Raw genomic sequence first — 144,179 nt, forward strand, 5'->3', positions numbered from 1 at the left:
TTATTACTTAAAAACATATACTTTAGGGAAATGCAAATTAATGCAGTGAGATACTGTTACCAAGTCCAGGCTCACTCTGCTCGCTGCACGACAGGCCAGTGAATCGGAGATGAGGTGTTGAGGTAAGCAACACGACTTTAATTCGGAAAGCCAGCATACCAAGAAGATGGCAGACTAGTGTCTCCGCAAACCATCTTATTGGGGTCTGGATGCCAGTTTCCTTTATAGAACAAACAAGGGGAGGAGATGAGGAAGTAAAGTAAAAAGGTCATAAGTTTTGCAAATATCCCCTGGAATGGACAGCCTCGGGGAGGGGATGTGTTAATGTTAATTTCTTCTTTCTTACAGCCATCCACAGGTGGACAGGGTCCGGATGTTTCCCTGAACAAAGGCATTTTGGTTTAACATTCAGGCAGAGGGGCAGGGTTCCCTGAGGCAAGCCATTCTGTATAGACAGTATCCTTTTAGTGAACAAAAGCAATGGGACGCAAGGGTTAAAGTAAAAAAAAAACAGATCCAACATGTAGTCAGATTTGGCTCTTCCCTGTTAAAATAGCACAAATTGCCTACCAAAAAGAATGATTATCCCCAATGCCGGGAATATTATCAGACACCACTGGTAGGAATGTACAACCATTATGGAGGACAATTTCACAATATGTATCACTAGGCTTAAAAATGCATATAAACTCTGAACCAAACATTATTCTTCTAGAAGTTTCTCCTAAAGAAATGATCGAGGATAGATGCAAAGCTTTATTTTTTTTTTCACATCTTTATTGGAGTATAAATGCTTTACAATGTTGTATTGGTTTCTGCTGTACAACAAAGTGAATCAGCTATATGTATACATATATCCCCATATCCCCTCCCTCTTGCGTCTCCCTCCCACTCTCCCTATCCCACCCCTCTAGGTCGTCACAAAGCTTCGAGCTGATCTTGTGCTATGCAGCAGCTTCCCACTAGCCATCCATTTTATATTTGGTAGTGTATATATGTCCATGCCACTCTCTCACTTCATCCCAGCTTCCCCATTCCCCTGTGCCCTCAAGTCCGTTCTCTACATCTGCATCTTTATTCCTGCCCTGCCACTAGGTTCATCAGTACCGCTTTTTAAAATTCCATATATATGCATTAGCATACGGTATTTGTTTTTCTCTCTCTGACTTATTTCATTCTGTATGACAGATTCTAGGTCCATCTACTTCACTACAAATAACAATCTCATTCCTCTTTATGGCTGAGTAATATTCCACTGTATATATGTGCCACATCTTCTTTATCTATTCATCTGCTGATGGACGTTTAGGTTGCTTCCATGTCCTGGCTATTGTAAATAGTGCTGCAATGAACATTGTAGTACGTGTATCTTTTTGAATTATGGTTTTTTTCAGGGTATATGCCCAGTAGTGGGATTGCTGGGTAATTCTATTTTTAGTTTTTTAAGGAACCTCCATCCTGTTCTCCATAGTGGCTGTATCAATTTACATTCCCACCAACAGTGCAGGAGGATTCCCTTTTCTCCACACGCTCTCCAGCATTTATTGTTTGTAGATTTTTTGATGATGGCTATTCTGACCAGTGTGAGGTGATACCTCATTGTAGTTTTGATTTGCAGTTCTGTAATGATTAGTGATGTCCAATATCCTTTCATGTGTTTGTTGGCAATCTGTATGTCTTCTTTGGAGAAATGTCTATTTAGGTCTTCTTCTCATTTTTGGATGGGGTTTTTTTTGTGATATTGAGCTGCATGAGCTACTTGTATGTTTTGGAGATTAATTCTTTGTCAGTTGCTTCATTTGCAAATATTTTCTCCCATTCTGAGGGTTGTCTTTTCGTCTTGTTTATGGTTTCCTTTGCTGTGCAAAAGCTTTTAAGTTTCATTAGGTCCCATTTGTTTATTTTTGTTTTTATTTCCCTTACTGTAGGAGGTGGGTCAAAAAGGATCTTGCTGTGATTTATGTCACGGAGTGTTTTGCCTATGTTTTCCTCTAAGAGGTTTATAGTGTCTGGCCTTACATTTAGGTCTTTAATCCATTTTGAGTTTATTTTTGTGTATAGTGTCAGGGAGTGTTCTAACTTCATTCTTTTACATGTATCTGTCCATTTTTCCCAGCACCACTTATTGAAGAGGCTGCCTTTTCTCCATTGTATATTCTTGCCTCCTTTGTCAAAAATAAGGTGACCATATGTGCATCAGTTTCCCTCTGGACTCAAAGCTTTAGCTGAATGGTAGTTCTCGACCTTGAGATTGGAAAAGAAATGAAACAAATGTTTGTGGATTGGCTGAAATGCCATTTCCCCAACAAGTTGGACAGATCTTTGGGGTGATTGTTCTGTAAGCACTGTAGGCTGGGCACACAGTAGTTCAGAAACTCACACAGACTCTTTCTGGAGCTCAAGTCTCGGGGCTGAATCCCACAGAGGTTAGGCTGGGCAGGGCCATTTTCCTTCATCCCCTCCCTGTCTTCGTTATGTGACAAACCAGAGGGAACTGAGCATCTCAAAATCTGAACCAGAGGTTTGAGGAAGAAGAGCCTGGATGAGGTAAGGGAGCCGAGGAGAGGAACAGAGGTAAAAAGCTAGAAGGGAGGACAAAAGAGGAGGCTAGGGCAGAGCCACTCCCGCACCCCCTATGAGGGGACGAGCTCCGAGAACAGGAGATGACTGGGTGGAAAAGGAAAGCGCTCTCTTGCGCCACCTTCTGGTAACTATGTGTATATGCACCATACAGACATTTTCTGCTCATAGATTCTGCTTGCTCTTCTAGATGGTTAGGACGTAGTTACCGGATTACAGTAGAAAGTAACCAAAAGGTCCAACAGTGGAAGATGGACCGATAAAATGTTTATAGACAACTACTGTAGAGGAGGAAAAATAATTTTCCTTTTACTCTTCTAAGTTCTTAGCTGAGACTCCTGTAATAGAGATATTAACAAGAGAAAAACAGGAATTTTATTAATGTATATGTCATATATACATGGTAGAGACCCAGGGAAAAATGAGTGACACCTTGAGGTGGCTCCTAGAATTCAGACTTAAATACCATTTTAATAGAGAAAGAGGAAGGGAATGTAGCCCTCTCAGCAGGGAGTGAATGATTTTTAGGAGAGATGGCTGGGCACTTAGAAGAGCAGGTGGGAGGTGTGATGATTTGTGGCAAAGCTTGTCTGGTCTCCTCTCCTGTGGTAAAAGTCAGTCTTCCCTGGTTGATGAAACTCCTGGGGAGGGGACTTATCACCGTTGAGTTCCTTTTGGAGAATCTGTCTTTAGGCAGATAAAGGGAGTTCAGAGAAAGCCTCTCCCTGCATTTGCTGCTTTTCCAGTAACTACAGCTGAAAAATTAAAAAAATATACAAAGCAGCATATTCTGGGGTTGCATACTCTGCTGCCCTTCACTATTTTCTAACATGAAATGCTATTTACAATACGCAGTTGAGTGAAAAAAGCAGGTTACCAAAAAAGTGTGCAGCCATTTCATTGCTGTAAAAACAACACACAAGTCATATATTGTATATATACAGTCAGAAACATGGAAAAAATATGAAATGGTACTCTTTAAGGTGTTAATAGAGTTCTAGGCCCTGGGGTTAGATGCAGAAGCAAACAGGACAGACAAAGCTCCTACTTGTGGACCTTTCATTCTCGTGAAAACATACATAACTTAAAAAATAAGCTAATAAATAAATAAATAATATGTGCCACATACTGTTATCAGTGCTGGGGTTAGAATTTTGTGTACATGACGGGTTGATATGGTCCCTATCCTGATAGAAGGCTCAGTCCTTCTGAGGAGGCAGGCAGGAAAACAGGTTAAGTGGATGCCATGATCAGTGCTATGGAAGGGGAAGTGAGGTCGCTGTAGGGCTGAAGGGAAGGGGTGCCCGACCTTATCCTGGGGGTCGAGGAAAGCTTCCTGAGGAGGGAAGTCCAAGCTGACAGCTGGAAGATGAGGTAGGAGTTAGCTGAAATACGGGGGAGCTTTAAAGAAAGAGACCATTGCAGGTTGGAAGGCCTCAAGGAGGCAGGGAGGTGGGAGAACAGACAGACACTCTGGCTGAATGACAGAATGAGTCATTCCGAGAACCGAGTCTGGGTTCTCTGGTGCTTAGAGTTTGAGTGTGGACAGAGCAATGAGAAGAGAAGAAACTGGAGAAGCAAACAAGGGAAGACCATGAAACCATGTTAAGCAGTGTTTGGACTTGACCTTGAGTTACCTCTCAAAGATCATCATGAGTAATTCAAGGGATCAGTAAATGGGGTTAGCCCTAGTATGCTCCTCTTCAGGAGGAAAACATTTTAAAATAATGATGTTGTTAAATCAATTTCTGAAAAATATTTAATCGCATGGGAATATGTTTATTCTACGCAGTTTTTTTTAAAAAGTAGGCTACAAAACAATGTGTAGCATATAATACCATTATGGAAAAAGGTATAAGTTTGGCATCTATTATTTAAAATGCAAAGAAAAATGTCTAGGGAAATACGTTATGGTTAAAATGTAATCTGTGTTTATTTATCTCTAGTGATAGAATTTCAGGTAGTTTTTGTTTTCCTATCTTTACTATTTTCTCTATTGCCCAGAGCTTCTACAAGGAATATATATCATTTTTATGATCAGAAGAGAAAATTTAAATGCATTAGAAGTATGATTTGGAGATAGAGAGCAGTGTCTTAAGGGTCAGAAATCTCCACGCATCCTAATGAAAGAGATATAAACAGTGGCAAAAACTCAGACTCAACACTGAGGGTCCATGAGATTTTACTCTCATTTTTCTGTAACAATTTGAATTGTAATCTGAGCAGCACTAAAGTAAGCTCTGTTTATCTTTTGACAATAAGACATAAATTTCCCTATTGGCAGATAAATTTCACCTGTACAACTACTCTATATGCACATATTTTTGCATGTCTAATAGTGTCATTTGCATATAATTTAAAATCAGAAGTCATGTTGGAAGAATTCTGAGCCATACTTGTTGTACTCAACAAACAAGGGAAACAACCTAAATTATATCCTGTCTCTATTTAAACTATTATCAGACCAGCAGTGGGTGTCCTGAGGAGGCTTTAATTCCATCTCTCCATTGAGGGGCCTTGGATCTACCACAGAACTCCTTAGGGCTTCAGTTTTCTGATCCACACTTGAGGGAGGTAAGCAACTATTGCTAAGGTCCACCGAAGTCTATGATTTGGGGACTTCTTTTTCCCCATGGTAAAACTTGACAACATCTTAAAAACATTCTACAACTGAGCACTCTTTGGATACTAATAATCTTTATTCTACAAGTTTTACAGAAAAGGAACAACTGTTTTTTTAAAAAGAAATGTTTGAAGCTGCTTTCTCATTCTGGAAGGTGGAAAAGACAAGGCTGATTTTTTTGTTTGAGAAATACCTGGAAAGAGCTTTTGGGTTATAAAAGGTGGGCTCTGCCTGGCATATTCTGGAAAGAGGTATTTTGACAGAGAACCTAACTGTTCTGTAGGTAAACTAGAGAGATTGTGGATTTGCAGTGGTAAAGTGAGTGGTGACTATCAACAGAAGTGGCTTCAGCTGTTATCCTATAACCTCCAGTAGACCCCCCAACCCACTCCAAGTAACATATAATCTAAGTTTTTAAAAACAAGGTGCTTCTAAACAAAGGACACTTGGACAGAGGGACTTTACCCCTCACTTCCAATCAAATTTTCCTCCCCAAGCCCCTTCCATATAGTCTGATAGTCACCACTGGCAGAAAGAAAAGGTTTAGGAACCCTGGGGACTCCAAGAAGAAGACAAATGGGAAAAAGATCAGGGTGGAGAGGAAGATAGGTCCTAGCAGCACACAGCAGGCCAGCGCCTGAAAGTTAAGACAACAATGTAAATTCCCCACAGTGGAGAGTTGGCTGAAGGACTCTGAGAACAACAAGGCCTAACATTCAACTTGAAGTTGTTTTCTGATCCATGCTATGCTGTAGCCCCTCCTTTGTTATTCCAGATCTTTGGCAAACCGTTAAAACATACAGTTATCTAACAGGGATCAAATGGATGCAAAAAGGTATTAACAGATATAATCAAAGAAAAAAAATCCTCAAAATGAAGATTTGAATCTCCAGAACTAAAGTACACATTCTATTTGAAGAAAATTAATATCAGTGTGTTTAACTCTAAGGTAAGTCATTGGACTTTAAAGATAAAATTCTTTAAGCATCCAGGCAGAAAAAAAAGTTCCCTACAAAAGAAGAAAGTTAAACTGCCCTCAGACTTCTCTACAGCATTATTAACTGTCCAGACATAATGGAAGAGTCTCCAAAATTTGGAAATAAAATTTGATGCAGGATGTTAGACCTAAGTAACCTGTCTTGAATTCAAAGTTTAAGAGACAAACATCTTCAGACATGAAGGAACTCAGGGTATATGACATACACAACTCCTACTTGAAAAAATAAAAAAACAAACCCAAAAATTATTCAATGATGAAATTCAACCAAGACAATGCAAATGTTAAAAATATGGTAAACACGATTAATGTAACAATTACAAACAATTAAGTAATGTCTCTGGGTCCTGAACAAAACTAAATGTAAGCCAAGAATTTTGAACGTAGTCAGACTTTTCTTGAGTATAAAGAGAACAAATATTATCAAACATGGAAGAAATCAAGAAATGGATCATCCATGAGACTTTTCTAGAAAGTACAACCTGCCAATGGAATTAATTCAATTGAGAGACAAATAGCATGTAGACATCAAGAGTTAGATTTTGAATATTAGAAATACTGCAGAATTGAGGCTTCCCTAGTGGCACAGTGGTTAAGAATCCGCCTGCCAACGCAGGGGACACGGGTTCAAGCCCTGGTCTGTGAATATTCCACATGCTGTGGAGCAACTAAGCCCATGTGCCACAACTACTGAGCCTGTGCTCTAGAGCCCTCGAGCCACAACTACTGAGCCCATATGCCACAACTACTGAAGCCCGTGCACCTAGAGCCCATGCTCCACAACAAGAGAAGCCATCACAATGAGAAGCCTGCACACTGCAACAAAGAGTAGCCCCCACTCACCACAACTAGAGAAAGCCCACACGCAGCAAGGAAGACCCAACGCAGCCAAAAATAAAAATAAATAAAATAAATAAATTTTAAAAAAAAGAAAGAAGTACTGCAGAATGATAGGGAGTTTCATACTCTTTGAGTGGAATTTAAATTAGTAACATTGTTCCAATAATAATGGTAATGATTTTAAAAATAGATCTGAATATTTATACCCTCTGTTCCAATAATTCACTTCTAGTCATTTATTCTGATGAAATTATTAAGGATTTGAAAAAAGATATCTGATGAAAGACAGTGATGTCAACACCACTTGTGAAAGGATAAAATTCTTTTTTGATTTTCTAAGACAAGAATAGTTATGGAACATCTACAATATTATGCATAAAATTTCTGAAAAGGTATATCTTGCAATTTTTTATTAGTGTAAATTATGTTCTTTCTGGATACAGAAATAGTCTCATACTGGATGGATAGATAGACAGATAGAGAGATAGATCGATCAATAGGTAAATTAACTGATTTGGGAAACCCAGACATGTAGATGAGACCCCGCAAACTCACTATTACACACTCAACAATTAGTATATAAAGTAATAAAGTAAGGTAGCCTTTGACATTTGAAATAAGGAAATTAAAACAATTTTTCTATCCTGATGAACTTTTACAGATGATTTATATAAGTAATATAAGTCTGCCTGTGGTGTAGTTGTTAGTCCAACTCTGTTGGCAGTTTGGGTTTCTAGAGTGAAATATAAGCTTAAGAAAATTTATGAGTAAATTTATTTTTAGCATTTAATTTTTCAAAATATAGTTTCAATGTATTTTGTATTTTTAAAATATTTCACAGGGCAAAAAAGGAACTTGTTAGTAAATTTAGTTGTTATGTAAACTGATTGACTTAAAAAAAGGCTGACATAAACTCAAAATGGATTAAAGACCTAAATGTAAGGCCAGACACTATCAAACTCTTAGAGGAAAACACAGGCAGAACACTCTATGACATAAATCACAACAAGATCCTTTTTGACCCACCTCCTAAAGAAATGGAAATAAAACCAAAAATAAACAAATGGGACCTAATGAAACTTAAAAGCTTTTGCACAGCAAAGGAAACCATAAACAAGACGAAAAGACAACCCTCAGAATGGGAGAAAATATTTGCAAATGAAGCAACTGACGAAGGATTAATCTCCAAAATTTACAAGCAGCTCATGCAGCTCAATATCAAAAAAACAAACAACCCAATCCAAAAATGGGCAGAAGACCTAAATAGACATTTCTCCAAAAAAGATATACAGATTGCCAACAAACACATGAAAGAATGCTCAACATCATTAATCATTAGAGAAATGCAAATCAAAACTACAATGAGATATCATCTCACACCGGTCAGAATGGCCATCATCAAAAAATCTAGAAACAGTAAATGCTGGAGAGGGTGTGGAGAAAAGGGAACTCTCTTGCACTGCTTGTGGGAATGTAAATTGATACAGCCACTATGGAGAACAGTATGGAGGTTCTTTAAAAAACTAAAAATATATCTACCATATGACCCAGCAATCCCACTACTGGGCATATACCCTGAGAAAACCATAATTCAAAAAGAGTCATGCACCAAAATGTTCGTTGCAGCTCTATTTACAATAGCCAGGACATGGAAGTAACCAAAGTGTCCATCAACAGATGAATGGATAAAGAAGATGTGGCGCATATATACAATGGAATATTACTCAGCCATAAAAAGAAACGAAACTGAGTTATTCGTAGTGAGGTGGATGGACCTAGAGTCTGTCATACAGAGTGAAGTAAGTCAGAAAGAGAAAAACAAATACAGTATGCTAACACATATATATGGAATCTAAAAAAAAAAAAAAAAAAATGGTCATGAAGAACCCAGGGGCAAGACGGGAATAAAGACACAGACCTACTAGAGAATGGACTTGAGGATACGGGGAGGGGGAAGGGTAAGCTGGGACAAAGTGAGAGAGTGTCATGGGCATATATACACTACCGAACGTAAAATAGATAGCTAGTGGGAAGCAGCCGCATAGCACAGGGAGATCAGCTCCGTGCTTTGTGACCACCTAGAGGGGTGAGATAAGGAGGGTGGGAGGGAGACGCAAGAGGGAGGAGATATGGGGATAAATGTATATATATAGCTGATTCACTTTGTTATAAAGCAGAAAATAACACACCATTATAAAGCAACTATACTCCAATAAAGATGTTAAAAAAATTAAACAAAAATTTTTTTAAAAGGCTGACAAATAAAAAATTCGGAAATCAAAAAAAAATACAGATGTCTAGTGTTAATAGTACTTCAGGGAAAGATGGAAGAGGGGTGGGGTCCCCATAGGGGTGAAGTGACAGGAGCAAGACCTGTAGCTGCAGGAGGTGAGATGAGGAACAGGACTTCATCAAAACCATTCAGAGTGAGAGTGACTTGAAGAACGTAAGCCAACACGGCTCCCACTCGCGTTGCTCCTCTGCTGTGACCCATGCCACACCCCTGAGCACCTGCACTTGTGCACACACACAAGCGCACAGAAGAAATGCCTGATCCACCCCACAGGCCATCTCCCCTTACCTGTCATTAAGGTATCTTCATTTAAATGATTGAGTTTTAGTATCTATGCTGTGTATACTCCCCGATTCAGTGTGTGTAAAACTAGGAACACTTAGCACGTGACTGTAACAGAAGTAAATATACAAGATGTGACTTGGGTCTCGAGGGTCTTTTTTATCCTGATTCATTCTGTGTCAACTGAATAAAAACGCACAACCTAAAATTTGCGAGTTAAGTTGTTTTTTGTTTTTTGTTTTTTTTAATTTTATTTTTTTATTTTTGGCTGTGTTGGATCTTCGTTTCTGTGCGAGGGCTTTCTCTAGTTGCGGCAAGCGGGGGCCACTCTTCATCACGGTGCGCGGGCCTCTCACTCTCGTGGCCTCTCTTGTTGCGGAGCACAGGCTCCAGACGTGCAGGCTCAGTAGTTGTGGCTTACGGGCCCAGTTGCTCCGCAGCATGTGGGATCTTCCCAGACCAGGGCTCGAACCCGTGTCCCCTGAATTGGCAGGCAGATTCTCAACCACTGCGCCACCGGGGAAGCCCCCCACACCAAGTTAAGTTTTATTTGGGGACTTTACTGAGGACTGTAGCCCGGGAGACAGCCTCTCAGACAGCTCTGAGGAACTCTTCTGCGAGGAGCCAGTATACATAGGAGTTTTTACTGGAAAAAAAAAAGTGTAGTCGAACATCAAAATATTACTGCTATTCACAAAAAACCAGACATCTCAAGTTAATGATTTTAGTGCTTTTCTATGTACGGGAAGATGCAGGAGTCTGGGCTCATTGAAATTATTTCCTAGATGGGCTTCTTAACTATTTAGGGCCAGTATTCAGAGCACAGAATGTTTTCTGATTTTCTTCCCCCTGAATTCCCCTCAGGGCGCACCATCAGGAGGGCAGCTGCAGTGGCTGATGACTTGCTGGAGGGCAACATTCATTGTTTATTGGGATGGCAGGGGACATTCCTTTTCCACATTTGTTAGCTTCCATGACCACCGCAAGCTAAAGAATGGTCCAAACCCTCTGTCTGTACTCTTGCTGCCCTTGTAAAAGCGAAGTTTAAAGTACAAGATCATGAAACCATTCTGTGAGCCAGAACTTTCTTTGGTTATTCATGAACATATGTGAGTAAATGCCTTTTGGGTATGATGATTATAAGTGTAACAAGATGGGAGGAAAATTCTATTAGCCACTGATGCAAGCATCCCTCTCAGGGAGAGCTTGCCTCCCTTAGGAAAATGCCATTCTTGCCCGAGCTAAGAGCTGAGTCTACGGTGGTGGGGTATGTCTTGTTACTCCGCAAGGAGCTCCTGGGTGAATTTGGGAGGGGTGTGGGGAGAGGAAGAGAGGGAAGGACAGAGACAAAGGGAGAGAGGAGATGTCCAGTGCTGTGCCACGACTGGGATCTCCTGAATCCGCAGAAAGTTAAAAGAAACCCAACACAGAATACTTGGTGTGATTGCATTTCTCATGGAAACCCTCAGTGGGACTGAGAAGCCAAGCAGCTAGCGCCCATGCAGTCACAGGGAGAAGAGCCCCTGTGCGGGTGACAGACAGGATCAGCCTGCTGGGGGGAGATGGAGGAAGAAGCTTAGAGAACAGAAGCCGAGGTCTGCGGCAGGCGTGCACACTCGGGAAGTGGACTGAGATGGTTAGTGAAAAGATACATATAGGACAGATGAAGGAAACGTCACGAGTTTGAGGGAAGGCTCGAGTGGAAGAGCTTGTCCTGTCCAGCAGGGACATAGGAGCCCAATCCTTATAGGAAGAAGAAAAATATACCTATCTTATTGTCTGTTCTTAAGAGGAATGCAAGCATTCTTGGAAACTGTGTCATAAAGCGGAATGCTACAAAATAGAATCTATTTTCTCCCGAGGAAAATTATTATAGCAGAGTAGCATCCTGACCGAGAACTCAGCATTGCATAAACCATAAATACAACCAACACATATCGTGAAAGCAAAGATACATATAAATTTACATAACCACTTAAAACTGTAACATTATTCTTGAGTTCTTTAAAACAGGCATAAGTGTAATATACACAGAATTTTATAAAAGACTCCAATATGCTATAAAGTGAATAGCTGTAAAAACAACTAGTGTAACCACTTTAACATGAAATATGTTAGTTATAATAAAAATTAAACAATTAATAATATTGTGTTTGCCTTCTTAGCGCTTAAATGTAGTTTTCTGGAACAGTAAGTATAAGCCTTAAAGGGGTTATTCAAGAAAGTTTGAACTAATGCCTTCTTTTTTTTTCTTTTTTTTTTTTAATTTTTATTTATTACGTTTTATTTTTGGCTGTGTTGGGTTTTCGTTTCTGTGTGAGGGCTTTCTCCAGTTGCGGCGAGTGGGGGCCACTCTTCATCGCGGTGCGCGGGCCTGTCACTATCGTGGCCTCTCTTGTTGCGGAGCAGAGGCTCCAGACGCTCAGGCTCAGTAGTTGTGGCTCACGGGCCTAGTTGCTCCGCGGCATGTGAGATCTTCCCAGACCAGGGCTCGAACCCGTGTCCCCTGCATTGGCAGGCAGATTCTCAACCACTGCGCCACCAGGGAAGCCCCCTAATGCCTTCTTTTTTCTATTAAATGTCCCTGAATTAAGCAATGCTGCTGGCAGTCAGTCAATTAATCAAAAGTTTCTTAAGGAACATAGTTGATACTCACTACTTGCTTGCTATTCTTGTTGAGGGTGAAGATGAGGTCTTGTCAGAAAACCATGAATAGCATATTTAGAAGAAAGAAGCAGAGAGGAAAGTATGAGAGGAAGATTCTCCACTGTGTCATTGAGTTGAGTGGGCTGCAAGTGGTTATCTGCACTCTTAGGAGGTAGGACATTGTATCAAGTGAAATTCCTACTATGGTTTAATTAGTGTGGGCTGACTGGGAAGTGGTTGTTTAGGGGTGTTTTAAAAGTCAGGATTGCACTATATTGCATGTAACAGACACCTGTCTACAAATAGGGGTTTATAGTTCCCAGTAACAAGAAGTTCCAGCAGCCCTGGGCTGACCTAACTGCTCAAGACAGTCATCAAAGACCCAGTCTTCTGTACTATCCTGCTCTGCAGCCTCATGCTTGAGCTCAAGATGTCTTTGGCACCTCCAGGCATAATGACCACACTCCAGGCAGGAAGAGGGAAAGGGCAAAAGTATGTTAGTTCAGTTTATCCCTTTTTATCAGAAAATCAATAGCTTCTCAGAAGTACTAATGAACTTCTGCTAGTCTCTCATAGGCCACCATGAAATATGGCCACCTACACCGTGGAAGTTGAGCATATTCCATCCCAAATGAAACCAGTGTTCCATAGTGAAGAAGGAGGGGAGAATGGATATTCCATAGACGGCTAGCAATTTTCTTCCACAGGTTGATTTATTTGGGATAGGAATTCAGGGCTTTGTGGTGGCATACTCCATATTACAGGCTGTGTTCAAATGTCAGGGCCGTTAACGTCTTTCACATACACTGTCTGAGTTTAAACTGATGTGCTGCTTATAAACCTGCCCACCTGCCCTCTCAAGATTATTATTTACCATTTTAAAATATATAAAACTAAATTTTAGGTTAAATGACTTGTCCAAGGACAAGTGGATTCAGTACGAGCATTAATTATCTTCATCTGGCACTTTACATGGAGAAAGTTGTCAGTTGTGGATCTTGTACTTAGAGATAGAAGAGGCCCTAGAAATTACTGGGACTACAAATGATGGAACAGAAGCCCAGACAGCAAAACTGGTTTAGCCAAGGTCTAGTTACCAACAGACAGAACTAAACCCAAACATTTTGACTTCAGTCTCGCATACTTTCCAAGATCTGCCTGATAAATATTCATCTAACCTTTGAACTCCTTTCTTTTGTGAGGAAGAAGAAATGAGTTTCAGAGCTTTCATTTGATCTCTATCCATTTCAGAGTCTCCTAAACCACTTCTTATTTATAGAACCCCTCAAGACAACCCTAATAACAAGGCTTGTTACTTTGCGGACTTAGACACATACATCATGGGATAAATTCTATTTCCCAAAATGGTAGGACTATATAAATAACAGCCTGGCATGGTCCGGTTAGTCTCTGACCCTTGAGCTTATTCTGTGTGCAAGAATAAGTGTTCTTTAGTATTTTAGTTCTCAAGGCTCACCATCCAAGGGGCCAAATAGACACCCTCCTTTGATGTGGTGATTTTGTCTGGGAAGGTTTAGAATTAATTTTCATTTCAGTATAGTTGATTTGCAATGTTGTGTTAGTCTCTGCTGTACAGAACAGTGAATCAGATATACATATACATATATCCACTCTTTTTTAGATTCTATTCCCATATAGGTTGTTACAGAGTATTGAGCAGAGTTCCCTGTGCTATATAGTAGGTTCTTATTAGTTATCTGTTTTATATATAGTAGTGTGTATATGTCAGTCCCAATCCCCCAATTTATCCCACCCCCTCCTGGGAAGGCTTTGTGTGCACACCCAAGTGGCAGACTGGGAAAGGACCATGGAATCCACATGGTCCATACTTTCCCCAAGGAAGGTAACCCCTCTCTGCATCCCTACATGTGCCTTTCTAAGGCATGTGTAGGAAGACCTGAATGATGAGGAACCACTATTATTTAGGTGGCTTTAAATTATCTGAAAGTTCTTCCCTCTCTTGAGCTGAAATCCACTGTTTCATAGCTTCCATTCATTGATTCTAAGTCAGTGGTTGGGAGCTATATGGACATTAACTCCATCTTCCACAGGACAAATATTTGAAGAAAGCCACCGTGGTCCTGGTTAATCTTTTTCCAGTTCCTTCTGTTATTCTTCCTGGGGCATCTCTAGATCCTTCATCATCCTAATCACCACCCTCCAAATAAAATCCAATTTGTCAAGGCCCCTAAGAACCAGGTACATTCGGAGCCAGACACCATGGGTGAGTGGCACATAGTAGGGCCATTCCCTCCTTTCTTTTGGATACTCAATTAAAGTGGCCTTAACTTGCATTAAGGAAGTTAACACTCCTCTCAGTGTTGTTCCATCTTGAGCTTGTTGGTCAATCAAAGGTATTTCTCTTTTTCTGGAGCACCGTTGTTTGGCCACGTCTTGTCTTCTGGACTGTCATATCTATACTCACCGCAGGTATACACAGAGGCATTCAAATAAGTGAATGTGTCACATCAATTTGTTTTGAGGTTGTCAAAACAGTAATTCAGTCACAGTGATGTACATTCATTGTGCACTTACCAGTTCCAGGCTCTGTGCTAACAACTTTATGTGTATTATCTCCTTTGATCCTTACAATGACCCTCTTGAGACAGTGATCTTCTAGTTTGACAGATGAAGAACAGACTCAAAGAGGTTGAAGAGTCTGCTTATGATCACATACAAAGAAAACAGAGAAGTGGGGAGTTCAGATCCAGGTCTCTCAGAATTCAAAGCTTTTGCTCTTCGCTACAATTCTATTCTGCCTCTTTATGGTAAGCACACAAAAAACCAAAAAAAGGATTCAATGAGGGCTCTTCCTGCAGCTTTATAATGACCAAAGAGAGAGGGCATAATAAGAGAAATGGGTTTGAAGTTCTGCTTTGGTTAGTATCTAGGATAGATACTCTGGTCATAAGATCTCGTAACCCTCTACCCTCTGGGGGTTACAGCTACATTGCTCTCGTAAGTTACAGAAGTATTGAAAATGTCAATTGAATGAGTCTCCCTGGCAGCTGGCATTGCTGTGCTCATAATACGAAGCAGCTGAAAAGGATACATGGAATGACACCCAAACATTTATTAACATATTGGGAATCAAAGTGCCATGGAAACACTGACTACAAATATTTATCAAAATATTGGGAATCAAAATGCCATGCAGACAGTGGCTACAATTATTCCCAATGAGAGCTGGCTTGAGAAAAGTTCAACAGTGACATAAGGGGAAAAAGAGCTCTATGATTTATTTTAAAACTATTTTTTAAATGCCCTGGTCTACTAACAGCTGTTTTTTCCTGCTGTGTTAGTTCTGTCCTCCAGCTCCTCACAACAAGAGTGGCTGCAAAAAGAAAACTGCTAACATGAAAACATGATCAGAATAATAGGCGACCCGCAGCAAGGAGCAGACCTTCTCCAAGTAGGACTGGGGCCTTGGCTTTGGCCTTGTGTTCTGAGCTTGGTCTCTCTCCCTTTTAGGTAGCAATCATTTGAAACTATGTGTAATGATGGCTTTGAGAAAGGCTCCAGAAAATGAGAACTGTCCAGTGGATGGAACCACATTTAGCTGGCTAAAACAAACAAAACTAAATCTTGCTCTGGTTGCTGCAACGGGGAAGTAGATAGAATCCAGAACTTAGTTTTTTCTTGCTTTGAAACTGTATGCTTGACTCTAAGCAAATCCTCTCTCTACTGTTGGTAAGGTCTGTCAAATGGCCCACCCCGAGCTCCTGTAAATGGAGTTGCTCCTACCTCAGGGCCTTTGCACATGTTCCTTCTCTCTGGAAATCTTCACCCTCATTCCCACCCCATCATCCTGGCTGACTTCTGCTCATCATTTATATCTCCACTACCCTCCCACAACAGGTTTTACAAGGCTACCCAAACTATTTTAGGTATTTTAGGTTTTATGTTCTTTTACCCTGTACATTTTCTTTTAATTGCTTGTGGTAAGCAGAATAATGAACCCCCTCCAAAGATAGTCATGTCCTAATCCCCAGAATCTGTGAATACATTACCTTACATGGTAAAAAGGACTCTGAAGATATGATTAAGTTAATGACCTTAAGATGGTGATTATCTGGTGGGCCCAATAATCACAGGAGTCCTTATAAGTAAAAGAGGGAGGCAGGAGATTCAGAGGCTGAGAGGGATTTGAAGATGCTACGCTGCTGGCCTTGAAGAAAGAGGAAGGAGCCAAGAGCCAAGGAATCCAGGTGGCATTCTAGAAGCTAGAAAAGGCCTCGTATCCTTAGGACCTAGCCCAGTACCTGGCATGTATAAGCACTGGATAAATATTTGAAAATTGATTATGCTCCATAGGAGCAAGCAGTAATGGCATCACGAGATCTCCCCCAGTCTTCGTGATAATAGACAATAACTCTGACCAGAATACCCCTTCATTCATTCATTCATTTTCATTCCTTCACACATTTGCTTTTTTTTTTTTTAAATTTATTTTTGGCTGTGTTTGGTCTTCGTTGCTGCAAGCGGGTTTTCTCTAGTTGTGGCGAGCAAGGGCTACTCTTCATTGTGGGGCGCGGCTTCTCATTGCGGTGGCTTCTCTTGTTGTGGAGCACGGGGTCTAGGCGTGCCGGCTTCAGTAGTTCTGGCATGCGGGCTCAGTAGTTGTGGCTCGCAGGCTCTAGAGCGCAGGCTCAGTAGTTGTGGCGCACGGGCTTAGTTGCTCTGCGGGCATGTGGGTTCTTCCCGGACCAGGGCTCAAACCTGTGTCCCCTGCATTGGCAGGCGGATTCTTGCGCCACCAGGGAAGTCCCTACTATTATTTTCGAGGTGCAGTGCCAGACAATGGGATAAGAGAGTAATCAAAACAGACCTGATCTTTCCCTTAATGATGAGACTAAGTGGTGCCACCTGCTACCCAGGAGCTTCCTTTTCTGTCACACGGTTGTGCCCAAGTATCCCAAGTGATTGATTGTGGGCCGGGGGGGAATGCAAATCTTTGGTGAAAAATCTTGTTTATATTTGCTATGTCATTTAAACATGGATTTGTAACTGAAAAGTGTATATAAGAAGGTTGTTTGTAAGCTCATAGTTATAGGATGTAGTTTTAGTAAGCAGCAGGTCACTATGTATAACTTCCATCATTCTCTCCCCAAGGAAAATAAACAGGTACAAGTTAAAGATGATCAGACTGGTAGAGACCAGGCCCAGTGACAGGCTTGACCATAGCTCTCTCAGTCAGGTCAAGACTGTGTGTGATTATTTTTTTCTGATTCCATCAAGTAAAAGAATAAATATGAGATATAAACTAGAAAACTCATAGCATCATAGTATTAAAAAGTACAAATATTGCATAAACAAAAAATAGGGGGGAAACATACACCTGCCATCACACTTATACATGCTGAAAACCTCTCTTGTAATCTTGCTTAATATAGAGGCCTCACTCATGTAAAACAAACTAAGAGAATCAAGAAAAGAACGTGGGCTGCATTTTGGAAACTATATTGCCTTTTGCTGAAGGTTTAAAGTTGCCACATTAAAACATATAACATATAGTATTAACATACAATATAGTATGTCACATTTTACATTATGATATATTGTATATCATAGCATATAAGGAAGATATCATACAGAGTCCCATTTGGTGAGATTATATTTATAAAAGAGGCCTTACATACTCTGGATAACGTTTTGTGTTTTTTTTAAGATTTTAATGTAAATGTGTATTTTATTAAAATGAAGGAAGATTCCATAATCATTAGATTTTTAATAAGCTTTTTTTTCCTCGAGACATGACCTGTTTTGTTATTCTCTCTCTTATATTTCTACTTTTAGCATTCAATTCCCAAACCTGGGTTGAAAAAACCTCAGCATTACATATACGGGGAGGGACAGTAGAAGTGAGGAGCGGTGACAAGGTCAAGGTCCTGAAGTGCGGCGCTAGGGAGCCCTGTCCCCAGGCTCTGCAGCCTAGGGAGCTCAACACCCTGGAAAGCTGGCCAGAGTTCAGCATGAGCTCTACTGCCATCCGCTCTCACCGTTGCTTCAGTCAAACAGGGCAGAAACGTCGAGTGTTAACATCTTTGAGATCCCTGGAAAATAGTCCAGTCTAATAAGACAAATCCTCTTGCTTTATATAACATAGTATCACAGTCATTTGGTCCACTTCCTTACCAACAATTGGCATTTTAAGTTTTAAGATATTAGCCATTTTGATGGTTTGGTAATCGGTGGTATCTCTTGATTTTCTTTTGCATTCTCACAATGACTAAGGTTGAGCACTTTTCACATGTGCTGGTTGGTCATTTGCGAACCCGGTTTTGGGAAATGCATACTTCAGTTTTTTGCCCATTTTTCCATTGGATTGTCTGTCTTTTCCTTATTGATTTGATGAGTTCTTTATTCTGGATGGAATGGTTTGTCAGATATATGTTTATAAATTTTTCCCCTCATATTGAAGTTTGTCTTTTCATTCTTATAATGCTGTTTTTTGATGAACAGAGTTCCTAATTTCAACATAAATTGAAAATTTACATTTACTGTAAATATGCATAATTGTAAATTTAATGTAAATAGTGAAGTCCAACTTACCAATGGTCGGTCTTTTCTGGGTCTTAAAACATCTTGGCCTACACCAATGTTATGAACATATTTTCCAATGTTATCTTCTAGAAGCTTTATCATTTAAACTTTCACATTTAGATCTAACATCTGCTGAAATTGATTTTTGTGTGTAACGTTGGGGTAAAGATTCATTTTTTTCCCTTGTGATATTCAATTGAACATTGAGAAACCACCCTTTCCTCACTGCACTGCATGTCACCCTTGTCATAAATCAAGTGACTGTATACCTGTGGCTCTGCTTCTAGTCTCCCTCCCACTGGTCATTTGTTTATCCTTGGGCCACAGCCATGTATTTCTTTTGTAATAATAACTATAATAGAAGGAAAGTTACTTTTTAAATCCTACAGATTGCTTTGATTGGGCAGTTTGTCTACTGTTCTAGCACTCCCGGCAATGTGACAGTGTCTTAATACAGGCTCCCAGGGGACTAATCTGGGTCTTTCTTTCATAATTAAATATTCATGGGACTTACTACCACTACTACTACTACTATTACATAGCTAACATCTACATAGCATTTACTATGTGTCAGGCACTCTTCTAAGCACCGTACACACATTCTCATTTAACCTTCCCAATAACTCTCTGAAATAGGTACTATTATCCCCTTTTACAGATGAGCAAGATACCCCAAATCACCCAGCTACTACGTGGTGGAGTCAGGACTTGAATACAGGCAGTGCGGCTCTGGAGTTTGTGTTCTCAGCCACTATCCTTTACTGCCTTACTGCCTCTCTTATAGGCAATGTATTTTCTTGTGAACCATGACATGCAGCCAGGCAGTCTCCTAGCCCATGGACCGTCAATTATACCAGAGCAATCTGACTGTGGAAGGTCCCCTCTTGCCCCTCTGTCCATTCACTTACTCTTCCGGGTACTGAGTATTCATTTGTAGGTAGGCTGGGAAACTTAGCTTGGTTAAACTCTCCATGCACTGTGGCTTGACGTAAAGGCCTTTAATGATATGGCTCCTGTTTTCCTTTCCAACCATCTCCCTCCAAAACCCCCAAATGTACTATCCTGTGTTCTTTTATGGGATAGTCAGTCAGGTTCGGCCACAAGAGGAGACACAGTAGAGGCTCAGGAAAACAAAGTTTATTATACTCACAGGTCAGAAACAGGAGGCACCCCCGCCATGCAGAGCCACATGGGGAAGCACCAGTGTTGGTCAGGAGGCAAAGGGACAGGAGTGAGGGGAGAGACTAGGCCATGGCCTTTATTAGTTTCTGCATTTCTGCAGGGAAGGCAAGGCAGGGCAGGGCAACAACTTAGGACTGGTTAGTTTGAATAATTACAGCAGGCCCTAAGCTATAGGAGTGGTCCCTGGTTGCCTGGTACCTGGTCCTGGGATAACTAAGGCAGAGGAATATTGCTTCCAGGGGGGTAAGGGCCAGATAGTGCAGGTATAGCTCTGGATTGATGAGTTTGCATATCAGAGGCCTGCTTCTGTCTGGGTCCTTTGCTACCTCTAAGAATTGGCTAGTCCCAGCAGGGCAGTCTCTCCCCAGTCAGAAAAAAATTTTAAGATGTTAAAACATCATAATATACAGAATATTTTTTAAAAAAAATATAAACAATATATGTATTCTGTATTCAAACAATCTGTAGTAGCCAATGGCCATGTGCTTCACCTCAGAGCATATACTGTTCCTTGCTTTGATTGCGCTTGTCTTGTTTATCTTTAAATCTTAGATCAAATACCACTCTGTCAGGTCAAGGCCCTGATGACCAGAGATGCGCAGTTACGAGCTTTCCCCACATCACACCCTAGTGGCTGTAGCACTTTTCAGATTGCTGTAGTTATTGGTTAATATACCTGTTTCCTCTACTAATTGTCTTACCCTTCTGAGGGGCTCGGGAGTGGAAATGGGTAGAAATGTTGCTTGAATGAATGTATAAATGAATAAGCAAATGAAATAAACACTCCCTTTCAGAGACAACATTCCACTCTCTACCCTTTTCTAATCTGTACCAGAAACCACACCTACAACATGGGGTAACAGCTCCTTCTTGCCTCCTTTCACTAAAGGTCTGACATCTACCAAGGCCTCTTCCTTGTTGAGGCTGGGGTGACTGAGGCAGAAGTAAGGTCCACGATTTTCATTGCTTAGTTACTGAAATCAGTAATCTCAGTTTTAGTATCATAGAATTAATTTATTAGCAAGATAGAACATACATTTGAAGGCACATATTTCAAACTAAAATATTTTAAAATGCCAGTGTTCATAGTTTACTATTATAAGCCTATCTTAATGAATTAATCCTTACAACAAGTGGTAAGCAAAGGATATTATTTCCATTGTAAAGATGTGGAATGAAGCTCAAAGATGCCAAACAACTTGGTGTAAAGTCACAAAGCTAGTAAGTGACAAAGGGCAAAATTCTAATTCAAATCCATGGCTTCTGTTACTAAATTTGGAGCATTTTCCCATTAAGCCACACTGCTCTTCAACTTACCTTTATTTCCCCCGCAGCTTTTATTGTCAATGTTTACCTACAACAAAAAGGTTCATGTTTCATGCTTGCAAGCACTGTGTTAATGGTCATTTTGAATGCTTCTCAATCTAGGTAAACAGCAGAGCCTTCTCAAAAGGCAGTTTGCTAGGACAGCAGTATGAGAGAAGTAAGTGAGTATAAACATCTCATAATAGACAGACTGATCTGCAGAATCATTTCAAGGGCCTATGCATTTCTAAGGAGGATAGAAAGCACACAGCAGCTTGTAAAGAACCTCTAGGTGAACCTAGGGTCATTATGAAATGACCAAGAGATTTATCAAATGTCTCTACGTAATCAGTAAAGTTAAGGATATAATATATAAAGTACAGTGGGTTGGTTTTACAGAAATAGACAAAATATTATGGGTCTAGTAGAAAATTAAGCACATGATCACAAAGTTTAAATCGTGGCAATATGAACACAAGAGTCAATAGTGTATGAAAACCTGTACACCCTTTTATGTATCTAACCAAAATAAAAATAATATTGTACAAAACTACTTTAAAATGATTTTTTAAATGTCTTTTCTCTGTCTTAATTTATCAGCAGGTAAGCCAACCGATCATATTTTTTGAAATTTCCACTTAAATACATTCACACAAATATTAACTTCTTTTATGTAGAATGAGAGTTGTATTTCTTTCATAAGCTTCTGAGTAGGTGGCTTTAAAAATCCATGCTGGTACATTTACTTATCTCTGAGGCTTTCAGAAAGGCATTTCTGTACTGTGACCCTTAAGAAACCGGAGTTTCAAATCCTCAACTTATTAGCCTCCCCTCTTCTCAGTCATCCTCAAGATTCAGAGAATGTAAAGGATTCAGCTTTAGCAATGGCTGGGGACACCCGCCCCAATACTGTTGTATTCCTAAATGCTATTTCATAAAATACATATTAATAAAACAGGAAAGAGAAACACCAAATGTTTTATTCTATATTTTCAATTCAGTAATATAAACAATATTTACATAGCATTACATTTAAGTATTTACACAGCATTAACATAGAAGGCAGTAAGAAATGTTGCTTTGGGGGTTAATGACCATTATACTTGAAATAAGGTGACTTTCAAGTTCATGGTACACAATGAAAAGGATTATTAAAGAGCATATGAAGAAAAATAATATCATGGAAAATTATTAGCTACATGGCTCAGGATTTACATTAATTATATTTTGGCTCCTCATATTTTTTTCCTTATTTAAAAAAAAAAATACTAGCCTACTAACTTATGAAGCCTAAGCTTACTTTCAATAAATCACCTTGTTAACGTAACTTACAGTTTGTTATTTACAATCTTTAAACATAATTGAAGAGCAAAGCTTTGGGAGTGCTCTTACAATGTTAAGTAATGTATAAATGTATAAAAAACTATATTACAGCTCAATAATGTAAATGATATTAGAGATATAAACATATTTCATGGAAAGAGTATATTGACCTAATAATACAGGTATACAAAGGAATGACTACGTACCATTTCACGAGGTGCCTATTAATCCAATAGTGAATCAGTCCACTGCCAAACAGGGTGAACAATTAAAATGAGGCAAATTGATTCAGCCCATATACAATTTCAAATTTCTAAGTAAACTTGAAAATATTTTCAACATTTATTTAACCATAAAATATGTAAAACAAAATATTGAATTGAAAACTAGGCTTGAACTTGGAATCAAAATTCTTTTTCAATGTGAGAAAATGTAGGCAAATCTAGTTCATAAAATAATCTACAGAGACAAATGATGGGGACTGTTTTGAATATCATTAAAAAAATGTTATGCTGAAAGCAACATTTAGATTTTTTTTTTGTCCCATTGTCAGAGCTATCTAGTCTATGAGCTGGTGAATTAAATACCATACATAATAGGAAAATAATATTTTCCATTGTATCACACTACATGTTCACAAAGCAAGTTGTATATCTACAAGTTATAAAAATAAATCTTTCTGTAGATTAAAAAACAAATAAAAATAGAATAATTTGTATTACAAGTTTTAAAAAATATGACAAACTAACCTGATAATCATGACTTTTTTTTTGCCATGATTATAATTGTCTTTATCTATTCAATAAACTAAATCAGAAATCTTTGATCCACCAATGTTTTGGATGCCAAATTCTTCTGTCCTACTGTATTACGAATAAATCTAAAAATCTGAAAAAAAGTAAAACAATTCAGAAGGAAAAATATATATATAAAGGAAATTAATTGTGCACATCAATTAAAATATCTAAATTAAACTAGCTAATTCTCTCAACTATTTATTTTCATGTATCAGACATCTGAATTCCATGGTGATACACAAAATTATTTCAAGACTATTATCATCTTTCATAATACTGAAGCAGTGTGCGTCCCTATTCAGAATATATTTTTATAAATTAATGATACAAATCCCCTTATGTTCACAGGAATATACTTTTAAATATTTGGCAAGACAAGTTTCCTCTAGCTCTAAAAGCTATGGAAACATCAAAAGAACTGTGAGGAACAGAATTTGTTCATAATTCTAGATCTCTATCAAAAACTAATACATTATATCTTATTAACTCATACACTTCTTTGACATAGTGGGGAATATTTGGGTGATATGAATACTAACATTTCTAGAACAAATTTGGTTTTTCTTGAAGTCTCCATTTCAGGCTCCACACCCATCCACGCAATTGTTTTCTAATCCAGGCAGATAGGGGATGTGTGAGAGTTACAAGTTAAAGTGGCTGAGCCTAGAGCTAGATCTCAGAGCTTGCCTTTTTGTTACGGTAACATCTGGTGCAGAGGGTGAATGGGACTCTAATTACTGCTCACTGCTGGCATCTAGGAGAGATGGGTAATTTAAATGTCTTCCTATTAGGTTCCTTTCACATTTGTTCAAGCAACTTATGCCTTCCCCGAGACCTCGGTACTTCATTGACCCTGAAGGAAAGTGTAGAATGAACCTGGTTGAAATGTTTTTCCTTTTTTTGGCAGGGCTAATCATATTCTAAATCTTTATAAATTCCTAGTGAGAGTATACATTGTTATTCTCTGCTATAAAAATAAATATCTACTTCTAACATATTTCTTTTAAATGAAACCCAGAAAAAATTCTTAAATTTACCTCTTGCTGTAGGTACGTAAGGAAGGATGCTAAAATAAAATTTTGGCAAGCCAAATCCACAACACAGAAGAACATCAGATCATAAATAAGCAGAGTGGCTTCATTTCCATAATACAGAACACTGCTGAAAGAATAACTTTCATCTATCAAAAAAAGCAATTTATAAGACATAAATTAGAAATTTAAAAATAGAATAAACCTGTGATAAATTTCTTGTGATAAAACTTGGATATTTAAAAACAACTAGTTACTATAATACTTCATGGCTATTTTATGTCAATTATACCTGAATTTAAAAAAAGAAAAAAATACTTCATGGTTTACAAAAAATAAACAAAGGGTATTAAAATTTGCTAATCTAAAACGTTAATCAAAGAACTCTGCTCATAAAAAGCAGTTTTAACATTTGCACCAAGGGTTGTAATTGCTAGTAGTTTAAGTATACAGTCAATATCTTTCAATGATCAGGTAATGAATGTCCTTTCTCTATTTGTTTATATAACTAAAGGCTAAAGAATCTTAGAAAGATTCTCTTAGATTAAGTTTAAAAAGCAAAGCACACTTTTCTGTACAGCAGAGAATTAACACAGCATTGTAAATCAACTATACTTCAATTAAAATAAATCAATAAATAAAAAGCAAAACAAGGCTTCCCTGGTGGCGCAGTGGTTGAGAATCTGCCTGACAATTCAGGCGACACGGGTTCGAGCCCTGGTCCGGGAAGATCCCACATGCTGCGGAGCAATTAGGCCCGTGAGTCACAACTACTGAGCCTGCGCGTCTGGAGCCTGTGCTCCGCAACAAGAGAGGCCGCGATAGTGAGAGGCCCGCGCACCGCGATGAAGAGTGGTCCCCACTTGCCACAACTAGAGAAAGCCCTCGCACAGAAACGAAGACCCAACACAGCCATAAATAAATAAATAAATAAATAAAATAATTTAAAAAAAAAAAAAAAGCAAAACAAAACCAGCAAGGACTAGAATAGTGTGCTATAATTTATGTCTCAAGTAGTCCGCTAAGGTTCTTCTCTGAGACTTCTTCTCTTCTCACTCCCCAAGTAGGGGTTCATCCTTTTTTGGGATGTGAACACCCTTTTAAGATTCTGATGAAAGCTACAGACCCTTTCACGAGAGGAAGTGGGGGAAGTACACACATACGAATCTTGCACACAATTTCAGGGAGGTACAGAGAATCACTTCAGTGATTCAGCTGCCCATGGACACCCAGTTAGGAACTCTTGTTTTATACAAGAGGACATCTGGCTTGCTGCTAACATTCTTTTTTGATCAGGGCGTTAGCTATAGAAATATATTCAGTCTGTGAAAATTCACTGGCCATTAAGCTATATCCTTACAAGATATGCACTTCTGTACATATAGTTGTATACATATTTAAAAAAAATAAACAAGCCAGCAATATACACTCTTCGTGGGTGACCTTTCACTGCCATTGCTCCAGCAATGACCTCATTTGATGAGACTCCCCAGCTTACTGTGTGCCTTTACTTTCTCCTAAGACCCAGTCCCCCAGTTGGCTTACTGGACATCTCTTCCTAGATGTCCCAAAGGTACCTCAAGACACAACACATTCAAAACCAAATTCATCCTCTTTCCTTCAAAACCTGGTCCTCCATCTGCACTCCCTGTCTCAGTGAAGGGTGGCACCACCACCAACCACCTAGTCACACAAGCTGGAAATCCGGATGATTTCTGACTACTCTTTCTCTCCTACCTTCTTTTCCTTAACATCTCTGGCAATCTCTTCTTCTTCTTTATCCTCATCACTACTGCCTTAGCTCATATTCTCCTAATTTCCCAATAGAGATGAAGAAGTTGTTGATGATGATTGTATTATTATTATTATTAGAAATGGTAACAACATCATTTTTCTGAGCGCCTACCCATACCAGGTTCTTTACACAATGATTACACATGTGTAAACGCAACAACCTTTAGAAGGTTATACTTAATTTTATAGAGAGGGCATTAAAGTTCAGAAAGGGTAAACAACTTTCTCAAGTGCACAAATCTAATAGTCAGATTTTGAATCCAAGACCAGAAACCTTTGAAAGCTATATTCTTTTTTTTTTTTTTTTTGAAAGGATTTTCTTTCTTTTTTTTATTTATTTATTTATTTATTTATTTATTTATTTTTGGCTGTGTTGGGTCTTCGGTTCGTGCGAGGGCTTTCTCCAGTTGCGGCAAGCGGGGGCCACTCTTCATCGCGGTGCGGGGACCGCTCTTCATCGCGGTGCGCGGGCCTTTCTCTATCGCGGCCCCTCCCGTTGCGGGGCACAGGCTCCAGACGCGCAGGCTCAGCAATTGTGGCTCACGGGCCCAGCTGCTCCGTGGCATGTGGGATCTTCCCAGACCAGGGCTCGAACCCGTGTCCCCTGCATTAGCAGGCAGATTCTCAACCACTGCGCCACCAGGGAAGCCCGAAAGCTATATTCTTAATGACTAAGTTATATTGTTATAGTCTTACATCTGTTTAACTCAACCTATTCACTACTGCCAGAATAATTCTTCCAATTTATAAATCAGATGTGCTGAAGGCTTTCTGATGACATCCATGTTCATTAGCAGTGGTTTCCAAATTGTTCTGATCATGTATCCTTATCAGAATAAAATGCTGAGCATGCATCCCATAATAGGCGTAGTTTATTAATTACTACTACATATAATTTTTCCAAAATATAAATTAAGAATGATGGAATTGCAAATATACAAATAGACTTTTAATATTTTCTTCTCACACCTCCATGGATCAACCTGCACACACCTTGTAGGACAAAATTTTTTTAAAAAATGTTTTTGGAAACAAGTGCTCTATAGGATAAAGCAAAACTCCTTAGGGTGTCAGACAAGGCCTTTGGGATTCAGTCTCTGCTCTCTTTATCGTTCATGCACTCTCTCTCACTGACCCACTTCATTCGAGGCTTCAATCATAAAGTTCCTAAGTGTATAACGCCCTTTCCCCCTTCTGCACAAACGTCTTCACCTCTCTTACCTGGACCCTCCTGTTTGACAACACCAACTTATTTTTTAATACCCAGTTCAAACTTCACCATGTTGCCTCTCTGGCTTCACCCTGTATCTAGTTAAGATTTTCTACTTTCCTTTCTGCACCCAGTGCAACCTGTGTCTGCACAGACTTCTATCCCAGCATCACTCCACTCACTCATCACATGCCTACTTTCCACAGTCTACTAAACAAGATGCCCAAGGGAGGGACCATTAGTCTGTGTATCCCAGGACTGACACAATATGTGACACTCAATAACACAAGGGTAAGTGATATCTAGGCCAGGACACTGGTTATACCATTTCCATTCTTCACAAGCCACACAAAAGGTTATCAGTCACATTGACAGTGACATATATACTTCCTTTTTAATGATAAAAAACCATGTTTAGTCACTATTCCTGTCACACAGATATGTGCAATTTTTAAGAAGTTGGATAAAATGAAAAATTAAATGTTAAAGATAAGTCATGAACATTATTCTTCTTTAAGTGTTTCATAAGTGTGCCACTGAATGAACAGTCCAATAAAATCTGAACTTTATGTATTTGTTTTACTATCTCTTCCATGTCTACCACTGATTTTGTTTTGTTTTGTTTTGGCCGTGCCGTGTGGCATGTGGGATCTTAGTTCCTTGAACCAGGGATCGAACCTGTGCCCCCTGCATTGGGAGTGTGGAGCCTTAACCACTGGACCATCAGGGAAGTCTTGTTTGATTTTGAAATTCAGCTTTTTTTTACTTTCTTGTAGAACAATTATCTTTTATATATTTGTTTCTTGCTATTGATACATGACATAATAAAACGGGACACAGAAAACTACTATAATTCCTTGAAGTTAACTAAGTTCATTATGTTTCCTATATAAAAGTATAAAATCAAAAGACAGGAACTACAAGCATGTTTTTTCAAACTTGGAAAATAATAATCAAGTTCAGCAAAGGCATTTGAAGGATACCATTGTAAAAGATGCTTTTTTCCATTGGTTCCATGAATTCCATTCCAAGAATTCTTTCAAGAAGCAATTTATCTTTTATAAAGTAGTCCATTTCCTTATGAACCTAATATAAAAAACGAGAGTCATTTCAAAAATAGCAGTGAAATGAATGCTTCCCAATTTTTGTAAAATCAGAAGGAGAGAAAAAAAAAATGAATAGGACACAAAGAAAATCTGTTCTTCAAAGACAATTTACTACGCTGGACTTTATAACAAAATTCTCTTTAGGAATGTTTTAAATTTTAAATGCTATTAGTAGTACTTAGGACTAGATATACTGAAAATCAATTTATAACAAGCTTTTTAGGAATACAATCATAGCATATTTCTACAATAAATAATTGATAATATTTGTTAAGTAACAAAATTCCAGTATAGACATATTTTAAGGTAATCATCATGCTAATAGACATGTAAAAATCTTTTTCTTTTACATAACTTAACTCCATCCCTAAGCCACAGTATTAGTTTTTACAGCAAAAACAAACAAACAGACAAACAAAAAACCCCACAAGGCGTAAGTCCATTGATTTGGTTGACTGAAGAAATAATTGACACTCCTCGCTAACTTTTTTAAAATTGCATTTTGATTCTAGCTTAAAAATAAATGATGATACATACATGATCGATGAAAGAGCCAAGAAATTTATTCATAGTATGATATGCTTTTATACTCTGCTCAAATGTACTTCCTGATGAACTCAATAGTCTAGCAGGGCCATTTTTCTAATGTGAAAAAGAGACAAGGATAAATGCAACGTGCCTTACATCCTTGGTATCTAAATAACATGAAATACTGACAAAATATATGTGAATTGTCCTTTATACAAACCCTTGTTAGTGTCTCATGAATTCTGTCATACTGTTGTCTCATCTGGCTAGAAATAGCAATTTGAAAAGTTTGACCATCTGTATTGGGTATCAAACCTCTTTGGCTACACAAATTTTCCTGAAAAGTTAAAAAATTTAAATTAAGATCAAGATTATGAAAATTTTGCCTATCTTAAAAAGAAAATACAATATTTAACATTACAAGATTTGGAAGCCAACTGAAATTGTACTGAACTATTATATTTGAGACAAAGAGATTCTAACAGTAACCAAGGTTCCCACTCCCCTCTAGGTTTTACTATTTTCTATTTCATCATACTTCCTTGCAGGTGCTATATCATCTCCTTTACTCTGACCTACTTAAAAAAAAATCTCATACTAAGTTCACTGTATATTGATATTCTTAGCTTTCTTTATAATTAATTTATTGCTCTTTAATAAATGACAAAAAGTCTAGTCTTAGAATTAACTTTTATAAATGGTCTTTTTTGTTTTCTAAACACTTTAATATGCTTCCTTAATAAATTCCAATAAAAAAGGTAGTGATACATGACCCAATGGTTAATGTTATAGACCAGATATCTATTGCAAGTCTCTCTGACACGACTTGAATCCTGAGAACCATATGCCTGTAACATTTTGCCCTACCCCCGACCTAGCCAATTCTCATAGATGCTTTAGGGTTCAGCGTAAGTATTCTTGCCTCCATTCTTGACTTTATTTGCTTACTCTGGAGCTTAACATTGTCCTCCTTTATCTAAACCTAAGCTGGAAACATAATATAACACTTGGTTTTCTACTGACTTAAAGGCAGTCTATGTGTAGTGAATTTCTCTATTTAAAAAAAAAAAATTTTTTTTCCCGATTAAAAAAGCACATGCCGCTATAGATAATTTATAAAATATGGAGAAATATAAAAAAAGAAAAAAAATCACCTATAACCTGAACACCAAGAGATACAGGTATTTTAAGGTATTTCATTTCCAGTTGTTGTCTAGGCATATACATATAGATGGCATAAAGTTGGGATCGTACTGATTTCTTTTTCACTTAACATTATATCCTCAGCAACTCTCCATGTCATTAAATGTTCTATAAAACATGATTTTTAATGTTTACCTAGGGTTTCACTGTATAGGTAAACCAATTTACTTAATATTCTCTCATTTTTACATATTTTTTGCCCTTATAAATAACCCCTGTGATGAAGATCCTGAACCTAAGTAGTTATTCACATTGCTAATTATTTCCTTGAGTTAGATTAATAGAATCAGTAAGTCAAAGATAATGAACTCTTTATTTTTTTTATTTTTGGCTGCATCAGGTCTTAGTTGCGGCGCGCCGGCTCTTCCTTGTGGTGCGTGGGCTTCTCTCCTGTTGTGGTGTGCGGGCTTCTCTCTAGTTGTGGCATGCAGGTTTTTCCTCTCTCTCGCTGTGGTGCGTGGGCTCCAGAGCACATGGGCTCTGTAGTTTGCGGCGTGCGGGCTCTAGCTGAGGCACGCAAGCTCAGTAGTTGTGGTACGTGTGCCCAGCTGTCCCACGGCATGTGGGATCCTAGTTCCATGACCAGGGATTGAACCCACGTCCCCTGCACTGTAAGGCGGATTCTGTACCACTGGACCACCAGGGAAGTCCCAAAGATAATGAATTCTTAAAAAGCTCTTGTCAAATGCTTTCAGGCAGGTTTGTAAAAATGTATTCTGAGACCAGTGCCCATTTCACCCTGTCCTTGATGCTACTAGCTATTAGCTTTTTTAAAAAAGTTTGGTAATTTGAAGAAAGTAAAAATGTTATTTTTACATTCATTTCTTTTATGATTTATGAGTTGGATATTTTTTAGAGGTTTATTAATCTCTTTCTGTTTATTTACATATTTTAAAAAATCTTTTTGTCATTTTTCCATGGGAGTTTTTTGTTTTGTTTTGTTTTGTTTTTCTTTTTTGGCCACGCTCTGCGGCATGCAGGATCTCAGTTCCCCAACCAGGGATTGAACCTGTGTCCCCTGCAGTGGAAGCGTGGAGTCTTAACCACTGGACCACCAGGGAAGTCCCTCCATTGAGGTTTTAACTTAGCTTGCTTACTGATTTATATGACTTTCAATAGTTATCAATATGTTTGTCATATTTACTATGAGAATTTTACCCCATGTCTTTTATTAATATAATCGTTGTCTACACAAATGTTCTACATTAATAAAGTAAAATCAACAAATGTTACTTTTTGGATGCTTTCTGTATTTTATGCTTAGATTATCATCTCCCAATCTGAAATATTCTTTTCTAGGTTTTCATAGTTTCATTTTTAAATTTAACCTTTCGGTCCAGGTATAATTTCTAATAGTTAACCAACTGATTCAGTTCAATGTATTGAATAAATTGTTCTTCCCTGAGATGTTGTTATCATCTATTAAGTTCTTGCAAGTCACAGGTATAGTCCCTTAATCAATAAATCCTATTGGTTTTTCCTCTTAAGTACATACTTTTCTTTTTAAATTTTCTTATGGAAGTTTTCTAATATACATAGTAGAGAGAACAGTAAACCATCCATCACCCAACTTCAACAATTACCAACATTTTACCAATTTTCATCTATCCTCCCAACTTTTTTCTTTTAAAGCAAACCCCAGATACCATGTTATTTCATCTGCAAATACTTCTGTATGTATCTCTAACCAATAAGACCTTGAAAAAAAATGCCATTTTCACACCTAATAAAATTAATCTTTCCTTAATATAATTTAATATTTAGTCTATTAAATCTCCAAGATTTTTCCCAAAGATTTTTTTATAGTTTGTTTGTTTGAATCAGGATCCAATCAAAGTCTACACATTATATTTGATTGTTTTTTTTTTTCTTAAATTTCTCTTATATCTAACAGTCTTCTTCCACCACCACCACCACCACCTCTCCTTTACTTTTCATGCCTTTGATTTGTTGGAGACACTGGGTCGTTTGTCTTGTGAGACATCCTAACATTTTGCATCTGGCTAATTGCTTCCTGTGGTATTATTCTGTCTCTATCCCCTCTATTTCCTGTAAACTGGAGGTTAGATCTAGAGGTTTGATTACATTCAGGTTCAATTTTCTTAGGCAAGAATACTTCATGGGTGATATTATGTACTTCCTTATTGCATCATAAGAGGAAGTGCATAATGTCAGTTTTCCTAATTTTTACTTGTAGTAAGGTTGAGCCAGTGTGTTCAGATTATATCAACCTGATTCCTCATTATAAAGTTCCCTGTCATCCTTCACTTAATTGTTTTAGCATCCATTGATGATTGTAGCCTATAGGCATTAATCCATTAGTAATTACAAAATGGTGATTTTCTAACTTAGAATTCCTTTTACTTTCTTCCAACAGGAAGATCTTTCCCTCATGAATTATTTGGTTACTTTGAAAGAACTGTAGGATGGAATTTGATTCATTCCCTTTCAGTGTTGAGGGTAATGAGTTGGTATCCTAGCAACTTTCAAAAGTAATCAATGAGGATTTTTTAAAAAGATTACTACAAATCCCAGATTAAGAGGACCCATCTCTCAACTTAAAAAACAAAAAGATATAAAATACATTCATACCGCTTCTCTTTTAAGATTCATATTCATTTCTTCCATATTAGTATCGGCATGCCCATGTACTGATCTACCATGAATGTAATAACCAAAACATCTGTGGGATAACAGAAACACTGATATCTATCAAAAGAGAAGAAGAAGCAGTTAGCAGCTCATCTGCAAAACAATAAAAATTAAGTTCTTCTTAAAATTGCTTCCTTTCTCTCAAAATAATGAGGGTTGAATTCTTGGAAAACATATAAAGAGAATAATAAGATAATAAAGGATAATGAGGTTATTTTAAAAAGTAGATGCAAAAGATACTGGAGACACTCCCAAGAAAGGAAGAAACAGGGTTGATATATGAAAACTTTTCAGGGACTTCAGGCTGAGTCAACTGTTTGGTGGCATAAGCAATTCATAATTAAGAAACTGCAAAGAAGGAAGGAAAAATTAAGACAGTAAATATTAACTTGTAGCTTGTTATAACCATTTCTGGAATTAACCACCAGTGGAAATCAGACTAAAAATACAATCATAGCAAATCACTTTTAAAGCCTCTTGTAGTGTACTCATGACCTTTAAAAAGGAAGAAATATCAGTTGCGAGATAAAGTCAGAAAGTACTTACGTTGCTCATACAGCACAAGTCAACAAACTGTCGAATTTTATCTTCTATAAATCTCTCATAAAAGACAGCAAAGAACACAATCTGAAACATTAAGCCAAGTTCATGTTTATTAGATTTTAGGATTTAATTTTCTTTTATAGTCACAGTATAGTGTCATAAGAAAAAAGAAGTTCCAACCAAGAACATAGTGGCCAATAACAATTCCTGTGGGATAAAATCCTACTTATCATTTCTGATTCTTCTGTCAAAGGAAGGGTGCTTTGGAACTGTGTTAAGATTCACTGAGGGCGCTTATTTTGAATTTTAAAAACTTTTCTGTGTCATTAAAATAAGACAGGACAAACACAGGGGGAGGAAGTAAGGGGCTTTAAAAGCTTTAGGATAAACCAATGCATTACTGGCCAGATTTAGGTCTGGTTCTGCAATTCTGCTCATCTCTTAAATTCAAAAAGCCACTAGAAAAATTACTGTTTTTCAAATTAATCTTTTCTGATAGAGTAGCACATAAAAAGCATATGTCAAGTATTCTGTTTCAACTACAGATAATGTGTTAAACATTCAAATGGAATGGTTTCAAGTGTCTTCTTAGATAGATTTAATAACAATACTACAAAGGGAAGTTTTATAAATCAAAAGAGAAAAGTTTACATTGTAGGCCTTCTTAGATACACTTCAGAGAAAGATAACATTTCCTAACCACCCAATTCAAAGCTGTCACCTGCTGTCGCATTCCTAACTTCCACTCCCCTTACCTCCCCCTCTACTCACTATCTCATCTCCCTGCTGATGCCCTTCACAGCACTTGTCACAGCTGTGACTTGTTCTTGTTACAGCGTATCTCTGAGCTCAGCACAGTGCCTCGCACATAAAATGTACTCAGATATGTAAATGAATATAGCAGGTGAATACTGAAAAGACTTTCCTAAATACTCTATGTACACATTTTAAAACTCCTTTGAATGACATGAAAAACAGTAACATTCAAAGTTTAAAAACTAAAAGATGCCACTTAAAAATTGAAGAAGCTGGGTTTGGGGAAATATAAGGAGTGAACAATAAAGCCTAATATTATGAGAATCAAGAAGAGTTTGTATAGACAAATTTATGGAACTGTAATAGGCTAAAGGAACTTTTATGGATATTTTAGGAATAAACACTGATAGTTTGAGAATGTGACCATGGAGAGAAATACTTTCCTATCAAATGACAGCAGAATGGGAAACAAAGAACGAGGTTAGACGGTGGTGCCCAAGACAGCTAGTTGCTGCCCGAACAATCCTTCCCCTTCCCCTTAGTGACAGAACACTTCTCTTGAGTGGGCACACTGCTGCCCAGCTGACAGTGCAGTGAAGTGTGGCCAGGTGACCAAGTTCTGACCAAGGAGATGCCAAAGACACTTCTGAAAGGGCTCTCAAAGAGGAGAGGGTGAGCGTACACTGCACTCCCCCGATCGGCAGTCCCACCAATCTGCACACAGGACCAGACCCCGGTGGCCCCTATGGTCCTTGAGTTGGGGCTGCCCTTGCCCCACTGCCCGCCTCCTCATCCAGTCATGCTGGAGCATCTGAACTCACTGCCCACACAGGTGGATTACAAGGGCCAGAAGCTAGCTGAACAGGGGTTTCAGGGAATTATTCTTTTCTGCAATACTTGGAATTATCTATGGGTATGTGGCTGAACAGTCTGGGTGCACTACATAGTTATGGCAGGATTTGCTTTCTCGTGTTTGCTGACATTTTCCTTCGTGGCCCATTTATCACTGACACCCTCTCAAGTGGTTCGAGACTTGCTCTGTTTGAGACTCCGGCACACAAGACAAGAAACCAGGGGAAAGAAAAATTAAGAGGCATGCTAAAAACAACTGATAGGGGTTTTCATGATTCAGCTTTACTACTTTACTTGCTTGTGTTTCACGTGAAATGAGCTACATTGTTTTCATACCTAAAACGTGAGCTAAAAACCACCTATGCTCAGCTATATATAAATTTTGTTCTCTTTATATTTTACTTCTCAGTTGGGTTTTGATTTATAAAACTTTTAGACTTTCTCTTAATAATCTTCCTCTGAAATGCAGAACAGAAAACAACACAAGTATGCAAACTTTCTTGCAGGTCTACAAAATAAGGAAGAATAAATGCCTCATAAATGATAATACAATTTAACTATTACAGTTTCATAATTCATTATGAGTAGTTAAGCTGTTTTAATGTTTTCAGTTAAAACTCAGTGGAAAAAAAAAGAGGAAAGGGTGAGGTCTTCTCCCCTGGCTCACCCCTGCAGCTCCATCAGCCATTATGGACTGCGAGGTGACCTTAGAGGTGAAGTCCTGAGGGGCAGAGCAGAACAACAGGCATCTGGGCCTGACAGCAGCCACCCTGATGGCCCTGCGTTGCCGACCTCTGCTCTTCTTTCTCACGGGAGACAGAAAAGTCACTTTTATTTCAGCCACTGCTATTTGGGGTTTCTGTATTGTTGTACTCAACCAATATGAAAAGCTTCAGATGGTATTCCCTTAAATTCTCTACACCCAGATAAATATGATCTAGTCACAAAAACTTATATTGGTATATGTAAAAATAAATATTTTCTTACTATTATACTGATGATAAACATCAAACCCCATAATACGGTTGACAGACAGTAACTAGACTTATCATGGTGATCATTTTGAAATGTATAGAAATATCAAATCACTATGCTGTGTACCAGGAACTAACATAGTGTTGTAGGTTAATTATACATCAAAAACAAACAGACAAATGAACAAACTCTTAGAAGAAGAGATGAGATTTCTGGTTACCAGAGGTGGGGGCTGGAGGGGGAAGTGGGGGGAAGTGGATAAAGACAGTCAAAAGGTACAAACTTCTAGTTATAAGATAAATAAGTACTAAGGATGGAATGTGCAACATGATAAATATAATTAACACTGTTTTAGGTTATACATAAAAGTTGAGAGAATAAATCCTAAGAGTTCTCATCACAAGGGAAAAATATTTTTCTTTCTATTTCTTTAATTTTGTATCTATATGAGATGCTGGATGTTCCCTAAACTTACTGTGGTCATCATTTCATGATGTGTGTAAGTCAGATTACTATGCTGTACACCTTAAACTTCTACAGTGTTGTATGTCAGTTATATCTCAATAAAACTGGAAGGGAAAAAAATCAAACCCCGTATTCTTTTAATCGAATTTTATTTCAAATCCTAATTTCTGTTTCTCTTCCTTTTCCGATGGTCAAACTATCCCTCAGTAGCTCTATCCTATAGCTTCAAGTTTGAACAAGTCTCACCAACTTAAAATAAATGGAAATTTAAAGAGTCTATTCTTAAGTTATGGAATGACACCTGGGTCCAATTCTGTAGGAATTTTGGGATTTCAATCCCAAAGACCTTTTAAAATAAGCTTTTAAGGCAAATATTTGCTCTCCAGTTTATAGGAAGTTCAACCTATTCTTTCTAGAGGTCCCACCTTCATTTGCTTACTTAAAAGTTAAAGAGATCTTAATCAAACAGAAAGCCTTTTTCCACTCATGGGAGTGTCTGTAAGCAAGAGAAAGAAATGCAGAGATCAGAGTTAAGCGCTGTAGCTGCTGCTTCTTTCTTTCTTTTCTTCCTTTCATTCTTTTTTTTTAAAGCTTTAAGAAGATAAGGGAAGTAAGCATAGAAAAGATCCTCTGCTAGAGCCCTGGGACCTGAGAAGACTTATTTTTAGTTTCAGCTATTTCAATAAACATTTCAAAGAAGATTTCAGAAGGGGTACTGGTTTTTGAGAGATTTAATGATATACAGATAAATGTAAACTATAAGTTACATTTTAAAAGAAAAGAAAAGATTAAGGGTAACTTAGCAATTCCTATCATTATATATAAACTAAATCCTGTGACTAGAAAGCTGCAGACTCTGAAAGACCCTTCAGAGCCCCACTATTGATAAGAAATGAACTCTGAAATCAGATTGCCTGGGTTCAAATTCCAGTTCTGCCAATTTCTAATTGCATGACTTTAGGTAAATATTTAACCTTTCTGTGCCTCAGCATCCTCAGCTATAAAATGAGGATACTAAAAGAATCTATCTCTGAGGGCTACTATAAAGATTAAGTAAGTTAATTTGTGTAATGCAGTTCATCAACACAGTGCCTAGATTATCATACTATGTAAAAATTAGCTATTAGTTATTATTATTGTTGTTCTTATCACCTTCTTTATACTATAGAAATCATGTTGTGGTCAATTTTGAGGATTAGCATGTAAACAGAGTTAAAAATATAGAGAGGCAATGTTGCTTAAAAGAACAATCTCTTGTTACCTGTATAATTCCAATGACTAGCCAAAGAGCAGTAGACACCGCATATCTCAAAATGCGGCTATAAGGAGCTATGTAGCTAGGTGGGCTTCTGGAAAGACTAGAAGATGAGTCCATTAATGCTAAGTTCTTGAATCCCACAACCTGAAATAAGAAGAAACAATAATTTAAACAGACATAGATAAAGAAAACTCCTCTAGTCTGAAAATGAGACCCTCCTCTCTACTCCTTACCTTGAAAAACTAAAGTATTCAAGTTTGTATAAATGGTAGACAATCTAGATAAAAATAATTATCCAGTATTTTAATTACAAAGTATTTAATACAAAATATTTAGCCAGTTCATTTGGTATTCTCTTCAATACAGTTTTCTTCAGTAAACTACCAATGAACAACCAGTATTTCATGAGTTTTAACATATGCCAGGCACTATGTAAAATACCTTTTATACTTTAAAACAGTATTTTCCAAAATGTCTTTTGAGGAAGATATCATCTTTGATAAAAGGAAGCCATGGTTAAATAAGTTTAGTTAGTATATTATACTCACCTCCATGCCTTCCACCTTCATAGAATAAAAGCTCTGGAAAGTTTTATGGTAAAGGAATCTACATGACTTTATTGAATCCAGTGTTTTCCAAACTTACTTCATTATAATACTTTTTTCTCACATAACACCTTTTAAAGCTTTAAAAAACACTACTATAAATGAATTTTTGAGACAGTGTTCATATATCCTAGGGACACACACGTTCCTCTAGGTTTAAAAAGGAAAGGATGGAGAAAAGCGGGAAAGAAGGAAAAAGGAAGGAAGGCAGACAGACATACAAGTTAATAATTCATATCTAACCTTACTTAAGCAGCTAATTCTAGAGAAAACCTGTTACTCATACAGTTTCCATATTTCAGTCTCATATTCAGTACTGAATACTTCTTTAATAATTCTACCCAGACCCGTGAAATAACTGTAAAGGGATCACAAGCATGTACCCATTCAGTGTGTCTTGTTAAGCTACAGCCCCAGGTCTTAAGACAGAACACAGTCCATAGTAGGTGTTCAATGATAATTTGTTAGAAAATTTCAACCTTCTAATAGTGGTTCTAATACAGGAGTGAGACTATGAATAATGGGGGGGGGTTTCTTAAAATATAGATACCTGGGCTCACCTCAGAGCTACGGAATTGAACATGATCTCGAGGGGTGAGGTAAGGCATAGGTATTCTGCAAAAGCTTCCTATGGGATTCTGCTACAAACCAGTGGTTTAAAAATCACTCCTTACCTACAGTAGACAAATTCAAAAAGACAGAAAGTAGAATGGTGGTTTCCAGGCACTGGGGAGAGGGGAGAAGACGGAGCTGTTGTTTAATGGGTACAGAGTTTTAGTTTTGCAAGATGAACAGAATTCTAGCGACTACTGCACAACAACGGGAATGTACTTAACAGTACTGAACTGCATACTGAAAATGACTAAGATGGTAAATTTCATGTTATGTGTATTTTTTAATGGCTTGATTACAATATTTTAACCTTTAGAAAACTCTTCCACTGACATGAAAACTTAGCTGGAATTATATTAACATTTATGAGGTACCCATAAGTTGTATACAATTATATCAAACAGTTTATACCTCCAAAAGGAAGAGGACAGTAAGTACTTGAAAGAGTGGGTTAATTTTTCTCACAGTCTGAATTTCATTCCATTCATTTGCCACAAAATATGTTCTCCATATGCTTACGGGAACGGTAGCACTCCGAACACCACCCTCACCTGGTAGGGGAGATAAAATGAGTAAAAGCATTTCACCTTCTTTGCTCTACAATGGTGGCAAAAGAATCTTGGTACAAATGGTTACTTTCATTACCTTCAACAGCTTTAAGAACCTTTCCTTTAGGTCGCTCCCAATCAATAAAGAATATGTCTATGGTAATCTGGGAGATGAGCTTATGCAAAAATTGCAGAGCCTGAGAATGACAAACAAAGCACCTTAAAGTATCTGCATTAAGCCTGCTTCTGAAACCAACAGTGATTCTTTAAGAATGTCCATTGACAGATGAATGGATAAAGAAGATGTGGTACATATATACAATGGAATACTACTCAGCCATAAAAAAGAACGAAATAATGCCATTTGCAGCAACATGGATGCAATTAGAGATTATCATACTAAGTGAAGTAAGTCAGAAAGAGAAAGACAAATACCATACGATATCACTTACATGTGGAATCTAAAATATGACACAAATGAACTTATCTATGAAAACAGAAACAGACTCACAGACATAGAGAACAGACTTGTGGTTGCCAAGGGGAAGGGGGCAGAGAGGGATGAACTGGCAGTTTGGGGTTCGTAGATGCAAACTATTATATACAGAGTGGATAAACAGGATCCTAATGTATAGCACAGGGAACTATACTCAATATCCTGTGATAAACCATAATGGAAAAGAATATAAAAAAAAAGTGTCTCTATGTGTATAACTGAGTCACTTTGCTGCACAGCAGAGATTGGCACAACGTTGTAAATCAACTATACTTCAATAAAAAAAAGAAACAAACATACTGTAATCACAAGAATATGTAATTTTCACAAGTTACAAAGTCGTAATACCATTAGGAGATCAACAGAAGCTCACAAAAGAACGGAATCACCAAATTCACAGAATTTTTATATACATATTAATTCCACTTCCCTTTTTCTGTCTTTCTTTGAAATAGGGATATGAAAGGAGACACACTACCTCCTCCTCATACAGGGATCTTGCATTAATTGTCTCTCTTTCCCAAGGTTTCCAAAAGCATACTTTGTTTTCTAGATCATCTAACTTCTTTATAAGTAAAGGTATTTCCAACTATAATTTGCTTGTCCTAATTAAAGTTTTAGCATGCTCTCACTGTTGTTTTTTTTTCCTTATTTCTGGTATTTTCATTTACAGAATATGTTTAAACTAAGGCTTCTTCCTAGCAGGTACATTATTGATCAAACAAGGGATAAAAATCTAAGTATGGGATGATTCCTCTCTTCGTGGAGCTCACAGATCAGTGGGAACATCAGACACTTAATAATCACAACACAATTGGATGAGATCTACCACAGAAGCATGTAAAGAGCTTCACATCCATCGACACAACAATGAAGTAGAGAGGGGGGTTGCCATGGGAAGAAGAGGAAAGGAATATGGAGGCAGAGAACAAATGCTAAGAGTTCAGCACTTTATCCAGCATGGTACCTTTTACTCTCAATTAACAGGTTAAATTAAATAATAATAAACTATTTCAGGCAGATCTTCAGAATAAGATATCTATTATAAATAAAAGTAGACTTCCTAGTAAAACAGAATTAATTCACGCTTTCTTCCAAAATTAAACTAAATTTTACACCAAAGATTTTGAAAGCAGTTTAATTTTAAAGACTTATGTGCTTATTAGCAGGTCTTTTAAATTCAGTAACCCGTGCTTTGAAACTTACCTTCAGAGCAAAAGCACATCCCACATAAGTAACAAAACGTTCTTCCTGAGCCGGCATTGGTAGCAAAACAGAGACAGACTTCTGTGCCTATGATAAAAATTATGCTGCTAAATATGACCATACAAAGTTTTTACTAAACACAAGTTATAACCCAAAGAAAGCATAAAAGAGGAAGGTGGTGATGCACTCAATAAACACAGCACACTCAGGGAATGGTGAGTTTAGCACTTGCCCCAATACTCTTGATCAGAAATATCCTCAACTAAAGACAGTTCCTTTATAAAGAAAGCTTACAAGTTATTCAGGTACTGGCACTTAGGTTAAATTCAGAAAATCACTTACTTTGAAGAAAATAAGCCAGTAAAGACCTGTTCCCACAGTGATGATAAAGAAAACATTGGCCAGGTCACCAGCATAGTAAACCAAGAATTTCATAACTGTCTGCAATTTAAAAAGAGAATTACAGCCATTATAGACACAATCTATTTATACTATTATTTTAATAACATGTTATCTACCCAGTTTCTCAAGCTTGAAGCCTTGTTTCATGTATACGTGGATCAGTTAGAAAGACCAACTGCAGCTACTTCCTAGACACCTTTTGGGTCCTAACCTTTTGATCCATTCCCAGTAGCCTCTGTCTTATTCAACCCTTCTCATCTTTCACCATCTAAGAAATTTAGAACCGCTTCCTAATTTTCTTTGAGTTTGCAATCCTTCTCTCCAATGTATCCTCTATACTAGAATCAGAGTTGGCTTTCTAAAATGTAAATTGGATTGTTTTACTCTCCTTCTTAAAAATGTACAGTGACTCCTTATTAAAATATAAATTCCTGACTCACAAGGTCCTCCACAACCTAGACAAAAATTAAATGTTTAGCCTCATCTGCCAGTTCCAACCACTTACTCAATAATTAACTACTCCACACTTTCATCTCAAATGTTTTGGGGAATGAAATGGGCATTGATTCTACAAATATTCTTCCCTTCTTCTCTCTGGCAAACTCTTGTGAGCTCTGAGGGCAGAGACCATGTCTCTCTTTGCTCATTACCACAACCCCCCCAGTGCCTAGTAGAGCGCCTGGCACTCAGACAGTTGGCTGTCAGTGACTATTTGTGGAATGCGCAGATAACCCAGCTTAAAGTTCACTTCTCTTGGAAGCCTTTCTTGACTATCCCAGACAGTAAATCAAGCCCCCCTCCTCTGATTCCTTGGCACATTGGCTCTGGAGTCAGGAAGATATCCCAGCACAAACAAGTTTACTACGTGCCTTTCTCATGTTCTTAATCAGCTAAATGGAAATACCACCTATTACTTTGTTGCTATAAAAATTAAATGAATAGGAAACTTACTTAACCTCTGCCACAATTTCACCATGTATAAAATGGGAATGATAATAATACCTAACTTCATAGAGCTATTGTGAGGACTAAATGAACTATACACGTAACACTTAAAAAAGTGCCTGGCACATAGTAAATATTCAAAAAATGATAGATAAAAATAAAAACAAACATAAAAAAAGATTAATTGAGAAGAGAAACTCTAAAGTTAATAGAATAAAATACGGGAGAATACCTTTTTGATCTTGAGATAGGGGAGGCTTTCCTAAACAAGATCCTAAAAGCACATGCCATAATATGAAAACCTATTCAGATGTGACAATATTAAAATCAAGAGTTTCTGTTAAACAAAGTAACACATAGATAAAATAACACATGAATCACTCTTGGAGAATACATTTCAACATCAAAAACCAAAAGTGGATTTATATTTAGAAAATACATAAAACTCTAAATAAATAAAATATAAAAACTTGTTTAGGGGGCTTCCCTGGTGGCGCAGTGGTTGAGAATCTGCCTGCTAATGCAGGGGACACGGGTTCGAGCCCTGGTCTGGGAGGATCCCATATGCCATGGAGCAACTGGGCCCGTGAACCACAACTGCTGAGCCTGCGCGTCTGGAGCCTGTGCTCCGCAACAAGAGAGGCCGCGATAGTGAGAGGCCCGCGCGCCGCGATGAAGAGTGGCCCCCACTTGCCGCAGCTAGAGAAAGCCCTAGCACAGAAACGAAGACCCAACATAGCAATCAATCAATCAATCAATAAATAAATCTTTAAAAAAAAAAAAAAACTTGTTAAAATAAACAAGAAAAACTGAAAACTTAATTAGAAAAATGGGCAAGGGATATAAACAGGAAGTTCACAGAAGGGGAAACCCAAATGATTAATAAAGCATACGAAGAGTAATCAGAGAAATGAAAATTAAATCAAGAATAACATATTACTTACCCCACCAAATTGGCAAAAAATGGAAAGGCTGGAAAAACAGCAAGTGTTGGTGAGGACGTGAGGAAACAAGAACAGCACTGCCGTTGGGTGCAGACTGGCCCACAGCAACGCGGGAGGGAAATGAGCATACACCTCTCTTAGTCCTATACACCAGAGAACTTTTTACTCATTCTTTTTACTCACTCTCTAGCTGTGTCTTATTAGAAGGATATAAAACAGCCAAAAGATAAAAATATACTTAAAAAATTCCTGTGATCATACCTGTAAATCGATCATGGGACTCCCAATGCGTCTCTTCCAACCTGCTGTCTTCAAAAGAGACAATAAAACAGCTAGTCCACCCAACACACCCAAAGCAATCTAAAGGAAAAAAAAAATTTTGGAATTTATGTAATTTCATAAAGTCATTTCATCCATGTTCAAAGATACTGTAAATAGAAAGTAAGGAAGTACTCAAAAAATGGTGGTGGAAGGTGGCTAAAAGGACATAGGAGCCAAATTTAAGGAACCCCCAATGGTCAAATCTGGGACAATTTGAGCAAGAAAATAGATAGTAATGAATTATCATTGCTAGAATAAATAAATATCCATGAGTCCATACTGATTTAAATAAATAATTGAATAAATAAATCAATGTGGACAAAGGGACAGTTCCTCCTTATAGTAGAACTTTAATTAACAAATATAGAAGAAATGATGGAAATATACAATCACCATCAGACAAATGTCACAGTAACACTTTTTACTGGCAAGAATTAACAATGGGTGCTAAAATTAGAGGGCAAAAGAATAATGAGGAGCAGGATATTTGCATAATCTCAAGTATCTCCTCACAAGATACAAGATACTTATTAATTATAAGTGGAAAAATACAGTGGAGAACTCTGTGGACACCATCTTAGCCATATGATCGAAGTTGACATCACTGTTAATAAGATACACTGACATCAAGTATCTTCTGATATGATTTGCTGAGAAGGGTACAACATCATTTCTGTGGCATTTGTGCTAAAACTACATTTAATCATGGGAAAATATCAGATAAACCCAACTGAGGGCCAAAATACCAGTGTCAGTCATGAAAGACAAAGAACGACAGAGGACCTGTCAGATCTAAAGATACACACGATGGCTAGAAGTAATATGTGACCCTGGACTGGGTCCTGAAACAGAAGAAGGATAGTGAAAAAAATCTGTAAAATCCAAAGAGTATTTAGATTAGTTAACAGGACTACATCAATATTAATTTTCTGATTAAGATCACTGTACTACCATCAGGTAAGATGTTAACATTAGGGGAGGCTGGGTGAGGGATATATTGCAAATCTCTTTATTTTGACAACTTTCCTGTACATGTAAAAACTTTTTTTTTAATTAAAAAATATACTGTAAGTATTTTACAGGTTAAAATAAACTCACATCTGTCTGGACATGTGCTTCTCCTTGATCCATTTCATATGTGACTGAGAAAGAAATCTGATATTTAAAAGAAAGCAAATTAGCCATACTGAAGTTATATAACACAAACCTACTTTTACTATAAAAATACATTTGTAGCTGAATTTTACCATAAATGTCATACTTTTGAACTATCAATGTTACTAGAGTTGGCCCTTATTTGTATCAATACATAAATGAATACGCTTTTGGGAATTATTCATGCTACTTTAAACATCCCTTTTGAACACATGTTAAAGAAAGAGGGCTTCATTAGGAGTTAGGTTAGGTTCATTAATAGCAGTCAAGCCAAATTAACCATATTTCATTTTCTGATAGGTTTCTGTAACTGAGAAGTGTGACTGATCTTATGTATCAAGAATTCAGCAACTGGCTAAACAATCACAGCCTAAGATGGCAGATTAATCAAAGGGCTGAACAAGAATCTTAGGGATACCACTATATTGAGACAGGAGAAAGAAGAACCAGTAAAGGGTTAAGAGAAACAGGAGTGTGAGAAGTAGGAGAGGGAAGATACCTAAGTCTTACCAAGGTAATGAACAGGGAGTTTCAAGAAGGAGGAGGTCACCAGTAGTGTCAAATGTTGTACAACTGGCCCTTGAACAATGCAGGGGTTAGGGACACCAACCCCCGTGCAGTCAAAAGTCCAGACAGAACTTTAGAGTTGGCCCTCTGCATCCATGGATTCAACCAACTTCGTGTAGTGCTGTGGTACATATTTAGTGAAGAAAAAAAAAAAACCATGTATAAGTAGACTCTGCAGTTCAAACCCATGTTGTTCAAGGGTCAACTGTATAAGTGTCAAGTTAAAGAAATAAAGCCAGTGTATGTGGAATTCATTGCTGACTTCATGAAACAGGTTTTCAAAGAAGCAAATGGCAAGACCAAAACTGCAAATGATGAAAGAGTAAATGGTTGGGAAACCAAGGAAAGACACACGATAGCAAGCTGAACAGCTGGCAGAGTTGATGGAAGATTTTACTGTTTGGTTGTGTTAGTTTGTTTTTAAGATGGGGCAACCTGAAGGGTATTATAAGCAAAGGAAAGGGACCTTTCCTTTGAATAAAGGGTTGTGGGTGAAACAGGATACTGGAGGGAGTACCCTAAACAAGTACAGGTTGAAAGTTCGCTTAAGAAAGGGGGAAGGGTCCTTTTTTCTTAGAAACAGGAACAGGAGTCAGGAAAGATAATGAAACAGAGATACTTAAGTATTAAAGAGGAAAGCTGAGGGAATTCATATTGGATGGTTTTGATCTGCTCAGTAAAATACCAAGATAGGTTATTTGCGATTGGTGAGAGAGCAGAGATGTAGCTGGATACTTAAAATGAATGTAGAACTTTTACAATAGCTGTCATGAGAAATTAAGAAATGATGAAAGAACTGTACATTCTACAATTAGAATGAATTTGAGGTGGACTTCCTCAATACGGTTTTATGATTCTCTCAACTTTTTTTCTCTTGTTTTCTAACTTGTCAAGACTTAGTTTAGAATATTTTGGACAAGAAAAATATTTAAAGAAAATACCCAGAAGTGTTTTATTTTAAGATAAATATATTCCTGACTACCCAAGGATGACCATTCCAGGAAGACGTAAACCAGGAAGTCTTTTGTTGTTACTAAGCATGTTTCTGGATTTTCTTCTCCTCTCACTATACTGTATACAAATACAGGCAATTGAAGCTAATTTTAACATGAAATCAGGTAATACAAATGAGGATGTGAAATCTTTCAGAGAAAAGTTATTTATGTGCCTACTTTTCACTTAATGAAAGCCTGAATCCAATAGTAGCTGAGCACAAGTACAAGCACAACAGAGGGGCCAAAAGCACTGGCTGAAGAACTAGAATATTAAAATTCAGAAAAGTAAAATAATAGGAATTAAAAGCTATCAGTGAGTCTTGGAGGTAAGGAATGCTCACCTTCCAAGTCTCATGTTTCTGGAGAGGACAGGGAATGAGGAAGAAGTACAGAAGGATTAGCTTGCTTTTGATCTCTACCCTCTCTCATTTACCCCTCGTCAAAGCAGGGGTGCTTCACCTGCCTGGTGAGGTACAGAGGAGGAACTGTGTCGTGCGGCTCGGCCTTCCCCAGGCTCATTCTCTTTGGTGTAGCCTGTTTTCAGTGTGTACGTGGTATCGCTTCCATATACAGGCCCTGCCCGGCAGGGGAGGATTTTAGTTCTGTGGTTAAATTTAACTGAGTTGGGAAACAGCAGAAGACTAATTGGCTGCAGATCCAAACTGCATTCTCTAGCTCACTTCAGCACTACTAGTTATAAAGCTGATAATTTGATTCTCTTTCTGCCTGTTGAATTGTGTCTCTATCAAGTGGGCAAGACTGGTGAGAAGAGGAACACACATGCCCACTTAAGGTCTGAGTTCCTGGTTTAGTTAGTCAAGGAGGCAAAATCTTAACAGAAGCAAGGTGGCCAAAGAGGACGGGAGCAGATGCCGCATGGCTCAGCATACCCCAGGATACCGAACAGGGAGGCCCAGCTGCTGGTGACGCTGTCTACTGACAAACATAATTCTTGCTTTTTTATACCCAGGATCCATAAGAACTTACCTCTTACCACTATTAGTAAAAAATAATTAAGTCTTGACTATATAAAGTGCCATGTTTATTTAAAACTTTAAAAAGGACTAATTGTCTTTTGACCATAATACAAACTCTATCAGCATTATACTAACACATAGAGAGGCGAAGATTAGCCAGGAACTCACCTTCACAGACTTGCTGTTGGGATCTTTGATATCAATGTCACTGTAGGCAACGGTAATTAAGGGAGGGTAGATATTTCCATTTTTTGTGTTGGGTACAAGGCGGATACTGTTAAAAGAAAATTCATTTTTAGTTATAAATACATCTAGGCCCTTAAACATACATTTAACTTATTGTTTCTTCTGAATTAGATATGGATAGTCTTGGTGATCTCAGAACTACCAGTTACTAAAAACTAGAGGTCAAACATAAACTAATGGTAACAACATAGGCTATTTGAAGTGGTCAAAACTTTATATTGAAATATAACCTCTGAGACAAATTAGAAACTCTTGTTGATCTAGGTCCTATGAAGTTTACAGATGAAATCAGTTAAGTACTGTGCACCACTTTTGAGGACTACTCAAAAGAGAAGTGTTGGGCTTCCCTGGTGGCGCAGTGGTTGAGAATCTGCCTGCTAATGCAGGGGACACGGGTTCGAGCCCTGGTCTGGGAAGATCCCACATGCCAAGGAGCAACTGGGCCCGTGAGCCACAACTACTGAGCCTGCGCATCTGGAGCTTGTGCTCCGCAACAAGAGAGGCCGCGATAGTGAGAGGCCCGCGCACCGCGATGAAGAGTGGCCCCCGCTTGCCGCAACTAGAGAAAGCCCTTGCACAGAAACGAAGACCCAACACAGCCAAAAATAAATAAATAAATAAATAAATAAATAATAAAAATAAAGGAATTCCTTTAAAAAAAAGTCTTTAAAAAAAAAAAAAAAAAGAGAAGTGTTACATGAAGCCTAGAGGAAGGCAGATAATATCCTAATTTTCAAAGAAGATGAATTCTGAACAAAATACTGTGTCATATCTAATACTGTTTAGGGCACATAATGGGGTACATTTTGCTGAATTCAATGCATTAGTAATGTACAGTTCGTAAACTCAGAAAGGAAAATGCCAAGCACCAGTGGCCAGCATAGTTTCTCCAAGAGTAAATCAGGCGTGACTAGTTTCAATTTCGTTTTCACTAGGGATACTACATTAGATTGAGGGACTGCTAAAAACAGCACAGTTGGATTTCAGCAAGGTATATGACAAAACTTCTGTACTGCCTACCTCATAAGATTATCATAAAAATCAAAATGAAAAAAATAATGTATGTTGAAGTGCCAGAAAGAAGATGGTGTTGATTTTCATCCGTGTATTCAAGGTGCACATCATAAAATATTGGAGTGGGAAGGCTCGTTAAGGTCTTAAGAGATAGGAATCTCACACTGGAGAAGACACACAGGGCTGCAAGGCACTACCCTAAGGCAGGGTCATCATTAAAGTATCCTAGGAAGGGACTTCCCTGGTGGCGCGGTGGTTAAGAATCCGCCTGCCAATGCAGGGGACACGGGTTCGATCCCTGGTCTGGGAAGATCCCACATGCCGCGGAGCAACTAAGCTCGTGCACCACAACTACTGAGCCTGTGCTCTAGAGCCTGAGAGCCACAACTACTGAGCCCGTGTGCCGCAGCTACTGAAGCCCGCACACCTAGAGCCCGTGCTCCACAACAAGAGAAGCCACCGCCATGAGAAGCCCGTGCACCACAACGAAGAGTAGCCCCCGCTCGCTGCAACTAGAGAAAGCCCGTGCGCAGCAAGGAAGACCCAACACAGCCAAAAATAAATAAATAAATTTACTAAAAAAAAAAAGTATCCTAGGAAGAGTGAGGTGTTGATAATTAATGAGGGCCAACTTAGAACAGTAGCTGTTAAAGGAGATGGAACCAGAGGAGGCCTGCCTATTGCAATCACCTGGCAGGCTCTAACATACCTGCTTCAGCCCACTGATCTTCACTTTCCCCCTCTCAACCCATTCTAATTTAGCAGGTCTAGAGTGGGCCTACAATATGAATTTTGGCAAAAGTCCTTAATCTCTTCTGACGTAATTCTCCCCTCTATTAGTGTATCCCAATCTATCGGGACATCTAAAAACACATTATGTATTGTTCCAGTTCAGGTGTTCTTATTGTTTTCATCTGATAATTACAGGTCAGTACTTTCACTACCACATTTTCCCATATACTCTAAGCCTCATTTAGTGCATTAGACGTTTGTTTACCTCAGTGATATTTGGGTAGCAACTCGAATTAATCTTGGCTGACTTCCTAAGTCGTTTTCTCTTCCACTTAGTGCATCCACTAAGAACATGCGCCGAGTCAGAAGCCACTTGCCGGAGCTACTGTCTTTTATAATTAAAAAAAAAAAAAAAAAAAAGATGGCATTTAAAAAATACCTTCAATTCTTCAAGATTGCTCTCAAGGAGAACTTTTGCAGTTCTACTAAATTTTCTACTAAAATTAGCCCTGATTTTACAGTTCTACTAATTTTTCTCAGGATACACTTTTAGCAATAACATAATTTCTTAATAATAAGCCTGATATATTTAGTAAAAATTTCTAAATATACCAGCAACCTTACTGTTTTACTTTTGGGCATGCTATATAGAAACTTAAACTCAGAGAGAATCTATGACCATTCTTATAATCTGTGATTTATTAAAATATCATGTTGGTTGACTGGTTTATTGATTTCAGCTCAGAGAAAGAGTGGTATGTATGGATGCCTTACCTTGGTTCACAAATATTTTATTGTGCTGAAGATTTAAGTTTAACACAGGCACAGCCCAAATATATTGGTGTTGATTTTCATCAGTATATTCAAGGTACACATCATAAAATGTAGGCATGGGGAAGTCAGTTAAGATCTTAGAGATAGGAATCTCACACTGGAAAATAAAATGAAAAATGAAAGTATCCAAATTGAAAATTAGAAAGCATATTTACTATCTTTAAAAGTTTTTTTTAATTGTAAAATGAAATATCTTCAGTTATCGTGTTTATACACATTTCCATGTGTCTTTCAAAACATGAATACTATGTATGATTCTTTTATAAGGGCCAAAATAACTAACTTGGATCTTGTCCTACAACCCATTCATTCTCAACAGTAAGTGTACAGTGAAAAGGTTTAAAAACTCCTATCCTATGAATGAGGTCCCAATTCTTTCTCCTGATGTACACTGCAGTTTATGATTCGGCTCCCCTTAACAGAGCCAGGTTTATCTCCCACTGCTCCCTCTCTGTCTATGGTCCAGTCACACTAATCTACTTACAGTCTCTAAATATGCTATGCTATTCTACATCTCTCTGACATTGCAAATGGTGTTTCTGCTTGACATTCCCTTCCCCACTGTGCTCTCCTGGCAAACTCATATTCATTTTACAAGCTCAAGTATCACTCACTCTGTAAAGCCTTTCTATATTTCCCCAGGAACTGCTAATGAACCCTCCTTTGGACTAACATGGTACCTTGTTCATATCTATAGAACAACACATCACATTCTTTGCAATTCTTTGTCTGTCTATATAGCTGTTTTCTCTACTAGGCTGTGAACTCCTTGAGAGGCAACCACGTTCAATGGAAAAACTATGACTTTCAAGCCTAACAGAACATTTACTTGATGCAACACCTTGAGTAAATTACCTAATCTTACTGAGCACCATTTCCTCATTCATAAAACACAAATAATATGTATTTCACATAGTTATTTCATGGGTCAGATGAGATAAAAATGATAAAATGCTGAGCATACAGCAGCAGGCATTTAACAGGTGTTGATTCTCCTGGCCCAAGGTAGACACACAATAGCATTTTTTAAAAATAACATAGAAGTCATTTCTGATAATAAAAGTAAATTCACGTTCATGATAGAAAATTTGGAAAATATAAAAAAGAGAGAAAATCACCTGTAATCCCACCATTCAGAGATAACCACTGTTAAAAATGTTTATCTTCTTCTAATCTGTTTTCCCTGATAGTATTTTTCAATGTGGTTTTAACAAAACTGGAAGCACAGTTTTGTTCTATGGCGCATGTATATGCATTTTATCAAGAAGTATTTTTGTAGACTAGTGAATTTCTTTCAAACGTTTAATGGCTCACAATATTCCTTTGTACCATACTGTAGTTTTAAAATGCATTACCAAAGGAAGGAAGGTCAGGGAGGGAGGGAGGGACGAAAGCATGGAGGGAGAGAAAAGGAAAGCATTTTTATTTGTTTCTGGAGGGTAGAGGGAGGAGGGAGTGATAACACTTTATTGTTCACTAAAAATGAAGTAATACTTTTGCTTTATTCTAAAATGCTCAAAAGTAGAGATTATTTTTATGACCTATATGCCTAGAAGTAAATAAACAATTGATTATGATGTTTAAGACTCTATCTATGACAAGGTACTCTTTTCATGCTGATTAGATTAATAAAAACTATATCCATCGGTGAAATTATTCGTTACTACAAAAAATTTCCAATTTCAAAAATTCAAAGATATTCCAATTATTGCTGATGTGAAAAAATGAAGCTAAAATACAGACTGTCTAAAATAGTTCCAACTTACATTCTGTTGATAGGTTGTTCCAAAGGAATAAGCAGCATTTAGTCTTGTCTCTGTGTCTGGACAAAGCTACAGCAAAAGAATACAACTGATAAATATCTCTCACAAATGTTTTCTTTGCTTATAGTCAAGGGTTCTCAACACTCAACATGGACATATACTTTATATAATACTCGTTCAATGTATCAAGGGAATGAAAAGTTAAGGGAGCATCTTTGTTATAAGTCATAACTTAAAGTAGTTTTAAGAAATTCCAATTTAAAACACATGAAAGAAATCAACTCTACCAAGCAACTGATGCTCTATCCAAGCAATAATCTAGTGTTTTCCTCATCTTTGCCTCAGTCAAAAATAAGACACGTTAGGAATTCTCTAGCTCGAATCATACTCACCTGTAAAACACCTCCTTCTAAAGTTTGCCACTTGAGAAAATTTCCTCTTACATCATAAGAAGCAGCAACAAACTTCAGTTTTGTATTCTGATTAAAGAAAAACAAGAATAAAACAATGTCACATACTCTGAAACTCTATAAATATATATATTACATAAAACAGTCTATACAAACTTGCAGAGTTTAGACTTCCAGAGTATATATTCAGTAAAATAGTCTATAAAATTTTTTTCATTGTTGATTGATCTTTTCTTTTTCCAGAGATCAAATATTGAATTCAACTATCTTTACTTTGAAGCAACATTAATCTAAGTATCTCTATGATTAAACACACCAAAATAAATGGACTGGGTTTTCGCACAAAAACTATTATTTCAGAATTGAGAGGCAGTGCTGGTGACAGATAACTTCTTTTCAAACCTGTTAAATGTGTGTGTGTGTGTGTGTGTGTGTGTGTGTGTGTGTATGGGGGGTGAGCAGGGGAGGGAAAAATCTGTTCTTTCATTCTAGAAGGTCAAAAAGTTGAGGTAAGAATTTGGAGCTGTGAAGTGCTAAGGAAAGGCATAAGAATCCCAGTCAATCTTTGGAAGCCGTTTTTAAACATGTGGAGATACAGGACAGAGATGGCTTTGCATTTGGTGATGAAAACTGTCCTTCCCAACCCCACAAGTACTACTTGCTGCCATAACGACATAATCCAGAGGTATCATATACTCAAGTAAGGCAGCTAAACTTTATATTGTTTAGTTCCTCAGCAGCTAATATTTAGATTTAGTTTAGTAATTAAAGTTTTACAAGCCTATCAAGAATTATGATTAGTAATATTCTTGTTACCTTTTAAAATTATAAATCAAAATGTAGTTATCTTTTAATAATATAGTGACTTGTACCTGGTTTTCCCCTTTAAAACTGAAATTTGTAGGAAGAGGTGTAGTACTGAGTACTTGAGGTGCTAATCCTAGCTGGTCTCCATAGAACAGCCATGGAAGATTCTGTCTCCTATAAACAATCACAATTGTTTTAATAATGGGGAACAATTCTTAATATGTATTTGTGAAAGTAATTGCACTGAATTTTGTCAAAATGATGGTTCGTCATTTAGAGTAGCCTTACCAAAATGAAACAGAATGAACAGTGCCCAGTCCAGCAGTATTTTCAAAGATAAACTGAAACAGTCGACATGCATCAAAAGTGGTAGAGTCATAAGAATTCATATTCATCACACACATATTTCCAAGAGCTTGGCAAGATGTTAGATTGGCATACACCTACAAGAGAACAATGACAAAGAAATGTATGGACTTTAACATCCTAAGCAAAAGTTGATATAAAAATTACGCTCGGTTTTAACTTTACCTATTCTGCAAATTCTTTTTTTGGATATTCTTTTGCTTTTAATACCTTTCCTCTAATTTCAGTAGAAAAGAACTTTCCATATGGCAGATAAATAATTTGTACATTTTAACTGTAAATTTTGGGTGGAAATATAAAGACAAGCAATTAAAAGAAGAACTAACAGCATGACATTTTAAAAAGCTATTATGTAGAATAATTATTTTTGAAAGAATAATAATTTGTTCCTATATTAGAGCTTATGCATATAAATCTGATCCATTTTAAGTGATTTGTTTATGAACAGCAAAATAAGATCATTTGTTGAGTTTGCCCCTCAAACTTCTTTTCCAGTTTTCCCCTTCAGGAGAAGACCACTCCATTTTTAGTTACTCAAATAAAAATCACTGCAGTAATATTCTTTCTCTCCCTTCTCGTATCCAGCTCATCATTAAATCCTATTGGCTCAATCTTCAAAGTATAGCCAGAGGCTAAACATTTCTCACACTTCCATGGCACCACCCTTGTCCACGAGTCCACCTTCTCTCACTTGGATTACGCTAATGCTCTCCTAAATGGTGCCCCCGCTTCCGTCTTTGCCCCAACAAAATCTGCTCTCCATATTAGAGTGATCTTGTCAAAACCTGAGGTCAACCATTGTCTTCCTTTACACAAAATCCTCTACATCCCTTCCAGTAAACTCCAAGTCCTCACCATAGTCACTCCCTCCATCCGTGAACTCATCTCTCCACTTTCCCTGCTCACTCTGCTCTAGCCACTCAGGTCTCCTTCCTGTTTCTTTAGCACGAACACCGGAGAACTCCTGCTTTGGGACCTCTGCACTTGCTGTAGTCTCTGCTTAGAATACTCTTCCCCTAGATATTTACAAGGCTCTCTCCTACTTCCTTCAGATCTTTACTCAAATATCACGCTCCCAGAGATGCCTGTCCTGACCACCCTCCATAAAATAGCACCACCTTCCACTCTCTATGCTCTTTATCCTGATTTATTTGTCTTCATAGCACTTAGCACCACCTAACATTTACTTACAATATAATTCCACGAGGGATTTTTCCTCTGCCTTTTCCTGAAATAGATAACTTAAAGATTTGAGAACAGGGCCTGGCATACAGTAGGTCATCAATAAACATTTACTAAATGATAGTATGAAACAGTTTCCCCTAACATTCAATTTCTGCTGAATAAGTTTGGACACATTCAATTTACAAATAATGAAATGTGAAATGAATAACATTTTCTTTAGTATTCTCTTTCAGTCCACTTAGAAAGGGTTTATTTTTCTTACAGAAAATGACTAAGGAGATATATCTACTTAGAAAAGTTTTATTAACTGGGGAAAAAATTGTATCACAATTCTTTGAAATGAAATAAAATTATTTTCTAGAAATTCAAACATACCCAACAAGCAGCTGCTGATGATTGCAAATACTCTGCAAACCATTCTGAAGTGAAAGACATGCCCTGTAAACAAAAAGATGAATTTTAGTTTTAAGTTCAAATAGAAATTCCTTAACCCTACACTGTTTAGAAGACATTAATATGCATATTGCTGAGTCGGAAATAACTAACATTACTTTCTCAATATTATCAGAAAAATATATTCTAATGGGAATATAAGAATTAATTCTAAGCAATGTCAGTAATTACAAATAGGACTGAATTACAAAATCACATCACTTAGGCAAAGGATATAAGGAAACAAAGTATGTCTATAATCAAAAAAAAAAAAAACACTATTATGCCCATTTCACCAAAACAAAAAACAAAAATCAAAGTGCAAAAAAGTAAAAGAAAAACTAGATTCTGACTTAGTATTGGTTAACATTTACTGATTTAGGATTATTACACTGTATTAAATAGGCAAGTAATAAAAAAGAAATATTTGTGAATGATTTCTAAGCAACTGGAGACTGGGGATATACAGAGTAACTAATATGTAAAATCTCCAAAGTGGTGATTCGCAAACAATGATGGGTATCAGAATCAACTGTGGAATTTCCTAAGAACAGAAAATGCTTGGCTTCATTCTAAACCAAATGAAACAGAATGTCTAGGATGAGACCAAGGCATGCATGTGCTCTGAAAGCTGCAGATACAAGCCTCTAGTTAAGCACCACTGCTGTAAAGCTCATCTGCATATCTTGTTAAAAAATGAGACACCGAGAAGCACCATTCAGAATAAATTCTCTGAACATGGACAACGGAAATAAAACCAAATTATATGAATCATGACACCACAACTGTCAAAGAAATCTAAAATAAAGTTATGAGTCACTTCATAATTCATTATTTTCATCTCTTCAATAAGCAAAAATTCTCATTTTATAAGAAGAAAACTTATGCATAGAAGGTTGACTAACACACACAAAAAAACTGAGTAAAAATGGAAAGCAATAACAACAGCACTGGCAAATGCATGTAAAATGAAGCCACAGACAATGCCAGTGACAAAGTTGTATGGTCCTTTGTAAAACAATATCCACGGAATTTTTAGAAACACTTAGGAAATTTGTCTCAAGGCAATAATCTCCCCAAAAGGAAAAACACATCTTTGTGCATAAAATAGTTGACAGCAATATTATTAATAACAGAAAACCTAAATAGTCAATAGACATACAATTACATGAATTTCAATGCATAAACTGGAGTATTACATGACTATTTAAAATTATAATTACATTGGTTGAGCCTGGAACACAGTATAGAGAAACCAAGGTAGTGCCTAAAGACTGAAAGACATGTCAAAATAACACAGGGGCTATACCAAAGGGAAGTCCAAATGTGAGACAATTTGAGCTTTGAAAAAAAGAATAACAGTGACAGATTATAACACACTCATGATACCTGGAGTTTGCAGTAAAGTTAAAAAAAAAAAAAGCACAGAGAGAAAAGAAAGCATTCTTTATAGAAGACTGCTAACTAAAAATATAAAGGGAACAACAGAATTGTGAAATCATTTTGAAATAACCAATTTAATAATTGATTCAGGTAAGGTTCATCAATGGCTGCTAAAATAGATATGTAAGTAGTCTCAAAGTAAAATCTCAGACTAACTTATTAGTCACAGTACCTTTACAATGGAGAGAAGTGGCAGACAGCACCATGACCAGGCAGTCAATTTAGCATCACCACTAACTGCACATCCTGACATTATGTGCTCCTTGTTGATGCAATGGGCTGTACACAACACCTATATCATATTTTTGCAAAAAGACATTTCACTGAGTCTAATCATGAGAAAAATCCAGAGTGTGGGATGCTCTACAAGAAAGTTGGCCTTGACTCTGCAAGAGTCAATGCCATAAAAGCAAAAAAAAAAAAAAAAAAAAAACCCAAAACAAAACCAAAAAACCCAAAAAGCAAAACAGAACAAGGGTCTCTCTGTTCTAAATTAAAGGAGACTAAAAAGATTAACTCAGTGTGGGGTCTTTCACTGATCCTGGGTCCCCCTTGCCAAAAAGACTTTATTGAAACAAGTGGGGAAATTTGGATATGAACAGTATATCAGGTAATTCTATTATATTAATTTTAATCTTATTAGGTGTGATACCAGAAAAATGTCCTTGTTCTTAGGAGCTACATAATAAACTATTTAGGAGTGAAATGTTATACAGCTACAACTTATTTGCAAGTGGCTCAGAAAAAAATATGGATGCGTATGTGTGCATATGCATACGTTTACATACACAGAGATAAAGCAAATGTGGCAAAACATTAATAATTGGTTAAACTACTAAAAGATATATGCACAGTTATTATTTTTTCCAACTTTTCTGCAACTTAAAAATTTTTCAAAATTTAAGTTGGGAAAACAAACCAAGACGTAAGGTGTTTTTGGAAAAAGGGAATGGGAAGACACTGATTCATATATTTGGAAAGTTTTTATTGATTGTCTGGTATATTACTTGAGGAGGATTGGATGTCTCTTATAAAATTATATAAAACTATAGGATAAATACAGAAATAGTTAGAGATGTGTGTATGTATATACATAATGTGTGTATATATTTTCTAGCTATGTCTGCTAAAGAGGGCATACTAAGCATGGTAATCTTGGTTTCTAAATATCATCCTTAAGAGCTTCTTAGAGAAATAACTGTTTCCAGGGCTGAAGCAGGAAAAGTACAAGATGAGCCTGGAAATCTTATTGTGCCAGAAAGTAAGGAAATGCTCAAAGAATGATAGAGATATGTCAAAAAGACATAGGAACCAACTCAAAGGGGCTTCTAATAATGGCCAAATCTATGACAATTTGAGCACCAAAACAAATAATACATATACTGGATTATAAAAAGGGAATAAAATAGGAACCCACAAATCCATACTGTCCTTATGAACAAATAAATATATAAAGGTGAGGAAGGGAAAATTCCTTACAGTAGAACGTTAATAATGTGGAAGGAATGATAGAAACATTTGGCAACCATCATAGTAGTGGTTGATGAAGGCAAGTGACATCAGTGGAAACTAAAGCTACTTAGTTTAGAGAAGGTTTAGAGAAGAAGAAGTGTAACCCTGGAAATTCTCCTCAAAAATACTACCAAATACAAAGGGAAAATGGTAACTTAATAGCAGATGTGGTGAGTTTACAGCAGGGGGTGACAGTTAGGTTGACATCACCAGTGGTGGGACAGATGGACATCATGTGTCTCCTGATGTGACGCAATGGATTGAGAAGAGCACAACATCTTTTTTGTGGTTTCCTGCCAGGCATGTCCTGATTATGAAAAAAGACTGGATGGACCCAGGTTGAGGGTCACCCTCTGGATTGTAAGGCCTATAGTCTTCAAAACTGTCGAGCTAGGGGACTTCCCTGGTGGCCTAGAGGTTAGGATTCTGGGTTTTCATTACTGTGGCCCAGGGTTCAATCCCTGGTCAGGACACAAGATCCCACAAGCCGTGTGGCATGGCCAAAAAAAAAAAAAAAAAAAATAGTAAAATGACAAAACTGTCGAGTTCATGAAAGGCAGGGAAAGACTGAGGACCTGTTCCAGATTGGAGGAGACTGAAGGGGACATGACCTCTAAATGACTGGTAATCTGAGACCAAATATGAAAAAGAGACATTGTTGGAATTTTTGGCAAAATTATTTTTACTTATTTTGAAAAGGAAAAAAATGAAAATTAAAGGCCTGCAAATTTGATAATGGTATATGTCACTATAATCCGAGACTGGAGAAGAATGCCACAGAAAACATAAATCTTATTACAAATGAGCCAATTTTTGGATGATCTTAAGCTCCCTATGTATATGTCTATTTTAGTATTTGTTTTTCTGCAAATATTTGGTACTTGCTTGTAATCCCACAAGACTATACTGGAGGAGAGGAATTTTTGCTTTATTCATGAGGATTCCAGATTCCACCCTCATCACGGCTATCCTTACAGCCCCCCTAGTCACTCCCATTTATTCAATGATGATTGTAGCAACCAGATCCTAGCCTGTCCACACAAGCTCTACTCATTAACTAACTCCTAGTTAGTCATCTAACTCCTATTCTCTCGGACTGACGACCTCTTCAGTTTCAATTCATCCACTTCCCATTTTACATCCCAGATCTTGTCATCACTAGATTCTGTTGCAAAAGCTCTAACTATATGCCATCACACTCTCATCTATAAACAAGGAACTTGGCCGGATACAAATAATCCTCAAATCTCCAGTGACTACCATGTACAGGCTCTGTGAGGTAGGTATTATTATACCCAACCTATAGACAATAAAACTGACGTTTAGAAAGCCCAAAGGTATAAAACTAATGACTGGTAAATCCAGGGTTCAAATCTAGAGTCTCTGGTGCTCTTAACTATATTATACTGCATTCTTTATAGGATCTATAAAGGACCTTTCCAGCTTAAACATTCTGAAATCCACTGAAAAAGAAATGAGCTAAGGTAGAGAAGAGAGCAACTGTACTTATAAATTATAATGCTGAGTTGTTAGTCTAATGTTTCTTATTGAATGATAATTTCTGTTTTAAAGTGATTTACACATAAACGTTTCTCATTTTAGCCCCAAATTAATTACCAAAGGAAGAAATGCAGAAATATCCTTAACAATAGAACAAAAAAACTGAAGCACACTCACAAGATCTCCATAACGTGCAGCTGAAATCATACGTGGAGGGAAATTCCCTGTGCTGCTGAAGCATAATCCCCCTGTCTTCATTAATAAATAAGAAAAAAAAAAAAGTTTATGGAAGAATATAAGTAATTTAATTTAAAAGTATATACATTATCAATTGATTAGACTTACTAAAATGTTAGGTTCTGAACACACACAGGACCTGCTGGTATTAATGAATGTTGGTTCACATTGGACACACCTGTCAATATAACAAAAATAATTTTTTAAATGTTAATAAATTACACTAGCCCTAATTTAATTGAGAACTTGTCTTCCTAACTGATTAGATTAGAATAGATTCATTCAACTAAGCAATTACTTGTAATAAAGTAAACATATTAAAAGTATTAATGCTGATATACTACTCTTTGTATTACAAGGCAAGGTATAAATAAATAAAATTAACCAATAATAGGCAAATATTCTTTTGAAACCGCAGGTAATATAAAATAAATAGTATTGAATAGCAAAGATGGTTAAGTCACTCAAATAACAAAAGAATCCAACAAACTCATATAAATGAAACCAAATCTATTTTTATAAGTAGTTATTATCGAATATACTTTCCTTATTTTTCTGCCACAAAGCAAAAAGGTAACATGCTGAAAAGAAACAAGTATCTATACCCTCATCAAACCTACAACAAACACTCTTAAAAGTCTTTTCATCGTCTTTATTTATTTTAGGAAAATACTTTATATTTTTCATTAATGAATGAGATAGAGGGAGGGAGGCAGCGGACTAGTGGGGACACTGATAGGCTTCTATGGGTACTCATTCCTTACAAAATAGAACAGGTAGGAGGAGGAGCTGGGGCACAGCACAGAACTCAGACTAGGCTTGGGGAGGTATAAGAGGGGAGGAATAGGGGATCAACCCAGTAGTCTGTATTAGGATACTACAACCTAGGTCAGCCTGAGAGAAAAGATGATCCAACACTAAGTATCCCCAGGAGAAACTGCTCAAGTATTTTCTATCTCAAATTTGGGAACTGAAGAGAAAACGGTATTTAGAGGGAGGTCAGCATGTAGGCGTCTAAAAAAATTGAAGAATTGGAATAGGGATGATGTGTTTGAGTTAAAGAAAGGGAGGGGTGTGTATGTGGTGTGCAGGTATGCATGCATAAATGGGGAACAGGAAGTGACAGAGAATCAGGCTATAAATCAGGATACCTGGATTATGATAATTATCATCACATTTATTAACATATTTTTATGTAATATAATATATAAAGATAGTACCTAGTATATAATAAGCAGATTGCAAATAAAAGTTACTATTATATACTATGCATTATATTATAGATTATGTACAAATTACATGACAAACAAAAATAGCTACCTTTTACTGAGCACTTACTCTGTAGTACTTAGCTAAGAACTTTAGGTATGTAAAGTATGTTTCTGAGCTGTGGTAACAGCCTATGAAGTGGGTGGTATGTCCCCATTCTGAAGACAAGGAGACAGACTTATCGAGCGAGGTCAAACAACCAACAAGACACTGAAACAAGAATTAAACCCTATTCTGTCTCATTTTCTGGGCCTCAGCTTCTTTACCTGTTTATTTCTATCCTTCCTTGGGTTATTGTGAGGAGCAAGGAATCTGACAGGAAAGGCACAGATTCTACATAAATATAAGACATTAACGAAGTCAGCACCCAGCACACCGCTTACCTGTTTCCTAAAGCATTTGCTATTGTAAAAGAGTTTTCACTTTCCTCACAGAGCTTACAAGTTGCTTGAGACAACAACGTTCCATTAACATCTCTTTCCACTAAACAATTTAGAAACAATAAGATGTTAACTCATAGTCAATAGATAAGCTTCTACACACTTCGTAAAACCCAGGTGTAATTATTATTCTAGTAATTCTCAAAACACCTTGTTTGCATAAAGACATGTCAAACATAATAAAGTATCGAAAAGTGAAGGCTTCCCCATTCCCACATAAAAAATACAGAAACCAATTTCCAAATCATCATCATCATAATAAATTAATATATTTTCCTCAAAGAACTTCTTACCTCTTACCTGCATGTTCCTGTTACACTGGATTTGGGGAAACAAGTATTTTCATAGACTTCTGATAAGTTTCACAACTTAGAGGGCTTTTGGTGGTATCTATTAAAATTGTAATTTCACATACCTTATAATACTACAATTCCATTTTCAGATACCTAACCCACAGAAACACTTGAACATGTGCATAAGAATATTCATCAAAACATTATTTGTTAAAAAAACAATCTAAATATTTTAAATAGCAAAATGCTATGAAATACCATGGAGTGGATTAAAAAGAATGTGGTAGCTCTAACAGATCATACCATTAACTGAAAAAAGTATGCTGGAGAACAATGTTTTTGGTATGAAATATTTACATAAAAAATACCACTTATATTTCCTGTGGTTACAATGTATACAATGTACATTAAAAACAGGAAAAAAAATGAGTCTATAAGGACACATTCTAGAATCTACTTCTTACCTAAAATATGGCCAGTGGGACAGTGGCATTTTCCTTCTGCAGTTAAACCACCAGGGCAAGAAATACAGTTCCAGCCATCTCCAGTAACACCTTTCTAAATTAAAAAAAAAAAAATTTTCCCTTTCTTAATTAATGTTCTCCTTCTTAACTGATCATGTAAGTTCAAAAAGCCACAATAGTGTATAATTTGCAGGAGATATGCAAATAAATTATACAAATATGAGCCACATAAAGATTTCCTGGATAGACAATTTGTGCTTATATTCAAAAATTAAGCTATACATTATTACTATAAGTACTGACTACTATTAACTCCAGGCAATAGTTCTTTCTTCCTTATGATTTTCAATTTAAATGAGTCCTTACTCTCATAATTAATATTGTCATTCAGTTTTTCCATTTACAAAGAAAAAATGCAACAAAATTCAACACTATTTAATCAACAGATAGCCAATTAATAGTTTAGTCTTACCTGTTCTAAAATAGTTATTCTAATTTTTAAAAATTCAAATACAATAGCTTTTAACAATTAAGTTATGATTTAAAATGGATGAATGTTATGGTAAATAAATATACTTAAAGTTGTTTAAATTATGAGATCTTTCCTTTTATCTACTAATAGTTTGTACTAGTAAAGGTTTTTGATAAAATATGACATCATCAAAAATTGGGCTTAAAATATTATATGGTTTAGAAAAAAACCTAGGGTAAAAATACAGTAATTTTATTACAAATATGGATGTAACCAAAATTAATAGAAAACAATGGTAACAACAAAACAATGCCACAAATTATTTTAGGTTTTGGTTGAAAAGACTAGATATATCAAGAAATGCTCCTATATTTATTAGTACATTTATACATGTAGGACTATTTAAAAATTATGATAGCTTAGTAATGTCACTGAAAAATAAATCTGCTTTGGCACCATTTCATATTAGCAGCTTTTTATCACTGTAATTCAGCTAGGGTCAATATTTCCAAAAATATAAAGTTTCAAAATGATCATCAAACCTGTAAGTACTAGTCATAAACCAGGACTGGTTTATATATTAAATATTAAATTCCCACTCAATTTTTTTAATACAATAATGAGAAGAAACATTACTATAAAGGCAGAACTGGCACACTGACTCCTAATTACCCAAAATGATTCAAAGATATATTTCTGTTAATTAAGAATCATCATATATAGTAACTATTAATTTACTTATTTTCCAAAAATTATGATATAATGAAATGATTAACAAAACAGCAACAGATATTAACCTATTTACTGATGAAACTGGCATTTCATGAACTCATCACTCAGATATCATTACGAACATGAATCATTATATAAAACTGTTGACGCTAAATCTAAGACACTGAACTCACTCTGTACCAAATGATACACACATGCAAAACTGCTCTATATATGTATCATTCACTCATCTATTGATATTTGCTTTTATAACTCAGTTTCTCTATGAAATAAAAATAAAAATAAAGACACTCAAATTTTCACAGCTTTGTGTTTTTTCAGATTTCAGGTTTTAAAAAGTAAAGCAATATCTTTGTTTTTTTCCAAGTTTGCAAAATTTCACTGATCTCCCAAAATTTACTCTAGTAAAAACAAAGTTGGCTTAATAATTTTAAAATCTGTGGGAAAATATTAGAGTACAGCATTAAATTGTAGTTTAAAAAACAAAGGTATTTAATTTATTATTTTTTACAGTAAGATTATTTTTTAAAATAAATACTCCATACCATGTTTTCTGGGCACTTTTTACAAATAATATCAGGTCCTCCATTATTAGAGATCATCTGAAATCCTGGTAGACACACACATACAGTTCCTAAAAAGAAAAGAGCCAATTTTGACCTTGATAAATAAAACTCCAAGATAGGAAAATTTTAATAACTCTTAAGAAGTAGTAGTTAAGAGCAAGACAGCGGAGGGACTTCCCTGGTGGCACAGTGGTTAAGACTCTGTGTTCCCAATACAGGGGGCTGGGGTTTGATCCCTGGTTAGGAAACTAGATCCCACATGCATGCCACAACTAAGAGTTTGCATGCCACAACTAAGGAGCCCGCAAGCCGCAACTAAGGAGCCCTCCTGCCACAACTAAGACCCAGTGCAACCAAATGAATAAATATTAAAAAAAAAAAAAAAGCAACACAGTGGAGCCAGTACTGCGTAGGTTCTAATCTTGATTCTGTTACTTGGTTGTGTGACTCTGAGCAAGATACTGAACTGCTCTGTGCCTTGGCTTCCAATTTGCTAAAATGGGAACAACAAACAGTACCTACCTCACGGGGTTAATATAAGTTAGTTATTATCTGTAAAGGTCTTAGAATCCGTCTGGCACACAGTAGGTATTGTGTTTGCTACCATTTTAAGTGCAAGCATAAATAAACTATTAAGTTATAGCTATTAAACTAATAACCAAACTACTGATTAACTGCTATGGGAGATTTTACATTTCTATTTCATCCAACCATACACGTATATTCAATGAATTCAAATTTACTTTGTCAAAACAAAACCTTATTAGGAAAGTTACCTCGATTCAAATAAATCACTGTTTTCCTCTGTTTGGAAAGATAGTAAACTTTATAAGATAATCACTACTCAATTTGCTGGGTAGGTAAGGACAGCATTCTCTAAGAAGGCATTAAGTGGATACAGCACCCATAGGAATCCATGTAGTAGAATGCTTATGACATCAGGGTTCATAACTATGAACCTTACACTTTAGAGTCTGGGTAATGCTTTCTCATTCATATTTCCTCACCTGAGAATCCTGACCTGTCCTACACAATGACTTAAATAAAGATACATCAAATTTCAAGATGGCAGAAAGTTAATACCCTGGGTGCCCAAACCGAAATTAAAAACATTCTAAACTTTATAATATAGGAAAACTCTTATTCTGAGCAGTTTCAGTGAGGACAACTAGGACCAAATGATGAACGTCTCAAGAAGAAAAAAGTTAAGTTTAATCTAAAGAGACTTTAAAGGCAATCAGTAATATTCAACAATGAAAGGGCTAAATCCTAAGGAAATCTATAATATTACGGACAGACTGTATAGTGGAAACACATAGGTCAAGACTGAGGGCAAAGAGACAGGAGTTCTTCCCGTCCCCAATTTTTAGAAGACAAAGAAGACATTACGACCTCATCTGGGCTTCCATTTCCTTATCTGTAAAACGAGGAGACTGGACCCGATTACGGTTAAGGTCCCTTCCAGCTCTAAATTCTGGGATTTGAAAAGATCAAAAACTATCAAAGTTTACAAGCGCTAATTTGCATTCCCTCCCTAACCTGTTCTGTCACCTGCTCCTCTGCACCTCAGATTACTTCTCTATTTTTCTTCCTTCGGTAGTCAGCTTTCCAGGTGCCTCCCTAAAGACCCCCGGATGAGGAGTGGGGGACTGGAGCCGAGAAATTAATTACGACAGCCTATGAGGTAGCGGACTCAGGGTTTCCCCAACCTCACTCGTTGTGTGCAAGCTTCAATCCTCCAAGGAAACCCTCCTCTCAGGCGTTGGCAGTTAACCTTTCTGAAACATTCCTTCCGCAGACGAAAAGATGTTTTAGTGACGAGGGGTCTGGGGACAGCATCAAGGCGGAGGTGTTACTTTGGCTAGGGCCCATCCTGGACCGTCTCACCTCGAGCATCCTGCCTCTGATTGGGTCCACACGCGACACAGGAGAGCGCGGAGATATCGAAGTACTGGTTGTGGCCGCACGTCTCCGGCTGCCGGAAAGGGAAGAAGAAGGTCTGAGCCTGTGAGACGCGAAGAAGGACCAACAAGAGGAACAGAGTCACACCCGCAGCGTTTAAGGTGGACCAAGCCGCCATTGCCACCACAGTCCCGCGTCCGCCCGTCACCATGATGCACACACTAGCGGCCGCACAGTCTCCGGCGCCCCATCAGCCTCCGCGACAACTCTGCAGAGCTGATTGGACAACTGCGGTCCGGAAGTGTCTGCCTGCGCTGCCTGGTTGCTAGGTTACCAAAGCTCGGGAAGCTGGCTGGTCTGGGAAAGCATGAGTTAGAGGCAAGCCTACCCTGGAGCCTGGCAGGTGGGACCGGCTATTTAAAACGTTTGCTTCAAACTCTGCTACTCGACCCATTAGCGGGACGTGAAATCAATTTAGGAGGTGGCGAAATAGATAACCACAGCAAAGAAAATATCTGATTTTTATCACACAAATTAAGTATTGCTTCATTAAACTGTTAAATGATATTTACATCAAAATTTACACAGACTAGGTTATTTTCGTGTTAAAGGAGACATTCCAACAATGTATTTGTCAAAATACATTGGTCAAAAAAGTAGGAAAAACACTGATTTGAAATATGCAATGTTGGAAGACTGGCTCAAGCACTAAAAACAGATCTTTCCTGACAGACCTTTCTTTGTGTTTCCATGTTCTGTGTTTTAAGCATAGACATCATGTTTATAAAATGAGATCTTTAGTCCAGTTGTGAATAAAAAAGGAACTTATTTTTTATTTTTATTTTTATTTTTATTTTTTATTTTTTTTTTTTTTAGGAACTTATTTTTTAAAATCAAATATACACATACATGATTGTTGTCTTTCAAAATGGGCACTCTTGGAAGCTGTTAGCCCCGAAACATTTTAGAATTACCTTCAAAGCCAGTTTCTGGGTCATAAAAGAAAAAGTTATTTCTTAATATTTAAATTTCACTTCTGCTTTTGTTGTTGTATTTTGTTCTCCCCCCCAATAAAATCTGGCATATTTTGAAGCCACCTTATTCATCAGTGGTATCTTGAAATGACTTTTGGCTTTCCCCAAAAAACCACAAACTTCATAATAAAAATGATGATTTATCACTATTAAGGAAAATACACATGTATAATGTTCTCAATACGTGTGGGAAAATGCATCTAAGGAAGTTAGATAACTTTAACTATTAGCCACCATTAGGCCTAGTATTTGTCATGTGACCTTCCCCAAAAGACCAGCATTCACTCTGTCGCTAATATCTATGACACAGAAGGTGTATGTTATGAAAACTGTTCCTTAAAGAGGCATTAAAAAAATGTTTTTTGAGTAATTACCATGTTGTTGGAGTGTCTAATTTGAAGTAGAAATCACTTATCTGAATATAATTTTTGAAAAACATATGACTCCATAAATGTTAATGGGGGCTCAGAAGGAGTATGGTCAGAATAGTTGAGATTAATCCGCAAAAGCTTCCTGTGGGTGAATTTTAACTCTAGTCTTCCTTAATGCTCTGTGGGAGTGGTCAGGGCAGTAAAATTTACTCACTGTCTACTATATAATTGAAGCAATAAAAGAGCAGATTCTTTGTATTCCACACTGTGCACTATGCTAGGCACTTGACAGCATTAACCTTAACTCTTCATAATAACCCTTTGCAGGAACGCTGTCCCCTTTTTTGGCTACTTTTACAATTAGAGAAACTGAGGATCAAAAAAGTTACATTTTAGGAAGTGGTGAAACTAGACTCTGTCTCCATCTGGCCAACTCCAAAATTGTTGTTATCTTTTCATACTCGTTATGTTGAACGAGTTGCTTTACTCAGTTGTTATCTTCTCAATCCATTTAGTGGCTTCTTTGCAGAATAGGTAGAGAAAAAAAGGCATATTCTATATGTAGGACAAACCTGTTGTCTTTAGTTAACAAGATGATACTGCCATTTTATACCACAGACAGTGGAACTATGTGGTTGTCTAAGACCTTTGGGCACTGCACCTAAAAAACTTCCCCAAATAGCTAAATAGTTTATTTGTAGCACAAGGATTCAAAATAGATGTAGTTAAGTTGGAAATAACTGTAGATACTCTCGGTTCATCTTTATAAACTGCCTAGAAGGATAACAGAAAGACTGTTAGCTAAAACTGTTAAGCATAAATTGGGACTGTATCATTAGGAATATTTTCATTGCAAGTAATAGAAGATCAGGTAGTTTAAGCCAGTTCACAGTGGCTTAAACAAAAACAAACATGGGAATTCTGGAGGTAGGGGCTGCTGGTGTTCATTGAATGATATCAGATAGTCATCTCTGCCGTTTACTTGGCTTTTCCCTCCTACCTGCAATGTGATTGCCTTACACCAGATATCAACATTCAGATTTAAGACAGGAAGAAGGAACGTTACTGAACCAGAGATGTTTCCTCTGTCTCTTTAGTCAGAAAAGCAAATTTTTTTGTATGCCAGATATTGTGCTAAACTTAAACTTCTTACATGTATCTTTTCAATCTTTTTATGAATAGGTAGTAATCTCCATTTATCAGGCTTAAAGACATGCCCAATATCACCCAGCAAAGAAGTGAAGAGTTATACATAGAAGTGGATGAGAAGAAGAACATGTTTTAGTGTCAGCTTAGGAAGAACTTTACCCCCCAAAAGTGAAAGGATGGGTTCAAACATTATCGCAAATGCTTATTGAACACCTAGAATGAGATAGGCACTGCAACATGCCTTACCAAAATTATCATCCACTCAACAACCTTATGAAACCTATACTGCTATTATCATCTCTTTTTTTATAGATGATAAATGGAGACAGAGGATTTTTAAAACTTACCAAAATTCAAGGTTTGCAATTTACAGAAGCAACTTTAAATTATGGCAGTTTAACTCTTGGGGCTGCTTAACCACTATGCTGTGTGTCCTAACAATATAAGTGCTACAAAAAGTCAAGGAGGCTGAGGATGGAGAAAAAGTCTTTGGATTTGGAAATTAGGGGATCATTAGTTATCTTTTAGAGTGCAGTTTTATTACAGTGATAGGGGTAGAAGCAAGTCATAGAACAGTACTGAGAAAGAGCAACCGCCAGATGTAGGCTATTTTGGCATTGAAAGGAAGGCAAAAGAAGGGACTGAGCTAAAAGAATTTTAATTTTTTCTTTAGGATAAGGAGACTATGTCTATAAGTGGAGAGTAAAGGAAAGGAGTAGTAGAAAAGAGATTTAAAATAAAGAGAGGAATAATTGACTCTTGAGCTCCTGGGAAGGGGTCAAGGACTTAAAGAAAGAGTGGGAGGAGGACCATCTAAGGGGAAGAAAGTCATTCTCGGATTAGAAGGAAAAAAGAAAGATGAGTGAAGCCATCAATAAGCCTTGGGCTAGGGATCAGAGAAATTGAGCAAGGTCAGTTTTCTAAGTAAAGAACATAGGTAAAAGTAAGAAATATTTTGAAAAGGTAGAGTGGATAATTGGAAGGGAAATCATTTAGAGTTGAAAATTGGCAGCAAGTCTAGATCTTACCTGCAAAAAGGCTAGATCACGTTGGAGTGGGAGCATCTAGAGGATAGGCTAGGAAAGTCCTAGGGTCAAAGTGAACAGTTTATGGAGAAGATAAGTATAGTTTGGTTATGTTGAACAAGTTGCTTACTCAGGTAGAGAGGTATAACAGAAATGGATGTGGAGGTCTAGGGCTTGATGAAGAGTTTGGAGCTGGAAATGGGAATCATCTTGAGTGTTCCAAAGACTATTGTGTTTTTGAATCCTTAAACTGAGTTAAGAGAGGCATAATCACCAGGAAAGAGAGCCCTATGGGAAGTCAGAGGGCATCTCATCTTTGGTGGGGAGTTCAATCATTTTTCAAACATTTATTGAGCACTTCCATGAGTAGACACTTGTTAGGGACAAGAGCTATCCCTGGCGCTTTCCCTCAGGGGCTTCATAGAAAGAAATACATAGAAACAAATCATTAAAATATTTTGAGATAACTGCTCTAATTGAGACTGTGCAACTTGAAGATGGGATTACCCCTGCCTTGGTGGGTAGGAGGGAGATCAATGAAGAAGTCACAGAGGAGGAGACACTGTAGGACAGGACAGGTAGCGGGACCAGCAGAACAGACCCAGAAGCATGAGTGAGCAAGCACACCAGTGAATGACACATACTTCAGTATCCCTGAGGTGTGGGGTGTGTATGGTCAGTGGCAGGAGATGAGGCTGGAAAAGTAGGAAGAAATACAAATGAATGTTCTTGAATGCCTGTTATTTGCCTACCATTGTTGATCAGATTTGCATTTTAGAAAATATTCTAGAAAAGAGGTATATGGAAACCTCTAGAGGTAGAGACCACTTGGGAAGCTAAAGCAGAAATCTAGGGTCTAAATAGGACAGGGGAAGAAGGGAGAGGCAGGAGAAGCTAAATGAAAGAGCTGTTTAGGAGGAAGAATTGTGAGAATTTTATGACTTGGATAGAGGAAGTAAACAGGAATAAGGATCATTCCCAGGTTTTCTGATCTGGGTGGCTGAGTGGACTGTGACATTAAAGGAACATAGAAAATACTTGGGGCAGATAAAGGCTTCTTATTGAATAAAGAAAAACATTTAAAGGTAGAAATTCAACTTACAGGAATTATCTAATATGTTGGTGGGAGTTAAGACCATGGATAATAATTGAAATAATTGGTATTAATTTCTTGCTTTCAATGTGTCAGGCACTGAAATATCTCATTTGATCCTAAATTGGGACCATTATCATCACCTTTACTTTACAGATGAGAAAACCAAGGCTCAGAAAGCATCTATGACTTCCTAGGGTCACACTCAGATCATGATTCTAACCCTGGCAATTTGACACCAGAGCCCACGTTTTTTTAACCCTGATTCTTTACTGGTGCTCTTGAGTCCCTGGATGTGTTTTCCTGGGCATTAACAAATAAAAGGGAAAGGTAAGTGAGTCCATGAGGGGATTAATGAATTAAAATGCTACAAAGAACATGAAGGCTAAATTCAAAGTGCAGAAATGGAGGTTGTGGTCAAAAGGGGAATTAGGTCAAAATCCTACATTTGGGGCCTTTTGTGTGGTGAGTCTTGCACTCTTTCCCAATCTCCAGATTCTTAGATATAAACAACTAGATATAAACAACTGCTGCATTGTATTCAGTATGTTCCAAACTGAACTTGGCTTCCATGATGGGACACTCTCCTGGTCTTCCTCCAGGTTATTCCTAGAATAAACTTTCTAGTTATTCCTGCTCTCCGCCCTTTGTAGGCCCAGACTCCTTTACTTGGCTATTAAATGTGGAATCTCCGAGGGCTCACTCCTAGACTTTTGACTCTTCTCATTCTTTGGTTTTCCTCCTAGGGAAAGTCATGTCCATGACTTCAATGACCACTTTTTGTAGATGACTCACATATATATGTATATCCAGGCCAAATAATTTTTCTGAGCTCTGAATCAGTATTTCCACTGTTTTCTTGAAAAACTCCATTTGGGTGGAATGGAGTGTCTTTAAATCCAGGTGTCCAAAAACAGCTCATGATCTCCATCCCTTCTCCCACCCCCAAACTTGCTCTCTTCTAGTGTCCTCTATCTCAGTTAATGGCAACATCATCCAAACTGTAATAAAGGCCAAAACTCGAGGAGTAACTTTTGATGCTTTCCTTCCCTTCAACTTCCCATTTCAGTCCATTAGCAAGACTTCTTGATTTTTATCTTCTAAATATCTCTTGACTTTATTGCCCAAATATCCCTTGAATTCTTTTACTTTTCTTAATCTCTGCCATCACTGCCACCCTAAATACAACCTCCCCCCCACCCCCTTAATTACTGCAATGGCCTGTTTTAAACTTAATTTTTCAGCTGTAGGCATTATCAGTTGTCTGCCTGCTATGGAAGATGAAGATTTGCTTTTTATCACATTTTCTGAACCTCTCCATCTTTTTAATCTATTTATTTTAAATTTTCAGTTAGAGTAGTAATCACTTTTACATTACTATGACTACTTAAATGCTGTTCACATTTGAGTCATGTCCCGTACCACAATTTTTATCTTTCTCTTATTTGAGTGTCTTCTTTGCTTCTTTAGTTATCATGTACTATCATTAAAAAAAATCCTCAATTATTCCTCAGAACTATGACTCTCCTTTCAATATATATAACACATTTACTATGGGCCAGGTTCTCCTCCAAGTGGTTTTAATCCTCACAGTAGCCCTTTGAAGTAGATACTGTTATCCCCCTTTTATAGATGAAGAAATTTAGGAACAGAGAGAGCCAATAAGAACTTGTATTAGGATCCAGGCATCTATGTTCTTTTTCTTTTCTTATTTTTTTAGGAAAATATTTTATTTTATCTATTTATTTTTACTGAGGCACAACCGACATGTAACATTAGTTTCAGGTGTACAACATAATGATTCAAATTTGTATATATTGCAAAATGATCACCACAATAAGTCTGGTCAACATCTGTCACCACACATAGTTAAAAATTCTTTTTCTTGTGATGAGAACTTTTAAGATCTGCTCTCTTAGCAACTTTCAAATATACAATACAGTATTATTAACTATATTCACAATGCTGTACATTACATCCCCATGACTTATTTATTTTATAACTGGAAGTTTGTACCTTTTGACACCCTCCACCCATTTTGCTCACCCCCTGCCTCTGTCAACCACCAATCTGTTCTCTGTATCTATGAGTTTGGCTTTTTTTGTTTTTAAAGATTCCACACATAAGTGAGATCATATGATCATATGGTATTTGTCTTTCTCTGTCTGACTTATCACTTACTATAATGCCCTCAAGTTCCATCCATGTTATTGCAAATGGCAAGATTTCATTCTTTTTTGTGGCTGAATAATATTCCACTGTGTGTGTGTGTGTGTGTGTGTGTGTGTGTGTGTGTATGTATCTTGCAACTTCTTTATCCATTCATCCATTGATGGATGCTTAGGTTGTTTTCATATCTTGGCTATTATAAATAACGCTACAGTGAACATGGGGGTGCATATATCTTTTTGAGTTAGTATTTTCATTTTCTTCAGATAAAACCCAGAAGTGGAATTGCTAGATCATATGATAGTTCTATTTTTAATTTTTTAGGAACCTTCATACTGTTTTCCATAATGGCTCACCAATTTACATTTCCACCAAGAGTGCACAAGGGTTCCCTTTTCTCTATATGCTGGCCAATACTTATTTCTTGTCTTTTTGATAATAACCATTCTAACAGGTGTGAGGTGTTATCCCATTGTGGTTTTGATTTGGATTTCCTGAGTGGTTAGTGATGTTGAGCTCCATTTCACATGCCTGTTGGCCATCTCTATGTCTTCTTTGGATAAACGTCTATTCAGATCTTATGCCCCTTTTAAAATTGGATTTTGGGGGGTTTTTGCTACTGAATTGTATGAGTGATTTATATATTTCAGACAGCTACTCTTATTAGATATATGATTTGCAAATATTTTCTCCTATTTGGTAGGTTGCCATTTTATTTTATTGATAGTTTCCTTTGCTGTGCAGAAGACTCTTTAGTTTGATGTAGTCCCACTGGTTTATTTTTGTTTTTGTTGCCTCAGGCATCCATGTTCTTAACCACTATATTATATGATCTCTCCTCAAGGGAGTAAACCAAGATTGAAGAGAATATGCACTCTGTTAAGCTGGAAGAGGAAAAGAGAGATCTCAGGCTTAGTGGATTGTATATCCTCTTATTTCCTGGTTTACTTCTTTCTTTGGGCAGAGCACATACTTCAGCAGCTTCCTGAGAGGGTTCATAAGAAGGAAATTTTAGAGACCTTGCATATCTGAAAATGTCTTTAGTCTTCCCCCACACTTACTTAGTAGTTTCCCCCCTGTTGTGTTGATCGAATTCCCCAGAAATAATCTTCTCCCTGAAGATTTAAGCTTGGTTACCAGTTTTAGTGGGGAAAGAGAGTGTGAGTTTCGTCATTCAATTTCATCATTCACATGATGCCCTTCTTTTCTATATAGAGCCTCTGATCTCATCTGTACCCATTGTCCCTAAGTCGTACTCTCTCCAAAGAATAAACCTTCAATCTTCTGCTATAGTGGGGGAGAGACAGGTTTCTTGTACTGGAAGGAAAGAGCCTTAAGTGCATGTCTTCAGTGCTTTATAAATTGATGTTCAATCAACTCTGTTTTCACTTCCTTCCCCAGCAGAAGATATTGAGGCCTCTTAAGCCTTTGAGGACTTATTAGGTGCATATCAGGTTTCTTCTTAGCTTTTTCCACTGTCAATTCAGAATCCTCTTGGATTCACAAAATAAACGATCACCTATCCATCTGATTGCTGCTTGCAAAGTTTTATTGCTGTTGTCTCCTACCCTATCATCTTCATTCTTGTCAGAACTCCTTTGGAAGTTCCCTTTCTGATATTTTATTTGGATTTCTGAAAGGAGTGAAAATAACTACGGTTCAAACTGTCACCTTAAACTGGAAGTCAAAATAACCTGTTGACCTGTCTTCATGTGCATACTCTTGCCACAGTCTAATCCATTCTCCAGACCTCAGCTGGAGTAATCTTTTGAAATGCAAGTCTAGTATGTCACCTCTCTGCTGAAAATAGTTCATTGGTTTTCCACTGGAAAGCTCAAAGTCTTTAACGTGAATCGTAACCCCCAGCAGGGTCTGACTTCTTCCTGCAGCCTTTCATTGTCCTGTGCACTCTGCCCACACTGGTCTTCTTTCAGTTCTCTGATTGCCACTGAGCCTGTGCACTTCTCTGCCTGCACCACCTCTCCTCCCTTTCCCTTCCCAGCAATTTCCCTTTACCTTGTTAATTCTTCCTTTCCTTCCAGCTCATCTGTCACTTCTCTTCCTGACTTCCATGAGCAGGCCAGGCCCTCCTATGAAATACTCTCAGAGGAACATGTATTTCACTTTTACAGCTCTTATCCCTGTCGTAAATTTACATTTAGTTGAATAATTCTTTCACTAGTTTTCTCTCTTCTCCTGAACTATAGTCTCCACGAGAGTAAATACCATGTCCATTTTTGTTCACCATTGTGTCCTGGAGTTGTGTGTAATACATTATAAGCATTTAATACACATTTGTTGAAATGGAAAAGATCAAAACTTGCTTCATTCCCTCATTCTCTAGTTTATTGTCATCTTCCAAACTCTAAGGGGAGCTCAATGCTCTCTTCCCTCATTTCATCCCTGGGAAGGGAGCAGAGGACCAATGTGGGTTAGACCTAGACCACGAGGCCTCTGGACATAGTCCTTATGGACAGAATGTTTTGGTGTCCACATGGCATGGTGTCAAGCAGAGTACAATGCACCAATTATCGATCCTGGGGAAAACTCCAAACACTTCTGCCCATTGCATCTTGGTATTGATTGGAGTTTCAAAAAAAAAAAAAAAAATACAATGCAGTCAAGCCCTGGATGGGACAGCACTTTACTTACATAGAGAAGAGGCACAGCAAGCTCAGCTTCAATAGTGGGCATCGGCACCCCATAGCTAGCTGGTCTCTCCCTGCTGCTGACGCAGGGTAATTAGCCTAGGCGCTGCACCCATTCATGCTGCAGTGAAAGGAATCCTGTTCCCTCCCCTTAGAGGACAGTCATAACAGTGGGGTTGGTCAGGTACCATACGATGCACATGCTTTAAGCAGAGACAAAAGAGTACTCATTGAGATTGAAACAAGGAAACATATTCCCACACAAGGTAGTAAACCAGGCACAGTCTGTGTGGGCTCCTTAACCCTTGGTAAGGAAGTGTTCCAGACCCAAGGTCCATTCTTATGCAGCTGAGTGGGGGCTCCATGAGACTGCCTTTTCCAATGCAAGGTCTTCTGGATTCTCTCTCTCTCTTTTTTTTTTTTTTTTCATTTTCTCCATTTGTTCTCTCTTCATAATTTCTCTGTAGATTCTTAGGTCTTCCTCTTGCTTCTTCCTTTTGTTTTATGTTCCTGGGACTGGACGGAACACAGGGAAAGGAAGCCTAAGCAGAAGGAGACATCCTGTTTCACACATGGTCCTGCCTGTTCACTAGAAATAGGTTCTACAGTGAGATTTGGGGGTCAGAGCTTCATCACTGAAACCCAGAGATGTTATCCAGTACCCTTCCTGCATGCCTCCTTTTTGTTAACTATAGCATCCATAGAATATTCAGGATCTCCGTCTCCTCCATATTTCTACCATGGAGACAAGACTCTCATTTACATTAGGCAAGAAGTTATCCAAGTTAGAATGCTGGGGTCCTGTTCAATTTTAATTGACCACACATCATTCATTTGTTGATTCTGTTAAGTCTTTCGGATCTGACTTCTGTTACACACAACTGAGCAACTTCCTTTATTTAATTAGTAGTATCCATACAGTGCTCCAGTGATTCCTGGAGGTTTTGTAGATGAGCCCCTGAGAGCCACTGCAGGGGACAAACTGGAAAGGAGCATACAGGCCACCAGAGAGACATGTAGGATTTTCATGTTATATGCTTTTCCTGGTGCTTTACTATGGGTCTTTAATGTTTATATATATAAGACCATTTTATCTACACAACAACTCTACTATTGTCATCTTCATTTGATGAGTGAAGAAACTGAAGTTCAGCAACTAAAATGATACAGCTAGCAAGTGGCAGAATTAGGCTTGGAACTATGGTATTCTGATTTCTGAGCCTACCTTCTTGATTTCTAAGTTATACAGTTGGCCCTTCATATCCATGGGTTTCACATTTGTGGATTCAACCAACTGCAGTTTGAAAATATTTGGGAAAAAATTCCAGAAAGTTCCAAGAAGCAAAACTTTAATTTGCCACATACTGGCAACTATTTACATAGCATTTATACTGTACTAGGTATTATAAGTAATCTAGAGATGATTTAAAGTATACAGAAGCATGTGCATAGGTTATATGCAAAAACTATGACATTTTGTATAAGGGACTTGAATATCCCTGTATTTTGGTATTTGAAGGGGTCCTGGAACTAATCCCCTGAGGATACCTAGGGACAACTGTAATGCAGTTTACTGTGTGTTAGGGACTGTTCTAAATGCTTTACAAGCATTACTTCATTTAGTCCTCATAATGGCCCTGCATGGTGGGTACTGTTAACTTCCTCTACAAATGGAGAAGTTTAAGGATAAGGAATTTGTCCATAGTCACGAAGTGGAAGAGCTGGGATTTATACTTGAATCTGGCTGATCCAAGAGCCCACGGTCTTAATCCCTATGCTCTACATGTCCTCCTGTATGTGATGACTGGCTGCACATGTGGGCTTGTCTCTTCTGCTACAGTATGAGCTTCTTGAGGAAAGAGGACCGTGATTTCTTCAGCTTTGTCTTTCAGGAGCCTTAGCAAGGTTCTGGACACACAGTCCATGCTCAATAAATACCAGTTGAATTGAATGGAAGTCAGGGTTTGCAAGAGGGTCCTTGGAGTTTAGAAGATGGAGGAACTCTGAGACCAAGTGATGAAAGGCTGTCCTTGTGGATGTTGAAGAGCTAGGAAGGACAGCTGAAAACTGTCTGATACCAAAATCATGCAGGAGGGTAAGTAGTGCTGTAGTTGGGGTAACATGCTTAGTAAAGTTGACTAATTGCCCAGGCAGAGCCAAAGAATGGTCATGGCTCGGTGTGGTTACCATGTTTCAGGGTATAGTCTTCTGTTTTGCTGATCCAGAAACTTTCTTTCTGTTTTCTAAAATGATTACGTTTTCATGTTGACACACTAAAGGCTCAAGAAACTGTTCAATAACCAGAATACCATATAGGTAAACTCAATTACCTTGACTGGAATTTTCTTCTTTTGATTGTAATGGTGTAGTCATCAGAGAAAGGCAGAAGGCAGACTAGAAAAAAACAGCCATTCACTATATTGTTCTGTTTGGAGAAAATCTATGTGAATAGAAGGGGGATGGTCATCTTCGAAAAACAAGGGCAGCTGGCAATATCTGTCTAAGCCCCTCCAAGGGAAGGAGTCTGATCTAAGCACACTTGTTCAGATGAGCCTTATAGTAAGTGCTCATTACATGGCAGCTGTATTTTTGTTAAGATGGGTTAGATGGGTTTCTTAGGTACCCTTAACTGAAAAACAGTTTTTGACATTAGATAACTCATGTTCTATTTTCATGCTTAGCAAACAACCCTCTCATCATTTGACTTCATATAGAGAGTGTTTACAGCCAGTAAGGTGCTGGTCAGCCTGAGTTGACCTCAGTTTCACTTTACTAGTGTTTCTTCTTGTGAATTAATATTGACAATATTGACATTTTGGAGCATTGTTTCTGTGTGCTTGTTTAAAGGGAGTCTGCCTCAGAAGACAGCATACTCTCCCTGTATAATTCAGAGCAGTGTTCTCTGGAAGCAAACCACTAGGGTTCAATTCCTGGTTAATACTATCTCTGTAACCTTGGGCAAGCTATGCAATGGCTTTATGTCTCAGTTTCTCTTGTTTGTAAAATAGGAAAAATAATAGTACCTACCTCTAAAAGTAGTTGTAAGAATAAAATGAGATAATACACAGGGGCTGGCACATAATAAACTCTCAATAGATGTTAGTTTTTAAGTTCAGGTTCTTGAGCTTGCTAGGCTAGGACCAAACCCTGGAGTTTTGGAAATAATCAAGGTAAATGCTGCCTAGTCATTGAGCCTAGCTCCCTGAGGTGACAATTTCTGCTTGTCTATGGGATCACCTTGACATTTGAAACAAGTCACTAATACTTATGTAGTCTCAGATATTTACATATATTTGCTCATTCAACATTTCTGGCAACCTTAAGAGGCAGGTACTAATATTATCCCCATTTTACAGATGAGGAAACTGAGGCATAGAGAGGCTAAGTAATTTGCCCAAGTGAGTAAATGGTGGCTCACTCAGAGAACCACCTTTTATTTACTTGTTAAACTACCTCTTCTTTCTCAAAGAGAATGGGTATTTTGCAGTGAGAGAGATATTGAAAACTCATTTTTTTCTCTCATATGTAACAATGCTTTAAAGTAATAGTTTCTTAGTGAGCTTTGAATCCACCCATAAATGTATCCTGTAATTATAAAACGTGGTGGGCCGCTTTGTTACTTGAAAATAATAAAATAAAACACAAGGCTGTTCACCAGTTCTTACAAAGCAGGCATCACAGAACGTGCCTGTAACTGTGCTTTTCGCTTCCCAGTTTTCAAAATTGGCTTATGTGTTCTGTTTCAAAAAACCCCAAAGTAGGAAGAACTGTATAAAGACATTTACAGACTTCATAAATGTCTCTAAAGTTGAATATGCATGCACTTATTAAGCCCCTTGGGTGTTGGCACTGTACCTGGAACATCTAAGGCTGCAACACTAACATTTTTCTGGTCTTTTAAAAGTATTCACAAAGAGGCTTTCGTTAGATGCTTAGAACACATAACTGCAGCGCTGAAAAGATGAAGAAATCGCAAAATTTTCTCCGCTTTTGCGTCTCTTTTCTTAACTCCTGGGAATCACGAACGTTTGTCCAGTGTATTTCGGCTGTTATTTACTGAAGCCTCTCACCGCAGCAACGGGTTAACCCCGAACTTTGTCTCGGAAGCTCTCTCCTATCTCTTGTTGAGGTTCCCGGCTTGGCTGGAATCTGAGCATGCGCAGGAGCTCAGCAACTTCAGGGCGAGCGAGCGCGCTTGTGGGCGCCACCTCCCTTCCCTGGACGACGGGAAGTAGGTGAGCGTCTGGGCGCGTGCGCAAACGTGGCCGGGGCGCCGGGGTGGTGGGTTACGCCTGGAGAGCGCATGGGCACACAAACTGTACGTCCGTTTGTCCGGACCAGAGGGGAGAGTGGGCGCCATCTTTTTCTAGGCTCACTGAGGGGTCTGCATGTTTGGGGGAGGCTGCTGCGACGAGGAGTGCACCCCGCCCCCAGCCTTGTGGTTCCGACTCGGCAGCAGCGGTGTGTGTTTATTGCCAAGAGCGAAGCAGTTACCCCTGGGGCGCCGGGGGCTGGGAGGGGTTGGCGGCCGGGACGGAAGCACAGGGAAAGGCGGGGCCGCGCCAGGAACTAGCGTAGCTTCTGTCGTTAGGGCACCCTCTTTCCTTGCTAAATACCGACTCCCCCGTCCATGTGGTGGTGTGTGTGCACTTGCCAGTCTGCTTGAGAGTGAAGATCTCGAAGGATTGCATAGGTATTTTTTTTCTTTGCTATGTCATCGTAGTCAGCGGTAGCAGAAAAGCGATGAAGGCCCGGCTCATTAGGCTTGAGGGGAGCTAAAGTGTTTCAGTTAGATTTGGGGACAGTTCACGCTTTGGCGAGTTAGGGCGGAATGTTTGCCCTTGGGACGGTGTAACGGAAAGGCACGGAGGTTGGGCGGTCCAGGTTAATATGAAGGCTGATTTTTGGCTGAAGGTCTGGCTACAGCATCGGATCCCACGTAGCAACTTTGGCCTGGTGCGAAAGAAGGAAGCTCTGACCCCTGGGAGTATGGACAAAGGCTTTGGGCTATAGAAGCAATGCCTTCGGATGATCCGTTTGAGGATGATGGATGTTATGGGAATTCCTGTGCCGTGTGGATTCATCTTCATTTACGGTTCCTACTGGGGACTTGGCTCTGTGTCGTCATGCCTTTAGTGTTTTATTTTAACCATCTACATTTTAAAAGGATAAAAGGCAGATCGTCATAAAGAATCATTGTGGACTGGGGTAGATTATTTTCTGCAGGGGAAACTCTTGCGTTTTTGCTTCAAATGTGCTTCATCGTAACTTTAGGTTTTAAGAAATAGTGGCAGTGTTCTCTCTCTCACCATGTCTGGAAAATGACTTGCTATTCTCTAGTTAAAATAAATGGATCTGAAATAATACCATTTAAATTTAGCCTTCCTCCCTTTTCCCTTTCAGTCTTGACGAGAAGATGCACATATCGTGGGGTTTTTTTGTGATAATGATGATTAAGTGGGATGAATCGTTGGATAAAATTAGCAAAATTATTTAAAATGAGCTTGTTAATTTCAGCGACTTGCCCTTAAATGAGCTCTTAAGGACCCACTTCCTTCTTTTCATAGGTTAGAAGTTCTAACAGATCACTGTCTTTAAACCAACACAGCCACAAAAATACTTTTGTTGCATTCATAAGTAGAAAAATTTTAAGTGTAGAGTATTTTAGGGTATTTTTGTGTTTTACTTTTTTGTGTAATGTTCTAAGAATAGAATTTCTGGGGAATTTGCTTAAGGAAATAACATGGGAACCACAGGAAAGATGCTCATTTTCAGAGCTGGTTTCTTATAGGTGGTCTCCTAGATGTGTTTTTTAGAGGGATAAATGATACATTACCTTTGTATCTCAAGGGCAGAAAAGTTTAAGCAATAGTTACATTTGTGGCAAATTAGAAGAAACATTTTATATATTCTACTTGAATTGCAATTCACGAATTTGTAATTGTGGAACTACTTAGAATATTGTTTACAAATTAGGGAGGATAAATTATAAGACATTTTTTGTATTTGGCATTATTCCGTGAAATGTTCTCAGCTTTTTCTGTAGATATATTTCTGTTCCCTTTTGAATTTTTAAAAAAGTTTAGGAGGGACAAAATGATGTTTATTACACTGCTTTCTAAAATATTTTAAAAGCAAAAAAAAAGCTAAGTCATTTTGCATAGGAAGGAGTCTTGGAACAGTAATGTGGACAACTATTCCAGAAGCCATTTGTAGTTTTTGTTAAATTGGTGTGGATGTTGGTTTGTTGAAGAAACTAAGCTTATACACATTTTTTGGCGGGGGAGGTGGGGGTGGGGTTGGGGAGACAGTGCAGATATTTTCTAATAGACTATTTTTTAGAACGGTTTTTTAGTTTCACAGTAATATTTAGTGGAAGGTACAAAGATTTCCCATATGTCCTCTGCCCTTCCCCCCACATACCATGCATATATTTTATAGTAAAACTCATTAATATTTTTAATATCAGTTTGGCATTGATAATTCAGATGTGTAAAATGTGCCAGTTAATTTCTTGCTATCCTTGTTAGTTTAGCTTGTAGTTTAAAAAGTAATCTATGGACATTTTTCAAAGGAAAATAAGCCTTGCAGACCTCAAAGAACATGTTTTCAGACACCACTTTTGTGGATGAGTAGTACTTAGGTGTAAGTACTGAATTAAAACAACCTTTATTTGCACACTAAAAACATAAACTTATAATCATTAATTTAGTAGGTGTTAAAAACTTACTTGGTTAAGACTACTTTGTTTGGGTACCTCTGAAAGTATTAGATGTAATTTCCTTAAGCAATATTAAATTGAGATTTTTCAGTTGTTAATACTGATATCCCCAAACATTCCAAATTAATATATTCTTACTATATTTTTACCTTTCTACATTGTCATTTGGGTTTCCTCGATAGAATGCAGGATAGTTGTTTGAAATGGAATAAACTTATTAGCATAATAAGATTCTGTGTTTATCTGAACATCTTCTTTCTGGCTTAAGATGAATTTTAATAGTAGTTTTTTAGGAGTTTAAGATAAGGAGTAGCAATAGTTGAGTATAAGAGTAGTAGTAATTGAGACTTTAGATTTTAGGGATATTTTATTATTTGTCTTAATTATAGTGGAATCAGGAAATTTGGTTCCATGTTTAGAAATGTGAGGTGTATATGTAGAACGTAAAATTGTGTCCAAATGGTAGCCATTGGTTTTAGATTTATTGCTTTAAAAATTGGTTTTTGAATTTGAAACATTAGTGTTCATTGTATCATTTATTAATTTGATTTGGTCTTATGTTTTGAAAGGGAGGAGATTTGCAGGAGAGTTGGACATAATGAATTAGATGTTGGTCTTTTCATGGGTGGAAGTGAATAGAAGGTGTTTTAGGGATTTTGGGTGTTAAATTGTCATTTTACTTGTAGAACAGTTTTGTTTTTTTTTAAAAGTGGATATAAAATTCATATACAGTGAAATGCACAGACCTTAAGGATAGAATTCATTTAGCCTTGATAAATTTATACAACCATATAACCAACACTGCAATCAAAATATATAACATGTCCATCACCTTTCCTTGTGCCACTTCCAATCAAGGACCGATTGTTAAATTTTCAGGTTTTTTGTTTCTAAATAATTCGCCGATGTCTACTTGGAATCTGTACCTTCTTTTTGCTGAAGGATGATTAATTTCCCCTCGGAACAAAGATAACCATTTTGTAATGCCCTTAGTTGTGCTTCCTTATATTGCTTCACTTTTAATAGGTAATTCTGAAGTGAATATCCTAATCTGGCGTTGTTTAAGATCAATTGCAGGGTCCAAGGATTAATTATATTTCATTTTCTTTCCACAGTTAAGTTGCTTTTACAGAATTAACAGGTCTCCAAGAAATAAAAAAAGGTAAGATATCCAGAGCTTAAGGCATTTCACAGAAGCTTGACAAAAAAAAAAATGCAAAGTAGAATAGTGCATCTAGGTGCATATGGCTTCTGTACTTTATGTCTGGTCAGTGATGCACTAGTGGTAAGCAGTTTATTATCATGAGCAGCAATTATATACTGACCATAGATGTCTTTTCTAAGTATGTAAAATTCGTTGTGGTTGGTAAAATTCTTTAATCACCAAAGCTCTCTCCCATGTTTCAGTAGAAGATATGTCTGAAAATAGTTTGGTCTTGTTGTGAAGTAGCACTTGGCAGACTTACAAAGAAGATGTGATATTTTTGATGCTCATACTGTATAGGATAGGTGATAGGAAATGTTTCTTCAAAGTATCTGGTTTATTATATGTTTAGTTGGGAGAAAGTTTATTCCTTTTTTTTTTCTAAGAATTAGACACAGTCAATATCTTTGTGAACTCATGTCTTATTTTCATTTATAAATGCTGAAGAAGGTAGGAACCAAGTAACTATTAAGCTTAGTTTGGGATAAGGTACTTCAAAAATAAGACTTGCTATTATGTGTACCTTTCTGTCTGCAGGTCATTATTGCTGTGGTTTGAGCTCAGCATGGCTGTAGTCATCCGTTTACTGGGGCTTCCTTTTATTGCGGGGCCTGTGGATATTCGTCACTTCTTCACGGGATTGACTATTCCTGATGGAGGAGTGCATATAATTGGAGGGGAAGTTGGGGAGGCTTTTATTATTTTTGCAACAGATGAAGATGCAAGACGTGCCATAAGTCGTTCAGGAGGGTTTATCAAGGATTCATCTGTAGAGCTTTTTCTTAGTAGTAAGGCAGAAATGCAGAAGACTATAGAAATGAAAAGAACTGATCGCATGGGAAGAGAGAGACCAGGATCTGGGGCACCAGGGGTTGGCAGCTTATCTAATTTTGTTGAGGCTATTAAAGAAGAAGCAAGTAATTCTGGATATGGCTCTCCGATTAATCAAGATGCTGGGTTTCATACTAATGGTACAGGACAAGGTGATTTAAGGCCAAGAAAGACACGGCCATTGAAGGCAGAGAATCCTTACTTGTTTCTGCGAGGCTTGCCTTACTTAGTAAACGAAGATGATGTACGTGTCTTTTTCTCTGGTTTGTGTGTGGATGGAGTAATTTTCTTAAAGCATCATGATGGCCGAAATAATGGTGATGCCATAGTAAAATTTGCTTCATGTATCGATGCTTCAGGAGGTCTTAAATGTCATAGAAGTTTTATGGGCTCAAGATTTATTGAAGTAATGCAAGGCTCGGAACAACAGTGGATTGAGTTTGGAGGTAATGCAGTTAAGGAGGGTGACATTTCTATGAGGACTGAAGAACATTCTCCACCAAGAGGAATTAATGATAGACATTTTTGGAAACGATCTCATTCAAAATCTCCCAGAAGAACACGTTCTCGTTCTCCTCTTGGATTTTATGTTCACTTAAAAAACCTGTCCCTAAGTATTAACAAAAGAGATTTAAGAAATTTCTTTAGAGATACTGATCTGACTAATGAACAGATTAGGTTTTTATATAAGGATGAAAGAAGAACAAGATATGCCTTTGTGATGTTCAAGACTCTGAAAGACTACAACACTGCTTTGGGTTTACATAAGACTGTTTTACAGTATCGTCCAGTTCATATTGATCCAGTTTCTAGAAAACAGATGCTGAAGTTCATTGAATGTTATGAAAAGAAAAGACCAGCGTCAACAGAGAAAGAGAGGCTTGGACACGTTTCACAAAAATACTCTCAAGAAGGCTATTCTGGCCAGAAACTGTGCATATATATAAGAAATTTTCCATTTGATGTTACAAAAGTTGAAGTGCAGAAGTTCTTTGCAGACTTTTCTCTTGCTGAGGATGACATTTACTTGCTTTATGATGACAAAGGAGTTGGTCTAGGAGAAGCATTGGTGAAATTCAGATCAGAAGAACAGGCCGTGAAAGCTGAACGTTTAAACCGACGAAGATTCTTGGGGACAGAGGTATTGTTAAGGCTCATATCTGAGGTACAAATGCGGGAGTTTGGTGTAAATTTTTCTTCAATGTCCAGTGAGAGGATGCATGACCATTCACAGTCATGTGATAGAGATGATCATTCCCATTCATTTGACTCAAATGATCTACCATTATACTCGGTTGGCCCTTCTGAAAACTTTAGGCATCAGCAAGAGGACTTGAGGCAACTGGACAATTTCAAGCATCCCCAGGGGGATTTCCGACCTCCTGAAAGGCGCCCTCCAGAAGACTTTAGGCATTCCCCAGAGGATTTCAGGCACTCCCCTGAAGACTTCAGGCGCCTTCGGGAGGAACACTTCAGGCGGCCTCCTGAGGAGGACTTCAGGCGTCCTTGGGAAGAGGACTTCAGACACTCTCCGGAGGAGGATTTCAGGCGCTCTCGGGAGGAGGACTGGAGGCGGCCACCTGAGGAGGATTTCAGGCGGCCTCCCAAGGAAGACTTCAGGAGACCCCCTGAGGAGGACTGGAGGCGGCCCCCCCAGGGAGACTTCAGGAGGCCACCTGAGGAGGATTGGAGACGGCCTCCTGAGGAGGACTTCAGACGGCTTCCCCCGGGGGAATGGAGGCGACCACCTGAGGAAGACTTCCGGCGGCCCCCTGAGGAGGATTTCAGGCGACTTCCAGAGGAGGACTTCCGGCGACCTCCTGAGGAGGACTTCAGGCGGCCCCACGAGGAGGACTTCAGGCGGTCTCCTGAGGAGGATTTCCGGCGTTCTCCTGAGAAGGACTTCCGGCGGCCACCTGTGGAACACTTCCGGCGGCCGCCCCCGGAGCACTTCCGGCGGCCACCTGCGGAGCACTTCCGGCGGCCGCCTCAGGAGCATTTCCGGCGGCCGCCCCAGGAGCATTTCAGACGGCCGCCCCAGGAGCATTTCAGACGGCCGCCTCAGGAACATTTCAGGCGGCCATCCCAGGAGCATTTTAGGCGCCCCCGAGAGGAAGATTTTAGGCACCCACTGGATGAAGATTTCAGGGGCCCTCCAGATGAAGACTTTAGGCACCCTCCTGATGAGGACTTCAGGAGTCCCCAGGAGGAAGATTTTAGAAGCCCTTCTGATGAGGACTTCAGGCGGCTCCCGGAGGAAGACCTCAGGGAAGCTCCGGAGGAGGACCCTAGACTTACTGACAGTTTTAGACTTCCTGGTGAGGAGTTTAGGAGCCCCCCTGATGATTTTAGAAGTCATCGCCCTTTTGTGAATTTTGGTCGCCCAGAAGGTGGCAAGTTTGATTTTGGAAAGCGTAATATGGGAAGTTTTCCTGAGGGGAGATTTATGCCTGATCCAAAATTAAATTGTAATTCAGGTAGAGTAACACCCATTAAGATAATGAATCTTCCATTTAAAGCTAATGTTAATGAAATTCTAGACTTTTTCCATGGTTACAGAATCATACCTGATTCAGTTTCAATACAGTATAACGAGCAAGGATTACCTACAGGGGAAGCCATTGTTGCCATGATAAACTACAATGAAGCTATGGCTGCTATTAAAGATCTGAATGATAGGCCAGTTGGCCCCCGCAAAGTTAAGTTAATTTTGCTCTAGAGAGCATTTCTAAATTCAGGATTACCTCCCCACAGTATTGATGCAGTAAAATGCATTTTTTTAAGTGTTTATTTTTAACTAATGAAAAGAAACATTTTAATTTTGACCTGTGAATAGAACAAATGTAAATAGTAGAATGTGAATCTGGTTTTCTTTTGCTTGCAAATTGTCATTCACTTTTTCTAACTTAAAAATATATATGCCTTTTTGTTTTTTGTTTTTTTGACCAGTGGGGGAGAGAACTAATTCCCTCAGTGCATTAATTTTTGTTGATGTCATGGGTAAACGTCAAGACTTGTATAGTAGAACTGTATTTGGGGAAGATAACTTTTATATTCACTTTTGTTTCCATTCTGTAGTCTACATCTTTTTACTCAAACTGTATAAGGAAATGGTCAGTGACTGATTGTTCAGGGTTAGCATTTTCATTGCTAACTGCCTGCAGAATTAATGCCCTCTTCCTTGTCTGAGATATTACTGTGTTTAAGCCTCCCCTTAATCATAAATAGTTCAAAATTGACAGACTGTGAACTTGAAGTTTACTTATGTAAAAAGCTTAGGAAATTCTTAAAACTTCGATGCTCATAACTTGCAAAATTTTATAAAAATAAAAAAATTGCAACTGAATAGACCAATTAACTTGTATTTGTATAAAGAGAAAAAAGAATTATAGCTTCTTTTGTGAAGGTTTCCAACAGCTGTATAAGGTAATATTTATGGACAGGAGAGACCAAACATTCTGTAATAATAGTGTATTAGTGCTGTGTATAGTTCTGTGGTTTCTTCCAACATCTCACCAACCAAACTGATAAGATTTACTCAAAATACTTAAAGACAAAAAAATAAAAAGTAATTATAGGTACAAGGGGACTTTCAGGCTTATGCTGGGAAGAATCTGATAAATGGACATAGTTTGTGTTTCTAGGAAGAATTTACTGATGATTCATATAACTTGTATTTTTAAAATTAGGTTCTCATTTCTTAATTTCAAAACTTTTTATCCAAAGACTCAATGACTAAATATAACAAGACTTTTGTGAGATTGAATTTTGACTTTTTTGATATTTGACGTTTAGTGTAGACATTTTGCAAATACTGGATTTGATTTTCTATACCATCATAATGTTAATGCTTAACATTGGGCACTTACTGTGTGCTAGGCAGTATAAGTACTTTACATGCATAATGTCAATCTTAATTATTCCCTAAGAAGCTTAAGAGTATTTAGCTCTGTCTCACAAATGAGATAATGAAATTCAGAGAGTTTAAGTTACTTGCCTAAAGAAGTCATAGCTAGTAAATCATGGAGCCAGTTTCAACCCAGACAGACTACACACTCCAGTTCATGCTCTTAATACTTTTGCCTGCTAACTTTGTTAAATGCTGTTTTTAATTTTAGTAAGAAAGACCATGCTAAAAATATTTTCAAGAGTAAAGGATATTTTCTTACCTCCATTGTTGCTTTAAAAATAGCATTAAGAAAAGATAAAATTAGTATGCCCAAACATTGTTAATAAAAGACAAAGTAACTAAAACATATATCCAGGGTTTCTCTGGGAGACAAATATTATGTATTGGCTTCTAATTTAAAATTGTTCATCTTATGAAACATGATTTGACTTTGGTTGGCCTTTTATAGTTTACATAAAACAAAGTTAATTTTCCTCAATTCTGTGATTTAGATATTTCCCACAGTGAGCAAATAAGAATAAAGTTTGAATTTATATCAGTAGTTTAGTCATTTAATAATAGGGTATGGCAGAAGTAGAATACTTTGTCAGTATTTAGCCAGTTAGTTAGTGCTATAAGTATTTTGGATTAATCTTTAGTGTTTTAAAGAAGTCTAAGAAAAACCAACCGAAGTTTCTGTGTGTTTTTAATTATGTTGAATGTCGTTCTTGCTAGTGGAATGAATAAAATGGTAAATTTGGTTCAAAAAAGCACATCAGTATGGCTCTTGAAACTAGTAAGCTTACAAGCAGCTAGGAAAATGACAATAGGAAGAAATGATATTTTTAACTGCTCAGAGATTATATAGATGATTTGAGGAGTATATGGGAAGACTTAAAAATGCTTCTTAAATATATATCAATAAAAGCTAAGATGAAGCTTAAAGTGCAGTTATCACTTAATATTGAACTGCTTCTCAATCTAGGCTGGGATGGTGGTGGTAGATAAGAGGCTATCACAATAGTAAACACAGGCTTTGTATTTTGATTGTAAAATTAATGGATTGATATGAATAGTTAATTTTACTCCATAATCTTTAATATATTTTTTAACTTTAAAAAGTTTATTACAGAAAGCTGGCTTCTACTGCTTGGGAGCCATTTTTGCATATCTGTTCCCAACTCTGCCTTCAGTGACATGTTGATAACTTAAACTGGCCACGGTAGGAGTATTTACACCATGGAAATTGGTAAATGCAGAAAATCAGGGCATTTTCCACCCCAGAGAGCCAATAACCAGCACACCACCAATTTCAAACAGATAAAAGAGAATAGTGTACTAAATCCTCATATACCCATTGCCCAGCTTCAATAATTATCTCATAGCCAGGTTTGTTTCCTCTCCTAGATGTATCAGGTATACTAGTGGCATATTGGTTCTCTAGTTTAATACCCAGTGGCACTTTAATTATCTTAAAGCCAAACATTTTTGACTCGAGGTATTCTGAAAAATATAGATCATGCCTAGAAAGTAAACTTAATCCCAACCAAGAGATAGGTAAGAATCATTGTGTTAGAAGCACACACTTACCACTTACTGAAAACACTGTCAAGAGCATTGGCTCTTGGTCCATATATCACCTAATAAGCAGTGACCCTATCAATCACCTCCATCTTTGTATTAAATGTAAGCTAATATTTACTGAGCTATAATAGATACTGTGTATTTATGATCTTTAATTACATGTGAATTAACTATATCATTTAGTTCCAATAACCCTAATAAACCTATTTTGGAGATAAGAAATGGAAGCCTATAGCCTGTCTTTTTATAAGAAAGCCAGAAGAGGTTTTTACATTTTTAAGTAGGGTTACATAAGTACCTATGTAATGGCATTGATTTTGTCTCTCAGCTCACAAATTGTAAAAATATTTACTGTGTAACCCTTTAAGGAGTTTGCCAACCTACGTCTGGTCTAAAATTTAATTTTACATCGAAAGTATTCTGTATAATATTCCTTTTGTCCTTAGAATATTTTTTTGAAGTAGCCAAAGCATACGTTTTATATCAGAATTATTTGCTGATTGCTTTATTTATCAGGCACTATTTTAACTTTACAAATAGGGCAACTGATGCTCAAGAGAAGTGAATTGCTATCATAAGCAGCAAGAGCAATATTAGAACTGTGTTTTTTTTCTCCCAGCTACAAATACCAAGATTAAATAGAGAAAATAAAAATGCAATGATATCCTCCATTTTTTAAGAATATTAGATTATTTAGGATTTTAAAATGTTCTGAATATTTTACTTAAAAACTAAGTAAATTTATCACTTAGGGCTATTTTCATGAAGCAGTGCTTTGTTAAGAACAGAACCATGAATAACAAAGTCAAAAAAGCTTTCTGGAAAGTCTTTATTTTTCTGTTATCTTTTTGTGGTAATCCCAAATGATCATTTCCTAATTTTTATATGCCTGACTGGGATCTATGAAATAACAGAAGTACAATTCCCCATCCAAAGAATAAAAGCATCAGACATACTGAAAGGCTTTGATTAAATTGTTTTATATTTTCAGGAATAAGAGTGACTGTACACTCTTTTATTGACTAGATGGTAATTTGGTAAAAGTTTTATAGAATTTTTACTGATTTATGGTTTTCCATGATGTTTTTTAGGGCAACATTCCACCAAATCATAGCTTTGCAAAAGTTGTAGTGCCATATGTAGCGCTTTAGTATGACAGTGGCTTCATTTTAAAACCAGAATCAAGCTGAACGTAGCTTTCTAAAGGTAAAATTTATGCTTTATGTATAGTTGTAAAACACCAATATCCTAGTGTCCTATTATTGTTAAGAGTGACTATAATACTCTCGTTGAAAAGTAAATTTATATATCGAATGATGAAACTTCAGGTTGTAATAGAAGTGAAAAAAAAGTAAAAAAAGAAAACTTGTCTTTTTGATTAAAGCTTTATGGAACAGAATTTGTATTTCATCAGAATGACTATCTAGGACCCTTTTCTGGTATTGAAAGCATGGTGTCTTAACCTAAAGGAAGCAAGTGGAATTGTTAGATTTTTTTTTTTTGTTGTTATCTATTTAACTAGTGTAACCTCGACTAGGTATAGTGCATTAATATGAAATACTTCTGAAATATACAATCTTTTTTAAAAAATGGAACCTATACAAAAAGATCACATGCTGCTAGACAGAATGTTGAAATGACTGGTGTGTAATATTTTTTAAAACCTTCATTTTTGGTCAGCATAAATTTCCTTTAATAATTTCTCTCTCCATTTCCAGTAGGATTTCATTTCATTTCATTTCAAGCCAGTATAAAGTTTTACAGTTTTAGTCTTTATGGATTCCAAGTCATTTAAGATGAAAATGGAAATGCAAAGTTTACTTAAGAAATTTAATTTTCTTCTTCTGTAACATCTAAGTCTTCATCCTCTTCATCATCATCTTCTATTTGTTGATCCTTTCTTAGTCGACAGGTGGATACCTGTTAAAAGTTAAAACATTTTAAAAAATACTAACTAAAAAATATTTTTACATGCGCCCTGATAGAGAAGGGCACATAGAACAAATATTTCAGAAAAATGTCCATAAGTAATAACTTTTAGTAATGAAAATTCCCTATGAATTATTGTATTTTAAGGTTTGAAAACAGACGCAAATTTTTTTCATTCATGTTATTTTTTGAAGAAAAATGTGAAATTAGCCATTTGATTCTAGTTGGGTACAGGTACTTCAATAACCGACTTTCAGAGAAAAGTATAGTCTCCATATATTATAAATGTCAAAAAATATTTTAAGTTAAACAATTCTTAGGTCACAAAAACAGGTATCTGAATGAGAGTCATTAAAGGGATGGCAAAAACACACGGATGTTTCAACTAGGCAACTGAAATATTAAACTTTAAAAATAGTGTGATTTAAATGTAATGAGTTGAGAATCTGAATTCACTACTTGGGTTTAAGTCCTGACTGTTGCCACTTGGGTCATCCTGCTTCATACTTTTCTGAGGGTGATTATACCTCCCAGGGGACATCTGGCAATGTCTGGAGACACTGTTGATTGTCAAAACTGGGGGTGTGTGTTTGTGTGTGTGTTACTGGCATCTTGTGGGTAGAGACTAGGGATGCTGCTCAACATCTGTACAATGCACAGGACAGTACCCCTGCCTCCTTCCCCCCCTCCAGATTATCTGGCTCAAAGTTAATAGTGCTGAGGTTGAGAAACCCTGGGATTATGTATTCTAAAGTGCTACACAGATCTTGGCTAACTTAGGTGATATTATTAGCTCTAAAAGGTCAAAACTCTGCATGTACTATAATACTAGATTTATGGAATTTATGTGCAAGGCACTTAGTACTGGAATAATAATATAATTTGGTTAGGGGGAGAGATGCATAAATAAAAAGCAGTAAATAAATACTTAGAGGAGAATCAAATGAAAACAGAAGGTACTGGGTCACACTTACCTGAAAGTTATATTATGAAAATATTTTGCTCAGTTTTAAATTCTGAAGGCTAGATATGAAAAAGGCCATAGCTTTCTAAATCAGGAGTTGGCAAGCTATAGCCCAGTTTGTGGCGTTTCTGTAAATAAAGTTTTATTACAACTATTGATTTGTTCATGTATTGTTTATGGCTGCTCTTGATTGAGGCAGAGACCACATGGCCCACAAAACCTGCTATTTTCTGTGTAGAGAAAAAGGTGGTTGACCCCTCCCTGTTCTAGATACCAGGTACTTCAGGCTTTCTGGATATAGAAGAAAAGAAAATTGATTCTTTACCCTAAAGATATGTGCTTCTGGATCTATGATAATGTTCAACAAAAGCCCTTTTTAGGTATCATTTCCAGTAAGCTGTGATAGTGGGATTTAAACCCTAAATAGTTTGATTTCAGAATCTGTGCTCTTCATGCTATACCAGAGAACAAATGTAGATCAGCATATTCCTGTCCCTTCCACCTCTCTCCCAAGTGTTCTGCTTCAGAGAGTAATATGTTACAGATGATACAAGAATTAAGAGCCGAACCTAGTGCAATCTTCTGTTATTTTACATAAGAGGGTAGGAGAGGGTAAGTTATTCGAAGTCCTGTGACTTAAGGGAAACATTTTTAGTATTGAACAATTCCAAAGGCAGGAGCTCACATTCCTTTAAATTATGGTTTCTAGCTCACCTGTCCTGTTCCAGATACACACTTAGCTGACAGTGATCTCTGAAGAGGTGACTTTGAATTTGCTCTTACGATATCTAAACGGGATGAATAATCTGGTGGATACAGAGAATTTCGGAAAACCTGTTGCAAAGACAAAACGTTATAAAGTGATACTAAACAATGGAAATCTAGAAAATCATGTTAAGTTCCCCTTAGTTTATCATGTTAAGTTCCCCTTAGTTTAGAATTTTTTTAAGCAACTCCCCTCCCCACACTGGGGACAAAGTTTCATTTATTTATTGTAAATTTAAAACAAAAATCAAAAAAATAAAAAAAATTTTCATTTGGAAAGATGTAAGCTAAAAAATTCTATTGAACCACTTAAGATGATGACGGGCCCTGAAACAGTCACTTTAGAGCTTTTGCTGGTGAAACGTGAAAAGCTCCTACATTCAAAGAGTATGCAAGCCGGTGGGAAGACTAAGTCACACCTTTGATTCTTTGGTTCTGCCTCTCCTCAGTATCAGTTTAAATTCACTGATGGCTTTCACAGTACATCACAGAAGAGTAAATGGAGCCACTCTAATTTATGGATTCCAATCTCACTAGGATCTGGAATGCCATCGCTTGTCGGTTCTTTTTCCTTAAAGCAGTAGTTCCAAATCTTACTGTGGTCTTAAGCTTCCCTACCTGTAGCTTTTCCACCATTTCTGTAACATAAAGAAGGCAAGTCTGTCAGATGTGAATTTCTTCATATTCCCTCTTTTTTTCCTCTTCACCCTATCCTTTTCCTTTTTTAAAGCAAATGTCATTCTGATTCTCTCCAAGGTGCACTTTCCCTTTAGCGAAACTTCAAACCAACAAACAAAAGCTCTCTCCAGTTTTCCTTCCCCGCAAACAAGCAAGATCCGATCCGTTAAAAAAAAATTACTTCAAGGTATAACTTTACTTTTTAAAAAACTTCTCAAACATCATACTTCATTTGTCAGCAAACTACAATTAGGCTTTCCCCTTTCACTGAAATTGGTCTTGCTGTCAATCACCAAAGTTGTCTTTCTGTCTTCAACTGACCTTGTCCTGAAACTTCTTTTCCATGCATGCCATCACTAAACTCTTCATGTGCTAGCTGCTCTATTTCTTTGCATCCCTTTTTCTACTGCATATACCTGAAATATTTTTAAAGGGTTTCCCTTAGGCCACTTTACCTTTTTTGACACCTTTCTCTGAAAGATCTACATAGTGTTTAATGGCTACCCTTCCACCAATTCTCTGTAGACTCTTCTGATAGCCATATTTATGCTCCCTAGTACCGTCTGTTCTAGACTAACACTGTCCAATAGAATCTTCTGAGATGATGGAAATGCTTGCTGTTCAGTGCTGTCCAAAAAGGCCACATATGGCTACTAAGCCCTGGAAATGTTTACGTGACTGACGAACTGAATTTTTAAGTATAATTTAATCTTAAATAGCCACATATGCCTAATGGCTACTATTCTGGACAGTGTAGCTTTGGATTCACCTTTACAGTGAAAGACATTACCAAAACCTTAGACCAAGCTAGAAGCCTGGGCATTCTCCCTAAATTTCTCACCTGAGGTAGTTCTATTTTAATTTATTGACTCCATACATCTTTAGCTTACTTAGAATTAGCATACTACAGACCAAAATATGATTTCTCTACTAGAAAACTTTGGCTCCTGACTATTGAGAGTCTAAATGCCTTAGGTGACATTCAAGGCTTACAATCACCCAAACGTACCCATGATACTTCACTTGTAGCATGTATACCTATGTGCAGAACACGTAATACTACTGTGACTTTGCAGTGCTGGTTCCTCAGCCTGGAATTTCAGCGCACTTACTCATCCTTCAGGAGCCAAGTCAAATGCCATCTTTTTTCTGCTTTCCCCTGTTCTCTAGTCAGTAGCTCCTATTGTTTATACCCTCAGTACAGCTTTTATCTCACTGTTTTGTAATTACATGTCTGTTTCTACAACTAGTTTTAAGTTCCTCCAGAGCAAGAAGCCTTCTTTTATCTTTGCAGTTCCTTCCAGCTTAAGACAGCAGCCTGGTAAACGAATGATGTTAACATGAACTTAATCTGGGTGTTTTGAGAAAAAAACGACCCAAACTAAGGGATGTCTCTACACATTTCTTTAAACCTTAAAGAAGTGCAGGACACAAAAGGAATCAAGGGATGAAACTTAACGCAAGAGGTATGACTTGGTTTAAGGGCAATTTAGGCATGCTAATAATTAGGTTATTGAACAGTTTACTGAGGACCCAATTATATTTTGGTGCCAGACATGGAACCTGGCATCCTGGTATGATATCAAAACTGGATGACTCAATCCACTGGTATTTGGAAGAAATATATTTTTGTTAGAACAACATTCCTTATTTTAGCTTTTCTAGCAAAGATAAAAGTGGGAAATGGAAGATAATTTACAACCCTTGGGGTAAAAGTCTAAACCAGCTGAATATTAGTCTCCTACTGCAAAACAACAGATTTACAGGAATATTAATTTATTGGCAATAATGCATTTTCCAATATGGTCCAAGATCTCTTCTAGGAGTGAGTCTCAAGATCTGAATATGCTCTGAACTGAATGTACAGAGGTGATCTTTTGAAGGGGAATATGGGCCTGACAATACTTTTTATGTGAAGAACAAATCAGGTAAGATGGTTTCTGATAACTAGATGCAAAAAATTAGCTGCTGCCTGAATAAGTCAGGACTGCTATCTAAGAACAGCAAATTATTTCTCTGTTCCTCTCTGCATATTTTCTCTACTTGTTTCCGAGAAACTTGTATTTAAAGGGTCCTTCCTCATCTTGGTAGCTGTTTGATGTAATTTTACTTAGACTTGTCTCACACAACTTTCCCCAGACTGCTGTCCTCTCCTTTCCACAATTTCTGTATGGCATCGTAGTGATAGCTTAGGCCTATAGTTCATTACATCTCAGGACCTTTGTATATCTATCTGAGCTCTCTGCCTGAAAGCTGTTGCCACGTATCCTACTTATCCCTCAAACTTCTGATTAAGAAATCATTCTTTGATTCTCTAGACTATTTAGAATCCTCCATCACATACATTTGCAGCACACTCTATTTTTTTCTTTATTTTTTCTTTCTATATTTTTTTCTTCTTTACATTATAAAACGTAAATAGTTACACAGTATATTTTTTAAATGTCTGAACTCCTTTTAAGTTTCTGCTTTTTGACAACTTGGACCAATTCTTGTAATGCTAAATCCTCGGCACTTAGAATGGTGTCTGGCATATAACAGGTGCTCAATAAACAGTTGATGAATGTACTTTTTATGAATGTACTTTTTATTATACTATAAGTATCTCCATTTTAGAGATAAGGAAGATGAAGCATGAAGAAGTTAACTTGCTCAATACTGCCCCATTAGAAAAAGTGGGGAAGTTCATACTCAAAAACACATCTATCACACACAGCCCTGAGATCTTGAATTTTTTTTAATGAATCCTACAAGCTACCTAGCTAGCTGACGAAAAACAGTGGTAAGAGAAGTGGTAAAGGAAGTGGTGTGATAAAAAATATCTAGGACCTCTAGAATGAGAAAGAAAATCTCGGAGTCCAAAGGGCTTGAAGGAACTTTTAGTGACTTAGTGACAAGTGTATTGGGTCAAGGGTATTAGAAAAAGGAGAATGAAAATACTTGTAAAGGGAACTTATGTCTTGTAGGAAAAGTGGGGGATCAATTTTGAACCTGCCACTCAATATAGTGTTGTTTCTTGTAGGAAATGGTTCATGTCACTCATCAAGAACCACGCTTCTGGCAGTATAGACAGGAATAAAAACACAATGTCTATAGTCAAACTTCTGGGTTTGGCTCCCAGCTTTGTTACTTACTAGCTATGGGATCCTCTGGGAGGTTCCTTAACCTCACCGTGCCTCAGTTTTCTCATCCACAGAAGTGAGGATAATAAATACTTTTTTTTTTTTTTTTTTTTTTTTTTTTTAAATTTATTTATTTTATTTATTTTTGGCTGTGTTGGGTCTTCGTTTCTGTGCGAGGGCTTTCTCTAGTTGTGGCAAGCGGGGGCCACTCTTCATCACGGCGCGCGGGCCTCTCACTATCGCGGCCTCTCTTGTTGCGGAGCACAGGCTCCAGATGCGCAGGCTCAGTAATTGTGGCTCACGGGCCCAGTTGCTCCGCGGCATGTGGGATCTTCCCAGACCAGGGCTCGAACCCGTGTCCCCTGCATTAGCAGGCAGATTCTCAACCACTGCGCCACCAGGGAAGCCCAATAAATACTTTTATTAAAGTTGATGGTAGGGTTAAAATAATACAATGAAAATGCATAGATCAGTAGCTGGTTCAAAGTAATCACTATATAAACATTTGCTACTTTTACAAATTACAGATAAAAGCTTGATCTATTTTTTAAAAAATAGGATACAAAAAGGAGTAAAAATTTAGAAACCTTAGCTTTAGTATTTGGAGGAAATAGACACTTAAGAAGCCATCTATTAACAGTAATAGAAATACGATCGTGTATGCTTAGCTGAGGTAAAACTGCGATCAGATTTTGACACTGTAAAATGTATATACACATACTAAAACATGTACTTTTCTTCATTTTGGCCAAGCTATAATCTGGTTTTACTGAATTCAAGTTTCTTGGAACCAGTAGAGTAGTGGGAAGTGAAGGCCCAGGGGATCTCTTTATAGATATTTTAGTTAAAAAAAAAAAATGGAATCTTCAAAATTATGAAATGCCAGACACTCTCAAATTCTATCACTTATTAATATAAAATTCTGGTTATATCTTGAGACTACGTGGCCTTTTCCACTTCTACTGTAGACAGAGTATATCTCGAATATTTTATCTATTTCAGCAAAAATACTTTGCCTTTTTTTCCCCGTTTGGAAGGTAAGATTGTAGGACATTAACTCTTCAGGTGAGCTTGCTGAAACCAGGCTTTGATATTTAAATGCTCTAATGTTAGCTGGCCAGTAAGATTTATTTGCATTTAACTATCAGTACAAAGCAAACCTACATTTATTTCACAGCTTACTGATTAAGTCCCACAAAACTAGTTAGAAGCCAGATTCTGCTATTTACTAGCTAAGTGGCCAAAGGCAAGTTAAGTTACTTAAAACCTCTACACCTGTTTCTTTAGTTGTAAAATGAGAATGATAACAGTACCTGCATCACAGGAGTGAGTGAGAAAATGCATGTAAAGCTTTGGGTGTTGTGGCATAAACACTCAAATGTTAGCTCAAATCAATAAATGCTATTTTTAGCACATGTGACATATCACTAGTCAAAATGATACATTATTTCATGTAATGGCTTTATTTCTATGTTTTACTAGATATTAATCCTTGGATTAATCCTTGGAACTCTACCAGGGTTAATTTGAAAAGTTAAAAAATAAATAGAAATAAATAGAAAGTCATACAGGTTCAGCTATTTGGAACTGCATACAATAACATCTAAACCATGTAGTGTTCTAATTTAAGATATTTTTACCCAAACTAATGCTTTCTTTTAAACATTTCCATATCAATAGAAGAACTGAGCTTAGATGGACATAGTCTTACCTCTAAATCTTCTTCTTCATCAATCTTTTGTATATTTTGGTAGGCAGCAGTGTAGACCTCTAAAGCTTTGCCGTGAAATAACATTTCGATAGTGATAAATTCTGAAAATATAGTCTAAAAAAACAAGGATTTGAATTTAAACAATCATATAAATTGCTTCATGAATTTAGTAAATTTATTCCTTACTATATAGTCTTGGCATTTTATGAGATACAGAGGTATCTGTTTTTCCACAGGGCAGATGAAGTACAAAAGATAACTGGAATAAAAATAGTTGCAAAGACCTTCTGCAGCAAAACTTTCAAATTACACAAAATATTTCCTATCTTATTATTTACTTCGCTTTTTTAGTCGGTTCTTCTATTAGTTATTTATGATTTAAAAAAAGATTTGACTAAAATGTATGTCATTATGTACTCTGTTGCTGAGTGCCTATAAGTATTAGCTAAAGCAGTTTAGTTCTGAAGCTGTTTTTTTTAGCAACTCCAACTGATGTTTGAAAGAATGTTTTTAGGCAAGAATTCTATCCCATCATATTTATATGATACTTGTATTCTCTAACCACAAAGGGATTACTTGGTAATAATGACATTCCTACTACTGATAGTAGCACCATACATCTGCATAGAGCTTTCCAGTTTACAAATATATGACTTGTCCAGTGTTGCTCACAGCTATAATGTTAAGACTTGGATCTGATTCTTCAAAGTTATAGCTCTTGCTCATTGTACTGTGCTGTTCTCGCTGGAATCAATCATTTCCTTCGCAAATAAACTACAGGTAAACTCTGTGAGCATGATGATGACAACTTACGGTAGGGAAGGTCATGAGCAAAGAGAATGAATAAAGATGTGCATGTTGATCTAAACAGAGGTGAGATAATTGGTAGGTAGGGAAAGTATACAAGCCAGACAAGTTTGCAATAAAATAGGATCTATCCTTTTGTTATCTTGTCCCTTATCAAAATAAAAAATCAGAGCATTAATGTAAAGAGAAGTGGGCAGAATAAGAATAGGATGGAAAATACTCAAGCATTGTCGTTTAAGGGGCAATATAGATGAGATGGGTCAGGCTAGAAGGCAATAGTCAAATACTCATTTTCCTTCATTTCTGCTCTCCTGTGTTAACCACCCAGATAGGAGTAGTCCTGCACCTTGGAAAGTAGCCATACAGATATCCCTTCGTGTCCTGTGATTTTTTTTTTTCCCTCTCCATCTCCATTCTTAAGGATTAGAAAAATATTTAAGGGAGAACTAACAGGCTTCTGATTGCTACTCAGTGGAAATAGATCTGTAGTTGAAAGTAACCCTTCTGAGCTGCCAAGCACATATGTAGGGCTAAATGCAAAGATTGGGCTCTGGGATAAATGACTTATAACTATAACTGACAATGACCTTTACTGTCACTTCATATAGGTCACAAAGTGCTCTGGTATACTGGACTGGCAACTGGCTAATAAACAGCATTATGCCAAGGTACAACTTCGGATTCCACACCAAGAATCACCAGATACCTAGGAATACCTTAGAGGGAGAATAGCTTTTGACTACGGCTGGTACTTCTCTTGTCAGTCTTCCTAAGATAGTTGACTAGCTAGAAAGTAAGAGGTTAAGCTTAAATCACTCAAGTAAGTTGGGTATTACTCCTATTTTTAAATAGTTCTACAAATGAACATTCTAAATCTTTAATAGACTGGCACACTATTTAATAACTAATGAAATCCAAACATTTACAGCCTTATTACATCTAAATCTGTAGGTTTAGGCTTAATTCAAGTCTATTCCACTGTGGTAACTTTGAGGAATATGGAAAAAATTCAAAATAATTTAAAATATTTTTTGAATATTTGAATATAGTTATTAAATCCCTGATGCCAAAATCTCTGAATGTGATGTCATCTCTGAACTAACAATTTCTTAATAATAGCATTTTATAGGAGTTATATTCCCCTTAGCTCATAAGTAAGCCCTGAAAATATGTTGATATGTCTGTCACTGAAGAATGATACATTATTTTGGTTTATCCATATCCTCTGATAAGAGAATCTATTACATTCTCATTTTAAAAGACAGAGCTCAACTTTGAGTCTGTTAGCATTTTGCAGTCTCAAAATTTAGTTTCAATTAGTGATAAAAAACATTTTAAGAAGTAGCTTTAATTAGTAAATGGCTATTATTTACTACTTGGAACATGAGGGAAAAATCACTCTCAAGTTTTGTGATACTTTGGTTTAATCCTTTATGGTTTGACCTTTTATTTCTTGACAAAACATATACTATATATCTATTTAAGATGGGAATAGCCCTGTTAACTCTTCTGTCAAAAACAGTGATGGAGAGTCAGTGGCATTGCTAAGGTAGTATTCCAGACTTGGAATTTTTGACCCAAGAACCATGAAGCCTTAAGATTATCACAGAGGACAGCTATATCCCTGAGTATAGTAAGGAGGAAAAACTACCAGTTATACTTTTTTTTTTCTAGCTATTGATAGAATTTCATAAAACATGGGAAAATGGGCAGAAAGGAGGAGGATAATAGCAAGGAAGAATTAGATGACAACTGGTATAAGAAAGAACATAAAAACATTGTGTTTTTAAACTAAAATAATTTCAGTGAGTCACTAGAAAGGTGGTGCAACTTTGAAAGATCCATTCATATTTAGAGAAAATTTTCCTCAAATAAACATAGCTTTCAGTGATCTCATGTAATCTGCTAATCTGGAATGGGTCAGTATGGTCAGGGACAGGCATTCACGCATTACTTTTCTTCCTCCTTTTCAATTTTGTGTGACTAGAAGGCCATTTGGGTACGTACTTAATTTTTATTGGTGGGGGGGGTGGGGGAGCTAATATGAAATTCTCTACCCATTGGCAAGTATTCTGCAAAGCAGGTAGCCTAGTAGTTTAAAATAGGGGCTCTGGATTAAGATAAACCTGGGTTCAAATCAAGATGGAAACAAACCAGCTGTGTAATATTAAACAGTTTGTTCTTTTTCCTTATTTTCAACATCTTAGGTTTTGCCTTAAGGATTAAATGTAATCCAAGAAAAGGTATAGTATGGTAACTGGCTTAGAGTAAGTGCTCAGCACAAGTTTGCTATTTTTATTGCCCAAGGAGTAAACCAGCTAAATTAGAAACTGTTCCTTATCATAACATTAAAGCCTCTATCTGGTTTAATTAGAAAGCAGCATATTTAACAAAAAGGTCATAAAAGGTCTTGTTAATAATTTTGGCAAATAAAGGGGAAATGACAGCTCTCCAGAGCAGAGGCTATTTAATAAATGTCAGGAGAACTTTCTATCCATTTGAAAATAATAAAGTTAGACATCTACCTCATACCATATGCAAAATACAACTGCATAAAATAAAATATTTAAAATATTAAAAAATCATACAAATACTAGAAGAAAATATGAGCAAATAATTATATAATCTTGGGGATGAAAACTCCTTTCTAAGCATGACACCAAGGCAGAAAACAAAAAGGAGATCAATAGATCTGGCAGCAAAAATAAGACTTTAAGGTGGTAAAAACATACCATAAGCAACAAAATGGGAAAATATATTTGCAACATATCTTCTCTTTAATATAATGAGTTAATTTTCTCAATATAAAGAATTTTTACAAATTAATAAGAAAAATGCCAACACAATAAAAATATAGGCTAAGGTCAAATGTGAGTAATTTACTAAAGAAATAAAATGTCATTAAATATATGAAAAAATACTCTGCCTCAACAGTAGTAACTGTAGCAAATTAAGATGATACTGATTTTTCAACTATTAGATTGGCTATTATTAAAAATACTACTACTCATCATTGTTACATTGGTGTGCTCATGTAAGGTTCTGCAGAAATGTTAACTAGTTAAAGCTTTGTGGACAGAAGTTAAAAACAGCTATCCAAATTGAAAGTGTGTATGCTCTTTGAATGAGAATGCCACTTCTAGTAATTTATCCCAAAAGAATAACTGGACCAGAAAAAAGGCTGATGTTTAATGATGCAATGACATCTATAATTGCAAAAATAAGCTAGATGTCCATCAATGAAGGCTGGTTAAATAAATTGATATATCCATATAGCAAAATACTATATGAGGATGCCATAACGGACAATATGGACCTTTGTTTCCTCAGCACAAATATATCCATGATATATTAAATTTTAAAAAGAGATGCTACATATAGTGTGGTCCCATTTAAACAAAACTGTATAGTGGTATTAATATTACCTTTCTCATAGGACACTGTGAGGAGGAAATGAGTTTATCCATATAAAATGCTTAGAATATGTGACATAGTTAAATTAATGTCTAAGAAATATTTGTTGTTGTTATTATTCTTATTAGCATATTTCTTGTGTATATTTCATAGAAAGAAAGTCTGGAAGGATATAAACCAAAATGCTAACTGCTTATTTCTGAGCAATGGAATTATTACATTTTTCTCAATAATTTTATGAAAAAAAGTCATGGTGATTTCATATTTATTTATAAGCAAAATAAAGTTACTAAAAATTAAGTTTTGAAGCTATTTCTTGCTCACGTCAGCTACTTTACCAATACTGAATTCCTGTCCCTATCTGTTCCAGGAGTGACCCCTGGTCAAGATCGTTTTCATAGGTCAGAAATTCCCTTGACACCATATTACTGATGACTTTTCCCATTACGTGGGAAACAAATAGGATTGTGAGTTTTCTTCCACATTCTATACAACTAAGTTCATACCAGCTTTTCTCAGAAAGACAGATTCTCTGCAAGGTTCCTATGAAAAGTCTTTTCCTAAAAATTGTGCTACCTTACTAATTAACACTGCTGCTAAAATTCAGATGGACTTGTCAATTAACCCCCACCTCAAACATAGTTAATACAGTTATGAGCAGTGCTCACTACTGCCAATCATTTCTACCCCCAGGGAGGTTAAAGAAAGACCCAGAAGCTCTGCCTCCATCTGAAGCAGTAGCCTGATAACAGGTACAATAAGAATGTTCGTAAAAAAAAAAAAGAATGTTCTGTGTCTGCTTCTCCCAAAACATGAGCGGGATCAACAGTTTTGACTTTTCCAAGAATTTATCTCACAAACAGAAGTGTTTGTCAGACATGGTAAAATCAACGTGGCAATATCTGAATATCGTTTTTGTTAGAAATAAGGGGGTGGTAAAGTAACCCTTCTGATTAATTTTCGAGGCTTTTGGGTATAGGATCTGTGCATCCCTCTTTATCATAAAACATCTCAAATGAGGCCTAACTTGGAAAAGGAACAATTTGACAGTAAGGAGGAAAAACATACAGAACAGAGATTCATAACCTTAACAGACTCTAGTATTAATCTCTGGAACTCATATTTCTGGGAGTTTGCTAGAATCATGGGGGTCTGTATTAAAAGTGTACACTTTCACAGATGACATGATCTTGTATGTAGAAAATCTTGAGGAATCTGCAAAAAACTATCAGACCTAATAAATGAGTTCTGCAAGGTTGCAAGATATAAGATCAGTACACAAAAATCAACTGTATTTCTGTGCACTTGCAATGAACAATTGAAGTGAAATCAAGTAAACAATTCCATTTACAGTAGCATCAATAATCATAAAATACTTTGGAAAAAGTTTGAGAAAAGCACAAAACCTACACTTTGAAAATTATAAACATTGTTAAAAGAAATTAAGGATGATTTAAATAAATGGAAAAACAGCCCATGTTCATGGATTGGAATAATTAATCTTAAGATGGCGGTACTCCTCAAATTGACCTACAGATTTGATGCAATCCCTGTCAGAATCCCAGCTGCCTTGTAGAAACTGACAAGCTGATTCTAAAATTCATACCGAATTACAACAGATCCAGAATAGCGAAAACTATCTTAAAAAGGAACAAAATAGAACTCACACACCCTGATTTTAAAAGTTACTACAAAGCACTGTTAATTAATCAGGACAGTGTGGTACTGGCATAAGGACAGACATAGATCAATAAGAATGGGAGTTCAGAAACAAAACCACGTCAACTGATTTTCAACAAGACTGCCTAGACTTCAATGAGAAAAGAACAGTCTCTTCAACAAATGGTGCTGGAACAACTGGGTAGTCAGTCACATGCAAAAGAATGAGGTTTAACACCTTCAGTTCACATGATACACAAAAATTAACTCAAATGCATCAAAGAAAACTATAAAAGTGTTAGAAGAAAACATAGGGATAAATCTTTATAATCTCAGATTGGCAATGGATCCTTAGATATGACACTAAAAGCACAAGCAGCAAAAGAAAAAGATAAATTGGACTTCATCAAATTTAAAAAGCTTTGTGCTTCAAGGGACACCATCAAGATAGTGAAAAGAACTCACAGAATGGAAGAAAATAAATGCAAAACATATATCTGATAAGGGATCTGTATCCAGAATATATAAAGAACTCTTAAAATGCAATAAAAAAAAGATAACCCAATTAAAAGATCGGAATAGCCTTTTTTCAAGAAAGATATACAAATGGCCATAAGCATCAGCAGGAAAATGCAAATCAAAACCACAATAAGATACCACTCTACACCCACTAGGATGGCTATAATGAAAAAGTCTGATGAACAACAAGTATTGGTGAGGATGCAGAGAAATTGGAACCCTCATATACTACTGGTGGGAAAATACAATGGCACAGCCACTTTGGAGCAGTTTCTCACATAATTAAAGATAGAGTTACCATATGAACCAGCAATTCAACAGGTTATATGGTTGAACTGAAATGAAATGTCCAAGAGAAATGAAAATATGTCTATACAAAAACTTGTCCATGAATGTTTATATCATTAATCATAATAGCCAAAAGGTAGAAACAATCCAAAAGTCCATCAACTGATGAAAAGATAAACAAAATGTGGTTAATATCCATACAATGGAATATTATTCCACCATAAAAAGGAATGAGATACTGATACATGCTACACTATGGATAAACCTTGAAAGCATGCTAAGTGAATGAAGCCAGTTACAAAAGCCATGTATTGTATGATTCCATTCATATGAAATGTATGTTCAGAATAGCCAAATCCAAAGAGACATGAGATTAGTGATGGTTGCTTAGGCTGGGGGAGCAGGAAGGTAAAAGTGTGTACTAGGCCTCACTTTGAGATGATAAAAATGTTCTAAAATTGAGTGATGATGGTTGTACATGTCTGAACACACTAAAAACCACTGAGCTGTACATTTTAAATAGGAGAATTGTATGGTATATGAATTATCTCTCCATTTTTAAAAAAGTAGGTTTTTTCCTGTCTTCTTTTTTTTTTTGTGACCACCACAATACTTCCCTCTTCCAGGGTCATGATATAGCAGGCCAAGAGAGAAGCTTGGAAGCCCTTTTCTTCTCTGTGCACCCTCCACTGTGCAGTCCCTTACTCCATGTCCTACTGCTTCAGGAAATCCCAGGTCGTAGGAATTGTAGTTGGGAATTCTGCACTCACTGTCTCTGCCCGTTTTGTAATTGGTGATGCTCATGGGATTAAAAACACCTGTAGAGTTGGCCAGCATGCAGATGGAACACTGAAGTGAGCCTAAAGATCAGAGACACAGATTGCCATGTGTAAAAGAGAAGTTAGTAGGCATGAAGAACAGTGGTAGCGTGAGGAATCAGGCTCCCAAGTCACTAAAGAAGCCCTTAGGTGGCAATGAATCAGACATACCTCACAAGTCTCCAATCTCATTTTTCAGATTAAAGCTAATTATTTTAATCTTCCTTCCCTTCTCCCTCAATTTAAGAGAGGATGTCAGCAGTTGTAAAATGTTATGTCCTACCCACACTCTCCTACGTCGGTAAAAGGGTTTGTCTCAGGGCAGCTCCTGAGGTGCTCTTCCTGAGTAGCAATCTACACAGCGGAGTGCAGAGTAAATTGAAAGGCTTACTTTTTTTTTTAATCTTCAGGACCAAAGTAGAGACGTTTGATTCCGGCTATCAGAAAAGTCAAAGTTCTGAAATCCTATGAAATTATGATAGGAAATTTTAAAAAAATAAAAGGGCAAATGAATGTTGTTTCATGGATTGTAGAGAGGAATGATACAATTAAGTGGCAGATAATGCCTATTTTATTGATAAGAACATAACTTTTGAAAGCAGGATATTTTCTTTATTAATAAGTTATTAAAATGACAAAAAATACTTTTCTTTAAAAGCTGTTCCAGGAAAATTTGCAGTGAGCCAAAAGGCATCCTTAGATGACTTGTTTTAAAGGACATAATGTGATCGTAAGTAATCCTCCAAATCTTTCCAAGATGCCTGTGAGAAAGTCACTGAAGACCTTCTCAAGTCCATGATCCTGAATGTCTACTGATGTGTTATAATAAGTCAATTCTTATTGGCGGATGCAAGTTTATGTGGTTAGCTACTCTTATTTATTTGATAATATGTAGGTATTAGAAACCTATAAGCTATTAAAATTAGTGATAGTGTATCATAATGGAAAGCACCGATTTTTAAAATACATAATTGGTTTATAGTTCAGACTTTTGGCTATGATACTTCAGAAAAGTTACTTTATATCTCTGCTTAATTTTTTTTTTTTTTTACATAGTATATGATAACACCACCTCACTTTCATGGGGTTGCTCTAAAGATTAAAAGATAATTTATGTAAAGTGCCTGGAGCCGTACCTGATACATAAAAACATAATAAATGTCATTTTTCTGTGATTAACACTATTTGTAATAACATTTGAATATCTGGCCTCTGGTTGGGAATGGAGCCCCTTTAAATACCATTGTTTCCATAAGAAAATAACATTTGATATATTTTTGTTTACATCTTTTTCACACAGACTATTTATGGACTAAAAAAATCAGTAATTTAAATTTGTCATAAATTTAAATAAAAAATAAGGTTAGAAAACATATTTTGAACTTTAACAGTTACTTTGTTACCTTTATATCCTTTATTTTCTGCTTTTCAAAGCTGTCAATAGTCTCCTCCAGATGGCGAGTTGTTCGAGCAGCATCCATTGTGGCCCTTTGTAATTCAGTTTCTGCCTACAGAAGTGTCCCCGCCAAAGAACAGGAAAAACTCAAGTCAGAATCCATTCGACTGAGTCTTTTTGTAAACGCTACCGCTGCAGTACTGGCTTTTTGCCATAACAGTGTCAATCATTCAAAATATATTTTACCACATAAAATAAAATGATCTATACGATAAACACATGCAGAATAAAGAACTTTAAATCTATCAGGTGACATGATTCATGATCTCAAACAAAAGAAAACAAAATTCCTTCTCTTTCTGCATACAAAATCATTTTTTTTCCTATATCACCCTTGAATGATTTACTGTAAAACAATTTTCTATATTTTCTACTGCTTTCACATATTTCACTGTCTCTGCCATTTATCATACTCTCCTTTTCTCCTCACTATCTCTCTCCCCTTTAGCCCTTTCTCCCCCCAAATACTTAAGTATTTTCAATCTTCTAGTTCTCCAAATGCATGAAATGTTTCTACTTCTGTAATATCCTAATCAGGTAGAATAGAGTATACACTACAAATATTTATTTCAGCATGGATTTTCTATTTGTATATTCTTCTTATAAGCTAACAATATTACACTATTACTACTTAGTTAATGCTTATTACAAAAAATATATACCAGCAACTAATAAATTAGATGGAAAATCTAACGCTTTCCTTCAAAGTACTCATACTATCTAGATCCATGTTGTACAATCAATATGGTGGCCACTAGCAACATGTAGCTATTTACATTTAAATTAATTAAAATGAAATGTAAATTAAAAAACTGGTTACTCTAGTTGCCATTTCAAGAGCTCAATAGCCATATATATAGCTAGTGGCTACAGTGCTGTAAAGTGCAGAACATTTCCAATCTAATCATGTATTTCTCTTTAAAAGAATCATCTCTTCCTTAAGGACAACAGTTTGCCCCGAAATATTTAAAATTTTTTGTTAAACAATAACATATTTTTAAAAACATGGCCCTATTTTCTGATTAAATTCTTTCTAATAATGTTCTGTTTCCTATGTTAGTACTATGTTTACTCAAAAGTATCACGTATCATCATCTTAATAGTTACTCCATAGGAAAAATTTGCAGTTGTGAATCAAAGTTTTGTGACACATAATATTATGACATTTAAGCCCTTGCTTTCTTTTGCAAGAAAATGTATAAATTGAAATAAGTAAAAAGGTTTACTATAGGGGTCCATCTCTTCACACATCACTTTACTACCCACCTGTGACTGAAATTTTTCATAAAGGAAAAAAATACATTTCAAATAGAACAATTTCTTCCAATAAATTAAAATCATATGCTATTATAGAATTATATCTTCTTGCAATTAGATTATACATTAATCATAACTTTATATTGATTATATACTCTTACAACTAGGTTAATTCAGATATACAATTTCAAGAAACTAAGCATTTAAAACATATGTATATATATCTGTGTGTGTACGTTTGCTATATAGGGTGTAAAGTTTTCTTAAAACCATGCAAACTTTTATGCTTTTAATCATAACCAGTAATCAAAAACAATTCTATTACTGATCTTCAGATTTTTAAAAATATAACTATCACAGGATTATAAAAAAATTTCTAACAGTTATGATGCATGTTAACCTTTTACTAATGAGAATATTCAAGCAGACTATTTTTCTAATACTGTTCAGTACACGACTTGTGAAATTTTTTACCGTGACTACTTACTTTTGACTTAACGTCTTTTCCCTCCCCATTTATTGACAGTTTCATTTGAAAATCTGGAAGGGTAGGTAGAGTTGGCTAAACTAGCAAAGAGCAGGGAAGCAGAAGCCACAGCTGGGACATGGGTATCTTAACCTTCTACCACACTCCAGCAACTACGATTCATTTCTTAGTCTCAAATCCTTTTACTCCAGCATAGCCACATGCCTAAAATCGCACAGCTATTTTTAGCCAAGTGGATACAGATTTCTATTTCTTCCTTTTGTTGAAAATTCTTCAAAATCCTATAACATACCAATTTGGGTAGGAGATACTTTTGATTAAAATACTGATACAACTTTATGAATAAGGATATCAGTATATTTAATGAAATTAGTCATGAGTGCAAAATGGCTTATAAAAGAGTGAGCCAGATTAGTGTTTTTCAAACTGTTGCAAGCAGCTTTTTCAGAAGCCACCAGGGGCCTTAGGGGGTCCAGGCAGAGCACTGGGATTCTTCTTTACCCAATCCTCTTATATTAGAACTACTCTTTTATTTTATATACTGAACTTTAATGTGCTTCTTTTGAAGATCAGATGAATTTTAAGGGTCTATCCTGGTAAATATTCTATGATGCTATGATAGAATATCTTTATATTTATAGTGGATGCATTTATATGTAGACTGTCCTTTATTTTCTGGTTTCAGGTTGTCAAATTCCACTGGAGTCCTACACCTTTCCCACTGAGTGTGGGAATTCATTTACAGCCATAATCTATTCAGTTGCTGCTTTATCTCCCCCTGTGTGAACTCCTGACCTGCTTTGTCTATGGTGTAAGACAGCCTCCTCCACAGCAGTGTTTACAGCAAAGCACCAAAGTCAGAGGCGTCTCTGTCTTAGGAAGACATTTATTTCCACATCGAGTGTCCACAGCAATACCCCTGAATCAATCTTACCACCTCCTCAAGATTCCAGATGTGACATTTTTTCTGCCCTTATGTACTCTCCCCTCCTCCAAACAAAGCAGCAAAATTTTGACCTCTGGCTTGATTCTTAAAAACTGGTGATATTCCCTAGTCTCTGCCTTAGTCCACAGTTGTCAGTCATAGATTTTCCAGCATTCTCTAGTTTGTCTGACTTGCTTGAAACCCAAACTCTATAATCTCCAGTTTGTAGATCCTAGCCATGTGGCTGCACATTTTTATTACAAGGTTGGGCATATGTATCTTTGGTCCAAAGGAAGGAGGACCAGGCTGTCGGTGCAGCCCAAAATCACTAATCAAGGGATTCCCCTCAGAAATGGAGATGTTCTGGAACCTCAAATGTCCCCAGAGAGTCAATCCTCATGTGGTTTCTGGCAAAGGTGGGCTGTAAAAAACCTTAAGGAGGTAGGGAGAAGACATAAGGAATGGGAAAAAGAGGCAGCAGGATAAGTTAGTACTTTATATACAACTGCACCTATCCCAGTTGCTGGCAATTAGCCAGGTGCTGTTTTCTTTATTTAGTTTATTTATTTATCTATCTATTTATTTATTTATGGCTGCATTGGGTCTTCGTTGCTGCATGTGGGCTTACTCTAGTTACAGTGAGCAGGGGCTACTCTTCCTTGTGGTGCACCGGCTTCTCATTGCGGTGGCTTCTCTTGTTGCGGAGCACGGGCTCTAGGCGCGCGGGCTTCAGTAGTTGTGGCTCGCGGGCTCTATAGCGCAGGCTCAGTAGTTGTGGTGCACGGGCTTAGTTGCTCCGCAGCATGTGGGATCTTCCAGGACCAGGGCTCGAACCCGTGTCCCATGCACTGGCAGGCGGATTCTTAACCACTGCATCACCAGGGAAGTCCCTGTTTAGTTTTGAACAAGGCACATTCTAGTTTAACAAATAATCATTCTGAACAGAAGAACCTTGTTACAGTAGACACTCCTATTTAGATCTGTGTCCAGCTGTGGACCTCAGTTATACTCTTGAATCTCCTGAGGGTCTTTGGCTGGAAGTCATAATTGTGGTTTCACATAGCTGTTGTTTTTTAAGATGAAGGGAATTTTACTGGGAAAAAAATTATTGTTCCTTCCTTTTCTCAAATGCAGGGCTGAGAGGGCATTGATATATTAGGATTAATGATAGATCTTTAACTTTATAATTAATAGTCATCATTTATGTAAAAAATCTTAGAATTTTGTATTTATTCTTTATAAAAACATCTACACTTCTGAGTGTTTTATATTTTGAATGTCTATTGTGGAAAACAACATAAGAAGACTGAATTAAGTTGTGTATTCTCTTTAAAATTAGCTAATTTCCATAGTGAGAATTTGTAAATGCATGTGTTTCTTTTCAAACTTTACATTCATATTCTTTGCACATTTAAAGTAGAAATGCATAATTTCCATATATATTTACTTCTGTACTGCATACCTTACAAAATATTTTTTTAAAGACCCAAATTCAAAGGATACAATAACATGTCGATCAGATGGGTTTCTCTGGCGTGTTCTTTCTAACTGAGTTAACTGTTTAGCTTCTCGATTCCTTGCTGTTAATGTTGCTTTGAGGTCATCCTGCAAACAGGCATTTTTTTTTGTTAATAAAAATCTCTTATTTAAGAAGTAAAATACACACTTCTCTGTTTTAAGAATGGAAGAACACTCCCTATTTGATCCAGGCATCATTACCACAGGAATTATTACTACTGCATAATCAGTGTGTGTCTTTTTGTGTGACACTGTGTGCATGTGTGTAGTTTAATATCCTCTCAAATAATGACACAATTTCAATGCAAAACTATATATATATTTATATATATGAATATACACACACATAAAGTTTTGATTGTGGTGGTAGTTACAGATGTATGCACATTTATTAAAACTCAGTGTACATTTAAAACAGGAGAATTTTATTGCATGTAAATTATACCTCAGTAAAGTTGATTTAAAAAATAGAACTTTGGGAATGTGATGTATACCCTGGTGACTAGAATTAATAATACTGTACTGCATTTTGAAAGTTGCTAGGAGACTAGATCTTAAAAATTCTCATCACAAGAAAAAAAAATTTGTAACTATGTATCGTGACAGATGTTAACTAGACTTATTGTGATCATTTCATAATATATACAAACATCAAATCGTTATGTTGTACACTTGAAACTAATATATGTCAATTATACCTCAATAAAAAAATTAAGAAAGAAACGTCACATTCATTTTTAGTTTACATGTTGTTGCCTGCTTTAAAACAAAAATATAAACAAATTCATTTAGTAAAATAATTTCTGTCCATGACTGTCTTCATGACTATAAATATTAAATATTTTAAAGTTTCCATAATAAACAAAACAATGCTTTATGATGCTACAGTAGTATATAAAAATACTTCCTTATTCTCAAAGTTCTAAGAACGCTTCAGAGTGTGTAAAAAGAATGACTAAACACTACTCTGTACCTTTTATTAAAAGGACAGTTATTGGAAACCTCATATATTTTGCCAGAATACCTAATAATAGTAGAAAAAATGAATTTACTTACTCGTTTCATTTTTACAATGGTTCCATAAGCTTTCAAAGGTTCAACTACTTTGGCTTCAAGTCTTTCAACCTATTGAAAATTATTATAAAATATAACTGAAAAGAAACATAGACATATCAAAATTTAAATTCTGAAATAAAACCTGTGCTGTCGAACCTGAACATAATTACTACACCGATTAATATTTGAAATTTTTAAAATTAAAATGTCAGTTACCTTTATAAATAAAATAACCACCAGAAATTGATAAGACTCAGAATCTAAACTCAAATACATTAAAAACTGTTAAGCTGTGCAGTAGCAATAAAAGGTTTTGGTAAGTTTTAAGACATCTCAAATTTTATTACAGCTACCACTTTCAGTGTGTTTAATACTTGGATGGATACTTTACATACATTATATCCGAAATGTAAAAGCCCAACCTTCCAGATAAGAAAATCAAAGCTGAAAAATATAGCATATTGGAAACATTTAAAACAACACAATCCTCAAAAGCAAAAAAGCCTACAGACCACTTAGAGAACAAGATAAATGGTGTTTCTGAGCTGTTATACTGTATGGTCGATCTCTCTTTTATTTAGAATTAAACAGTTTTTCTTAAACATTACAATATTTACCAAATTTTGAGTAATTTCTCCTTTTACTAATAGCACTAGTGGAAGGCACTAAAGAAACGGATTTTTTTTTAAAGGCAAGTATATAACTATAGCATAAGAAAAATAACTCCTGGACATTAAAATTTTCTTTTTCAGGATAGCTAATACAAGATGACATGTATTTAATTGTTTAAAATGAACATGTATTACTTTTGTAGCAGGAAAAAGGCTTTTTTTTTGATGATACACGTTTATATAATCAGTGAGTGTATACCACTTCATATTCATTTTTGTTTAGTTTCTATAAACAGAATGTATACGAATATTTCATTTTAAAAAATTTTAGGAAAATGGAGAAGATCAAGTTCTCATTGAGCATTTAAATATTAGGAATCCTAAAATCAAATCCATGAATACTCAGGATTATTTATTCCATTTCAAATAATCCATACACTGATTATTCAGTGTAAAGATTAGCCAAGTCTTTTTTTCTGTTCTCCTTTTTGTAGCCTACCTTTTGTTCATTGTTCTTTAGCACCTCCACCATTTGGTAAGCAAGTGAAATAAAAAGAACAAATGTAAATCAATTCAGTTTGCTATTTGATAAATAGCATAAAGGTTTTCTAGAAAGGGGCACTAAAATTATTGGCTAACATAGGGTTCTAGTATTATCTGTGAGTATAAACTACTTTTGAAACATTAAGTTCCCAGTTACACATAACTGAGAGTTGCTTGTTTATTACAGAATAAATATCATATGACAAAAATGAAACATTTTCCCCCAAAGTACCCCCAAAATTACTACTCAAATTTCTGTATGATTAGCAGTTATAGGTTCAAAGATCATTATCTTCTTTTTGACTTTGAGGTTGTTTTGATAATTGAAATTTGTTTTAGGCTTTTAAAAAGGAAGAAAAGCATTGATGAGAAAAGTACAAAAGAAGCAATGCAGCTCTAATTGGGCAACTTCTGACAAGTTAAAAGTTAAAGTGAAAATTTCTGACCTGTGTCTTGAATCCTGAAGTAAATATAAGTGAAAGTGCTGATGAGGTATGAAAGTAAATGGGCTTTAACAACTTAAACAATTACACCACCACCTTCTTCCCTCCCCCCACCCCAAAGCAAAAAAAAACCAAAGAAACCCACAAAAAACCAAAAAACTCCACAAAATTTCACTACTGGTTTGTATGCATAATACCATGGTGACTAGAATTAATAATACTGTACTTCCTTCCCGCCCCCCCCCCGCCCCGCCTTTCAATGAAACATTGGTCAACTTTCCAGAGCATGGAAGCAGCAACAAAAATCTCTTGTTCATTTACTACTTATTCACTCACATTACCACTTCCAACATCTTCCATCTCCAGATATACTTTAAAATATACCTACCTGCACACAAGACACAAGTCATGCTCCTTTTCTTCCCTGGGGTACTACGTTTACTACGCCCTGCAAATAGTCACCCCAGGGCCAAAAGTTGGCAAGTAAGGTGGGGAAATTCAGGACTTCAAGACACCCTAGAGTTTAGTTTGAAAACGGTAAAATCACAGGAAGCGTCCCTTTAATAGACTTACACAATGTTACCGACATGAAAAGGTACGTTTATCATCAAGAGTGTGTTCGCCACTGCAGTTAGGTAGATTACAAGTCTTCAGGGCTCCTCCGTCCACTACGTCAGGGCTCATTCATAACATGACGGTGTGACTTCACTCCATACCTCTGCTTGTCGATAATCCTGAAGTTTGGAAAACTCGTCAGCAAAGGTTTTCAGGCCCTGCTTTAACTTCGGGGTCTCTGTAGAGGCATACACGTTGATTTCATTCACCAGGAGGTCGGCTTTGTCTCGCAGTCTGGCAGTTTTCCGCACATAAGCGGCAAAGATTTGGCACAGCTCTCCAAAGTGCTTCTCCACATTTGTGACAGCATCTTGCAGTTGTCTGGTTTGAGCATCCCTAGAGAAAAAGGTGACAAAAAAAGCAAATCACTCTCATTTGAGATGAGATGGCTTCATCTTCACGGCAATTTGATTATGCCAACATTCCCGGGGTATTTTGCAGCTTCGACGGCGCAAACCTTCAAAGATCCCACCATCTCCCAAGGCCGATCCTCCTCCTCTAGGTCCCCATTCGGGGCCTGGCCTCCACATCCCACAGTGCAGGCGCACGAAGAAGTCTGGCTCCGGCCGGCGGCGCCGCTGCGGAGTGGCGGCTCCCGGGGCAGCTCCGCGCTGCGCTGCCCGGGCGCCCGGCTGCCACCCGGCGTCTGCACGGCCCGCGGCAGTGCGGGGGCCGGCGCCTGGGGAGCGTGAGGGGCGGCCACCGGGGCTCGCCGCAGCCCAGGGAGATAGGCCCCAGAGCGCGGCGGCGACTGTCCAGCCCCCGACCCAGCGCCGGAGCTCGGCGCGGAGGCCCACGGAGGAAGGCTCCACTCCCCCACCCGAGCCCTCGCGTGTGGCGGCCCTGGGCAGCTGCGGCCCCGGGGCTGTTACCGGTTTTCCAAGCTGCGCCTCAACATCTTGCGTCGCGCACGGTCGGAGACCCCGTTCTGGGGCCCAACGCCAGGGGCTCCGCAACGCCCGGGCGTGCGCGGGGGCGCGAGAGCCTGAGAGCCCGCCCCGCGCGCCGCCGCGGCGGCCCCGGCGTTTCCACGGCAACGCGGCGCGCGCCCGCGCGGTCGGCGCCGGCGTCCCGGAGCGCGGCGAGGGCTCCGGCAGGGCCAGGGTGCGGAAGCGAGAGAGGTGCCCCCGCGCCCACCCGCGCCCGCCGGCCGGCGCGTCCACCTGCGCGCTCCTGCCCGCGCGAGCGTCTGGAACGCGGCGGAAGGCGGGCGGCTGCCGGGCCTCTCCGCGTCCTGCGGCGCGCCGCCACCAAACTCCCGCCTCCGTCCCTACATGCTGGACTGTGAGCAAAGCAGGAGAAAAGCGGGTCAACCGGTAACGAGGAGGGAGGGAAAACTGGAGGCCAGTGGGGCCAGTCTCTGCTTATGCGACGCTGAGTCTTAGAAACGGTGCTCATCTTGTCCACTTCTCTGTGTTGAAGCCGAAAGTGTGGGCTCTTGGAAGGAGCGGTGCTTTCCGCCTTATTCATTTATTCAGCAAATATTTACCGAGTTCCCATTTTGTGGAAAAAATAATGTTCGACACTGGGAATAATACAAAGATAAGAATCCCCTCCCCACCCCTAACCTTCCCGGCCCTGAGGGCCTTAGAGTTTGATGAGGAGACACTTAAACCTTTGCGATATAACCCGAGATAAGTAACAAACAAAACCCCCTATCCTTGGCCTTCGCTTCTGCTGCTCTTCCAAGTAAACACCATCAGGACTAAATCTAGGCTTTATTTCTTTCAAGAACCCTCCCCGTGACAACTTGCACCCTTCCCTCTTCCAGACAGCGTTAGGGCCCCCTTCCAAAGTCGTGTATTCTGTTGATTTTGTATTGTGTCCCGTAGTCTAGACTTTTGAGCTCTTGGAGGCAGAGGCAATGTAATCTTGGCCTTGTATTCCTCAGCACTTGGTGCTGATAAAAGTTTGTTTTGGACAAACGGATGTCCCCAGTCCTATGTTACCTCTCTTACAGAACTTTTATTCTCTCATGTTACAGTGTATGCCTCTCTTCTCCCCTTGCATTCATTCAGGAAGTTATCCATTGACTGCCTGGTGTGTTCCAGATGTTATGCCGAGCTCTGAGCATGGAGTGATAACTTAAAACCAGAATAGTCTTTGCTCTTACAGAGCCCACTTGGAGGGATAGACACTAATCAAACAAATATTGATACATGTAAGATTGTAACTGAGTTGTGTGCTATTGTATCAGTTTTTGCTGTGTAGCAAACCACCACAAAACCTAGTGGCTTACAGCAGTCCTTTAGCTAACTCAGGATTCTGAGTGAGCTGGGTGGTTTTTCTACTTTTGGTCTGCTCAGCTGGGCTCTTTCATACATTCCTGGTCAGCTGGCGGGTCTGCTGGTGGCTGGATGATCTAGGATGGTCTTGCTATCAAGTCTTCTGGTGGGAAGGCTGTCAGCAGGGGCAAAAAAGGCAACATGTTAGTAGCCACTTCTGCAATGCGGCACAAGTACTAAGGAAAAATACATGACACCAAGAGAGAATATACTGAATACAGACGTTTGTTTTGAACTATTTGGGGAAAGGACTAAAGTGACGTTTGAGCTGAGATCCAAAAATTGGGAAGGGGGTAACTAGGTGAAGAGGGAAGGAAAAACAGTCCAAAGAGAGGGATAATGCAGGCAAATTGCCCTCCCCCCTCCCCCCTGCTCCCATCTATACCTCAACTTCCATGTTTCAGAAAATGGTACCAACCTCCAGCTGATTGTTCTAGTCAGAAACCTAGCAGTCATCCTTTCTTTTCCCCAGGCACGCTGGCAGTTCTCACCTGTTCTACCTCCAAAACGTATCCTGAACCATTCCTTCTTCATTTCTGCATCACCATAATCCAAACTACTGGCATCATTCACTTTACTGCAAACCCTTCTTACTGGTCTCTTCATGTCCGTAGTTACACACTGCAATGCAAAATAAAAGGTGTGGGTCAGATAATGCCAACTTTTCAGAGCCTCTGTGGGATGGGTCTGAATGTTTGTGTCTCCCCAAAATTCATATGTTGAAATCCTACCCACTAAGGTGATGGTATTAGGATGTGGGGCCTTTGGAAGGTGCTTAGGTCATGAGGGCAGAGACCTCATGAATGGGATTAGTGCTCTTATACAAGAGACTCCGGAGAGCTCCCTAGCTCCTTCTGACATCGTATACTGAGCAGACGGTCTCAGCAGGCACTGAATTGGCCAGTGCCATGATCTTGGATCATGAATTGTGAGAAGTAAATTTCTGGGTTTTTTTTCTATGCTACCCAGTTTGTGGCATTTTTGCTATAGCAGCTCAATGGACTAAGAAACTCCCAGTATACTTAAAATAAAATTTTAAATTCTTACTCTGGCTATTAAGGCTGTATCTCACTCTTGCCTACCCATCTACCTTCTCTCACTGCCCCAGTGTGCTATAGCTACAATATCTTTCTTTCTGTCTCTAGCATATATCTAGCTCATTTCAGAGTCAGTTTTGTGTTTGTTTTCTCTGCCTAGAACACTCCTTTCTCATATCTCCACATGCCTGGCCCCTTTTCATCATATAGAATTCTACTTAAAAGAGACCTACAGAGCGAGGCTTTCTCTGATCACCTAGCTATTACCATCTCACCCTTTTTTGTTTCCTTTGAAGCACATGCTACTCTCTATTTGTTTATATGCTGTTTGCCTCTCATGACTAGAATATATTCTCCATGAAACCAAGCACTTTGCTGTCATGTTCATGTTATATTTCCCATACCACCACAGTCCTTGACTCATAATAGGAACTCAGTAATTAGCTGAGTTTGTCAGTGAATGAGTAAGTGAAAACCCCATGACAGAGGGAGCATGGTGTGTTTGAGGAAATGGAAGAAAACCAATGAGGCTGGAGTGTAGAGGAAGTGGGCATGATGATATGTGTTGCAGTGGGAGGGTAGGTAGGGCCAGGTCTTGTAGGGCATCTTGGCCATGCTAAGGAGTTTGGTCCTTGTATTAGGGTTCTCCAGAGAGAACCATATATATGGTTTTATTATAAAGAATTGGCTCATATAATCATGGAGGCCAAGTCCCAAGATTTGTAGTCAGCAAGCTGGAAACCCAGGAGAGCTAATGGCATGAATTCCAGTATGAAAGCTAGCAGGCTCAAGACCCAAGAAGAGCTGATGTTTCTGGCTGGGTCTGAAGACTGGAAAAAACCAAAATCTCAGCTCACACAGTCAGGCAGGAGGAAATCCCTCTTCCTCAACCTTTTTGTTCTTGTCAGGTCTTAAATTGGTTGGATGAGGCCCACCCACATTAGGGAGGGCAATCCCTTTTACTCAGTCTACCAATTCAAATGTTGAGCCCATCCAGAAACACCCATACAAACACACCCAGAGTAATGTTTGGCCAAATGTCTGGGCATCCTGTGGCCTAGTCAAGGTGACACAGATTAACCATCAAAGTCCTTATCTTGGTATCTATGTGAAGATATTGATGTGCTACAGCAAGGACTATCTTATTCATCATGTAACTCAAATCTTTTAGCAGATACCTCATATATAGTATAGTAATTGTTGAATAAATATATATTGAAGTGCACACTTTCAGTCTCCACCCAATGTATGGGCTGAATGTGTTCTAGGAACCCTTCTCCTGAGATTTAGGCTCTTTGATCTTATTCTCCTGTCAACAGACATTTCAAAACATGCATCATTACAATTGTTCTCAAGTCTTTGCACTGCTTGGAGAATCTTTCTTATAGGCTATACTTTCTCCTAGGACACCTCTCATAGAAGAGGAGCTGGGGGCCTGGGGAGGCCAAGTGCCATGGCCAAGTCACATGATGAGATAGTAGGGGAGCTGGAATTAAATCCTTTGTCTTCCCTCTCTCTCCAGTGCTCTTTCCACTGTACCAGGATCCACTCCCCCCCATTATGCTTTTTTGCAAAGTTATTAAACAAATGTAAACATAAATAAAGTACTAAGTAGTCAATGAATGTCATTTCATGTTTGGAATAAGGAGAGGGTGTGCCCATCATTGGTTGTAGCATTCCAAAATCTCTCGGGATTATTGTTCCAGGTTACAAGCAGTGTAACCTGACTTTTCTTAAACTACAACTGCCTTTTCATAAACCACTGTATGATATTTGTATATTTATTGTGAAAAACAGCACAACCTTATTTTGTATAAAATTGAATAAATTCCAATGCGGGATGGCTTAAGAAAGGTCCAGTGGAGGCAAAGAGTTACATTAACTTCATTCACTCATTTATTCAGCCCTACTTACTGAGAACTCATCATGTACCAGATGCTGGATTTACCAATCTTTAGTCCAAGTGCTCTGAATAATGTGGAAAGAGACAGCTATACACATAACTGGATCATTAAAATTTTTTTTCTATTCTTATTTCTTTGGAACTTTAGAGGTGATGATGTTTAAATTAGATTACTTTATTTAAATTATGTTATTATTTTGTTAATCTTTCTCCTCCCCTACCCTCTTGTCCCATTTTATTTTTTAAAAAATATTTATTTATTTTCCTTATGTTTCTCTTTTGGCTGCGTCGGGTCTTAGTTGTGGCACACGGGATCTTTGTTGCGGCGTGCAGGATCTTTTCGTCATGGCGCACTGTCTGCTCGGGTTTTCTCTCTAGGTGCAGCGTATGGGTTTCTTTCTAGCTGAGGCGTCTCGTTGAGGTGCGCGAGCTCAATAGTTGTGGTGCGTGGGCTTAGTTGCCCCACAGCATGTGGGATCTTAGTTCCCTGATCAGGGATGGAACCTGCATCCCCTGCATTGGAAGGCGGATTATTTACCACTGGACCACCAGGGAAGTCGCTGCCCCATTTTAGAAATGAAGAAAGATGTTAAGTGACCAGCCATGATATATTGTATTTATTTGCTAGTGTTTATGCCTAAACAATATAACTTCAGATGCAGCTGTCCCATGTTAAGAAGCTTAAGCAAATTGTTTTAATGCTGATGCACAGAAATAAGACCTCTCTCCAGTAAAATTTTAGGCTTTTTTTGGTTTTGTATGATTTTATTTTTTGCTTTAAAGATTCAATACTTGAGGGGATATAGGGGCTCCTTCTAGTGGTGAATTTAGTATTTAAAATTACTTGATCAAGCACTAGAAGCCAAGAGTATAGAATGAAACTACCCCAGAATCCTATCTCATTTAACACCAGTTTTTAAGTAGAGATCACCTATAGCCGGTTTTCTTTTTAGTAATTAAGTGGGGGGGAGTATTATTAAGTGATAAAGCACACGGGCTTCGATGGATTCTGAGGTCTCATACCTGGAATTAAATTCTGGCTCCATCATTTTCTCAACTGTTAGCATGCCTCAGAACCACCTGGAGGGCATGTGAAAACAAAACCTTCTAAGCGCCACCCCAGTGTTTCTGATTTGGGAGGTCTGGAGTGAGAGCCAAGAATATGCATTTATAACAAATTCTCAGGTGATACTGGTGCTGCTGGTCCAGGGACCACACTTTGAGAAGCACGGTCCTTGACTCCTAGAGTGATGAAACTAAACCTTATATTCCTCAAGGTTTAGCCATAGGGTTATTGTGAGGGTTAAATAGAACAGTAGATGTTAAGCGCTTAGCATGGTACCCGACATAGTAAGTGCTCCACAGAGGTTAACTCCTAGTAATAGATCTATCAGTGTTTTCCAATGTGAAAAATTCAAAAAATAAGGTAGAACTTTTTAATAATATTGTTGTTGAACTACTATTGTTAGCTAAGTTATATCAGTCATTTTACTTACGATTGAGTGTGCTTGACAGTGTACTAAGCATTATTAATATATCTATTAGCATCTCTCTCATTAATACATTAATCTGTATGCATATTGCTTTGAAAAATTGATACAAAACAAAACAAAAGTGACACACTGAGGGGGCTATGTCAAAGAGACAGAGGGGCCAATTGAAAGGGATCCCAATGGCCAAAGTTGGGACAATTTGAGCAATAAAATAAAGTGGTAATTGGTTATAACCCACATTAAAAAGTAAATATCCCTGAGTTCATGCTGAGATAAATAAATGATTGAAGGAAGGAAGGAAGGAATAAAGAAACAAATAAATGGAGAAGAAGAGACAAGTCTCCCATGTTAGTAATTCCAAATATTCTCTGTAGATGCTCTGCCCTCAAAGACGTGGAGGATAGCTCCTTAAGTGTGAGCAGCACATGGTGACTTCCTTGCAAAGAGAGAAAAAAGAGTAACTTTACAGTGGAGAAACATGACAGACACCACCTCAGCCAGGTGATTAAGGTCAATATCAACAGTGGTAAGTCATGTTACTAGTATGTACCCTTTATATGATGTACCTTAACTTATGGTCTTCTTCCTGATAACCCATAACCCCAGTGTAACCATGAGAAACACATCAGATAAATCCCAGTTCAGGGAGACTTTACAATATACCTGACCATTACTCCTAAAATTTGTCAAGGTCACCAAAAATAAGGAAAGTATGAGAAACTGTCACAGCCAAGAAGACCTTAAAGAGACATGACAACTAAATGTAATGTGATATACTGGATGGGGTGGGTCCTGGAACAGGAAATGGACATTAGGTAAAAACCAAGGAAATATGAATAAGGTATGGAAAAAAATAAAGCAAAACTCTTTGACTTTTAGAAAAAAAAGACATATATTTGTTATTAGAAGTACCATCAAAACTTGAAAAGCATAGTAAAGAAAATAAATGCCAATGCTATATGATAAAATGTTATGTTAATATTAGGTGAACATTTTTCTAGATTGATCTACCTATCTAATAAGTAGAGGTAGAGCATATATATGCATATATATACACACATGTATATGTACACACACATGTATAAACATACATAGGCATGAAGACAAGCAATCTTATAAAAATAAGATCTTTATATGTGTTTTAAAATTTTATTTGGGGCATTATTTGATTTTTTTTTACATTATGAAATATATCAAACATACAGAAAATAATTAACTGACCCCTATAGTAATATATTTACTGGGCAGATTTTACCATATTTGCTTCAGTTTTTTTAAATAAGCAAAAGTTCCAGATGAGTTAAAGTCCTACCCCTTCATCTTGTTCCCTCTGTCCCTTTTGTCTCATAATAATCACTATCTTCAAGGTGGTGTGTATTCTTTCCATGCCTGTTTGTATATTTCTACTTTACATTATGTGTTTATTAATGATGTACTATTTTTATGTTTTTGAACTTTACATAACTGGTATAATATTTTGTATACCTTTTTGAAATTTACTTTTTAAAACAGCATTATGTTTGAGAGATTTATCCATGTTGTTACATTTAGTACTGTATAGATTTCTTTTGTATGAATAAATGACGGTGTTTTTGTTCTTCTGGTAAATATTGGTTGTTTTTTTTCCTATTTACAAAATATGCTGCAATGTATATGTAATTTATTTTCTCTAGAGTATCTATATAGAAATGGTTTGTCTTTTCATGTTGTTTGTAATCACTTTTGCAGAGCAGAAGTTTTTAATATTAGGTCTTTAATCTAGTTGAAATTTATTTTTGTATATATTCTGAGGTAAAGATCTATTTTATCTTTATCCATATGGATAACCACTTGTGCCAAATTAATGTATTGAATTTTTGGCTCAACACCCCCCCATCCCAACTGATTTTTTTTTTTTTTTAATACTTCTGTCATATACCAAGTTCCCATACATAGTTTTGCCTGTTTCTAGGCATTCTATTCTACTGGCCTATTTGTTTATAGCTGGACCAATTCTAAGCCATTTAAATTAGAGATATTCTGAATGGATCTAATTACTCGAAACAAGAGAAACTTGTTTGTTGAATTTTAAGATAAATCAAGTTGGCCTTAATGTGAAAAAAATTTTTAATGGCTGTAACCACAATTTATTTTCCTAATCCACTTTTTGGGGACAGCTTTATTGCGACATAATTTATACACCATACAATTTGCCTATTTAAAGTGTACAATTCCATCTTTTTCAGTACATTTACAGACTTGTACATCTATTACCACAATCAATTTTAGAACATTTTTATCACCCCCAAAAGAAACTCTGCACACATTAGTGGTCACTCTCTATTTCTCCTCAATCTTCCCAGCCCCAGGCAATCAATAATCTACTTGCAGTCTCTATAGATTTACCTCTTTGGGACATGTCATATAAATGAAATCATACAATATGTGGTCTTTTGTGACTGACCTTTTTCACTTAAGATAATGTTTTCAAGGGTCATTCATCTTATAATACGTATCAGAACTTTGTTCTTTTTTTTTAATACATTTATTTATTTTATTTATTTATTTATTTATTTTTGGCTGTGTTGGGTCTTCGTTTCTGTGCGAGGGCTTTCTCTAGTTGCGGCGAGCGGGGGCCACTCTTCATCGCAGTGCGCGGGCCTCTCACTGTCGTGGCCTCTCTTGTTGTGGAGCACAGGCTCCAGACGCGCAGGCTCAGTAGTTGTGGCTCATGGGCCCAGCCGCTCTGCGGCATGTGGGATCCTCCCAGACCAGTGCTCAAACCCTTGTCCCCTGCATTGGCAGGCAGATTCTCAACCACTGCACCACCAGGGAAGCCCCTGAACTTTGTTCTTTTTATTGCTGAGTAATATTCCATTGTATGGATATACCAACTTGACTTATCCATTCATCTGTTGATAGACATTTGGGTTATTTCCACTTTTTGGCTATTACAAATAATGCTGCTATGAACATGTGCCTTCAAGTTTTTGTGTGGACACATGTTTCCATTTCTCTTGGGTATATACCTAGGAGTGGAATTACTGGATCCTTTGGTAATACTATGTTTAACCTTTTGAGGAACTTCCAGACAATTTTGCAAAGTGGCTGCACCATTTTACATTCCCACTAGCAGTGTGTGAGAGCTCCAATTTCTCCACATCCTCACCAACACTTGTTATTATCTGACTTTATTGATTCTAGCCATCCTAGTGAGTATGAAGTGGTATCTCAAAATGGTTTTGATTTCCATTTCCCTGATGGCTAGTAACGTTGAGAATCTTTTCATGTTCTTATTGGCCATTTGTAAATCTGTTTTGGAGAAGTAACTGTATCTTTTGTCTATTTTTAAACTGGGTTGTTTGTCTTTTTATTACTGACTTATAAGTGTTCTTTATATATTCTAGATATAAGTCCTTATCAGATATATAGATTTGCAAATATTCTCTCCTATATATGGATTGTCTTTTTACTTTCTTGATAGTATCTTTTGAAGCACAAAAGTTTTTAATTTTGATGAAATTCAGTTTATCTAATTTTTCTTTTGTTCCTAGTGCTTTTGGTGCTTAGTTTAGGCAAAGCCTTCTTTGCCTACCTAAGGTCATGAAGAATCACTCCTATATTTTCTTCTAAGAATTTTATAGTTTGGGCACTTACATTTATGTCTGTGGTCTAGTTTGAGCTAAATTTTGTGTATGGTGTGAGGAGGGGTCAAAGTTCATTCTTTTGCATGTGATTATTCAGTTGTCCCAGAACATTCATGGAAGAGACTATTTTTTCCCCGCTGAGTGTCTTGGTACCCTTGTTGAAAATAATTGATCATTAATGTAAGGGTTAATTTCTGGATCTCAACTTGTTGCCATTGATTTTTATGTTGATCCTTGTGCCAGTACTATACAATCTTATAATTTTGTAGTTGTTTTGAAATTGGGGTAAAGATAGAATATTTTTAAATACATTGTTTTTAATTAAAATGTTAACTTTAATTTTATTGAATTTAATAAAGAGAAAAAAGAAATAAAGTACAATATAAGGAGGTCTTGAAATTTCGAAAATAATATTCCTGTTCCACATGATATTAGCTCCTAAAAGATCTAAGATTAAAAAAAGGGAAGTCATTAAGAATAGAAGTTTTCATATTTTGTAAACATGTGCTTAAACTTCAGGTTCTATGTTTAACTCTCCTATGAAAAATAAGGAAATTAGCATCTTCATAATTCCTACCTCTTCCCTTTCCTCACATTTTGTTTTTATTAATAATATTTTCATGGCACATTATCAATGTTACTAACAATATATTTGAAACTACAACCCATACAGTGGTTTAGTCTTGGTTATACATTTACATCAACTCAATGCTCCCTACCCGTCCATGTTATCTAAGTTGTTGACTATAAGCTCAAAGTTGTGTGTAATATTATCTTTTTTTATTGAGTTATGGTTGATGTACACTATTATATAAGTTGCAGGTGTACAATATAGTGATTCACAATTTGTAAAGTTTATACTCCATTTGTAGTTATTACAAGATATTGGCTATATTCCATGTGTTGTACAATTTATCTTTGTAGCTTATACATAATACTATGTACCCCTTAATCCCCAAATCCTATATTGCCTCTCTCCCCAGTGGTAACCAGTCGTTTTTTCTCTATATCTGTTAAGTCTGCTTTTTTGTTATATTCACTAGTTTGTTATATTTTTTAGATTCCACATATAAGTGATGTCATGCAGTATCTGTCTTTCTCTGTCTGACTTATTTCACTTAGCATAATACCCTCCAAGTCCATCCATGTTGTTGCACGTGGCAATATTTTCTGTTTTGATGGCTGAGTAGCCTTCCATTGTGTATGTATAGCACATCTTCTTTATCCATTCATATGTTGATGGGCACTTGAGTTGCTTCCATATCTTGGCTATTGTAAATAATGCTACTGTGAACATTGGAGTGCATGTATCTTTTTGAATTAGTGTTTTCAGGTTTTTTTTGGGATATATACCCAGGAGTGGAATTGCTGGGTCATTTGCCAGCTCTATTTTTAGTTTTTTGAGAAATCTCCATACTATTTTTCAGTGTGGCTGCACTAATTAACATTCCCACCAACAGTGTACAGGGGTTCCCTTTTCTCCACATTCTCACCAACATTTGTAATTTGTGTTCTTTTTGATGATAGCCATTCTGACCGGCATGAAGTGAAATCTTACCGTGGTTTTGAGTTGCATTTTCCTGATGATTAGCAATGTTGAGCATCTTTTCATGTGCCTGTTGGCCATCTGCATTTTCTCTTTGGAAAAATGTCTATTCAGTTCTTCTGCCCATTTTTTAATTGGGTGGTTTGTTTTTTTGATGTTGAGTTGTATGAGCTGTTTATATATGTTGGATGTTAATCCCTTATTGGTCATATCATTTGCAAATATCTTCTCTCATTCGGTAGGTTTTCTTTTCATTTTGTCAATGGTTTCCTTTGCTGTGTAAAAGCTTTTAAGTTTAATTAGGCCCATTTGTTTATTTTTTTCTCTTGTTTCCCTTGCTTTAGGAGACAGATCCAAAAAAATATTGCTGTGTCAAAGAGTGTTCTGCTTATGTTTTTTTTTTTCCCCTAGGAGTTTTATAGTATCTGATTTAGGTCTTTAATTCATTTTGAGTTTATTTTTGTATATAGTGTTAAAGAATGTTCTAATTTCATTCTTTTACATGTAGCTATGCAGTTTCCCCAGCACCAGTTATTGAAGAGACTGTCTTTTCTCCATTGTATATTCTTGCCTCCTTTGTGATAGATTGATTGACCATGAGTGTGTCGATTTATTTATGGGCTCTCTATTCTGTTCTATTGATCTATGTGTCTGTTTTTGTGCCAGTACTACACTGTTTTGATTACTGTAGCTTTGTAGAATAGTATGAAGTCAGGGAACATAATTCCTTCAGCTCTGTTCCTCTTTCTTAAAATTGTTTTGGCTACTAGGAGTCTTTTGTTTTTCCATACAAATTTTAAAATTATTTTTTCTATTTCTGTGAAAAATGCTATTGGTATTTTGATAGGGATTGCACTTAATTTGTAAATTGCCTTGGGTATTATGGTCATTTTAACAATATTAATTCTACCAATCCATGAGCATGGTATATCTTTCCATCTTTTGTGTCATCTTCAATTTCTTTCATCAGTGTCTTATAGTTTTCCAAGTACAGGTCTTTTACATACTTAAGTAGGTTTATTCCTAGGTATTTTATTCTTTGTATTGCAATGGTAAACGGGATTGTTTCCCTATTTTCTCTTTCTGATAGTTCATTGTTAATGTATAGAAATGCAACAGATTTCTATATATTAATTTTGTATCCTGCAACTTTACTGAATTCATTGATGAGCTCTAGTAGTTTTCTGGTGGCTTCTTTAGGATTTTCTATGTATAGTATCATGTCATCTGCAAACAGTGACAGTTTTACGTTTTCCTTTCCAATTTGGATTCCTTTTATTTCTTTTTCTTTTCTGATTGCTGTGGCTAGGACTTCCAAAACTATGTTGAAGAAAAGTGGTGAGAGTGGGCATTCTCTTCTTGTTCCTGATCTTAGAGAAAAAGTTTTCAGCTTTTCACCATAGAGTATGATGTTAGATGTGGGTTTGTCATATATGGCCTTTATTATGTTGAGGTATTTTCCCTCTATGCCCACTCTCTGGAGATTTTTTATCATAAATGGATGTTGAACTTTACCAGAAGCTTTTTCTGCATCTATTGAGATGATCATATATATGCCATCTAGGTCTTCTTTTGAAAAAAGTCAGCTCAGGTATTCTGCCCATTTTTAAAATTGGGTTATTCATTTTTTTGATATTGAGTTTTATGAGCTCTTTATATATTGTGACTATTAACCCCTTATCAGACATGCCACTTTCAAATATCTTCTCCCATTCAGGAGGTGGCCTTTCTGTTTTGTTGATGGTTTACTTCACTGTGGAAAAGCTTTTAAGTTTAATTAGGTCCCATTTGTTTTGTTTTGCTTTTGTATCCCTTGCCTGAGGAGACAGACCCACCCCCGCCAATAATATCACTAAGACTTATGTCAAAGGGTGTACTGCCTAGGTTATCTTCTCGAGTTTTATTATTTTCAGACTTACATTTCAGTCGTTAATCCATTTTAAGTTTATTTTTGTATATGGTATGAGGAAATGTTCTAAGTTTATTCTTTTACATATAGCTCTCCAGTTTTCCCATCACCACTTACTGAAAAGACTGTCTTTTACCCATTGTATCGCTTTGCCTCCTTTGTCATAGCTTAATTCACCATATGTGCATGGGTTTATTTCTGGGCTCTCTATTCTGTTCCATTGATCTACGTGTCTGTTTTTGTGCCCGTACCATACTGTTTTGATTCCTGTAGCTTTGTAGTGTATTCTGAAGTCAGGGGCAGGGCACTTCCAGCTTTGTTCATTTTTGTTTTGAAGATTGTTTGGCTATTTGTGGTTTTTTTTTTGTGGTTCTATACAAATTTTATGATTATTTGTTCTTGTTCTATGAAATATGTCATGGGTATTTTGATAGGTATTGCACTGAATCTATAGATGGCTTTGGGTAGTATGGACATTTTAATGATATTAATTCTTTCCATGAACATGGGATATCTTTATATTTATTTGTATCATCTTCAATTTCCTTCATCTATGTCTTATATTTTTCAGAGTATAGGTCTTTCACTTCCCTAGTTATATTTATTCCTAGGCATTTAATTCTTTTTGATGTGACTGTAAATGGGATTGTTTTCTTAGGGGAATTACCTGGCAGTCCACTGGTTAGGATATGGCACTTTCACTGCTGGGGCCTGGGTTCAATCCCTGGTCGGGTAACTAAGATCCTGCAAGCCGTGCAGTGCAGCCAAATTAAAAAAAAAAAAAGCAACAGATTTCTGTATATTAATCTTGTACCTGCAACTTTACTGAATTCATTTATTGGCTCTAATAGTTTTCTGGCGGAGACTTTAGGGTTTCCTATATGCAGTATCATGTCATTTGCAAATAGGGACGGTTTTACTTCTTCCCTTCCAGTTTGGATGCCTTTTGTTTCTTTCTCTTCACTGATTGCTATGGCTAGGAGTTTCAATACCATGTTGAATAAAAGTGGCAAGAGAGGGCATCCTTGTCTTATTCCTGAACTTTAAGGAAATTCTTTCCAATTTTCTACATTGAGTATGATGTTAGCTGTGGTCTTGTCAGATATGGCCTTTATTATGTTGAAATATATTCCCTCTATACCTACTTTGTTGAGCATTTTTATCATAAATGGGTGTTGAGTTTTGTCAAATGCTTTTTCTGCCACCTATTGAGAAGATCGTCTGATTCTTATCTTTCCTTTTGCTAATGTGGTATATCACATTGATTGATTTGCAGACATTGAACCATTCTTATATCCGTGGAAGAAATCAAACTTGGGACTTCCCTGGTGGTCCATTGGTTAAGACTCTGCACTTCCACTGCAGGGGTTGCAGGTTTGATCCCTGGTTGGGGAGCAAAGATCCCACATGCTATGTGGCACAGCCAAGAAAAAAATAAATAACTAAATTTAAAAAAACAAAAAAAACACCCCAACATTTTTTAAAAGAAAGAAATCAAACTTGATCATGGTCTATGAACCTATTTATATGTTGTTGATTTTGATTTGCTAAATTCTTTTTGAGGATTTTTGCATCTGTATTCCTTTAGGGATTTTGGTCTGTAATTTTCTTTCTTTTCTTTTCTTTCTTTCCTTTTTTTTTTTTGTAGTGTCTTTGTCTGGTTTTGGTATTAGAGTAAAAGTGGCCATGTAGAATAAATGTGGGAATTTTCTCTCCTCTTCAGTTTTGGGAATAGTTTGAGAAGTATAGGTATTAACTGTTCTTTTTATGTTTAGTAGAATTCCCCTGTCTGATCCTGGACTTGTATTTGTTGGGAGTTTTTTGATCACTGCTTCAATTTCAATACTAGTAACTGATCTTTTCAGATTATTTATTTCTTCCTGATTCAGTCTCAGAAGATTGTATGTTTCTAGGAATTTATCCATTTCTTCTAGGTTGTCCAGTTTGTTGGCATATAATTGTTCATAGTATTCTCTTATGATTATTTGTATTTCTGTGATACTGATTGTAACTTGTTTTTCATTTCTTATTTTGTTCATTTTGGTCCTTTCCCCTTTTTTAATGTCTCGCTAATGGCTTATCAATTTTGTTTATCTTTTCCAAAAACCAGTTCTTGGTTTTATTGATCTTTTCCACATCATTTTCTTGTCTCTATTTAGTTTGTTTCTTCTCTGATCTTTATTATTTCCTTCCTTCTTCTGACTTTGGTTTTTGTTTGTTCCTTTTCTAATTCCTTTAGATGGTAGGTTAGGTGGTTTATTTGACATTTTTCTTGTTTCATGAGGTAGGCCTCTATCAGTATAAACTTCTCTAGTTTTGTTGCATTCCATAGATTTTTGGAAGGTTATGGCTTTATTCAAATTGGTTGCAAGGTATTTTCTGATTTCCTCTTTGATTTCTTCATTGACCCATTGGTTTTTTTTATTAACATGTTGTTTAGTCTCCATGTGATTGTGTTTTTCCCATTTTTCTTCCTGTAATTGATTTCTGATTTCACACCATTGTGGTCAAAAAATGCTCGATATAATTTCTATCCTTTTAAATTTGTTGAGACTTGTTTTGTGGCCTAGTATGTGGTCTCTCCTAGAAACATTCCATGTGCACTTGAAAAGATGTGTATTCTGCTGGTATTGGATGGAATGTCCTGTAGATATCTACTAAGTCCAACTGGTCTAATGTGTCATTTAAGGCAGTGGTCCCCAACCTTTTTGGCACCAGGGACTGGCTTTGTGGAAGACAATTTTTCCATGGACTGGGGGGCTGGGGTGATAGTTCAGGCAGTAATGTGAACGATCGCCAGTGATTGGGAGCGAGTGGTAGATGAAGTTTCACTTACTCGCCCACTGCTTACCTCCTACTGTGTGGCCCAGTTCCTAACAGGCTGCAGACTGGTACTGGTCTGCGGCCTGGGGGTTGGGGACCCTGCTCTAAGGCCAGTGTTTCCTTATTGATTTTCTTTCTGGATGATCTGTCCATTGATGTAAGTGGGGTGTTAAAGTTCCCTATTATTATTGTATTATTGTTAATTTCTCCTTTCATGTCTGTTAATATTTGTATATATGTTGATGAACATTATATCTGCTTCTTGTATTGTTCTCTTTATCATTATATAATGCCCTTCTTTGTCTTTTATTATAGACTTTGTTTTAAAGTCTATTTTTTTCTGATATGACTATTGCTACCCAGCTTTCTCTTTGTTTCCATTTGCGTAGAATATGTTTTTCCATCCCCTCACTTTCAGTCTGTGTGTCTTTAGCTCAGAAGTGAGTATCTTTTAGGCAGCATATAGATGGGTCTTATTTTTTCATCCAGTTAGCCACTCTGTGTCTTTTGATTGGGCATTTAATGCATCGACATTTAAAGTGATTATTGATAGGTATGCACTTATTGCCATTTTCTTTTTCTGTGTTCTGGTTGTTTTGTAGTTCTTCTCTGTTCTTTTTTTCTTCTTTTAGTCTCTTGTTTTGTGGTTTGATGATTTTCTTTAGTGTTATATTTGTGTTCCTTTCTCTCTAGTGTTGTATATCTATTGTAGGTTTTTTGATTTGTATTTACATGTTATCTATAACCATTTCTACTTATTAAAAACTGGTAGTCATTTAAGTTCAAACACATTCTAAAAGCTCTACATTTCAGCTCCCCCACCATGTTTTGTGTTTTTGATGTCATATTTTACATCTTCATGTCTATCCCTTAACTGTTTATTGTTATTATAGTTGATTTTACAATTTTTGTCTTTTAACCTTTGTACTAGCTAATTTAAGTGGTTGATCCATAGCCTTTACCAGCAGGATTTTTCCCTTTCTATAATTTCTTATTTCTTGTTGTAGCCTTTTCTTTCCACTTAGTAAAAAGACCCATTAACAATTCTTGTAAGACTGGTTTATTATTGATGAACTCTTGTAGTTTTTGCTTCTCTGAGAAGTTCTTTATCTCCTCTTCAATTCTGAATGATAACCTTGCTGGGTAGAGTATCCTAGGTTGTAGGTTTTGTCCTTTCAGCACTTTAAATATATCTTACCATTCCCTACTGGCCTGCAAAAGTTCTGCTGAAAAATCAGCTGATAGCCTTATGGGGTTCCCTTGTATATAACTCGTTTTTCTCTTCCTGTCTTTAGAATTCTTTTTTATCTTTAACTTTTGCCATTTTACTTATGATATGTCTTGGTGTGCTTCTCTTTTTGTTCATCTTGTTTGGGACTCTCTATGTTTCATGGACCTGAATATCTGTTTCCTTCTTCAGGTTCGGGAAGTTTTCAGCCATAATTTCATCAAATACCTTTTTACCCTTTTCTCTCTCTTCTTCTTCTGGGCCTCCTATAATGCAAATGTTAGTATGCTTGATGCTTTCTCAGAGGTCCCTTAAACTATTCTCATTTTTTAAAATGTGTTTTTCTTTTTGCTGCTGTGATTGGATGATTTCCATTATTTGATCTTTCAGATTGTTTATGTGTTCTTCTCTATCACCTAATATGCTGTTAATTCCCTCTAGTGTGTTTTTCATTTCAGTTATTGTATTATATGGTTCTGCTGATTCTTTTTTTAAAAAAAAAATTTCTAGTTCTTTGTTAAAATTCTCATTGTGTTCATATATTCTCTTCCCCAGTTCAGCTTATTATTGCTTTGAGCTCTTTTTTTTTTTTCCATAAATTATTTATTTCTGTTTCATCAGGTTTTTTGTTCAGGGTTTTTCTTTTTCTTTCATTTTAAACACATTCCTCTGTCTTTTCATTTTGTTCAACTTTGTCTCTATGAAATTAGGTGACTCAGTTACCTTACTTGGTTTTGAAGGTGTGTCCTTGTGTGGGAGCATCCCTATGCAGTCTGTGTGCCCAGTGGCTTTGGTCAGAGAACTGGATCTGAAGTAGGAAGGGATTATGTCTTCCCCAGGGTGTGCTGGCAGCCAGCACTTTGGTGGTGGGTAGGTCTGGAGGTGGAGTGGCTAGAGCAAGAGCCAGGTGCAAGTTGGGGTTTTTCCGTGATCAATGGCTGTTACTGCCCTATCAGGGGCTAGGGCAGGGCCCATGCGGCTGGAGCAGGAGCTTTGAGGAAGCTACGTTTCTCCCAGGTGTGATGGTAGTCTTTGCCTTGGTTTGGGATGTGGCCTGAGCCTGAGGCTTGGGGCTGTACTTCTGTGTTGGTTTCATTTTTCCTCTGGGGTAAGCACCTTGGTTAGAGCCTGTGTTTGGGCTGGAGGGGTTGGTGTCACACCCCTGAGCTAGCCTTATCCCGTCCCAAGTGTACACAGGGATGCATGCTATGACGATGGTGGTCTCTGCTCTGGAGTTAGCCTCATTCCCTTCCAGTTGCATGCAATCAGAAGGCATGTGCTGGCAATGGCTGCCTCCCTGCTGGTCAGAGGCAGGGCCAGAGTCCAAGCTGGCTCCATTCCCTCCAAGTTTGTGCACTCTTGTTGGCAATGGCAGACTCCCTCTTAGTGGGGAGCAGTGTTGGAGCAAGAGGGGCTGGAGCAGGAGCCCAGTGTGGGCTGGAGGAGTGCTCTGGGGCACCCCTGGCATGCTGGGGAGAGCCCAGGCAATTTTCCATCTGCTGCCTCAGCGCTATGACTGGGAGTAAGCAAGGCTGTGTGCATGCTCTTTAAGAGTGGAGTCTCAGTTTCTTACAGCCCTCTGATAAGCCCCAGTGGTTTTTAGGCCAGCTAAGGTGCTTCATATTCATGGTGTCACATCCCAGGGCTGGCATGTCTAATATGTAGCTCGGAACCCTTACTTCCCAGGGAGGATCCCCGAGCTTGTAATGTCCTCTCCTCTCTGTTTCCTCCACTAGGGTTGCAGGTCCCGACCAAACTGCTTCTCCTCACTTCCTACCAGACTCTGTGTGGGTCTTTCTTTATAACCTTAGTTGTAGGAGAGCTGTTCTGCTAGTCCCCAGGTCAATTTCAGCAAGAGTCATTCTATATGTCATTGTAGTTTTGATGTGTTCATGAGGGAAGGTGAGCGCAGCATCCTCCTACTCTGCCAGCTTGATCTCTCTCTTTTGGTAAATATTTCTTTTCTATTGACTAGAGTTTTAGATGGTATATATATATATATGGTGTGGTAACTATTTTATATAAAACTCCAGCCAATAAAAAAGAAATATATATATATATATGTATTTATTTCTATTAATATAAAACATACAATGACAGAAGTTAATTTTTTATGGAATTGTAAATACTATGTAGGCTATTTTGGAAATTGTTTAAAATATATTGATAATGTACTTGGAAATTTTCCTATAACAGAATATACATCTATCTCATTCTATTTAGTGGCTATGTTGTACTCCATGGTATGAATGTTTCATTATTCATTAACTATTAACCTATTGTTGGATATTTAGGTTATCTACCATTTTTTGCTATTACAAACAATACTGGAGTGATCACTTTATACCTTATCAATGTGCACAAGGTGTGTGCAATCTTTAAGAAAAATTCCTAGAAGTTGAACTTCTGGGTTTAAAAGGTTAATGGTTTAAAGTTTAAATTTCTGGGCTAAAAGATTTAAGCGCCAGATTATCCTCTAAAAAGACTTATAAATTTCTGTTCCTTTCAACAGTGTGTGAGAAAAGTATTACTTTCTCTACACCCTTGCCTTTACTGAATATTATCTATTCTTTAAAATTTTGCCAATAGTGAATAATGCTTTCTCCTTGTTTTAATTTGCATTTCTGTGAATAGCAGTGAAGTTGAGCATCATATATATATATATATATATATATATATATATATATATATATATACATACACATACATATATATGTATGTATATATTTGTCCTTTTAAAAACGTTTCATTTGGAAATAATTTCAAAACTGCAAATATAAAAACAGTACAAGGAACATATGCACACACTATTTACCCAGGTTCATCTATTGCTAACATTTAACCCCATTTGCTTTATCATTTGCTCTCTCTGTATATGTTTGCATGGGTGTGCGTGTGTGTGTGTGTGTATGCGTGCAGAATTTTTTGCTGACCTATTTGAAGGTTACATATATTATAATCCTTTAAAATATCTTCATGTATATTTCCTAAAAATAGGAATACTTTTTTACATAACCATAATGAAGTTATCAAATTCATAAGTTAATATTGATACAATACCTTAGTCTATCATTCATATTCCAGTTTTGTTCATTGACCTAATAATATCCCTGATAGCAGTTTTTCCACTCCAGTAAAAGATCCAGTCTAGGATAAGGTATCACATTTAATTGTCATGTTTCTTTAGCTTTCTTTAATATAGAACATTTCTATAACCTTTCTTTGTCTTTTATGACATTAATATTTTATAAGAATGTAATCCTCTGTGCCCCACTTTCTTAGTAGAATGTTTATCATTTTGTGCTTGTCAGATGTTTCCTAATAACAGACTGAGGTTATGCATTCTTGGCAAAAATACTGCATAGTTGATGGTGTGTTCTTCTCAGGGTGTCACATATGGAGCACAGGTTGTCCATCTCTTCCTTATTGATTATGGTAATAGTCACATGTCAGTTGTTCAACATGCATCCCTTATATGTTAAGTACTGGGTTCAAAGATGAATAAGATAATCCCTTTGCCAAGGAGATTATGGTCTAGGGAGGAAGCAGAAATATAAACAGAGAGGAAGCAGAAATATAAACAGAAAAAGTATGTTGAATGTTGTAATAGAGGCATGAACAATGGAGTAACTAATTCTGCCTTTAGGAGTAACTCTGGCCAGGGAAGTTGGGGAAGCTTTACAGAGATAAGTTACTTGAGAACAGGGACTATCATTATGAATGTTTGTTTCCTGTATAGCATCTGGCCTTATACTCATTAAATGTGTTAAATAAATGAATGAAAAAAAATCTATGTACCTCAAAATAAAGCCATCAGAATATGGTACAAAATATGATTTTCTCTCTCTTTTTAGCTCGCTATTGATTACAGAATTGAATGTTTTACACACTAAAGAAATATAGTTACATGCCGAGAGAAAATGTTCATAGTAAATTATGTGCAAAAATGTGGTTTATAAATTTATGATGTAAACTTTTCTAATACAGTTTTATATCCAGTTAGAGACCTTGATTACAAAATTGAAATATGTACAGAATCATAGATCTTGATGCAGAAGGGGTTTTCAAGAGTGCATTCATTCCAATCTCTTCTCTTCAGGCAAGGCCAATTTTACACGTGAATCCATGGGACTCAGAGAAGTTTAATGCTTTGACAAGGTAAAAATTATACAGGTATCAAGGAGTCTATAGTCCTGATCTAATGCCAGGCATGTTCCTGGCAATAATTGGTGCTAAATTCATATTTGCAGAATGAATAATGTTCAAGCTTCCTAGTGTATTGTGTTATCTACTATTCACACTCAACTTTTAGGAATCCCTATGATTGCAGTTTCTATTTGTGGCCTCCAAGAGTCACAGCTAATCCTTCAAGTCATATCCTAAAGTTACAAGTTCTATTGCTGTGAACTAATACCACTGTCTAATAAAAATATAAAATGAGCCGTGTTTGTAATTATAAATCTTGTGGTGGCTACATTAAAAAAATAAAAAGAAAGAATAAAGTTAATTTTCATAATATATTTTATTTAATGAATATATTCAAAGTTTTAGCATTTTAGTATGTAAACAATATACAAATTATTGAGATATTTTACATTCTTTTTTCATAATTTCTTAGAAATGCAGTGTGTATTTTGCAGCCCAATCTTATTTTGGACTATCTACATTTCAAGTGCTCTATAGCCACGTGTAGCTAGTGGTTACCGTATAGTCCAATACTAACAATATGGAGTGTGTGTTGGACAATGCAGATCTAGCATGACCTGTGGTAATCTACCCTTATGCTTTGCATTGTTCAGTGCCAGCTGCCAAAAGACAGATGTCCCAATGAAAGGTCTCTTCTCCCACCAGACCTGACTGTGACATAGTCTCAGGGTTGTGAATACAGATCTTTATATTGTTCTTTCATAGAATTGTGGAATTTTAGAAAGGAATGAGAAAATATAGTAGTACTTTAATAAAAACATACACACACACAACCGCTTGCTTCTCATGCTTATGGTATCAACAGCTAGTTGTGATGTTTTCAGAATTAGACCATGGATAATGTGTTCATCTAAACTGATCTCCATGTTCCTTTTATAGATTGATACATCATAGCATCAAGATAAAATTGCTTACTCCTAGATTTGAGGGGAGGAAGAGAAGATAGCTTTGATGAAAGTTTGACATTCAGATTTTAAATTCTTTATTTTATATGTTGATAGTGAACATTTTTCTTCGCTATTATTAAAGACGGAAACCTTTGTAAATGATAACATTTCAAATTAGTAGGTAAAGATAATGGACTTACTACACGATCTTGGGACAACTGAGCATACCTCTGTAGAACTGTAAAATAATAAAGCTGGATCCGAACTTTACTTCTATATCAGTATAATGCCATATGGGACATTTTGTTTCATGTATTGTTGGTGGAGTGGAAAATTGGAGGGCAATTTGGCAATGTCAATTTAAATTGTATGTTTCTACCTTTAGGAACATATCCAAGATATATATTCATACATGTGCAAAAAGAAGTATGTAAAATGTAATTTACATTATCAATTATTTATAATAACAAAAAATTAGAAAACAACCAAAATGTGTATCAGTATAGGATTGGCTAAATAAATTTTGATACAGCCATACAGTAACTTTTCATATACTTCGTTAAAAACGAGATCTCGCTAATATTCTGATACAAAATTCACTCTAAGACACATACAGAAAACAAGATACAGAATTGTATATAGATCGGGGTCAGCAAACAATCCAACTTACTGCCTGTTTTTGTAAATAAAGTTTTATTGGAACACAGATTCTCCCATTTGTTTATATTTTGTCTATGGCTGCTTTTGTGCCACAATATGAGTAGTTTTGGTTTTTTTTTAACATTTTTATTGGAGTATAATTGCTTTATAATTGTTAGTTTCTGCCTTATAACAAAGTGAATCAGCTATACATATACATATATCCCCATATCTCCTCCCTCTTGTGTCTCTCTCCCACCCTCCCTATCCCACCGCTCTAGGTGGTTACAAAGCACCGAGCTGATCTCCCTGTGCTATGTGGCTGCTTCCCACTAGCTATCTATTTTACATTTGGTAGTATATGTAAGTCCATAAACTCTCTCACTTCGTCCCAGCTTATCCTTCCCCCTCCCCTTGTCCTCAAGTCCATTCTCCACATTTGCGTGTTTATTCCTATCCTGCCCCTAGGTTCTTCATAACCTTTTTAAAAAAAATCCCATATATATGTGTTAGCGTATGGTATTTGTTTTTCTCTTACAGACTTACTTCACTCTGTATGAAAGACTCTAGGTCCATCCACCTCACTGCACATAACTCAATTTCGTTTCTTTTTATGGCTGAGTAATATTCCATTGTATATATGTGCCACATCTTCTTTATCCATTCATCTGTCGATGGACACTTAGGTTGCTTCCATGTCCTGGCTGTTGTAAATAGAGCTGCAATGAACATTGTGGTACATGACTCTTTTTGAATTATGGTTTTCTCAGGGTATATGCCCAGTAGTGGGATTCCTGGGTCGTATGGTAGCTATACTTTTAGTATTTTATGGACCTCCATACTGTTCTCCATAGTGGCTGTATCAGTTTACATTCCCACCAACAGTGCAAGAGGGTTCTCTTTTCTCCACACGCTCTCCAGCATTTATTGTTTGTAGATTTTTTGATGATGGCCATTCTGACTGGTGTGAGGTGATACCTCATTGTAGTTTTGATTTGCATTTCTCTAATGATTAGTGTTGTTGAGCATCCTTTCATGTGTTTGTTGGCAATCTGTATATCTTCTTTGGAGAAATGTCTATTAGGTCTTCTGCCCATTTTTGGATTGGGTTGTTTCTTTTTTTGATACTGAGCTGCATGAGCTGCTTGTAAATTTTGGATATTAATCCTTTGTCAGTTGCTTCATTTCGAAATATTTTCTCCCATTCTGAAGGTTGTCTTTTCATCTTGTGTATGGTTTCCTTTGCTGTGCAAAAACTTTTAAGTTTCATTAGGTCCCGTTTGTTTATTTTTGTTTTTATTTCCATTCCTCTAGGGGTGGGTCAAAAAGGATCTTGCTGTGATTTATGTCATAGAGTGTTCTGCCTATGTTTTCTTCTAAGAGTTTTATAGTGTCTGGCCTTACATTTAAGTCTTTAACCCATTTTAAGTTTATTTGTGTGTATGGTGTTAGGGAGTGTTCTAACTTCATTCTTTTACATGTAGCTGTCCAGTTTTCCCAGCACCACTTATTGAAGAGGCTGTCTTTTCTCCATTGTATATTCTTGCCTCTTTTATCAAAGATAAGGTGACCATATGTGCGTGGGTTTATCTCTGGGCTTTCTATTGTGTTCCATTGATCTATATTTCTGTTTTTGTGCCAGTACTATACTGTCTTTATTACTGTAGCTTTATAGTATAGTCTGAAGTCCGGGAGCCTGATTCCTCCAGCTCCGTTTTTCTCTCTCAAGATTGCTTTGGCTATTCAGGGTCTTTTGTGTTTCCATACAAATTGTGCAATTTCTTGTTCTAGTTCTGTGAAAAATGCCATTGGTAGTTTGATAGGGATTGCATTGAATCTGTAGATTGCTTTGCATAGTATAGTCATTTTCACAATGTTGATTCTTCCAGTCCAAGAACATGGTATATCTCTCCATCTGTTTGTATCATGTTTAATTTCTTTCATCAGTGTCTTATAGTTTTCTGCATACAGGTCTTTTGTCTCCTTAGGTAGGTTTATTCCTAGGTATTTTATTGTTTTTGTTGCAGTGGTAAATGTGTGTGTTTCCTTAATTTCTCTTTCAGATTTTTCATCATTAGTGTATAAGAATGCAAGTGATTTCTGTGCATTAATTTTGTATCCTGCTACTTTACCAAATTCATTGATTAGCTCTAGTAGTTTTCTGGCAGCATCTTTAGGATTCTGTATGTACAGTATCATGTCATCTGCAAACCGTGACGGCTTTACTTCTTCTTTCCTGATTTGGATTCTTTTATTTCTTTTTCTTCTCTTATTGCTGTGGCTAAAACTTCCAAAACTATGTTGAATAGTAGTGGTGAGAGTGGGCAACCTTGTCTTGTTCCTGATCTTAGTGGAAATGGTTTCAGTTTTTCACCATTGAGAACGATGTTGGCTGTGGGTTTGTCATATATGGCCTTTATTATGTTGAGGTAAGTTCCCTCTATGCCTATTTTCTGGAGGGTTTTTTTTTTTTATCATAAATGGGTATTGAATTTTGTCTGAAGCTTTTTATACATCTACTGAGATGATCATATGGTTTTTCTCCCTGAGTTTGTTAATATGGTGTATCACATTGATTGATTTGCATACATTGAAGAATCCTTGCATTCCTGGAATAAACCCCACTTGATCCTGGTGTATGATCCTTTTAATGTGCTTTTGGATTCTGTTTGCTAGTATTTTGTTGGGAATTTTTGCATCTATGTTCATCAGTGATATTTGCCTGTAGTTTTCTTTCTTTGTGGCATCTTTGGCTAATTTTGGTATCAGGGTGATGGTGGCCTCGTAGAATGAGTCTGGGAGTGTTCCTCCCTCTGCTGTACTTTGGAGGAGTTTGAGAAGGATAGGTGTTAGCTCTTCTCTAAATGTTTCATAGAATTCGCCTGTGAAGCCATCTGGTCCTGGGCTTTTGTTTGTTGGAAGATTTTTAATCACAGTATCAATTTCAGTGCTTGTGATTGGTCTGTCTATATTTTCTATTTCTTCCTGGTTCAGTCTCGGAAGGTTGTGCTTTTCTAAGAACTTGTCCATTTCTTCCAGGTTGTCTATTTTATTGGCCTATAGTTGCTTGTAGTAATCTCTCATGATCCTTTGTATTTCTGCAGTGTCAGTTGTTACTTCTCCTGTTTCATTTCTAATTGTATTGGTTTGAGTCTTCTCCCTTTTTTTTTTTTTGATGAGTCTGGCTAATGGTTTACCAATTTTGTTTATCTTCTCAAAGAACCAGCTTTTAGTTTTATTGATCTTTGCTATTGTTTCCTTCATTTCTTTTTCATTTATTTCTGATCTGATCTTTATGATTTCTTTCCTTCTGCTAACTTTGGGGGTTTTTTGTTCTTCTTTCTCTCAGTGCTTTAGGTGTAAGGTTAGGTTGTTTATTTGAGATGTTTGTTGTTTCTTGAGGTAGGATTGTATTGCTATAAACTTCCCTCTTAGAACTGCTTTTGCTGCATCCTATAGGTTTTGGGTCGTCATGTTTTCATTGTCATTTGTTTCTAGGTATTTTTTTGATTTCCTCTTTGATTTCTTTGGTTGTCTCTTGGTTATTTAGTAGTGTATTGTTTAGCCTTCATGTGTTTGTATATTTTACAGATTTTTTTCTGTAGTCTCATAGTGTTGTGGTCGGAAAAGATACTTGATATGATTTCAATTTTCTTAAATTTACCAAGGCTTGATTTGTGACCCAAGATATGATCTCCCCTGGAGAATGTTCCGTGAGTTTTGGGATGAAAGTGTATTGTGTTGTTTTTGGATGGAATGTCCTATAAATACCAATTAAGTCCATCTTGTTTAATGTATCATTTAAAGCTTGTGTTTCCTTATTTATTTTTATTTTGGATGATCTGTCCATGGTGAAAGTGGGGTGTTTAAGTTCCCTACTATGATTGTGTTACTGTTGATTTCCCCTTTTATGGCTGTTAGCATTTGCCTTATGTATTGAGGTGCTCCTATGTTGGGTGCATAAATATTTACAATTGTTATATCTTCCTCTTGGATTGATCCCTTGATCATTATGTAGTGTCCTTCTTTGTCTCTTGTAATAGTCTTTATTTTAAAGCCTATTTTGTCTGATATGAGAATTGCTACTCCAGCTTTCTTTTGATTTCCATTTGCATGGAATATCTTTTTCCATACCTTCAGTTTCAGGATGTATGTGTCTCTAGGTCTGTTGTGGGTCTCTTGTAGACAACATATATACGGGTCTTGTTTTTGTATCCATTCAGCCAGTCTATGTCTTTTGATTGGAGCATTTCATCCATTTACATTTAAGGTAGTTATCATTATGTATGTTCCTATTACCATTTTCTTAATTGTTTTGGGTTTGTTATTGTAGGTCTTTTCCTTCTCTTGTGTTTCCTGCCTAGAGAAATTCCTTTAGCATTTGTTGTAAAGCTGGTTTGGAGGTGCTGAATTCTCTTAGCATTTGCTTGTCTGTAAGGTTTTAATTTCTCCGTGAAATCTGAATGAGATCCTTGCTGGGTAGAGTAATCTTGGTTGTAGGTTTTTCCCTTTCATCACTTTCAATATGTCTTGCCACTCCCTTCTGGCTTGCAGAGTTTCTGCTGAAAGATCAGCTATTAACCTTATGGGGATTCCCTTGTATGTTATTTGTTGTTTTTCCCTTGCTGCTTTTAATACTTTTTATTTGTATTTAATTTTTTATAGTTCGATTAATATGTGTCTTGGCATTTTTCTCCTTGGATTTATCCTGTATGGGACCGTCTGTGCTTCCTGGATTTGATTAACTAGTTCCTTTCCCATATTAGGGAAGTTTTCAACTATAATATCTTCAAATATTTTCTCAGTCCCTTTCTTTTTCTCTTCTTCTTGTGGGACCCCAAGAATTCGTATGTTGGTGCATTTAATGTTGTCCCAGAGGTCTCTGAGACTGTCCTCAATTCTTTTCATTCTTTTTTCTGTATTCTGCTCTGCAGTAGTTATTTCCACTATTTTATCTTCCAGGTCACTTATCCTTTTACCTGTCTCAGTTATTCTGTTATTGATTCCTTCTAAAGAATTTTTATTTTTATTTATTGTGTTGTTTTTCATTGTTTCTTTGCTCTTTACTTCTTCTAGGTCCTGTTTCTGTATTTTCTC

At 37.0% G+C, this 144,179-nt stretch overlaps 3 protein-coding genes and 1 pseudogene across 8 annotated transcripts; 2 read left to right on the forward strand and 2 right to left on the reverse strand.

The window, feature by feature from the left end:
- Positions 1-22,272: 22,272 nt before the first annotated feature.
- On the reverse strand, positions 22,273-66,434 carry TMEM67 (transmembrane protein 67). 4 transcript variants are annotated; one of them, XR_009005825.1, is made up of 29 exons: positions 66,183-66,434; positions 64,275-64,363; positions 62,526-62,619; positions 61,712-61,811; positions 60,168-60,237; positions 60,000-60,074; positions 55,311-55,373; positions 53,673-53,827; positions 53,450-53,558; positions 52,560-52,646; positions 52,171-52,236; positions 50,345-50,501; positions 49,836-49,959; positions 47,747-47,852; positions 44,983-45,039; positions 43,825-43,923; positions 41,615-41,713; positions 41,273-41,359; positions 39,668-39,767; positions 39,434-39,573; positions 37,809-37,949; positions 33,503-33,583; positions 32,897-33,013; positions 29,322-29,438; positions 29,111-29,215; positions 28,451-28,553; positions 24,470-24,612; positions 23,385-23,523; positions 22,273-22,883 (listed from the first exon to the last, which is right to left on the reverse strand). XR_009005825.1 is itself a non-coding variant. In XM_057532304.1 (28 exons), the coding sequence occupies exons 1-28, from the start codon at positions 66,406-66,408 to the stop codon at positions 23,504-23,506; spliced, it is 2,922 nt and encodes a 973-aa protein (XP_057388287.1). In that variant the 5' UTR covers positions 66,409-66,434; the 3' UTR covers positions 22,273-23,503. The 4 variants fall into 4 exon arrangements, 3 of the variants coding, with proteins under 3 accessions (XP_057388287.1, XP_057388286.1, XP_057388288.1); XM_057532304.1 differs by having other exon boundaries at positions 22,273-23,515; XM_057532303.1 differs by having other exon boundaries at positions 22,273-23,523.
- Positions 34,940-35,704, forward strand: LOC114236819 (signal peptidase complex subunit 1-like; annotated as a pseudogene).
- Positions 66,435-79,983: 13,549 nt separating the features above from the next.
- On the forward strand, positions 79,984-92,962 carry RBM12B (RNA binding motif protein 12B). 2 transcript variants are annotated; one of them, XM_007164914.2, is made up of 3 exons: positions 79,984-80,147; positions 83,523-83,569; positions 84,149-92,962. In XM_007164914.2, exon 3 carries the CDS (start codon positions 84,177-84,179, stop codon positions 87,159-87,161), a length of 2,985 nt encoding a protein of 994 aa, XP_007164976.2. In that variant the 5' UTR covers positions 79,984-80,147; positions 83,523-83,569; positions 84,149-84,176; the 3' UTR covers positions 87,162-92,962. The 2 variants fall into 2 exon arrangements, with proteins under 2 accessions (XP_007164976.2, XP_028020528.2); XM_028164727.2 differs by lacking the exon at positions 79,984-80,147 and adding an exon at positions 80,160-80,379.
- On the reverse strand, positions 90,157-116,694 carry CIBAR1 (CBY1 interacting BAR domain containing 1). Of its 2 annotated transcripts, XM_057531789.1 has the most exons (9): positions 116,373-116,694; positions 115,602-115,836; positions 113,289-113,357; positions 112,218-112,319; positions 109,312-109,317; positions 107,993-108,097; positions 99,085-99,198; positions 93,523-93,642; positions 90,157-91,835 (listed from the first exon to the last, which is right to left on the reverse strand). In XM_057531789.1, the coding sequence occupies exons 1-9, from the start codon at positions 116,396-116,398 to the stop codon at positions 91,746-91,748; spliced, it is 867 nt and encodes a 288-aa protein (XP_057387772.1). In that variant the 5' UTR covers positions 116,399-116,694; the 3' UTR covers positions 90,157-91,745. The 2 variants fall into 2 exon arrangements, with proteins under 2 accessions (XP_057387772.1, XP_057387770.1); XM_057531787.1 differs by lacking the exons at positions 109,312-109,317; positions 112,218-112,319.
- Positions 116,695-144,179: the final 27,485 nt, after the last annotated feature.

This window comes from Balaenoptera acutorostrata, chromosome 17 (genome assembly GCF_949987535.1).
Source record: "Balaenoptera acutorostrata chromosome 17, mBalAcu1.1, whole genome shotgun sequence".
NCBI lineage: Eukaryota > Metazoa > Chordata > Mammalia > Artiodactyla > Balaenopteridae > Balaenoptera > Balaenoptera acutorostrata.

Coding starts and splice junctions, on each gene's coding strand:
- RBM12B (XM_007164914.2), top strand. CDS start 84,177: ATGGCTGTAGTCATCCGTTTACTGGGGCTTCCTTTTATTGCGGGGCCT.
- CIBAR1 (XM_057531789.1), bottom strand. CDS start 116,398: ATGTTGAGGCGCAGCTTGGAAAACCG. Junction 112,320..113,288: donor CCATTGTAAAAATGAAACGA/GTAAGTAAATTC, acceptor GCCTGTTTGCAG/GATGACCTCAAAGCAACATT. Junction 99,199..107,992: donor AGAAAATAAAGGATATAAAG/GTAACAAAGTAA, acceptor TTGTTTTTTTAG/ACTATATTTTCAGAATTTAT.
- TMEM67 (XM_057532303.1), bottom strand. CDS start 66,408: ATGGTGACGGGCGGACGCGGGACTGTGGTGGCAATGGCGGCTTGGTCC. Junction 55,374..59,999: donor CTGCACGTTATGGAGATCTT/GTGAGTGTGCTT, acceptor TTTTGTTTACAG/GGCATGTCTTTCACTTCAGA. Junction 53,828..55,310: donor CATCAGCAGCTGCTTGTTGG/GTATGTTTGAAT, acceptor GTTCTCTTGTAG/GTGTATGCCAATCTAACATC.